This window comes from Heterocephalus glaber, unplaced genomic scaffold (genome assembly GCF_053883595.1).
Source record: "Heterocephalus glaber isolate CG9 unplaced genomic scaffold, H.glaber_assembly_v1.0 deba00000896, whole genome shotgun sequence".
In the NCBI taxonomy this organism is placed as follows: domain Eukaryota; kingdom Metazoa; phylum Chordata; class Mammalia; order Rodentia; family Bathyergidae; genus Heterocephalus; species Heterocephalus glaber.
This window is the reverse complement of record NW_028258170.1, coordinates 1,243,046-1,387,224: the sequence shown is the minus strand read 5'-3', so window position 1 is coordinate 1,387,224 and position 144,179 is coordinate 1,243,046. Positions and strand designations below refer to the sequence as shown.

The window sequence follows — 144,179 nt, the reverse complement described above, 5'->3', positions numbered from 1 at the left end:
AGCTGTGGGAGGAAGAGGAATAAAGAAAAGAAAGGAGGGGAATATAAATAACAAGAGAAAAAAATAGGGCAGTGTGAATCCAGTTAAAGAATTAGCAGATACTTGTGTGATAAAATGTTGGAAAGCCTGTGAAACCCCGGCATGAGAGAGAGCCTAACAAAACAAGGTAAGACCCTATACATGCACACAAAATAGAATAATGCTTACAAAATCACACACATGGTGATTCTGCCATGGGAAATATGAAATAAGATATATTATATCTGTCAACTTGTTAAATTTATGATATGCTGAGTTTTTGTAGAAATCGAAGAATGAGTCCTAGGAACAACAGAGGTTAAAAGTAGGAAGATATTGATTGATAGGAAAGCTCCTGATGCACAGGAAGAGTCCTGAGTGAGTAGCCAAGGATCCCACTTTACAGAGAGGTTTTATAGGGTGAAACCCATTTGGACACAACCTGGGCCACAGCCATAAACATCTAATAAGGTTACAAGTATAGTCACTTAGGTAATGGTGGTCCAATTGGGCAGCGAGTCACATAGCAAGTGTGGCTGGAAAGAACAAGGATTTTCCTAGGAGGCCGTGGGTCCAGAGGTCTCTTGTCACTCCCAAGGGTGATTGATGTCTATCTGTGCTTCACTAATCCCAGTTCTTTGAAGAAATATGTGGGTCTGGTCATCTTGTATCCATCTTGAGGCCTGGTTTTCAGCCAATGTGCAGCCATGGTGTGTTTCACCTTTGTCCTGGCCCTCTCATGGACTTAGCCCTCTCTGGCTGTCTATAGTATTTTTACCTAGCTCATCAATGTATAATATTCCCCCCTCTGAAGAAGTATCCTGAACTGCCATGAGGGGCCATGGGGTGATGACAACTCTAGCTACTTCAGGCTAAAGGGGCTTGTAGTTGTGGTTGGCACTAAGGGATACACTTCAGAAGGTCTTTCTAAAGGTCTTCAATGGGCATCAGGTGTTTCCATCATGGGTAGGCATGTAGCTTTAAGTCTGCAGGAGATAAGGCCAGAAAAACAGTTAAGTATACATGGCCAAACAATGAGATCAACAGGAATATTATGATTACAAAATTAGAATAAAATTACAGATATTTCCACCAGAAATAGATAGTAATAGCCTTCCATAGGGAGGATAGGGAGAAGTTCCAGGGAATCTCAGAATCTGACATGGCCTTGAACAGCCATTGAGATATTAGCAGAAGTGTCAGTAATATATACACAACATTCAGTTTTTACAATTGCACAGGTACCTCCTTGTGCTGCTGTTAAGAAAACTAGCACCATTCATTTCTAGAGGACAGCTTGTCTCATTAATTTTACCTTTTCATTTAAAAGAGAGAGACCAATTGAAGTGTCATTTAAGGCCCATTGAATGTAGTTAGTTAAGGCCTCAATGTGTTGCATATCATCTTCTAATCATAAGGAAGGGACAAAGATGGAAGCTAAATGATCATACCAGTGAAACACACTTCTAGACCACCGATGTTGTAGGTGGGGTAAGTTTGCAGGTCTGTCAATATTTTTGACACTCCTGCCTTGTAACCATACAAATCCCAGTATGCATCTCTCTATCCATCCAGGTGGTAGCCAGGGCCACAAATTGGTTCTGCTGGACCAATGAGTGCTATTGGGGGCTTCCCATCTAAAATCAGGGTGATTCAATCCATCTGTTGAAAACCAGTCTTCAACCTGTAAAACTAGAGTGTGTATACATTTTTCAAGGGATATCCATCCCAAGTACTTAGTAGAATTAGACCAGTGAGAATAGAAGTGATTCCTTTGTTCCCAACATAATGGGGCTTTTCTACTAAGCTGTCCAATAGTAGAAGTTAACCACATATAATCATCCCACATCCAGAAGTAGCCCTCTTTATATCTGTGATTGTTGGCTCTCATGATATGATCTTTATTTTTACATAATAGGTTTTTTTTTTTAGTGGCTGTAGTGCCACTGTGCTTCAGTGGCACTTTTAGAAAATCTTTGATTATGCTCAGAATCATTAAGGGTGGAGTTTGTAGGCCACTGGGCTACTTTGTAATGGTGGGCTAAGCTACAAATCACTGAGATGTCTCATGCCTCATTTATATAGTTTTGTAATTTATTCCAATCATCTCCTTGAAGTGGGAATACCCACCAAGGAAGTCCTGATGTACTTGACAAGGGGAGCAGTCCATATATCCAGCAAGATGTTTGTTGTAATGATGCTGCATATTTCTGTGCCCATATTAGGAAAGAATTCCATTGTCCTTTATGTGGTAAGCTAAATAGTAAAAGGGCCAGGGATAACATCTTAGGTTACTTATCTGAGGGCTTGGCCTTTTTCTTGAATAAGAACATTAAGTCTTCTATGGGTTCATAGAAGTATTCAGGTGGTTGGTCAGACTCAGCAGCAGTCTCTGATTCCCAGGACTTGAGTCAGGTGTGAGGTATCCAGGAGTCCAGGCCTACTATTTTGAGTGCTGATGGAGTCCACAGGATCATGGTGTAGGGTCCTTCTCAAGTTGTCCCTGTTCACAGTCATGTCTGTCAATTTCCTCACTTTCTGGTAGAAAACTGGCAGGGTTTAAGGAGGAACATGTCCTATTTGAATGGCTAGTCCTTCAAGAATTAGAGCCTGATCTTTAAGAAGTTGGTTATCTGATAGTCATAAGCTCCCTTTGGATTAAAGAAGACCTCCCACATAGTGGGGTGTATATAGAGTGAGATTTTTGCCTAAAATCAGCTTGGATGCCTCTGCAATTAGGAGAGCTACTGCAGCTATTGCTCTAAGGCATGCAGGCCCTCCCTTTGCTACAGTATCTAGTTCATGACTTAGATACCCTACAGGCTGTTGAGCAGGTCCTCTATCCTGAGTAAGCACACCTGGAGCCATTCACTGCCTTTTGTCAACATGCAGATTGACATGGTGTCTTGTCAGTAAGCTCAGTGCAGGGGCATTTAGAAGTGCTTGTTTAAGCTTCTGGAATGCAGTTTGGGAATCAGGTTTTCAGGTTAAAATATGGGTACCTGTCTTTTGGCTTTCTTTTATAAGCTGATACAGAGGCCGTGCAATCTCACCTTACCCTGCTATCCAAAGTTGACAAAAAACCATAATTCCTAGAATCCTCTTATCTGTTTTAGGGTACTAGTGGGAAGGCAAGTATTTGTTTAATTCTTTCTTCCCCTAGTCTTCATGTTCACTAAGATATGATAAGGCTAAATATTTTACTTCTGTTGTACAAAGTTGTGCTTTAGATCTAGAAACATTTAACCCCTGTCTGCTAGAAAATTTAGCAGAGGACTGGTACATTGGCTAGAGTGTTCTTCTGAGGAGCCACATAACAGTATATCATTTACCTATTGTAAGACTGTGACCTGGGAAAACACAAAACATGCCAGGTCATGGGAAAGAACTTGTCCAAAAAGGTGAGGACTGTCTCTGAATCCTTGAAGAAGTACAGTCCAAGTCAGTTGAGAACTCTGATCATGAGTATTTTCAAAAACAAAAAGAAACTGAGAATCTGAATGTAAAGGAATACAAAAGAAGGCATCTTTTAGATCTAACACTGAAAACCAACTGGCATCTTCAGGGATCTGAGAGAGGAGAGTGTATGGGTTAAGTATCACTGAGTGGATTGGCACGACTCCCTCATTTACCAATCTAAAATCTTGTACTATCTTCCATTCCCCATTGTGTTTTTGTACTCCCAAGATTGGAATGTTGCATGGGCTATTACAGGCTTTAAGCAAAGCTTGTCCTCTTAGATTGTCTGTTATAGGCAATAATCCCTCTTTAACCTCAGGCCTCTGTTGAGGAAAAATAGTAGGATCTTTGAGATGAATCTGTATCTGGGCAGCATTTATTTCCCTTCCTATTTTACCTTTAGTTGCCCACACTTCAGGATTTATTTCTGTTTCTACAAGAAGGAGGCAGTGTACCTGACCTGGGTGCATGTAGAGTACAGTATTTAAACAGGATAAGATATCTCTCCAGGAGGGGTACAGGACTTTCAGGCATAATTAAAAAGGAATGGGTGAAGAGAAAGCCATCCCAGTTACAAGCTAAGGGTTGAGTAAAATAGTTACTTCCTCTCCAGTGACTCCTTTTTCTAATGTATGATGGCTGGAAGGACAGGATTGAAGAGAAGAATAGAGAGAGAGGCACCAGTGTCCAGCAATAGGCTTATTTCTTTTCCCTCTATAGTCATGATTACCCAGGTCTCCTCTGTGGAAATGACAGTCTGGCCAGAGGGAGAAGGCAGAGAGAACCCTGGGGCCCTAAAGTCTTTTTGGACCAACTGGAAGTATGGGTCTGAACTCTAGGCCCTTTTCCTCAGAGGGCAGGTTGACCTCCAGTGGTCACATTTACAGTCAGGACATGGTACAGGGGGCCTTTTGTTGCACTCCTTCTTGAGATGGCCTGGATTTTTGCAGCAGTAGCAAGCAGGTTCAGTTTTCCAGGTCTTCTTGGGGCCCTAAGAATCAGACCTAGAGTCTATTTCTCTTAGCACTGCTGCTAAGGCTGCCACATTCTCTTGGTTCTTGTTTTCTTTCCCTGGTCTCCTCCTGTTCTTGATTGGAAAATACAGAAGAAGAAATTTTTAATAAAGTATTAAGTGAGTTGTCTGGAGAAAAAGCCATCTTTTGTAATTTTTTTCCTGGGCCTAACTGTGTAATAAACTTATCCTTAAGCATAATCTGTCCTGGACTGGAGATTTAGATCAGTGGTTTTGCTGCCTGCTGTGCAAGCACAAGGAACTGAGTTTGATCCCTGGTACAAAAAAACCCAAACAAAACAGAATAATCTGTCCTTCTGTCTATTTAGGAGCTAAACATGTATGTTTTATCAATGGCTCTTGTAACTGATCTAAAATTGTAGAAGGGTTTTCTTTTCCTCCTGTTGAATAGTTGGTAATTAAAAATAATGAAGAGGCTTAGATCTTGTCCTTCTTAGACCTTCAAGGGTACGCATCCTAAAATATCTCCTATTATAATCCCCTGTCTGATTAGTAGGCCAGTTGGGATCTGTGTGGGGACTCCATGGGGTCCAGTATGGATCAGCTGCTCCACAAGCTGTCTGTGTTCTGGCCCCATAAAATTAATAACATGATACTCATCTCCATACACAAAGGCAGCTTGTAATGCTGCTTGTTTTTAATTAGCATTCAATATTTGATTTTAACATAACATTACATCTTTCCAATCTAATTCATAGGTTTGGGTAAGTCCCCTATAGAACTCAATGTACTTATCAGGATCATCTGTAAACTTTCTTAGGTGTTGTTCCATCTGTTTGAGGTCACTGGGAGAAAAGGGCATATGGACATGGCTTGCCTGAATCCACAACACACTTCTTGTAAGAGATATTGTCCTTGAAGTGTTTGAACAAAATTAGCTATGGGTGGATATAGTTCTATAGATGTTTTAATTACAGCTGGCTTGGGAATTTCACCCTTAGATTCTAAAGGATAAGGGAGAGGGATCTCAGGCTCTAAAGGGGAAGTGGGAAAAACTTCAAGTTTGGCAGTAGGTGGAACTTTACTGGGATTGCCTCAGAAACTTTGTCCTCAAGGTCCAAAAGGTGAGGGCAGAAAACCTCAGGTTTAGTGATAAGGACTAGAGGAGTCTGGTTTTCCTGCAGCTTAAATTTATACTTTGAACACAAATCAGGATTATCTCTTAATGAAAAAAGATCTGGACATAAGGCAGTTCTGACCATTTTCTTTTTCTTTTACAGTATACTTCTAGTTGTGTAATGGCATCATAATTAATAATTCCCTCTGCATTCCATCTTGACTCTAGAGGATAGGCAGGCCATTCATGGGTGTAGAAGGATATTAGGCTGCTCTTCCTCAGTATGTGAGCATTGAATTTCTGCCAGTGTTTTAGAATATATTCTAAAAGAATAAGAGACTTTTACTTGGCATTCCCCATATTTTCAAAGAAACAAACAAACAAACCAGAAACAAGGCTTCCCTATGACTCTGATTGATTCCTTATGCTCCTAGAGTATCCTCTAGGATCACAGCTCCAGGGCATGGGACTGCCATCTGGAGAGAGCCCAGAAGGTAAATTGGACTGGAGTAGCCACCCTTTACCAGCATGCCATCTTACCTTCCCCAGAGAACTTGTGTTCTTACTCCCCTATGTATTTCAAAAGCCCAAGATAGAATTGATTTTAGTTGTAATATCATATCTTTTGGAAGGAAACATTGTTAGCCAAATCAATAATCAAATGTATCTAAGTCACTGCTTTCTAAATGTTTGAGAGAGAATGAGGCAGATAGATTAATGGGATGTGCCTTTTTCCTGAAAAATAAATCACTTTTAGAGACAGAAGCCTCAAGGAATCTTTGCCCTCAAAGAAAACCACAAAGTCAACTGTGCTATCTGATCACCTAGGTAACCTTCTCCAGCAGCAAGACAAAGAATATCCATTTTTGAAAGTTCACCAGGCACACTCATCAGGTCTCCACAAGCACATAGAAGAAGAGAAAATCTGGTAGAGATCTCTTTTATTCCTAGGTAGCAAAGAACAAATTCAAACCATTTTTCTGTTAGCTGTTCCATCTAAGACCTCCTAGAGAGGTGCAGTCTAGTAGCAAAGCATCCAAAGAATTCTAAAGTTAATTCCCAAGAGCTTCGGAGTTTCTAGCCTTCTAAAGATTTTTCCAAACAACCTCTACTGAGTTATTTTTTTTTATTTGTGTCTATCTTATTAGCAGAGAGAAAACAGTCCTGTCCTGTAGCTCAATTCTTCATGGAGGCTTGAGAAAGGGCCCTACTAGCATCCTTTCAGGTCACTCTGAGACAGGGGGTATCTGACAATCACTGAAAGGGTACACCCTTTCACCTCACTGAGGAGTACAGTTAGGGGACAATAGTTATGTGGAAATTTTTCTACTGATTCAGACTGCCTGGAGCCAGTTTCCACTGGGGGACTTTAAAGCATCTGCTAGAGAGTAGATCTTGCCACAACCTCTCAGTTGTCACTGCAGTTTTCACTAGTTCCACACAATCAGAGATCTGTCTCCAGAAAGGAATCTAGCTGCCTGTCTTGCCATCATTTAGTCTGCAATTTATTAGCCAAAGTATTTTTCTCATACATAAATGACAAGACCAGACTGATGAAGAGAGAGAGAGAGTGTGTGTGTGTGTGTGTGTGTGTGTGCGAGAGAGAGAAAGAGAGAGAGAGAGAGAGAGAGAGAAGGTTCTCCTTTAAACTAAATGTGTTTTGGTCCCTTAAGTGTTGTGCTTATGGAAATAGCTCCTTCTGATTTCACCCAGAGGTCAATTCTTTCCACAGGGTCTCAGGTGCATTTTTCCAAGGAAGACTGTTACCCAGAGAATTAAGTGGGGACATTGCATTCATGTGCTCTCCTGGACAGACAAAACATCAATGTCTCATCTAACTCTGAGACAGCGTATATTTCCTGATCTAAAATGACTTCCCTATCTTCAGCATTAGCAAAAATGCTCATTTTCTAAGGACTTAACTTGAAGGTTCTTAGGAGAAAGACACTGAGTACTTCAGAGATCCTTTCTACCTTTATATGCCTCTACAAAGAAGAGTATAAAATTTGCAGGAGAGATTGGAAATGAGACCAGGAAAGGAGGCCTTTTCTTCTCATACTCTTGGTGAGTTATTGAGACAACTTGCCCCTGAGTTGTTACTCTCAGACAGGAAAGGAGAGAGTGGGGAATCTCAAGAGCTAAGACTGCCTCCCCACCAGTGGAAGATCAGATCAGAAAGGAACCGAGGCAAAGCTGTCTCAAAATTTTCTCTAGGAAACAATTGGGCCAGTCTGCTCAGTGAAACCTGTTCCCCAAGTCTTAAGAGCATGCTGGCCTAGTGCCTTATTAATTGATAGCTAGGGTCCCACATTTTAACAATAGGCATGTATTTTATTCCGCTATAAACTAGATTTTATGGAGGCCTATTTTTACTACATTTTCTAGTTTACTTGTAATTATTGATAAAGGCCATTAGATGGTGATGTAACATTACTTTTCCTCAGCGTTGTCTAACATGTCAATCAAGCAACTGATACAGAATGGAAACATAAAACCCTGCCTACAAAAATAAAATACCATTTTAAAGAAATATCACCATCATTTTAACAAAACCTCCATGTATAAGAAGTCAAAGTACAAGAGCATTTACAAGAGGCATAAGCAATGACAAACAAGAATGACGCTTTTGGGTACTTACTATAATTTAGCAATCAATAAAATAAATTCTCACCTCCTATTAATTATTATCTCATTGGGACCTCCAATAATGTCATGGGAAATATGAAATAAGAAATATTATATTTCCCAACCTGTGAACTGTATGCTATGCCAAGTTCTGGTTTTTTAGTAATCAAAGAATGAGTCCTAGGAATGACAAAGGTTAAAAGGAGGAAGATATTTATTGATAGGAAAGCTCCTGAGGGGGAGGATGGGTCCTGAGTCCTTAGCCAAGGACCCCACTTTACAGAGAAGTTTTATAGGGTGAAATGCACGTGGGTACAACCTGGTCCACAGCCATGAACATCTAATAAGGTTATAAGTATAGTCACTTAGGTAATGGTGGTCAAATTGTGAAGTGAGTCATGTAGCAAGTGTGAATGGAAAGAGCAAGGATTTTCCTAAGGGGCAGTGGGTCTAGAGGTCTCTGGTCACCCCGAGATGCCTATCTATACTTCACTAATCCCAGTTCTTTGAAGAAGTATGTGGGTCTAGTAATGTCGTCTCCATCTTTAGACCTGGTTTTCAGCTGATGTGTAGCTGTTTTGTGTTACACCTTTGTCCTGGCCCTCTCAAGGACTTAGCCCTATCTGACTGCCTGTAGTATTTTTGCCTAGCTCATCTATCTATAATAATTCTCTCTCCTTGTGGGGGCATCTGGACTGGAGACCAATATTTCCTCTAGAATTCCACTCTGGGACAAGGCTAAATAGAATGAGCAACATGGAAATCATGTTGTCTTTGTTGTCACTTTCTCAGTCTCTGTCCTGGTGGGAGAGGCCACTTCCTGCAATCTGGAGCTGAGCTCTGCCCTCCATGGTGACCTCTGTCCTCTGCCACATTTGCCCTTGGGGAGCCTGGACCACAGCTGCCCTCATCCCCTCTGCTCTCGGGAGTCAGGGTGAGGGGAGAATTTGATTTCTGCATAATCTGGGCTCAGGTCCAGACCATGGCCCCACTGCTTCAGTTCCCAGGCCTGGGTCCCAGATTCTTGGATGCCCAGTGACTATGTACTATCTTGGTTACTCCAAAAGACTCAAAAGATCAGTAGCCAACTAGATCATATTTTGCTCACTTAATAACCTTATAAATGTTTTCCACATTATGTAATACAATGTGATTTAGGTTTAATTAAAATTAAATAACTTCTGTAACTTAAATGTTGTCTACAAAGTTATACATTCTTATCAACAAAAGCTGACACAACAAAAACCCATATAATTTATTTTCAAAATCACAAAATACACATATATGAAAATAATGTAAAACTGTACCTTTAAAAACAACTGGAGAATGGAAAGATCCCATGAATATATGAAATTGCTAAGATATTTATGTAGTGAGACAAGAGCACATGTGCAGCTGAAAAGAATGTGTATTGTGATTTTCTGGGGTGGAACACGATTAAACATCTATTAAGTTCATTCTTTCAAGAGTTTGATTTACTTCCAGTATTTAATTGTTTATTTTCTGTCTAGTTGATCTATTTACATTGTTAAAAACACCATATCATAAAATTTATATGGAGATGGAATATAATTTCTACTGAAATACCACCATTCTTCACCATTCTAGAAAAAGCAACCTGGAAAATCATATAGAAACTCAAAGGATGCAGAAATTCTGAAATATTCCTGAGCCAAAAGAATAATTCTGAAGGCATCACACTACTCAATTTCAAATTAAAATGCAATGCCATAGTGGAAAAAAACACACACGTATTTAATATCGACTCAACAACAAATATGAACACCAGTAGAATAAGACAGAAAACACAGAAACAAACACTTGCACTGCCAGATATCTGATTTTTGATAAAGGAAACGCCAACTTATTCTGGAAAAATGACAGCCTCTTTACTAAAAGCCAAAGGATCCATGTTGATCCATGAACAATTGAGTTCTCTTCACTTCCAATATATATTTGATTTTTGTTTAGTTTTCCCTAATTTTGATTTTTATATTTTTATTGGTACATATTTATGGAACACAATGATTAGCTTAATCTCAGGGAGGTGGTACACATACATGACATTTCGTTATTCTTTTATGTAAGCTCCACCCCACACCCAACATGCATCTCTTCACTATCCTCGCATATGTATATATTTCTTTCCATCCATTGGACTTAAGTTTGATTACTGTTTGTTATTCTATGAAATTTAGTTACATTATTAGGTTATTTATTTATGAACATTTTTTTTCTAACACAGGTACTGCTCTAAACTTTCTCCTGAACAATTTTCACTGTGTCCTTCAGATTTTGGTATATTGCTTTTCCATTATCATTTATTCATAGGAGTTATTGAATTTCTCCTTTTATGCCTTCTGGGACATATTGATTATTCAATAATGTAATTTTCAATCATTGTGCTCATCCTTTTTCTATGTTTTCTTTGCTGTTGCTTTATAGATTCATCATATTGTGATATTTGGAGACACTTGAGATTATTATAATATTTTAAATTCAATAATACTTGCTTTATGGGCTTAAAATATTGTGTATTTTGGAGAAATATCCATGAGATGCTACAAAGAATATGTACTATGTTGTTTTTAAACAAAAAATTCAGTAGGTTTTTGTTAAATCTACTTGAATCATAGCAAAGTCTAACTCTAATTTTTCTTTGTTGTATTGCTAGTTGACCATCTACTAGTAAGAATAGGATATTGAAGACACTCAAAATTATTGCCTTGAATTCTATGTAACCTTTTATATCAAGAAGTGTTCATGAAACTAGATTCATCAGTGTTGGATATATATGTATTTACAGTGGTTGGGTCTTCGTAAATTGCTCCCTTTGCCAATAGGCAGTGGCCTTCTTTGTCTCTACTGACTCATTTCTCTTGAAGTCTACTTTGGTGTATCTCAGCATAGCTACTATGACTTATTTTTAGCCTTCAAGCTGACTGAAGTGTCCTTTTCCTTTTAATCAGTGTCTTTTTGGGTCACATGTGATTCTTTCACGCACCATATTTCAGGGTGTTTATGTTTTGATCCACTCTGTTACTTTATGTCACTCACTGAATATTTAAGAAAAATTCATGAAATATTGTTAAATCTTTTGTATGGATTTATTTCATTTTGTTCTTTTTCTAGTGTCTGTTTCATATCTGGTATTTTTTTCCTATTTTCCAAAATAGATTCATTTTTCCCATTGGTCTCATGATTGTGACTGCCCTCTTTATCTGTTGTGAACATTCTCTTAAGAATTTTTGAACACTGTATATTCAGTAAGTATATTTTTAGACTTCTCTATGAAGGTCTTTATTTTTCCTTCAGTTAGATTAGGTATAATACTGTAAGTTTGTAATTATTTTTTTCAGGGGTTGAAGTACATCAAGTCAAGTTCTTCTGGCTTTAGACTTGCAGTTGAAAAAATTTGTTTTTGCATTTGGTTAATAATTTTAAGTGATTTTGCATTTTTTTGTATCTTCTCTTAATATTTCATGTCTAAAATTTTGGCACTTTGAGTATGATATGCTATGAGGAGCTTCTGCTTTGGTCATGTTTATTTGCCTCTGTTTCCTAGCAGAAGATTCTCCTACAATTCCAGTGAGTAGGTTTTCTATGCCATTGGCCTGTACTTTATTGTCCTGTTTCATTCTTCCTTTTATTTGTTGAGATTTTCAGAGTTCTGGAATAATATTCTCATTACTTCTTCTTTTTCTCTTACTGCCCATTACTGTAGCACATCCACTTTCTCATTTAATTCTGATAATATTTCTTGTTTTTCATCTTAACTATTATTAAGATGAGTATTGAAGGATTTGACTATTTCAGGATTGAGTTCTAGTATTTATTAGTTCTTTTCCCAGAATTTCTCCTTTTAGCGATGCAGTTTATCATACATTGTACCATGATTTCCTCCTTGATTCTTCCATTTCCCTATTGTATCTTCTTTGATCTCATTAAATATTTAAGCATTTGATTAATTCAGCTCCTTATTTGCACAATCTTTGCTATCTTTGATCATTTTCACTATCAATTTTTCAAATTATTTGAAATTTCTTCTACTGGAATATAATGGAATCAGTCTTTGGGAGGGAATTATGAATTTGGCAAACATAGTGTTTACTTGACTCTGATGATTCTTTATGCATGTGTGTTAACGTGTGTGTGTGTGTGTTGAAGTTTGAAGATCATTGGGAATGGAGAGTGGAAGACCTATTGTGTGGAGATCTTTTGAGTAAGTAGCTTTGTTGTTGAGATGTGTCTTAGGCTGTAGTGTCTCAGCCTGAAAGCATGCAGTCCACCTCTTGGTTCTAAACTTTGGCATGAGGTTGTAATCTTAGCACTGTTTTATAAGACATAATCACCACCAGTAATGTCAATATCTGATGAAAATCCATATTGTAACACATAAATTGACACGTAATTTCTTTAACTTACATGTCTTCAAAAAGGTCACACATTCTATTGATGGATTTGCTAAGAAAAACTGATAGAATATATTTTCTAAATCATTAAAATACAAATAAATGAGTATAAGATAAAACTACATCTTATAGAAATACCTGGTGAGTGAAGAGTTCAAATCGTCCATAAATATATGAAATTACTAAGATATTTATGTGATGAGAAGAGCCCTATCAATATATCAAACAGTTAATATCTATTAAAATCTTGCACCTAATCCCAAAGAAAGACAACCAGGAATTTCTACAAATATAGTTTCTAGAAAAGACAGATATCGAAGGTAATTATAATATGTCTTTAACTAATATTGATGTAATAAAAGGCATATTTTATCACTGATTTAAAGATGTGAGTAATACAGAACATTTTTAAATATTAGGGTGAAATGATTACAGTGCTAAATTATTAAAACTGACAAATCTTAATTCTGAAAATGGAGGTGTTGCACTTTACACACCTTAAATGATGAAATATTTTTTACATAAAATAACTTTCATTTCAAAAAGTAGGTATTTTATATCACTTGTTTAGTGTAAATTAATCAGTGTAATAAGTTTTATGCAAATCTAAATAAAATAGTTAACTTGGGAAGTGGAACTGTATATTATAAAATAAACAAGATATCAAACACAAATTCTGAACTGACATTATAAATGTAGATATAAAAACTTTTTTTCAAAAAGATTTTTTTATCCCTCTTCTTGATCTAAGCTTATGGAATGCCACATATTGCAATTCATTCTCAATACTTTGCTTTGAAATAGATTTATTTATTTAAAAAGTATAACATGAAGCAAATGTAATAATCATAATTTAATTTTGAAGAACAATAAAAACTGGAAGACATCAGGAGAAAGGCAAAGACGACAATGGCTGAAACTCATTGTCATGTCCCAGAAAGGTTTAGTGTCCACATGACTCACAGGAACCCACCTATCAGCTGTTATTGCTCACTGATTTTCAAATTAGCAAAATCAAAACCTCTGAAGTTGAAAGTGTGATACAATGAGAGTCATAATATTTCCCACACATTGAGTAGATGGTAATCTTATGTGTTTCAATTATACAGAGTTTATGAGATATCAAACTTTAAATGAATAAAGAAAGCAACAATGATTATACAAAAAAATGACAGGAAATGTGTTAAATATATAGGCATATCTTAATAATCATCAATTTAGAAAAGCATGCACAAAATAGGCAACAATAGATACGTTATTTCTGTTTTTTATGTAATCATCATTTTCTAAGTTGTCTTTAACATTAAGATGTATCACTTTCCTATAACTTGTTTACTTCAATATATTACCTAATCTTAAAGTGGGAACTGCTGCCCTATTTGTTTTTGCTGTTTGTTAGTTTGTAAATTAAGTGGAAAAAAAGGAGATTTGTAAATAAAAGAACACTATTAAGAAATATGCAGTGTTTATTATGTCAGAATATTATAGGAATGCAAGCCTTCTGGTGATAATACCTGGGACTTATTTATTGTCCTAAAAGTTTTATGTCCAGCTTCTGATGAGAGGGACAGGGGATAAATATATTTTATATAGGTGAGCATACAGAACCTTATTATTTCAGTGAATTAGTGTTTTTCAAGCACCAGATATAGAATCTTGACGTGAATGCAATTGCCCCAAACTTTGCTGCTGATAATCACTATAAACAGAATGACATAGGAAAAATAAAGTGATTTTTCATTATAAAATATTTTAAACCTGAGTTTTGCAGGAATGTTATATTAATATACTTTATACAATTATAAAAAAAATTTTGCCGTTTTCCTTGAGAGCACAGATTTTTTACATCTTAGATTTAACACTTAATTGATGACTCCAAATTATGATATAAACTTGTAAATACTTGTGTCTCTAAATGTTCAAGATGCTATTTGTTAAATAAAGACCAGCTGAAAAGGAAAAATAACAAGATTCAATTTTTTTCAGAATGAGACCAAAAAATTTCTTCAGAGGAAAAAAATGACCAGCAGTAGAGTATAATTGTCTAGTATCACTGTTGTTTTAATTGTTTAGAACCTGCAATCTTCTGCATGATTCTAACACAAGCATTTTTCACCTCTTTGTTTCTGAGACTGTAAATGAGAGGGTTCAGCATGGGGATCACAGTTGTGTAAAACACAGAAGCCACCTGATCTTTCCTAAAGAGTAGGATGTCTTTGGTTTTAGGTAAATAAAGATCACAGTGCTGTAGATGATGGTGACTACCAGGAGATGGGAGGCACAGGTGGAGAAGGCTTTCTTCTTTCCAGCAGCGGAATTAATTTTCAGGATAGCGGAGAGGATAGACACATAAGATCCAGATATGGTGCTGAGGGACAGAAATAAACTGGATCCACCAAAAATGAATATAATGAGCTCAACCTCAAATGTGTCACTGCAGGACAGGGCTAAAATTGGAGATGTGTCACAGAAAAAGTGCTGGATAACATTAGACTCACAAAAGTGCAGTTGGCTCATGGAAACTGTAACCACAGTGCAATATACAAAGGCAATAACATAAGAGCAAGAGAGCAGGGCACAGCACAGTCCTGTGGACATAATGACTGGATAGTGCAGGGGGTGGCAGATAGCCACATAGTGATCATAGGCCATGGAGGAGAGAAGGAAACATTCTGCAATACCAAAGAGTATTAAAATATACATCTGTGTGAAGCACCCCAGGAAGGAAATGCTCTTGGTGGAAGTCAGTAAGTTCTGTAAGGTTTTAGGGGTGATGACACTTGAGTAGCTGAGGTCAAGAAATGACAGATGAGTGAGAAAAAAGTACATGGGGGTGTGAAGCTGGGGATCCAGGCAAATGGTAAGTATCGTCCCCATGTTCCCCAGCCCTGTGACCAGGTAAATCAGGAGAAAGAGCGCAGAGAGGACCAGCTGTTTCTCTGTAGAGTCCGTCAGCCCCATGAGGATGAAGGCAGGCACACTGGTGGAGTTCCATCTACCCATGGTGTCCTGCTGCACTTATCTGTTGAATAATAAATTTTAATAATTGCCCTGTCTCCAAAAATATTTTCATTTACGTGAATTCCTCAGTATTTTTCATAGCCTTACTAGAAATTAATGAAAACTATTTTGAAGAAGAGTGAAAAATTAAAATCACCATGTATAGATATGGGTATAAAATACCATTTGTTTCTGATACATTAAAGAGTTTCATCCTGTTTGTAACATGAAACCGATGCTATTATAAACTCTTTCAGTTATTAACACATTCAATTCTCAGGGAATGTTGTATCATAAGGACTCTTATACATATCCTTACTTTGAAAAAAGGGCACAATGATTACTTATGTAAAAAAGAACAGTTACATTTTGCCACTGATTCTACCTAGATATTTTTACTTATGATAACAGACTTACAATACTGTGTTCCTGATCAGGATTTGTTTTACCAATTCTGAATGCAGATATGTAATAGTCTGTGCTAAAGACTATTTTTATTGTCTTATTAATTGTCCTTTTGTTCCTAATGACTCATTATACTAATTAAAGTAATTTTTATCTGTGGAATTAAGTGAATCACAATAACATTAAATTTCTGAAGATAAAGTAACTCAGACAGAAAAATCAATCTTTAAAACTTTTGGATTTTTAAAAACAAGGTGCTTCTCCTACTTTCCCTGGCCCAGAGTAGGAGTCCTCTTCCTCTCCTCCACTGAAACGATGGCACCAAGAATTACTGCTCATGCCTCAGAAATATCATGACTGCCTGAGAAGAACATTCAGATACCACCCCAGGAGGTCAAGGTCTGCTTTAACTTGGAAAAGGGGGGGGGGATCTTGGAGTCACCTGGACATAAAAGCCCTGGCAAAAATTAACAGAGAGACAGAGATTTGTTGGGAGCTGAGTCTCCTGTCTCTTCTGTGTAGCACATAAACCCTTTTCTTTCCACCAAAATGACTTTTCCCCACCTTTGATAAGGCAGCCAGAAGCAGTATGAACCTTCCCCTCTGGTAACAATGTACTTTTTAACTTGCCCAATCAAAATCAATTTTCCTAAAAAAATTAAATTTTAGAATATGTACATTGCTTGATTACATAGCTTTCACAAACTCTATATTCCCTTTTCTGCAAATCTTAACATTTACTTATGGTGAGGCCCAAATGATATGTTTGTGCATATTTTTTCACAAAACTCCCTTTATTTTATCTAGCATAATCCCCTCCTGTTTTCAGAATGATACTTACTGTGCACCAAAGTTGCTGAAAAAACTCTTTTCCAATGTTATCTGCTCAGAAATTTGTCAGGAACAAAATATTCTCAGAAATAAGATAGGAAAACATACAGTGAACTGAAAATTATTGTAATCACATTATTTTCCTGGGGGTAATTTATCTATATGTTTTCCTGCATTCATTTTATTTCTGGAGAAAAACTGTATCACCCTAGAAATTTTGTTTGTCTTGATCAAAAGGAAAGGTCACCCTGAAATTTCTTCTGAAAAGAGTCTGAGGGAGACCTGTGAATGGAAAGAGACCAGTGTGTGCCTCTCCTTCCAGTATGCCTCATATAGTGCGCATTCAGAACACTGCAGCATTTGCTTGTCCTCGGGGAGCAATTTCCCTAAAAGATTTCTTGGCCTTATTCCAAGGAGAAAAGTTCAAGTATTTAATGAGCGCTAGTTTTTGTCTTTTCCCTTAGAAGTCCCACATTTACAGCATGAACATTTCATCTTCTCATGTGTTGTCCAAATTTCTGCTGAATATCATTCATTTACTTTTTAAATTGAAACACAGTTATATAAACTTGCCAAGAATAATGTTTACATTTGACTGATTAATCAGGATTTATTTGACTAGAAAGTTAGAGAAGAAATTCCCTGAGTCATAATATCATTATAATTGACATTGTGAAAGATGAAAAAGTCAAATTTTTCACCTGGAAATTTTTTATATTTAAATGACTGACTTGGCAATAGGTGTAACACATGTTCATCAGGAAAAAGTAGAAAAAAGTAAAATTCTAAGAAAAAATACAGGAATTCTAAACTTGTTACAATTTGTTTACATAATAGTAATAGTCTGTCTTTTCCCTTTTTTGAGAATAAAAGTATTTGGATGTCCACTTTTGAGTTTGCATAATTATTAGAACACAACGCATTGAGTATTTTATTCTAATTTTATGACAATATATTCTGTCAGGACCAGTTATGTTAGCCTATTACTATGGAACCCCCCATTTCTCATGTAGTGGACAGGACTCCAGTCTTCTCTAACAGAACTGAGAGGATAAATAGGCATCCTCAGGCCACACAAATCGGGCAGGACCTACATTCTGGTTGGTCTGCTGGCTAGCTGGCTGGCTTCTTTTACAGGCTGCATTCATGTAATATATTTTATCATTTTAGTGAACTTGATTTTTTTATTTTATAAAGGAAAAATAAGCAGAAAGACATAACTAGCCCAGATACTTCCATATATTGGGCAATGATTAGTGGAAAACTACCGGTATGATGTTGTCTTGAAAAGAATAACAAGAAATTAGAACATAATAGTAAACCTGAAGTATTTTATTAAGGTTTTCTTGAGGATTAAGGAGTGTCTTGTTGAAGAACATTTCTGTGAGGCTGAATTCTTACCACTGCTTTATGAAGACAGAATAATCATCAGTAATGTCAATATCTGATGAAAAGTTATTTACCAATACATATTTTATAATTTGTTTGAGAAACTCTCCAACTTTTTTGCTAATTTAGGATCAGAAAGGAGGATGGAGCAAATAGATGGGCTGGGCTGGGGGAAAGGCTTTAATGAGAACATTTACATAATGATCAATATTTATATGCACCAATTAAAAATACTCAGAAATATATTGTGAGGGGTGCTGGCTTTAGCCTTGCCATTTTCTAGCCTATTCTTAGATAAAATTTTATGGAATAAATTTGCATACTCACCATAGTTAAATTGTCTTTATGTTAACATCATCTCCATTAGCCAGAAATCCTAAGACAATGAGGAAATTTTCCTGAATTTCAACCGTAATATTGTGCTTTTCTATGCAGCTTATTAGCTACTGAACAATTTCATTAATTTCTGTACTTTCTGCAGTTATATTTCCATGAAATTTTTGTACTATTTGATTGTATCCCAGATGAGAAAACCATATTCGTAAATTTTAAATACTTGGCTTAATGCCTCATAGCTTTATAGAATGATGTTCAAATTAAAAGATAAATTACCTAGCAACAGATTTTCTGCTTTCATGATTACTTTGTATAAAGTAATGTAGGAATTTTCTGATATTTTCACCTTAGTATTGAAGATGTTTATTACCTCAAAGACAGAAATAAGAAAGAATGTTAATGTGTTCAAAATAATTTGTAGAAATTATTTATTCTGGATTTGATAAGTCATTGCATTGATTGGGACATGTAGGGTTTACATATTTTTGGTATGAATTAATAAGATAGTCTCAAAAATATAAGAAAAAGGAAGAAAGGAAGGAAGGAGAGAGGGTGGGAGGGAGGAGGGAAGATAGCACGCAACAGAGACAACAAGGAGATAGGAAGGAAGGATGGAGTGAATAGGGAAGAAGGCATAAAAGAAGGCATGAACAAGCAAGCAATGTAGCAGCATAGGAACAGATTGGAAAGGTTCAGTTAGAAAATGGCTGAGTTGAGGAACCATTACATTTTCTTTTTTTTTTCTTAAATTCTTTTATTGGTACATTTTAGGTATACAATACATTTACATTTATCATTGGGCACTTGTACCTGTACATGATGTATCTTGGTTCTTATTTTTTCCCCATTTCCTGTCCTCCCTTCACCCCCTCCATTCTTCCCTATTTACAAAGACTTTGTTTCCATTTTTTTCTTTTCTCATAAATTTCCTTTCTCTTCTTTCCTTTCCCCTTCCCCTCCCACTTCCCCTACCCCTTTGGACCTTTTCTCCCTATTTCAAATGATCAATTATTAGTTTTAATTACTTTACTCCTAATTTAGACTTTCACTTTTACACACCAGAGTAACTTCAGAATTTACACGTGTGTCCTATTTATTTGACTTAAGAGTATGACCTCCATATGCATCCCTTTAGCTATAAATGTCTCTAGTTTGTCATCTTTATGGCTGAGTAGTACTCTGTTTTATAAAAAAATACATATTCTTTATCTAGTTTCCAGTTCATGGGTACTTGGGCTGTTTCCAAGCTTCAGGTATTACAAACTGTGCTGCAGTAAACATGGGTACACATCTCTGTGGTATGATTCTTTTAATTCTTTTGGGAAAATACCCAGCAGGGGAATAGCTGGGTCAAATGGGACCTCCAGTCCTAGTTCTTTGAGGTATCTCCACATTGATTTCCATAGTGATTACACCAGTCTGCACTCCCACCAACAATGGAGAATGGTTCCATTCTCTCCACAGCCCCACCAGCATTTGTTATTGGTTGACTTCTTGATAGCAGCCACTCTTTCTTGGGTGAGGTCGAATCTCAGTGTTGTTTTCATTTGCATCTCTCAAATGACCAGTGATGTTGAACATTTTTTCATATGTTTATTTGCTGCTTTACTTCTTTGTTTGAGAAATATCTGTTCATTTCAGATGCCCATTTTTTAATTAGGTGTTTAAATTTGGGGGGGTCTGATTTTTCAAGTTCTTTATATATTCTAGATAGTAGTCCTTTGTCTGAGGTACAGATGCTAAAATGTTTTTCCCGCATTGTAGGTTGTCTCTCAGCTCTGATGGTGGTTTCTTTGGCAGTGCAGAAGCTTTTTAATAGGATGAGATCCCGGTTGTTGATTCTTTGTTCTAGTTCCTGTGCTACTGAGGTTTTGTTCATAAAGTCTTTTCCTATGACAATAGGAACCATTACATTTTCAAGATTCAGAAGTTAGGGCCAGAGAATTAGCTTAGTGTCACCTTGCCTGCCTTCCAAGCACAAGGTCCAGAGTTTGATCTCCAGATACCCTTCCCCCCCCAAAAAAAATAAAGATTCACAAGTGGATAGTGAACTGGTGAATATGGTTTTATACATAGAAATGATTCTTGAAGTAATAGCAATGCACTATAGAGGTTCCATTTGCACATAAGTTGTAAAAACCTACAATGAAACTGAACAGGGAAATGTTTTCTGGCCAGAAAAATCATGTGCTATAAGTAACCGGGTAGCAAAGAAAAGACTTCTCCCAGCTCTGATGCCTTGCACACCTAAAACACATTTGCATCTGACTCATACTTGCCCAGACATTTTTCCTCCATTGTTCTTTGTTCTCAGTAGAGTGTCTGTTACCCCTGCTGTCCAACATATGTAAAATAGGCGAATCCAAGTATAGCTTTGTATCCAATTGTATAAGCTGAATGTATCTGCCTCAACCAATAAACTAAATGTTAGGCATCTTTTGGTATCTTCACCCCTCTTTTCCCAAATCAATGTAAATCCTGTTCACCTCCCAAAAGTCCTCGATCAGTTGGCTAGTGAAATAAACCTGCCTCCAACTTCCAGGATGTGACCTCAATTCTTCTCGGTCTGACTTTGTTATACCTCCTAGAGGTACAATACTGTGAGTTATATTTGCTACAATACCTTGGTTTGTTGGCTGGGAAGATTGACTGTGCTGATAAGTTTAAAATAATGGTGGAAGCCTTTTCAGGAGCAAAGATTTGACCTGGCACCTGATGGGAAGGCAAATGCTCAGAGATTTCTCTGAGTCTCCATGGAGGACTGGGGATGGACTGCTCACTCTACCACTTGCAGTTCTCCCAGAACCAAAAGGAAAGAAGAAGCTGGTCTAGTTTCATCCCACATAGTCATTGGATAAGGTAAGACCTCTCGGGGCACCCCAGGTTTTGTTATCTGTTTGATCCTGACCCATTTGGGCAGAAGGAGGGCCTGGACAACCCTCTAGGTGAGTAAAGTCTTCCTTCCTTTTGGAATGAGAATAAAATTCTCACTCGTCTTTGGTTTCACCTTCAGCCTTGCTTCCTGGCTTGTTTTGTTTATTACTTCAAATTAGTTTAATTATTGCCAGCCTCTGCCTGCCATCCTGCAAGGACAAAGTCCCTGGGGAAAGAGAGTTGGCCTGTTTAGACTCTGAGTGCCTAGAGTTTAAATATCAGTCCTGCTTGTTGGCTTGTTTTGTTTGGTACTTCATCTTAGTTTAATTATTGCCAGCCTATGCCTTAATCCATGGGAGGATAAAGTCCCTGCTCAAGGAGGATTGAAATGTTTAGCCTCTGAATGCCTGTCCTGTGAATGTGTGAGTGAATGTAATGGTACAGCTATACAAATCTGAGATTCTGTAGACTCATCTAAATAGGACAAACAGAGGTCTTAAGTGACATTCCTCCTTAGTCTGGATGGTCTTAAAGTTGGTATGAGGAATGCAGCCAGATTAATGCCTGAATGAATTTTCCTCTGGAAGGTCTCCCACCCTTTTCCATCTCAACACCTTTCAAGGGAACACCACTCACACCTAGGGAGCTAGCCAGAATGGGTGCAAGTCAGTTTCAGGCTATGGTGTTCATACTTAGCTCCAAAGAATGTCACCAATCTCTTTCCACACCCAAACCTTGTCTGAGTGCAACCCCCTAGAGAGAGTTACAGTGACCTCTGTAATTGTAATTCCCTTTAGAGGGAACAACCACACGTGGCTGCCAAACTACTGTGACTACAGAAGCAACAATCAAATGCCTGTATAGCTGGGCAGTCCAGTCAAGTAAGCTGTCAGCTCAGGGCCCATTTTAAAACCCTTTTTTCTTTCACATGTATAAAAGGGTTATATTCCTTTTGATTCCTACAACAAGAGATCTCCGTTCATTTGCATACAAAGTTTTCACTAGTCTTATTTATAGTTACAAGCCTACAAATAATAAAAGTGTTATTATATTTCAACTTGGCCAAATATATCTGAGTGCACTCTGGTTTATAAACAAGTTGTTTTATGTACATGTCTATCTGTTCAATTTGTTACAGCATGTACAGCTATTTTGTTTGAGCTCAACGACTTTTTCTTTTGGCCTTTTAGATTTTTTAAAGATGTTTGCCTCTAAACTGAAGTGGGCTTATAGATAAAAGTAGCTAAAGATATGCTTCCCCCAGGTTGCCTGATGATCCAAATAATGTCAACTGGTTTTGCAAATACAGTACATATTGTTGTCTATAAATAATAACTGAGGAATCTTTCACTGGTCAAAATATTTCATTGTTGTGATCTGGCTCTCATAGGTCATCCAGGAATTTCTTAAGATAATTAAAGAACCATGGGTTTAGGAAAACTACTAGACAGGACTCCCCTTATGTAATAAAGGAATGCCTGCCTGAGAAAGAAATTATTCCAGCCTTTATTCTCAAAGGGAACCCCAATAATCTCCATAACATCATGAGAAATACATTGCTAAACATATTATTGTTGTAATATGCATACACTGGTCATGGTCAAATGGCTAAATTTTCTGTGAGAAAACAACAAGTTTTTATTTAAAATGCTCTTATACAAAACACAATTAAGGGACAAAGGGTTTCAGGTAACCAATACTCATTGTTATGAATTAGAAACGATCTATTTATAGCTAAATGTATGCATACTGAGGAGATACTCTTAAGTGAAATAAATAGGACATGTGTAAATACCGAATAGTTTCTCTGGCATGAGAAATTGAAAGAGTAAATAATGATTACAGTGAATGATAAAGTGAAATAGGAAGGAAAGGTCCAAAGGGGTAAGGGAAGTGGGAGGCGAAGGGGAGAGGAAATCAGAGAAAGGAAAAATTATGAGAAAAGGAAAAATTGGAAAGAAAGTCTTTATAAACAGGGAAGATGAAGGGGGTGAAGGGAGGATAAGAAATGGTAAAAAAAAAATAGGAGCAAAGATATGTCATGTAAAGGCACAAGTGCACAATGATAAATGTAAATGTACTGTATACCTAAAATGTACCAATAAAAGAATGTAAGGAAAAAAATAAAATAAAAGTTTGAGGAGGCATATTTTGTTATTTTTACATTAAATTTACTGATACATTTTAGATTTAAAATGCAGTTACATTCATCATTGGGATCTTGTACCATTACATGAGTATCTTTGTTCTTATTTTTCTCCCTTCCCCTGCCCTCGCTTCATCCCCTCCACCCTAATATTTGCAAAGACTTTGTTTCCCATTTTTTTCATTTTCTCATATTGTTTTCTTTTCCCTTCCTTCCTTTCCCCTACCCCTCCCAATTCCCCTGCTCTTTTAGACCTTTTCTTCCTGTTATACAATATCAGTTATAAATTTTTTTAAATTACAATATTAAGATCTAGGAGACATTACCACAGATTTTACATAACTTAAAAGGATATAGAAAGCATATTACAAAAATCATTTTTGAAATAAATTTCACGACTCCTAAGAAGGACCTTGGAAGACAAATTAATGAAACTGACTCTGGAGGAAATATAAAATTTGAATAGCATCTATTAAAGAAAGTATATTCCTAGCTTGAAAACCTAACCATATGACAACAACAGGCTCACGTATATTTTAACTGATAAATTATATCAAACATTTAAAGCAGAAAAAAGAAGGAACACTTCTTTCCTCATTTTAGGAAATCAACATTGTGCTAATACTAAAACAGGATAAAGATAATAGAAGAAAAAGTATAAACATAGATAAAAATTTGTTCAACAAAATAAATTATTAGAAGTCAGTTCTGGCAGTATGTAGAGGGTGGTATTATTATAGGGATGGCAGTGTTGGTTCAGAATTGGAAGATCCAACTCCATAAGTCATCATTTTAACAGAGGAAAGGAAAAAGCTATATGATCCTGTCAGTAGTTGCAGAAAATGTATTGGACTAAATTCTACAGCTGTTCATGGTAAAAGCTATCAGGAAACTAGAAGTAGAACAGAACCTTCTCAACAGATAAGACATATATTCCATACATCAGAAAAACCTCCTTATATGAATGGAAAATGTATAATGCTTTCTCCCTAATGTGGGGAAAAAGGGAAGATATGCCTACTCTTCATTTGTCCATTAAACTTTGAAACATAGGCCCAAACCAAAATTGTCTGGCAATAAAAAGAAACAATTAGCATAGGGTTGGCAGCATAGAAGTAAAATCTTTATATGCAAATGAAATGATCATCTACAGAGAAAATACTAAGAAATCTCTAGGAGACCCTAGAACTTGTATCTGTATTTAGTAGGATAAGAAAACACAAGGTATATGTAAAAATTCAGGTCTATGTATACTTGTTATAAATGAAGAATTGGGTATTGAAATTAAAAGTTATATAGGAGTACAAAGGACCTAGAAAACTGAAAAAACAAATAAAAAAATGGTATTGGAAGACATTTAGTACCTAATTTTAAGACTTGCTCTAAACCTACAATAATCAAGGCAGTGTTGGAAAGACATAGATCATTGGAATAAAACAGAAAATCTGGAAATATAACCACACATATATGGTCCACTCAGTTTTGAAGGATTATTTAATATTAACATTTTATAGAATATAAACTCAACTCAAGAGCAGAGGAAAAGATAGTGTGTTTTGCAAATGGTACTAGAACACCTGTTGTCTGTATGTAAAAAATTAACATCAACCCTTTATTTCCATACATAGAGATAACTTGGAAATATCTATGAACCTAAATATGAAAGGCTAAAACTATAAAACTTTAAGAAGAAAATATAAGGGAAAATGTTCATGAATTTAGCATAGGTAAGAATTTCCTAGGATACAAAAGCCACAGTGTATAAAAGAAAAAAATTGGTAAATGAGATCCCATCAAAATTTAGAACTTTAAATGACATTGTTAAGAAAATGAAAAGTAGTCCTTAAACAGACTGTATTTATAATACTTATAACCTATGGCCAAAATATATAAAGGACACTGACAGCTCATTAATAGACAACCCAATTAAAAAGTAGACACAAGAAGATGATAAATAGTCAGTGTGGCAGAAGGAAAGGTGTACAATACTAGAATCTGAAAAATACTAAGGAAATTTCATTAAATATCAGACACTCTTCACAGGAAAATATTTCACACATGCTGAATTCCTTCCTTTAGTACTAATTTAACAGTGGCTTTCTGATTTGAAAATGAGAGAATCTCAATAGATCTACTACATACATAAAAAATTCCTCACATCTTACTTTTCATTTATCTACCTGTAACATTTCAAACACACAAATACATTGGTGCACACATTGACACATATTTCTAAATTTTATCAATCCCTTGGATTTAGAAAGACACATTCTACTCGTGTGTAAATCATGGCCCACTGTTTTGGTAGAGAGCCTTCTTGATAAATAGATCACATTTCTGTGTACATATATTTCTTGACTTATGATGGCTTATGTCCACTAAACTCGGTGTAAAATGAGTACATTGTAAATGGAAAGTGTACTTAATCCCCTGGACTTACCAATCATCATTGGTTAGCTTTACCTTCCTCAAAGCTATGCAGAACACCCAAATGAGCATGATGATTCACCTAACATGAACATATTTTGTATTATACTGAGCATCTACATCCCAAAGTTCGGGTACCACAGGGCTCTGGGGTGTGCCATTCATTCCTCTCATGAACTGCAGCTGGCTGGAAGCCATGTTCCCATTCTCCCTGCAAGAGAAGTTGCAGGGTTGCATGGCCAGCATGAGGAGAGATCAAAATTCAAACTCTGAAGTAGGATTTTTAATGAATGGGCTTCATTTTTACACAATGAGAGAGTAAAACAAAAACCTACATGTCAAACCATGGCAAGTATAAAACTGTCATCAAAAATCATATGGTAAAAAGTTTAGCTGTAACTAGATGACTTCACAGTATAGAGAGATTTCACTTGCCTGCCTCTTGTCTATTGTCTGTGCCTGAACCAACATCCCATTTATGTTTATAGTTAAATAAGTTTTATGCTTAGGTACCATTTTGGGATGTTAATAAAAGTCAAGGGTGCTTTGTCCTTAGTCACTTATTTCTCTACTCAATTTTCTTGTAACTGAGAAAACACAGTGTCAGACCAGATCAAGGGGAGCTTAACAATTTTCAAATATGCTGATGTCCATGCTCACACATGGAAGTGCAGATGCATCTTTTGCTACCCCATGTCTGCCATGTCTGAAAAACAGATGTGCTCAAATATCCTCCTAACACCATGATACAGATAAACAAATTACCTAATAAAATACACAATTTCACAACACATAAATTAAATAATGACTGCCTCCCAAATCTCAAACCTCTAAATTGGCATCAGTTTGTGTTACAACTTTAAAGTTACTCTACCATTTTCCTGATGGTTGGAATAATTAAATGCACAGAAATATCCAGGTTTCTTTTGAGTGCAACATGCAGAATCTGTCACAGAAAACTTTTCCTGTGCAGCATTCTCAGGAGAGTATCTTTCACATCTTTGTTCATCAGGCTGTAGATGAGAGGATTCAGCATGGGGATGAGAGTGGTGTAGAACACGGAGGGCACCTATGCCTGGGTCAGGGATGATGTGTTGTCAGGCTGCAGATATGTGAAAATCAGGCACCTGTAGAAGACGGTCATAACTGAGGTGGGAGGCGCAGGTGGAGAAGGCTTTCTGCCTGCCTGCTGCAGACTGGATCCTCAGGATGGCTGAGAGGATGGCAACATTAAATGTCCATGATGGTGAGGAGAGAACTGAGGATCATGAACCCGGCTAGAATGAAGATCACCAGTTCCGTGTTGAATGCATGTGTGCGAGACATGGCCAGCAGGGCTGTGTTGTCACAGAAAAAGTGATTGACAGTGGAGTCACAGAAAGACAAACTGCTAATCACAAACACAGAGGCTAGAGAATTTGTGAAGACTCTGGCATAGGGCATTGATCTCAGCCAGTTGCACACTCTGGGACGTGACCACTTTATACAGCAAAGGATTGCAGATCACTACAAAATGATCATAGCCCATGGAGCCCAGAAGAAAACATTCACTGCAAGGCAAGCCAACAAAAAAGTACATCTCAACAAAGCAGCCCATGAAAGAGATGTATTTCCATTTGGACTGCAGACTGACCAGTGTTTTGGGTATTAGAGTGGAAGAATAGAAGATGTCAGTGAATGCAAAGTTGCTAAGGAAAAGGTACATAGGTGTGTGAAACTGAGAGTCAGTTCTGATTAGCAAGATCAGGCCCAGGTTCCCCAAGACAGTAAAGAGAAAAAAAGAACAGGAACACCAGGAAGAGGCAGGCTCAGAGTTCAGGGTGACCTGAAAATCCAGAGAGGCTGAAGAGGGTCACCTCGGTGAAATTGTCCCCAGCCATTTCTGACCACTCAAGCTTTGTGCCAACCTGCTGAAGGACCAAAGAAAGGTAGAGAAAGACTCAAATCCCAAGATGGAATTATCACAGCTGACTTAGGTTCCTGGGACAACAATATAATTTATGGATAGCAAATAGATTAGTTGAAGGGATAGGGATTTAGCTCAGTGGTTCTGGCACCTGCCTCGTAAGTGCAAGTTCCCAAGTTTGATCCCTGGTACCAAAAAAAAAAAAAAATAGGTTAGTTGAGAATGTATACAATTTTTAGTTTATACAGACCTTGTAGTCACTAATAATAATAATTGTGATCAACATTTGCATAGAATTGGTACACTATAAATATTGCTGTCTGGAGGATATGCAGATATTCCTACAGAGATTTGTAATCACAAGCTATTTTGGTCTATCATCAGATCCCAAGTCATAGTTAGTAAATTATTTAGTATAATTTGTTACATCATACTCTACAAAATTGTAAGGATTGTCTAGAAACAAAACTAGGATTTGTCAATTTAATGATGTTTTTGTTTCACAAGCCTATTTTCTAAATATATAACATACTCTACAGATATATTTTAGCAGCTCAGTAGGAACTTAGGCACAATCAATAAAACTTGAAATAATTTTCTATAAGAACAGTCAGAAGGTTAACCTCATATTACATATTGAAGTAATTATAACAATTTTTTTCCTTCACTTACTGTTGGAAGCAATGCTCCATAATTTTGGGGAAAAAGTCATTTGATTAGGCCTAGTTCTCCTGCCTACAGGCCAGCTATGGCAATTCCAGACATCATTCCATCTTGGCCTCCAGTCACAAATGAGACCTCAGTGATCCAGTGATGCTGTGATGCACCAGGACAAGACTACACCAGCTGGAGACACCCTGGGAGAAACAAAATCTTCAACTACATAGTTCTTCATTGATCTAGGAATTCCACTGCTCTCCAGTCATCTGTTACATTTGTTTCTGCCAGTGTACTGAACTCTCTGTTGTGAGTCATTTGTTACATTTCTTTCTCCCAATGGACTAAATAAAAGGTATGGCAATCTCTGGGGCTTTTGTCTTTGCTGCCCAGAGAAGCACTGATCAGGCCCAGTGCTCAACTTCTTCTCCAGGTCTCATTTTTTCTAGCTTTCCTATGTAATAAGTTAATTTGCCTTGGGCTGCCATGGCTCTCAGGAGACTAGGACTCACTGCAGAGGTTCTGGTTACATCACCTTTCTCTGTTCCCTACAACTTACCCTTTCTTTCTCTCTGTTGGTGATCTGTTGAAGACCTTAGAGGCTAAGGCAGGAAGATTGAGAGTTCAGCCCAGCTTGAACAGTTTAGTGACTTATCAAGCCATTGTTTCAAACAAAAAAACAAAAACTGGGGACTGTGAATTAGCTCAGCCTTAAATTCCTGGGTTCCTGACTTCAATCCTCAGTACCACAAGTACATCCCCACCAAAAGTTAACTGAGTTAACTGTAAATATTTTCTGCAGCAATGACAAATGCCACTCATTTTCTCATTTTGATGCTCTATTTAACATCCTATTCTTTTAGTAATTGCATATATATAATAATATATAATATAATATATATTCTCATTTTTCTGGCTATGGTGTCCAGTGAATTGTGACTCTGTTGCTTAGGTTTGGTGACATTTTAGGTAAATTTAAAGAGAATAGCACTAAACTGCTGCTTATCAGCCTTAATTATAAGATGCAAATTTATTGGACAACCCACTTTCTGGTCCCCCTTCTGTCTCTCTTAAGACAGAAGCTTTCTTTCTCTCAATAAATTTTTCCTACTCAAAAAAATGGAAAATTTATTTTTTCTTAACTAAGATTTTGGTTTAACCACTAAATAAAATTTATCTAGCTTGCCTTGAGCCATTAATTACAAAAAGAAAGGCAAATTAAAAAAACTTTTTGCTGTAATAAATCTTTTTGAACAAAAATGCAAGGAACTCAGTGATAGACCTTTGACCATTAAATTGCACAAGAAGATTAAATGTGGCTCTCCACTATTTTTGAAATCATTATCATTGCACCTTTATTCAACTGCAAATTTCCAGTGTTAATGTCGCTACTTCTGAGAGACATTTACCAAAGTTAATACCCGATGGGTCTTGTTAACAATAATAGTTGGCATGATTTTTTTTTAAAGTTGAACTCAGATAATATAGAGAACAAGTATTACTGAATGAATGAGAATAATAAACAATGATTATCCTGAGGGAAATGAATTGATGAACCTATGGGGAAGAAATTCAGCCCCCTCTGGAATTTTGTGTAGTTAGTGTAATGAATTCCTTTGAAAATTATGTATTCCTTTTTACATTGGGGTAAATATAGGTTCCTAATTGGAATGTTTCCTAACTATGTCATTTCTTATTGACTCTCAAGAGAAATCAATTAACTAGAGACATTCAATGAATCAGAATATTGTTTATTCTGTTATACAAAAAGCCCACAAAATGTCTTAGCAACAGATGACTATAAAAAGTATAAATTTTCAAACATTCTTAATTTGTAATTAATTACATATGTGTGCTTTAGCAGCACAAAGCTTATTAGAGAATAATATTAGCATTGTTACATAAATGATATTCATAAAATAGTTTCTGAAAAGGGATCTATTCATTTATAAAGTTGACAACTAAAGCTTTACAAATATTTTTAAATATAGTAAGACATTCTACGCATTTTTTAATGTTTTCTTCCTCAATTATTTTTGAGTGCAGGGTTTCAAAATATTTTCCATTCACCAGGCCAATAATGATAAAGTTATTTGTTCTAAAATATTTTATTAGCACAATGAAAAAATTGTAAATGTGTAAGTGGAAATTATAAATCCCATATTACAGTATTCATATATCTTGTAAATAAAAATAAATAGATACTTTGTAATTCTGGGCTTCAATATATCTTTGTTCTCAAATTTATTTATTTTTTTTGATTTTAACAATGTAGACTGCAGCATTTTAATGCAATAAAAGTATGTATGTGTAAAATACTTCAACATAAGCAAAAATAAACTTTAATATGTAATTCAAATGCTATCAGACAATTCACATAAAAAGCGTTTGTTTAAAGTTCTTTATATACAAAGAATTGTACTAGAATAAGTGCTATGAAAATATAAAAATAATCCCCACATCTCATAACCTGAATGTCCTCTGAAAGATTTCCCAGTTGTGCTCAGTCAAAAGTATAATTTTCAGAACTAGAGTTTATCCTTTCTACATCTTTCAGGAAAGTCATTATCTGCACTATTTCATAAGGTAACCAGAAGAAAAACATACAAATAAATAAATATGGAACAGCAGGGCCAGGGATTTAGCTCAGTGTTTCTGCTGCCTTCATTGAAAGTGCAAGGTTCTGAGTTTGATCCCTGGTACCAAAAAAAGGGTTTGTCATGCTTATTCCATATTTGGGGGCAGGGATTTAGCTCAGTGGTTCCAGTGCCTCCCATGCAAACTCAAGGTTCTGAGTTCAAACCCTGGTACCCACACCCCCAAAAAAAGGAAAAGTAAAGAAAACATTGCACAGACATGCGAACTTCTTCAGAGATATCACCAAGTTAAACAGTAAGGCATTGAATTTGTAAAAGGACCAAAGACACTAAAGTTTTCAGTAATAAAGACATAACAGAGAAACTAGAGACATTATAGCTAAATGGATGCATATTGAGGCCATACTCTTAAGTGAAATAAATAGGACACACGTGTAAATACCAAATAGTTTCTCTAGTGTGAGCAACTGAAAGTCTAAATAAGGATGAAAGTGATTAAAATAAATAATTGATAATTTAAAATAGGAAGAAAAGGTCCAAAGGGATAGGGGAAGTGGGAGGGGAAGGGGAAAGGAAAAATTATGAGAAAAGCAAAAAATGGGAACAAAATCTATGTAAATAGTGAAGGATGGAGGGGTGAAGGGCCCACAGGTAATGGGGAAAAAAATAATAACCAAAATACAACATGTACAGGTGAAAGCACCCAATGACAAATGTAAATGTGTTGTATATCTACAATGTACCAATAAAAGAATTTAAAGAACAAAATAAAAGACATAACAGAGAAGGTACGCGCCTTATCCACTGTCGTGTCTGCACCCAAAGAAATGGATCCTTGTTCTTTTTTTTAGGAAAATATTTGTAACTAAGAACATGTTCTTTTCCTCATTATTCCACAGTGTCATGAAATACCACTGGATAGGTATGAGTGTCAGAAAATGACCTTCCCCTTCCTTGTTTGCTATGGCTACTGACCCTTTATCTTATTTCTAATGGAGTCATTAGTGTGTGTGTGTGTGTGTGCATGCACATAAGTGTGTGTATGGTCTTTTCATTGGATGATAAAAGTGAAGTCAGAGGCCACAGTCTGCACTAGAATCAGCTGTTTCAGGGACTGGTGATCAATATTGTTCAGAATCAGAATCTTTGGAACACAGGGAAGATTAAAGCCTCTGATGAAAAACTACATGGGGAGAAGCAAAAGCCACTGATTCCTTGCAGCCAAGAAAGAAGTTTCAGGATACATGACAAAAAATGCTGTCTGTTCAGATATGCTAGTTATTTGTAAGAGGTAGATGATCCTGGGAATAGAAAACAATATAGAGTTCTCTTAACTTCAAAGCCTTTCAAGTTTAGAGCAAATGCATCTATATAATTTAAAAGTCTCATCCATTAGGCAAGCCTGTATTATTTTTAGGAAATATACATAGGTGATAATTTGACAAATAGATGTTAGGTAGATAGACGCAAGGAAGGATGTATAGATGGATTAATATTTCTTCAGGTTCAAAAATTACACACTAACACATCTTAAAAATAAAACAAATCTCTAATGAATTAGAATTCTTTAGATAAATATATATATAATATATAGATATGTCTAGATATACAGACATTTATATATTATATAATATATATATATTCTCTAAACTGCACAAATTTTGATCAATGAAGATTAAGGCAAAATACTTGGCTTTTATTTTTACTGACTGAATGCTGTAGCATATCCAGCTTATCTTCAGTGGTGACATATTTGTACAATGTTGCATACAAATATCTCCCTGGTGACACCCAGGGACATACCAGACACCACCAACAACTACAGTAAAACAAATTTATATTTCTTCTTGTGATGTGATTTTGTGGAGCCAGTTCTTATATTCTGCCTGATAAAAGAGGACAATAAAATCTTTTCAATTTTACTCCTGAGTTCTCCACCACTTCAGTCCAAATTGGAGAGGATAGTGCACAAAGGACTCTGAGTTCAGCCCCTCTGTGTTTACAGACAGGGTTGTGCAAAATGACACATGGAAGCCATTGACATAGAATTTTATCCATAAACAACAAATGTAAAAAAGATAAGAGTGGGCATGTGAAATAGGAAGAAAAGGGGCAAAGGGGAAGGAAGTGGGAGGGCTAAGGGAAAGGATAGAAGGGAATGGGATTAATATGAGAAAATGGAAAAATAGGAAAAAAAGGTTTGTAAATAGGGAGGGCTGGAGGGGTTGAAGGGAGGGCTGGGCAAGGGTGAAAAACAAGAACCAAGAGAGACTATGTAAAGGTGCAAATTTCCAATGATGAATGTCATTATATTGTATACCTAAAATGTACCAATTATTAGAATGAATAATCGATAATGTAAAATAGGAAGAAAAGGTCCAAAGGGGTAGGGGTAGTGGGAGGCACAGGGGAAAGGAAAGAAGGGAAAGGAAAAATGATGAGAAATGGAAAAAATGGAAATAAAGTGTTTGTAAATAGGAAAGGGTGGAGGGGGTGAAGGGAGGGCTAGGAATGGGGAAAAAATAAGAACCAAGATGCATTATATAAAGGTACAATTCCCAGTGAGAAATGTAATTGTGTTGTATACCTACAATGTACCAATAAAAGAATTTAATACAAAAAAAAAAGAGTGTATTCATGTCAAGGTTCATGGTCAAGGGAGACAGTGGGCCAGTTCCCAAGAGAAAAATCAAGCACTGTGTCTTAGTTACTTTTCTCATTGCTGAGACAAAATACTGATACCCAAAGTTAAATGGGGGAAAGGTTTATTTGGCTCACAGTGCATAGAGGTTTCAGTCCAAAATTGGCTGGCCCTGAGGTAGGGTGGCAGAGGGACAACAGTTCATGGTGGACAGACAGCAAAGCAACAAGACAGGGCATTAGCTTTAGATAATAAGGTGATAAGGCAGTCTGTAGGTGACTTTTTAGATTGGGAGGAATGAATGGGCCTTACATAAAAAAATTTTGCTGCAGTCTTGGGGCCACCTATGGAGAGCAGGGTGGCTATAACTGGAATTCAGAGCTGGGCAGTGTTAACTCTTTTATTGCCACTGCAGATAAGTTCTCAGGTAGGTCCTTCAGTGGTGGGACTGGCTCATCCCCACTAACTTAAGCTCTTCAGTACCTGGGAATGAGGGTGCTGGAAGACCTGGGCATGCACTGACTCTGTCATTCGGGTAGTCCATGGGGAGGCCCAGATTCCTTATATCTCCAGACTGTGATTTTAGAGGCTGTCTGGCCAGTTTCTGTGAGAGGTGGTATTCGTTCTGAGCAGATCTGAAGGGGAGAGCACACAGGATCTATGACTTCAGTGAAAGCCCAGATTCAGGCTTCCTCCCTCCACAGAACCCCAGGCATTGTTGCCTGACACTATATTCAAACCAAACACTGTTTAATGCTATCCATTCACTCTACACAGAATCTCCCAGCCCAGAGTCGGGCCTTCCATGAGCATGGAGCTGGGGCCTTTCTCCCCATCCAGTGCTGTTAAATTTTCCATCCCCTACAGTAACTATCAGGGCTGGTGTCCGCTTCCTCCCTGAGCACGGCTGCAGTTGCATCTTGGAGTGATAGAGAAAGTAGGAGTGCCCTCCACCTAAACAGATGGAGACACTCAAGATGGCCTCCTACCTTAATTCTGCTTACTCCATTTCCTGTTTGCTCCACCTGTGGCTTCCCAGTCAGACCCTGTCTAAATCTGGACACACAAATTGGGACTTTTTGTTACTGTCTCTCTTCACGTGGCTGTGTCTGTACTGAGTTCTCCATTCTGCTTTGGCTGTATCTCCACCCAGGAGCAGAGTCGGTGCTCTGGAGGAAATGTTAGTTTTTCTCTTTGCAGTTACAGTGCAGGGCAGTTCCCCTCCCTCACTGAGCCAGATTTTTCAGTGCCAGAGTTAATTTAGTTATCTTTCTAGACAACAAAATTTCACAGTTTCTCTGCAGCTAGCTGGAGATCTTGCTAACTCTCTCAATATACAGGCCCATGATTTTCTGTGGTATCCCTGTGTCCCCACAAGCCTCTTGCTTTGGACAAGTATTCCTGAGGAACTTCTAAGTGCAAGCTACATCCAGCCCACAGTCATCAGAAATTTGGTATTGGTATTTTCATTTTTTGTGTGTGAATTCTATTTTTCTTTTTGGCTGTGACTATTTATGTTCTGTTTTTTTTTTTGTACTGGGGATCCACTGAGCTAAGTACCTGGCCAACAATTTACATTCTTAATGACAATTCACAAGGGGTCTTTTTTCTCTACATCCTCATCAACACTTTCTGTCATTTTATAAAAAAAATGATATTCCCAGCTATTAGATGATGTGCCTTTGTCATTTCCATGAAGATTCTTAATTTTGAATATTTTGTCATGTAACTGTAAGTCATTTATGTCTTCCTGGAAGAAATATTATTTGCATTCTTTATTACTTGTAATAGGGCTATTATTATATTTTCTGTAGGGTTGTCCTTCATGAAATACACACACACACACACACACACACACATATATATATATATAGAGAGAGAGAGAGAGAGAGACAGAGACAGAGACAGAGAGAGATGGGGGGGGTCTATTCATAAAATCATGCAGAGATAGATGATGTTGACACCACTGGCCAAGCCAGCTGACTGAGAAGTGGAATTCCAAGAAGAGATGTTCTGCTAAGACAGAGTGGTGATGTCCTATATATTGTATCTTCTCCTATTTCATCTTCATAAACCACATGGATATGCAGGGTATTAAACAAGTGAGAAGTATAGCCCAATATTAAAGACCTAAATGGAAAGCAAGAAAAAGTGAATCTTTAGTGCCTCTTTGTACCCATCATCAGATTCTGCTGCACATGAAAATCATAAGGAGCAAGGTGAACAGTAAAAGATTTAAGGAGTAAAATAACACAATCCATTTACCACAGAGAAAGTTATTTGATTTGAAATAAGAGAAAAATGAATGACAAACATGGATAGTAATGACGTGAAGTGTACTGGTCCCCAAATGCAGAGAGGATGAAGAGGAAGCAGGGAGGAGGAGTGGCCAGGAGGCTGGATGCCCAGACCTCACCCAGAGATGGAAGTCACAGGGAAGCCCTGACCCACTCACAGAAACCCTGATTACTTCAAAAGCTGTCACTTAAGGAGCACAACATAGAGCATTAACAAGGCAAAATGTCAGTGAAAGCCAGATGCCCTAGCCAAGGTCTGTTTCCTAAAAATGCATTATGGTTGACTAAAGAGTAAAGAAGAGAACATGTTCTTTTGTTTTGTCTTGTTTTGTTTTGCTGTAGCGTATGTTATACATCAATGACATCATAGTCCACCTTCAAATCATATTTAAATCTGACTTATTACCATGAACAATAAAATCATAAATCAGTTTTCTTTTTGTGTCCTGCCATACAAATAATTCTTCTAACTTGTTATACATTTTATTCTACAAATAATTTAAACATCACAGTGCATTATTATTTCTTTGCTTTATATAGTCATTACTTTGAGAAAATTAAAAAATGAGTTAAAAGTCAGATTTCTGTCTTCCATCTATTCACCCATTCAAGTGCTTTTATTACTTAGTTTAAAACCAGATTTCTCTCTGATATCATTGTCCACGTGTCTTAAGCAGTATCCTTTAATAGTTCTTGTTGTGCATGTGTGCTGGTAATAATATGTCAGCGTTATTAATCTGAAAGTGTTTTATATTGCTTCAGCATTTCAAATGTGTTTTACTGATTAAAGAAATGTGCGTTAAAAGCAATGAACAGGAGCTAAATATGTCACTTTAATAACATAAATAAAAATTGATCTAAGACCTTATTCTTTGTAAAACAGGGCACATACAGTGATTTCTTCATAATATATAAAAGGTAAGAAGTAGTTATTATACCCTGCTTATTATATTACAGTTCATTTTTTTATCTGATGGATGAAAATCCTTAAATGAAAATACTTTCTCACACCCAAATTCAGTGTTCCCATGTCAGGTGCTTCACACTTGTCAGGATATGTACACAATAATAATTAAACCATGGTAATAAAATTTTGATCTTATCAAACAGTAATCAATTTATTTCTTAGAAATGCACTCTTTAGTCATCATGGAATATGTCACAGATTTTCTGATCAAGTATTAAACACATAGCAGAGAACAAACCATATAAATCCTCTTTGGGGAAAGTTCTGAAGGGTAAATGATTGGGCTGAGCTGAGAAGTCTAAAATCTCATTTTTGAAGAAGTTTAATCGCTGAGATGCACTGGAGATGTAGCTACTTCAGGGAATGTCGCTGGTACCTTGATGATAAACTATGGCTCCTGAGTGCTGAAAGTATCAGGGCAGTGTGTGCCCCATGGAAGTCTGTTCTCCTGGAGCACAATGTAACAATGCCAGCTCTGAGAGCTCTTGGCTCCTTTCAGTCTATCTGGATCAACTTCCCATGAAAGTTGACCATGTGTATTCATAGATGGGAGCACTGGGCCACAAAGTACTTAGAAGACAACAGAAAGGCCTGGTGAGGGAGATCCAGCAGGTTTCTGCCCTCCATGTAAATGTGTCCCTTTGTGGGGATGCCCCTTTGATTTGGTGAGGTTCTTCCTCAGTGTACAATGGGTCAACACACAATGTGAAACAGCTTATGGAAAATCATTTCAGAGTCCTCAGGAAGAACTTGAGGCTTTTCATTAACATTTAATACACAAATGCAGCTGTCATAAACCAGAAAAGACTGGGTTATTTGATATCCTTTGAATAAAATACATATGTTTTATCTAGCTCAGCAGCTGTCACTACCAGCAATGTTCTGCTTTAGTAGCTATGGTTCAGATTCCCTTGGTCAGGCTTTGTTCTTTACTGCTCTCCTTCTGATCCTAGATCTTTCTCACTTACTCTCTCTTTCCCTTTTCCCAGATGAATTAAGAGTAATTATGAAGTCAACTCCTATGGCCCCCTAACTCATGCAAATGTTTATTCTAATCCATCCTACATTTATATGTATATGTATGTAATTTTCATATATGTCACCTAATGTGAATATATATGTGTGTATATATATATATATATATTTCTTTTTCTCTCAGAGGTAAGCAGTAATGGTATCATTTTCATAGATTGAAAATAAAATATAAAAAATCTCTGACTTCTTAAGCTCTAGATTTATACTAAATAAATTTGATGTTTTTAAATGACCTCCATATATTTTTTTTGTTATAGTACCTCAGATGAATGAAGCTGGTGGCACAAATATACGTCTAAAGTTTGAAGTATTTCAAGTGTTTCCAAAATTAAAATTTGAACTGATGCAATTAAAAATTAATATTTCAATTTTTAAAATTTGGAATGGAAACAGCTTTGATCTCAGCCTTTGATCTGCTCCTCACCCTCCCATCCCCCTCTGTCCACACTGCTCTCCAAATGGACTCCCACCCATCTGATCCAACTCTTCTTCCCACTCCTCTTTGGAAGCCATTTTTTCAGTGAGATTTCCCCTATTCACATACTCTCCCCAGGACATCTTGTTTGTGATTATCATTACATACAGTGTGACAAACTGCTTCTTCTATTGCTCACTATCTGTCTTCACCAGTGTGTAGAAAAATACCACCAGGCATAGGAAATTTTGGTAGTGATTTCAGTGCCACCCAGTGTGTACAACTGAGGGCCATGCCGAGGGTCCTCTCATCTCTGCTGCACTTGTACACAATTGTTAGTGTATACATGATTTCACACATACCGCATCTACCTGTGTGCCTGTCTTCCTGAGGATGGGCACATGGTGATGGTGTCACAGATGGCTTTCTGAAGCATCCAGAATGCAAGTCAAACCCATTCCCATTCAGAGCAGGACACAGCCTAAATAATGACTGTGTCATGAACCCGCCAAAGCTACACATACTGGGCTCAGTGCAAAGATCAACAGAACAATTGGAAGGAAAGGCTCATCTTCATCTGAGACAGAGCATTGCCTCCTATATCATGCTGGCTAAGAACATCTATCTGGGTAATTTTACCTATGTCCTAGGTCTAGGTTATATTGTTTTGTCCATGGTATAGACCTAAATATGGCCCAAAGTTTACATGTTTAAAAAACTACAACTACACCCCCCACGGAGGGATACTTTCTTTAGTCATGGTGCAAATGTTGCAAGAAATGATTCTGTTTGATACAAGTCTGCTGTAACATCCACAGCTTTAGTAATCTACTGTGGCCAGACATGTGCAATCACAAGTGCTCAATGTTGAGGCAAAAGAATGTGAAGAAAGGTTTTCAGCTGATTTAGGAGGAATACAACCAGGAAGGCAGTGCATTTATACACACTAAACACACCTGAAGAATAGCAATCCTCTGCAGTTCTAAGTTCTAAAATGTCCCTGAGAAGAGTTCTGCATTCAGATGGAAGGTGCATAATTACAGGTCATCATGGATCACTGTGGGCAGGAAACAGTGACATTTCTTTTGATTGCTGTGGCTTTCACTGCACCAGCAGCTGAAAGGTGAAATGCAGGAGAAGGTTCCCCAAGACAGGTCATCTTCACATACTGCTTTCTCTGCCATTTCATTGTAATGAAATAACCCGTGCAGACATTAAGGCTGTAAGAGGGGTGGGAAACACAATCCAGCATTATAGAGATGAACAGAAATAAAAAAATAACTAAATTTCTTTAATGATTATCTGTCTTCAGCCTCATATTGTACTGCCCAATGCAATTAAGATGGCCAAGGTGAGCCAGTGAACAAAATAAGAAGAAAAAACAGCATGATTAGCCTGCATCATAGGAAAAGAACTCTTTGAAATAAGATAGATTTATGAACATAGGTTAGTAAAGAAAATAGTGAATCAATTTTAGAAAATGTTTCTGTTTTAGAAGAAATATTACAAGGACGTTTGCTCACTTGGTTAATATTTAGAGAATAGGATCTGCGTGATTTGATGAACACATACAGAAGATTATTAAAAAGAAATATAAATGGATTACTATGTCAGAGTTCCTGAACAACTGATTGTATAAGTGGTAAAGTTCAGAATCAAAGAGAAGAATGTTTGGGAACAAGCTCTGTGTAAATTCTTTGGCTCCTTTTACAGTGTTTATACTACTCAATCCTACTTCTAGCCACTGTCTTCCCCTACTGTGATGACTGCAATCTCATCTGAACCAGTCTCTCTGCTTCCAAACTTGATCATAGTAAACTATGCTTTTTATTAATATGGCTATTCACTACATTTTACCAATAATAAAGGAAGTAAACAATATTAACCTTTAGAGTTTTGTAGAGATTTAGCATATGGATATAATTTTTGAAGAAACCAAGAAAACCCTATGGACATGGCTTGGTACCTGGAAGTGAGCATTCACCAGATACCAGAACACACTGGCAAGACTCAAGGACTGCATACCAAGGAGAAAGGTTTCAATTGTTAAATGAAAGTGAAATCATGTGTTATGGATCAATTGGAAGTTGGATTGATGAGAGGAAAGAATGCTTTAGAAATGCTTAATGTTGCCTGCAGGAATAATGCATTGCTTTTCATAGGATGTCACTAAAAGGTGACCTCAGCATGGGGCACATGTTCTGTGACCAATCCACATGGAAAACCAGATTCTGTGACTTCTGAACAGGTTAACACAATGACTTACAAAGTTGTCCATTTGAGTGTCAAATAAATAAGTAAAAAAAAAAAAAATCTGAAAGCATGAATTGCTTACTTACATTTTGCATATTCTTAGCAAAGCCTAATAATAGCAAAATAAAAATCCACTCAATTTTCTCTCTTCTATTACTTATAAATACATAATGATGCCATTTTCCAATTTTATCTATAAAAATGGAGTTATGGTATATTTATTCTTTTCCAAACTCAGTTTTTATTCTTATGCCAATAGAGATCAAAATATTCAGTGAACTTTAATTGGAATTACTAGAAAATATAACCCTCAAAGACATTATTTTAAAGTTATTAAACAAAAAAGATCAGAGTCTCAAAGAGAGTTGGAAGTCTATGTAATGTTTTGAAATAAACATGATTTGTTTTCATCACATTCACACCAGAAACACAAACATCTTCTGCTTCAAAGCAATAATGAAAAATGTGAGAAAATACAGGAAATGTAAGGCAATGGGCTGAGCATGTGTCTAATGATGGTACCAAGAAACAAAATTTGTTGAAAAGTTAAATTCAAGAGAATTCTATAAAGGAAGATAGGTAAGATTCTAAAGAGTGGAAGAGTAATTGAGATAATTGACAATTATTTTTCAAGGAGATTCATGTGCTGGGATAGCATTAAGAAAAAGAAAATTGCTTGAAATTATATTCCACGGAGTGACTGTAGGAAGCTGTCCTTTGTTTTGGAGGAATTGTTTGCTAAAACATAAAAGTTAACTGAAAACTCAGGGAGTTAGCATGCTATTTAGAAGTGACAAGGGAGAAGGCATCCCCACCAGAAAGAAATTATATTTCCTTCATAAAGAGCACTAGTGGTTTCAAGAGTAAGCAGAGTGCTTGATGAAAGTTGCTCTAGATGTTAACCTATTTAATTATTTAAAAATGCAAAACTTCAAGGTGGAAAATGTAAGTTTAGCAAAAGCAAAAAGGTAAACTGCTGACACTGTATGTGGGTATTCTATCTCTTAGGGTTATTATTTTGAGAATAATGATTCAAAATTATATCAAACATCTGAAGTGATAAAATATATATTGGTCTTAAATGTATTTGATATATAATTATCTGTGTAGTTTTATTAAATTGAGTTAAAAAGTTAATATGTTTCAAGTATCTGAAATATATAACTTTCTCTTTTATATATTGTTGATAATAAGGTTAAAGATTTCTATTTTAAAAATATAATAAGTAAAAATGTTATATTTTAATTTAATATATTTTTATGTTGTTAATATAGGAAATGTTGCCATCATAAGTGAAATCATTCCTGTAACAGGTAATAGATAGTATCTTCTGGTGGAGAAAATATGAAGCAATTATTTTATTTTCAAATTATCACCTCTATAACTTATAGACAACTTACTTTAACTTAATTGGCTCATGTTCTGTTACTTCTTATGTGACGTAAATCAAAGGAGACCATAAACATGTCAAGCTTCATACAATATCACTATATTTACTTAATATTTTCTTATTATTTTGATTTTTTCAGGTAAATATTTATTTTAGTCTTTAAAAAATATCAAAATATTATGAAGATTGAAAAGACTAAAATGCTACATGGTTACAGTTTTTAGCAGTATCTATTTGAATCCTATAAATACAATTAATGCAATCACTTGTTTTAATCTTTTCTTTAACCCTAGAGACTTGTGCATGGGATGCAAACTCTCCACCCCCGAGCTACATTCTCGACACTTTATATTTCTGATTTTACCTTGAGAGAGGGTCTCGCTAAGTTGCTCAGGTTTTAATACAATCTTTGACATTGGAAATTTAAGCTTTTCTTTCTCCATTTTTACTGCGCTGCAGAGAATAACTAATCCTGATGGCAATTTCTCCATTTAATTCAAAACCACATGTGGAGTCACATAGTAGAGACTTATCTATATTCATTACCAAACGAGTCATGTGATATAATGCCCAAGCAGAAAAGAAATGTGTATTCTCTCATAGCAGCTGTGAGGGCCAATTTGTGATTTAAACTTGTAGATTAGCAATAATCAGACATATCTATCACTACAGAAGACATGGTAATAGGACAGGAATGCCTGGACCAGTAACTGACACATGCAGTGGAAGACACAAGACGAGCTCATAATATGGGGCAGGATGCCAAACCTCATTCCACCAGCCACAAATGAGGGAAAACTAAGTCTTTACTTAATACCATGATGTAAGAAATTGAAATTCTATATGTAATTGAAATTAAAAAGCCCCCTCTCACAAAAAATAAATACAACATTTGAAACTTAATGGGTAAATAACATTTAGAAAGAGAAAGAAGCCAAGTATGGAAGTTACTCACAGTCTAGAGATTAAGAAAAGGGGAGAGAAGAAGCTGAGACATTTATGATTTCCCTGGAGGTCAAAGCTTATATCTTTTCTGGCTTTGCAAGTCTGAATACAATACATAACTATGAATTTTTTGATATGAATAGAATGTAAATCTAACTTGAGTTCACTGTCAAACTAGTCATCAAAGTTATTTTCTTTTTATCAGATAATTTTAATAGTCATTGTCTCACAACAAATCTCCCTGAATCACAGAAAATAAGGTTCAGTAACAAAGTAACAAAATTTATGAAGATTGAAACTCGTGTTCTAATCCAGTTTTCAAGGAGGAAAACAATGAAGTCAAGAAATACAAATTTACAAAAGGAAAGCAAATTGAAAGTCACTGAAACGTATCTCACTACAGTGACAGAATTTGTTCCCTTGGGCTTTTCTAATATTCCCAACTTGTACTGGTTGCTCTTTGGAATATTTTTAGTTATCTATATGATTATCCTGTTGGGGAATGGAGTTATCATCCTAATAACAAGACTAAAGCCCACTCTTCACACTCCCATGTACTTTTTATCAGTAATTTTTCTTTACTAGAACTCTGCTATGTGTCTGTCACTCTTCCGAGAATGCTTGTGGATCTTTGGACCCAGAAAGGAACCATTTCTTTTTTTACCTGTGCCACACAGATGGGCTTCTTCCCTGTGCTGGGGTCCATGAGTGCTTGCTCCTGTTGTAATGGCCTATGACCATTACGTGGCCATCTGTAACCCTCTGCAGTACCCACTGATCATGAACCACAATGTCTATATACAGCTGGTCACTGGCTCCTGGATTTTCAGCTTCCCAGTCCAGATGGGGCAGACAATGTAGATTTTCACTCTGCCCTTCTGTGGATCTAATATCATCAACCACTTCCTCTGTGACATCCCTCTGGTGCTCAAGTTGGCCTGCGGGAACATCTTCGTGAATGAGTTGATGATCTACACACTTGCTGGCTTTATTGCCATTGTGCCCTTTGTGTTGATCCTTGCATCCTACAGCAGAATAATATCAACAATACTGAGGTTGCCCTCAAACACAGGAAGGGCCAGAGCCTTCTCCACCTGCTCCTCCCACCTCATAGTTGTGATTTTCTTCTATGGATCTGCCAGTATCACTCATTTATATTCTATGTCCAGTCAGTATGAAAGCAGAGACAAGCTGCTTGCTCTTTTCTACACTATTTTGACTGACCCTAATGTTCAATCCCATGATATACAGCCTTTGGAACAAAGATGTCATCAGGGCACTGCAAAAATTCCTACCCAAACTGTTCAAAGCCTGAGACAATGAGTATGACATTATTGTTTTATGTTTAATTAGTATACATAAATAATTACAAACTAATTCAATCTTATACTCGTGTATATATAAGCTAATGATGAAATTTAAACTTAAAGGTTTTCATGTTCTGCCATTTACGAACATTGTGTTGATTGATTAACAGTGTTCTACTCAAAGTCAGTCTTTCTCTTCACTGTAACTGGTAGAGGTTTGTAACTAAACAAGAAGATGTGATACATAGTATGTTCTAAGTCGATGCCTGTTTCAAATTCTATTTATTTTAACATTCACTATTGAAGAGACATCACACATTAGATTTTGCAGTTATTATTAAATAATTACTTTCTATAGTTAAAAGTATAAATACAGAGAAAAACTTTTGTAGCAATAAATAATACATATAATTAGTATATAGTACTATAAGTGTATTGCAAAATATTGTGTATTGGGCCAGGGATTTGGCTCAGTGGTTTCACCACCTGCTGTGCAAGTGCAAGGACCCAAGTTCGATCCCTGGTACCAAAAAAAACCACATTGTGTATTGCAGTTCTGTTTTTATGAACAAAAATTGAAAAGTGGATGCAAACATTGAGAAATATTTTAATAAGTATAGTATTTAAATTATGTTATGCATGCATAATAATGGCCCCAATATAACCATTCCTTTTTGTACTCATGCCTTTTGTTTTCCCTTTCAGCATTGACTCTGACTTAGATAAATTATTAGCTTTGGCCAATGGGGCAATAGCAAACATGAATAGTAATTGGGCATTAGAACTGCTCTTCTTTAGCAATGGAAATCTTCCTTTACTATATCCAAAATTCCATATTAGCCTCCCAGAGAGGGAGAAATTATACAGGAAGAGGCCATGGGTCATATTTAAACCATACACTAATGGGTTTGAAACACACTTATGATATGCTATTTTAAAAGTTTTAAAACTATTTTTATCATTGTGTAGTAATTCTTTAAACTATATATTATTCTTATCATTTAAACTTGGTTATCAGGTATGGTGTCTCACCCATCTAATCCCAGACTCTCAAGGCTGAGGCAGGAAGATCACCTTATGTTTGAGGCCAACCTGAGCTATACAGTGAGTTCAAGGCCAGCCTGAACTACATATTGAAACCCTGTCTCAACAAACAAACAAACACACAAAGAAAACTAAAATCCAAAACCAAACCAAAAAACCAAAAACAAAAAAAAATTGTTAATCTTTTCCTATAATGCAGTGTTTAATTTAGTTGGCTATTTTGAGGGATAATTACCATGGGAATGTTGCTGACTCCTTGTCTATCTGAACTTTATTTTCATAAAATAAAACATTTTCTTTGAAAAGAATGATTGTATGCTATTTATAAGACATCAAAAATGGTGGCAAGGGTATTAAGAAAAAAGGATTTTGTACATGTTTATGAGCATGTGAATTGGTGCAGACCTTGTGGAAAACAATAGGAGTTTTCCTCAAACAAAGAAAAATGGAGATACCATGTAATCCAGCAGCCCCCCTGATAAGTATGTATTAAGAGGAAATAAAACAAGGATCTCAGACAGAGCTTCTCCCCTACTCATATTTATTGTCCCATGCTACACTGCAGTCCATCCTATGGTGTGGATCCTAAATGTCCCCCAGAAGACAGTACTTTAATGGCTTAGTGTCCAGCTCAGCCCTAGAAGGAAGCCATGGAAACCTAGGCCTTTGAGGGAGGTCTCTGATCATAGGCAGACTCTGCATTCTGGAAGAGAAAATCAGGCTGATTTGCAAAAGATATTTAAGTCAGGAGGCTGAGGCAGGGGGATCACTGTGAATTTGAAGTCAGCCTAGGCTACATAGTGAGTTCAGGACCACTGTGAACTACAGAGAGAGATCCTCTCTCTCTCAAAAACAGATATTTATGTATTTTTCATATCTTCACTGTGTTTGTCGTCTTTCCTGAGATAAGCAACTAATCAGTAGAAAAGGCTTAATTTGGCTCACAGTTCTGAAGTCTCAGTTCATGGTGTGTTGATTCTACAGCTTTTGTACATGTATCCAGGTAGCACAGCACATGGCATAGCAAAATCATTCAGGTCATGGCTGGAACACACACACAAAAAAAAAGGGAGAGAAGGAAAGGAGGATGCACAAGGTCCATTGAGATCAGCCCTCCCGGCAATCAGAAGACCTCCCTGGAAACCTATCCTAGGGCTGCTCATAGTGCTGAACTTGAGAGGAAGCCTTAAATCACTGTCCTGAGGGGGAAATTTAAGACTCAAACTAGATATTGACTGTTATCTATAATACTACAATAGACGTAGCACTACAATCAGGTTCTAGTTTACAAGCCCAATCCCTGCCTATGTTCCTCCAACTTTGACCAAACTCAATCCCTGATTTCCTCTGACTACTAGATAAATACTTAGAGGACTCCTGTGGTTCAATCAAAACCAAATGGAAAATCTTTGTAATTGACTGAATTGAGTAGGAAACTCTTTATATCGGTATGATCTCATCATACCTGCACCTAGATCAGAATTCTATTGGATAATGGGGAGAAGATGTACATATACCAGGAACTATAAACCTGGGGAAGATCTTACAATTCTGTCTACCACAGTGTAATAAAAATAATTAATAATAACAGGAGACAAATAATAGCAGGAGACAAATAATAACTGGAGAGAATTATAAGAAAATCAAAAGAAAAAAAGAGAACAGTATATTGAAAATAGAATCAGTAGGGGCCAGGTATTTATCTCAGTTGGACCGTGCCTGCCTTGCAAGCACAAGGTCCTAGGTTCAATCACCGGTCCAAAAAAAAAAGAATCAGTAAGATTTAATGGACTAATTTTATGAAAAATTGAACTAAGCAATCTGTTGTGAATTCTGGTGAAAGTAATAAATCAGATGCACAAGATTAAATATAGAATGATTGATGATTTGACCTTTTCTTCCTATTTCACCTTATCTATTATATATTTTGATCCTTATTTACACTTTCAGTTTCTCACACCAGAGAAACTATTCAGTATTTACACATGTGTGTCCTATTAATTTCACTTAAGAGTATGGCCTCAATGTGCATTTAACTATAAGTGTCTCTGTTTTCTCATTCTTTATGCCTGAGTATTACTACATTTCATATGAAAAATAAATATAACATGATTGGTTTTACATAAAAAATGGAAAATATACATAAATTATGGGAAAAAAATGTTCAAACAAGAAAAGGAACAAGGGAGGTGGATAGGGAATGAAAAAAGGGACAAAGAACAAAGAATAAAAGAAAAAAATGGAAACAAAGCTTTTGTAAATAATGTGGGGTAGAGGAGTTGAAGGGAAGAGATGGGAATGGGGGGGGAAGAAAAGCAAATAAATCTTGTACAGGTACAAATTCCCTATGATGAATGGGATCATTATGTACATCTAAAATGCACCAATAAAAGAATGCAAAACAGAATAGAACATAAGGGCTAAGAGGCAGCAGAGTGAGAGATCTTTAGCAGCAGGGAAGGAGGCCAAGAAATGGACAGGGAGGGTGGAGGGACGGCACAGGGACAGGGAAAGGTGTGTGATGGTGAAGCACACAGGGGGCTCCGTGGGTGAGGGTAACCACGCACTGCGATGTGTATAACATGAAAGAAACTTTAAAAATGGATCTGGTGAAGGACAGAGCACATGTGTAACTATTAGAAATGAGACAAAAGTGACTCCAGCAGCAGAAGTTATTGATTTAAATTAGGAGAGATTTATTCCTAGTTCAAGTAAGTAGCAGAAAAATATACCTAGTATTCAAAGGGAATATGGATTCTACACTTACATATATATCCACAATATACACATTCATGACTAGTAGAAAGCCCCCATGTGTAACCTGGACTAAGCCTAGTTTGTGTTGTCCATTCTTTAAAATATATCAATCAATTCCATTTTGAATGGTCTTGCTGAACCCAATATCACTGGAGTAAAACAATATAATTTATCACAATAATAATTCAAATTCAAAAGGCAATTTGGTCATAATGTATACCTAAAATGTACCAATAATGTTAATAAAAAAGGCAATTTAGTTTTTGTAAAATTCTAAATGTAATTAGAAAATTTGTTTTATATTCATTTAAAACCTTATAAACTGAGGCAAATATGAGAATTTTGTCTTGTGACAAAATAAGAAGATAGAGAAAGAGAGAAGAATGGGAGGGGGGATCTGGATCAAACAAACTCTGGCTTAAAATTGGAACATGACCCTGGAGTGAGTGCAGGAATCACTTAGCAGTTCAGTGACCCTGAAGAAACTGCTTTCAGAAGATGAAGGTGGTAGCCTGGAAATGAGTGCAGGCTCTGTGGAGATGTCAGCGCCTTTCCCGTGTTCGAAATCAGGAGTGTTTGTATTTAGCCACACTGCAGAGCAGTGGCGGGCATGCTGTTCATGATAAAAATCATTAGTACTTTAGCTAGAATACTGTTAGGTTAAAAAATAAATATCCATACGTGAAGCATGCATGTGAAATAACTACCGAGTCCTTGCAATGCTATATTCCAAGGACCGGGTAGGCAAGAGCGGGGAGAAATATTGAGAAAGGGCCTCAAAGGCTCCATGTGGAGTGATTTTCCCGGTAAATACTGGGAGCATGAAGCTGAAGTGAGCTGTCAATAACACTCTCGCCTCCTGCCAAGATCCTGCAGGTTAGCTGAGTGAGGGGTCCAGGGACCCGGATTCCACAGGTGGGCCATGGGAGCCCAGAATTATGCAAGAGAGATGACCCAAATTAGGCGGATGGAATCACAAAAGCACTGTATGAAGTATTAAGATGATTTATGTGAAAGCAATTAAAGCAGAAAAATGTGACAGTGTTATTTAAAGAGAAGTTAATGTTTTAAAACCATATGTCTTGTTATGAACTTATATATGGTTCAGGTTGAGGGGAAAAAAGAATTTTATCTGAATCCAAGAGAGTAAGTATGGATTATTTTATGCTGCTATGACTTCTGTGTTGATATTCTCTATAAATGTTAGCATGATATAAAACTGACCATCAATATTTGACAAATAACCAAAATGTAAATATTAAGCGCAAAATTTATGCTCACACTTTGTAAATTTGGTTTTCTCACTTTCACATGGTGGGATTAAACTATCTGAAGGACACATAAACCTACATGTGTACATCATGTTTATTATTAACAATCTTCCAATAAACAACAATGACTTTTATTTGCAGTAAATCCTCTTTAATGATAATTTTTTATCTTTCTTTTTATTAGCTTCTAGAGTTTATTGTAAATAATGATACATGTTACTTTAAAGGAAGCTAAATATGTGCTTTTTGTTTAGATAGGGTTTTTTTGGTACTGGGGATCCAACTCAGGACCTTACATTCTGAGGCAGGCGTCGGAACCACTGAGCTAAATCCCTGGCCCTTGTCTATATAATTTTGAAGAAGACACTTTCTTACTGAGATTGGTAGAGATAATTACAATAATAATTCTCAAAAAAGTTTGCATTTCATAGTCCTTTTTCAATTTTTTCTCTCATGGATTGTTGACTTAATTCGAAAAACAAAAAAGTACAAATTTAAATAATGACTAGAAAGAAGCTATAAAACTCTAAATTTTTTTTAATGTTTGGAATATCTGTATTAATATTAATATTTGTTTCAGAGTAATGTAATTGTTCATGTTTTTAAAAAGTGTGGCATCAATTTTTAAATGTATTATAATAACACCCTGGCAGCAGGTCATGTACAAACATGAGTTTATTTTTTTATTTGACTTTTACTAACTTTTTTGAGACAGAGCCTCATATTTTTCCAGCCCGGCCTTGACCCACTCTGTAGCCCACATTGGCCTTGAACTTGCAGCAATCATATGGGCTACTGAGTGCTGGGATCACACATGCACCACTGTGATGGCTGCAAACATACATTTACAGAAAATCAAAGGCAGACTTCCTTTTTCTCTCACATTCAGTACTTATACATAGTTTTTGTTCTTCTAAAAATCACCCTGCTATTTGGTGTGTTCTTAGATTTTATCCTAAGGAAATGTATTTTATGCTTGAAAGACTTATTAAATGCTATTTGTATTTTCAAAATAAGTTTACATTGAAATTAGCTATTTAAATTTTTTTAAATGAAGTGCTAAAACTTTAAGACAATACTGCATGAGAAATATTGACAAATTATTACACATAAAGAAAATGTGATTGCACATAAGCAAGGGTCTGTCATCTTTTTCTGTAATACGTTAGTACTCAACATGTTTTGTCTTATGTCAATTAGTATCTTTGTGCACTTTATAATGTACCAATCAGTTATATCAGGATATTTTCATCATGTTTGAACATAGTGCTTATAGTAGGTGACAGCATTTCTTATAGTGCTTGCCTTAAATCCAAAAACAAATTTTCAAGAATCATCATCAAGTATAGTAAAGGTGGGGGTGATATTTAGTGTAAAGAAAAAAGACCAGTGTCAGCACTGAATAAACTCACTCAGCAGTGTCTGTTGGCTTCTGAGGCTCAATTAGGGAGGACTCTTCATCAAACGGGAATGATCACTAGAGAGTGTGTCAACCCCTTATGGTAAACTAAAAGCAAATGAATGATAAATGAGTTCTTTAGAACTCATCGACTTGCACAAAAATTCTTTACAGTAAACTCTGAAAATTCAAATAATTGTGTAATGAAGCAAATAAAAAGGATGGGATTATAATTAAAACCCAGGTCTAGGCAGCAAATATGACTCCTGAGATGAAATCTCAGGTATATATGAAACAGAAAAAAATTATGTAAGCTTTTAAACACTTTCTTTTTCATCCATAAAATAACATATGGGCAAACTATCACATGGGCTTTAACAACACTCAATTTAGGAAGGTAATTTCAGAAATAAGACAGAAATTATTACAGTAAATATTTGATGTACATAACAATAACTGACATAACCTCACATCTCAATAATCAGACAGAATTTTATTGAATGAAGGAGTGCGATGTATCATGTACAGGTACAAATTCCCTATGATGAATGTTATCCTTATGTATACATAAAATGTACCAATAAATGCTTTGCTATTTAGAAATAAATTACATACTATAAAATATGCTCATGTATTCTCTACTAAAAATAGATATGCTCTGTTTTTTGTCTTTTTGGGAACTGTCTAGTAATTATGTATTATAATACTAGTTTCACATTTTCACATACTTTTCTTAGATATATTATTCAAATTGAGGGTTTTTTTATGTTATCACATTAAAATAAGATATATTTAGTATTGTAAAGGACAGATTTTTGTCTCCACTTTCCCAAAACACTAAAGTGGTACACAGCAAAGTAATTTAACAGACAATATTAAGTGATATATGAACTCATTCCCAAAATGATGGTTTTAAGTTACCCTTCTAGAGTCCTCAAAGCTTGCACTTTTTTTTTTTTTTTGGTGCCTGGGATCAAACTCAGTAACCTTGCGCTTGTGAGACAGGTGGAGGAACCACTGAGCTAAATCCTTGGCCCAAATGTTACACTCCTAAGTTAACTTTATTAAAGTTATCATCAAACAAGATTCAGAAAAATCTTAGGGTAAAAGAGACCTCAACTCTGTGGACCTGGCAACTTTTGTAAGGGAAAACACTTGATTTGCCTCAATATAGCCGAGTTACAGCAGACTCAAGCTCCTTTTTACTAAGGGTAACTCTGCTAAGATTCCTAATGTGAGAAGGTTATTCTAAATTTCATATTGGAACATTGACCACAGGGTCTCCATTGAAAATGCATTTCAGGTGGAAGGAAAGCAGTGAGAGAAATTAAATTCTGCTGCAGACCAAAATTATTCTACAAAATGCAGAAATGACAACAGCTCAGAGTGAAATCAGCAAGGGTTTATAAAGGTGCTGCGGGAAAACTTTACAAATATCCACTTCCATGTGGGAACAGAGACAGATAAGAAAACAGTGTGTGGGACAGCAGCACTTCAGAGTGGGAGCCAGAGACACACAAAGAACTTCCTGTTTAGCCAGTATGTTCTCAGCTGATGTTGTACTAGATATATCAATGATCTCCCAAATCAGTTTCCCCATTCTTGGCTGGCTTCTGAGCACAATTTAAAATATGTTCACAAGTTTCCTGGTATGTAACCCAGGTTTTAGGGACTTTGAAAAGACTTAATATAGGGGAAATAAATGTAGCTCTCAGCCTGCTAGATGTCAGATACCCTGAGCTCATGTTTTCTAAAGACTGAATTCCATGGAACAATGAAAGATAAGAGTAGGAAAACTTTAGCTGCTTAGGTAACATTGATCCAGTAGGGAAGCAGGTCTCATAGCAAGTGTGCATAGAGAGAATAAGGACCTTTACAGGATGGGTTGGATCTGGAGACCCTAGTCACCCACCTGGGTGACTGATATCTCTCTCAACTTTATTGGAACAGGTGACTCCAATTACAGTCCAATCTTCAATTTATTGCTTATCCCTCAGGAGGGACATAGGCCTGATAATTCTGTTTTATATGAGGCCTTGCCTCTGACAGATGCGCCTCCATCTTGGAATCAGTTCTCAGCCTCTGAACTGACTTGCTGGAGGGCCCAGTCCTGTCTGACCACCTAAACTATTTCCACTTAACCTAGCTGTCTAGAGTAGACTTACTTTAATTTGGCCCTACAACTCATAGAAGGAGCTGAATGGCAGCACTTTTTGATTTCACATGATTAATTCCAAAGAAATCATTCTAAGACAACTTTTAAAAGTAACCTACTATTTTTTTAACATTTTCATATTTTATTGTATATTTTAGGTATACAATATAATGACATTCATCAGTGAAAATTTGCACCTTTATGTAATCTCTCTTGGTTCTTATTTTTCCCACATTCCCCTGCCCTCCCTATTTACAAAGACTTTGTTTATATTTTTTTCATTTTCTCATATTAATTCCATTCTCTTCTTTCCTTTCCCCTACCCTTCCCACTTCTCCTTCTCCTTTGCCCCTTTTTTTCCTATTTCACATTATCTATTATACCTTTTAGTCCTTATTTACACTTTCAGTTTCTCACACTAGAGAAACTATTTGGTATTTACACATGTATGTCCTGTTCATTTCACTTAAAAGTATCGCCTCAATGTGCATCCATTTAGCCATAAATATCTCTTTTTATTTTTCATGGCTGAGTAGTATTCCATTTTATTTTTAAAAAATCACATTTTCTTTATCCAGTCTCCAATTGATGGGCATTTGGGCTGTTTCCAAGTTATAGCTATTACAAACTGTGTTACTATGAACATGGGTGCACATATATCACTTTGGTATGATTCTTTTAATACTTTGGTGAAGAAACCTAGCAGGGAACTGCTGGGTCAAATGGGAGTTCCAGTCCTAGTTCTTTGAGGTATCACCATACTGGTTTCCACAGTGGTTTCATCAGTCTACACTGTCACCAGCAGTGGAGCAGGGTTCCTCTTTCCCCATAGTACCACCAGCATTTTTTATTGGTTGAATTCATCATAGCAGCCATTCTTTCTGGAGTGAGGTGGAATCTCAGTGTTGTTTTCATCTGCATCTCTCGAATGGCTAGTGATGTTGAACATTTTTTCCTATGTTTATTTGCTATTTCGACTTCTTTGTGTGAGAAATGTCTGTTCATTTCTGCCCATTTTTGGATTGGGTCTTTAAATTTGGGAGGTCTGATCTTTTTAAATTCTTTATAGATTTGAGATAGAAGGGCTTTATCTGAGGACCAGCAGGTGCAAAATTTTCCCCACATTATGGGTTGTCTCTTCACTCTGTTTTTCAGTAAGAAGAGATCCCACTCATTGATTGTGCTAGTTCACAGGCATCTGAGGTTTTGTTCATAAAATCTTTTCCTATACCAATGTCTTCCAGAGTTCTACCTAACCTCTGTTCCACCCAGTTCAGTATTTCTGTTTTAAGATTTAGTTTTTTAATCCATTTCAATTTTAGTTTAGTGCATGGTGAGAGATATAGGTCTACTTTAATTTTTGGCAAGTTGAAACCCAATTTTTAAAGCACCATTTTCCTCCAGTGAGAGTGTTTGGCTCCTTTGTCAAAAATGAGGTGGCTGAGTGAGTCTGGAGTTGTTTCAGGATCTTCTAATCTGTTCCACTGGTCCTCAGGTCTGTTTGTTCATCAGTTCCATGCTGTTTTTATCATAGTAGCCTTGTAGTATACTTTCTAGTTGGGGGTTGTAATACCCCCTGCCATGTCTCTATTACCTAGAATTGCTTTTGCTATTCTGGGTCTCTTCTTGTTCCAAATGAATTTTTGGATTGTTTTCTCAAGGTCCATGAAGTATGCTGCTTGGATTTCAATTGGAATTGAACTGAATCTACATGGCATTATTGGAAGTATGGCCATTTTCACTATGTTGATCCTTCCTACCCAGGAGCAGGGGATGTCTGTCCATTTTCTGATATCATTTTCAATCTCTCTTTTCAGAGTGCTATAGTTTTCAAAGAAGAGGTTTTTGATTTCTTTTGTTAGGTTGGTTCCTAGGTATTTCAGTTTTTTAATGCTATTGTGAAAGGAATTGTTTGCCCTATTTCTGTCTCAGTGAGTCTGTTGTTCATGTAGAGGAAAGCTATTGATTTTTGTGTGTTGATCTTATATCCAGCTACTCTACTGAATTTGGTTATTAAATTTAGAAGACTTTTGGTGGACTTCTTGGGATATTCTATATAGAGTAGTATATCATCTGCAAATAATGACAATTTGACTTCTTCATTTCCTATCTTTATTCCTTTTATTTCTTTCTCTTGTCTAATTGCTGTGGCTAATGTTTCCAAAACTACATTGAATAGGAGTGGTGACAGTGGACATTCTTGTCTTGTTCCTGATTTTAGTGTGAAGATTTTGATTCTCCCAGGTGAGTTAAGTGATGTAACTGGTGAACAAGTTGTCACCCCAGGGCTTGGGGGAGACAAATTCATTCCTTTGTCCCTTTCCACCAGCCTGAGTCCAATTTTGTACTCCCTCACTTTTGATTTTCCTCTTTGTCTTCCAGGGTATATGTGGGCTTTTCTGGCAGGTAGCCAAAGGGCCAGACAGGCAGAATGTCTATTGGCCCCACTGGTTCTTTGGCCACCCTTTGGGCCACATCATCAGCCTCTTGGTTACCACAGGCCTCAAAGCTGTCTCCTTTTTGGTGACCTTTGCAATGAATAATGGCCAATGCCCTGGGTTCTCAAATTGTCTCCAATAAGGCCAAAATTTCTTTTTTTGATAGTTTTCCCTTCTGAAGTCAATAGCCCTCTCTGTCTGTAGATGTCACCATGCACATGGGAAGTGGCAAATGCATACCGGCTGCCAGTATAGATGTTTAGAGCCTTGTCTTGACCTAACAGGGCTTGAGTTAAAGCTATTAGCTCAGTCCTCTGCATTGAAGTCTTTTGGCTTAATGCCTGTGTCCAGTGTACCTGTTTTCCTGGACTGACTGCAGCTGCCTCTGCATATCTGACTCAGTCTTCCATAAAGCTGTTTCCATCTGGGCTTTGTCAATTAGATCTGGGTGGTTGGTGGTGGAAGTTGTCAGAGTGTCCAGACAATCATATAGGGGCATGTGTATGAGTCAGAGTCTGGGAATACGGTGGCCAAATTGAGGGTCATGTCTCAGGCAAATTTGATGTGTGGCGCATCCAGCAACAGGGCCTGATACTGAGTCAGCAGGTGTTGGAGAGCCATTGTTCTGGGGCTCCTCTCAGCTATGTTTCCACCACATGGGGTGCGATAATGACCAGGTCCTGCCCCAGGCTGAGTTTATCTGCCTCCTTGACCAGGAGGGCAGTGGCTGCAACTGTCCTCAAACAGGTAGGCCATCCACTTGCCACAGGATCAAGTCCTTTAGACAGGTAGGCCACAGGTCTGTTTCAAGGCCCTAATGCCCGAGCTAGCATGCCTTTGGCTATGCCCCCTTGTTTAGCCACAGACAACCAAAAGGGCTTGGTGACATCAGGTAGGGCCAGTGCTGGTGCTGACACTAAGGCTTTCTTTAAAGCCAAAAAGGCGCTTTCTCCTTTTCTGTCCAGAGGGACTGTCTCTCATGCCTAGAGTGCAGCAATAGTGATTTTTCCCAGTTTTTTGGCTAGGACTTTTTCAGGGGCATCACGGTTATCATAAACTTTCTGGGCTATGTTCAGGGGTTTAGTCCTATTCTTTCCCTCAAATCCCTCCAATTTCTGTAATTATTTTTTCTAATATCTGGGGCTGACTGGGAAACAAAGGCCAAATTTAAAGCTGCTGCATTTTTGGGAGCTTCTGGGTCAATAGGAGTGAAAATTCTATAGGCTTCCAAGGGTCTCTCTAAAAACGCAGCCTGAGACTCAGTTTTTCCCTGGGAAACCTCACTTACCTTACTCAAATTAGTGGGCTTTTTGGCCATTGCCTGGAGTCCCCCTAATAAGTGCTGGCAGTAGGTCCCCAGCCTCCTCTTACCATCATCATCATTGGGGTCGCATTCAGGGTGTTGTGACAGAACTACTGTTTCAGCCTTGGCCGAATGCCCCAGAGTTCCAGGAGTGATGCCAGGGTTTGGCCCCAGGGCCTCTTTGACTGCCTGTTGATAAATGCCACCCCACTCCTCAGTGGTGAACAGGATCTGTAAAAACTGCTGGCAATCATCCCAGGTTGGCTGATGGGTATGTAAAACAGACTCAAGAAGAGATTAATGCCTGAGATTTTTCAGAGAAGGGGGGATTTTGATGTTTCTAATTGTAAAGATCACTAGCTGTAAAAGGGACATAAATCAATCCTCCCCTGGGCTCTGTCTGTTTTAAATGAAAAAGGGAGGCAGAAGATGGGGCTGATGGACTGTAGTCCTGTCCTGATCCAGTGCCAAAGGTCAATCAGGACCTGTGGGGCCCCAAGTCCCGAGACCACATTTCAAACCTTGTGAGCAATGTGTACAGAATAAGTTCCCACTGGGGGCCAACTGACTCTGAAACTTGGACATTCTGATTGACACAGAGTTCACAATTTGCCTTTAGAAAATTTCATGCCATATTCATCTTCTATGACTCTGGAATAAATTTTTTTGAAGTTATTCAAAACACAAACAAGTGGAGTTCCTTCTTTGGACTGTGAGGAACCCATAATTTTAGCCTGTGAATACACAAAGGGCACACAAAGCAAGCAGACAGACAACAATAAACAGACAAAAAATAGACTTTGTCCACATAAACCTCTGGGGCCAAATGGATTCGGACCCCACCCAGGGAGTCAGTCTTCTGAGGACTCTGACCCAGTTGAGGAGTGTGCTTGCCATTGTGAAGAGACTCTAGATAGGGGAACCTGTGCCATGTAAGGCTTCCTCCTACCTACCCATAGTGCACTAAGAATCATTTGATTGTTACCTCTAGAGGCTTTCCCAATAAACTCCTGCAGGTCCATTGATCAGCAATAGGGCCCAACTGGGACCGGTCTACCCGAAGCCCCAGAATACCATCAGGGTGGTCTCTCCTTCTGCAGACCGGTGTCCAGAGGGGCCAAACACTGCCAATGTCTGATCCTGGTCTCTCCTAAAAAAGAAACAAAGGTTCCAAGGTAATAGCCTCTAGAGCAACAAGCTATCTCTCTGGGACCTCCAAGAAGGTTACACTCAGTGAGAGAGAACCAACCAGAGACCAGTATTAAATCCACACAGGAGTTTATTACTGGCCAGGACCCGAGCCAGACATTGGACTCTAGCCTTGACTAGGGGTTGACAAACATGTTTTATACATCTTTGAGGCCAACAGTTTCTAGGCCCCTCTATGGGATAGAACTAGTAAAGCAAGCAAAAGGTACAGAAGTGGAATTTCCTGCTGTTAGAACATTTGTAAAACAATAATTGATTAATTGTTATTTCTAAAGAGACTTTCTAAGGGTAGGAGGTTTTTAAGCTTCCTCCTTCTGAGTTCATCTAAAAGGCAGGCAGGTGGGTCAAGCAGCAGTATGGAGTCTGTCTTGCTAACTAGGGTCCTTCATCTATGAGTTTCTTTTTGAATTAAGTGTGTTTCTTGTATGCAGCATATTGTTGGATATTGCTTTTTGATCCATTCTGCAGTCTATTTCTTTTGATTAGGGAATTGATACCATTAGCATTAATGGTTATAACTGATACATTTTGACTTATCATTGTCATGACTTTTTCTTTTTGTTGGATTCTCCCCCTTTCCATCTAATTTCTTGTCATGCCTGATGGATTCATTCTGCATGGGGTTCCTGGGGTTGTGATCCTCATTGCCTTTTCATGGGATATTTTCTTAATATTTTTGGAGTGCTGGTTTGGTATTCATGAAGTTCATAAAGTTCTCTTTGTCATGAAAGTATCTTATTTCTCCATCAATTTTGAAAGATAGTTTTGCAGGGTACATCAATCTGGTTTGGAGGCTGTTTTCTTTTAGGGCTTGGAATATATCACTCCAAGCTCTTCTTGCTTTGAGAGTTTGCATTGAGAAGTCTGCTGTGATTCTGATGAGCTTTCCTTTTATGTGATTTGTTTCTTTTCTCTAACTGTTTGTAGAAATTTGTTCTTTTGTTGGTTTCTGGAATCTTAACTATTGTATGCCTATATGTAGTTTTTTTTTTTTTTTGATCAGAGCTATTTGGAATTCTATATGCCATACATATCTGTATGTCAAGTTCTTTTTCCCTGCTTGAGAAGTTTTATGTCATCAATTCTGTAAACAGTTTTTTTTTTATTTCATTTACACTCTCTCCTGTTTCTTCATTGACTCCAATCAGTCTAATGTCATTCTTCTTTGCATCGACTAGCAGCTGCTGGATTGATTTATGACAGTCCCTTAGAATTTTAAAGCAATTTTTCTTTTCCTGGTCACTAATTGGAATTTTATCTTCTATATCTGAAATTCTGTCCTCACAATGGCTCATTCTGCTGTGTAGACTTTCAGTGGAGTTTTAGTCCCTTGGAAATCTGTTTGCATCTGTTTTATGGATTCCATTTGTTTCCTATGTTGGGATTACATCATGTTCCTCAGCTCCACACTAGATTTATTATTCATGTCTTGCACTATGGGCACAATCTCTGCTGTTATCTGATAAATTATTTCTGATTTCATTTCTTCATATCCTCTTTTGTTTTCAGTTCATGGAGTCCAGGTGGTTGAGTAGCAGATTGTTCCATCTCATTTCCCTTTGAGCTTGCTGTAGGTGATCTGGAAGTCTGTTTTTGAGGCTTGTTTATAAGTCTTCTCATTTTGACAGGGAGGTGGTGCTGCTGGTGCCCACTCAGCTCTCCTCCTCTGTACTGATAACAGTGGCACATCAACTGGGAAGCCTCCTCCTTTGAGCTGGGAGTGATGACATGTGGACCCACATAAGCTTCTATTTTTATTGTTTTGCTGGCACCTTCACTACAGTTTAAGAGATTCCCTAATTTCAAATGTCAGAAAGCCCATGACTCCAGTGTTCTCTGCAGAGCATTTGAAATTCATTTCATACCTGAAAGCATATTCTTGTGTTCTATCATTGGCTCTGAAAACACAGGCTTTAGCTCAGAGTCAAAGGGATCCCATTCTGGAAAAGGCCCCAAAGAGTAATGTCCCATCCCGTGGGTAAGTCAACGGAGACCCTAGAGGGGGAGCGAGAATGACAAAGGACAGGGGACACGAGAGATGGAGACAAGACAGGTTTCTGATCAAGTCTCATTTATTGTGGAAGCTGCTACAGCATATATACCATAGGGCTAGAGGGAGGGAGCAAGGGGAGGGTACTGGGGCTACTTCCTTGTTGCTGGGTAGATTTGCAGCAGGCTTAGACATGCCCGTAAAAGGCACTCAAGAGTTCTAGCGGGGGGGGAGCAAGGCCCCCCACAGGTCCTCCCTTTAAAATTATAATTTTAGAAAGGCATCAGGAGAGCCAAGCCTGCGGGGGCTGAGCCTGTCTTGGGTCAGAGCGACATACATGTCTGCACCATGTACCTTACCCATCATCGGTTAACCAGAGAATTAAGGCTCTGGCACCTGTCTTAGGCGGCACACGAGGGCTCTCTCATTGCATGGCACACTTGCTCAGTTGCCCGTCATTGGCTTGCCAGCCCACTCACCAGTTGGGGCGAGAACACTTCGCCATGGCAAGGACCTAATCGACGGTCCGGCATTCGTCCTGGTCAGCCATTGCCAATCTATGATAGTAGACCTGTATGGGTGCTGTTTTTATTGCCTCTATCTGGGCTCTAAGGAAGGCCATGATTTTGTTGTATATTATGGGCCCCAAAGAAATGAGCAGAAGTAGGCCCAATAAGGGTCCCAGCAAAGGGAGAAGATAAGGGAGGAAACCATTGAGGCCAGTCCAGAGGGGATTTTGAGCGAATTTTTTCCCTGATGATCCCAGACTTATTGGCATAGAAACAACAATGTTCATTTAGGGCTATGTAAATCCCTGCTTGTTTCGCTGTGAGGAGGTCCAGGCCCCTTCTATTTTGAAGGATCACCTCAGCCAAAGAATCGATCTGATCTTGTACATCTGTAAGAGTGTTGGAGAGAGCTTGAACATCATTAATCAACTGGTTGGATAATTTGGCATAGGAGTGTAAAGCCACTCAGATGTCAGCAGAGCCAGTGGCAAGGGCACCGGACACCCCCAGCCCCATGAGCAGGGGGACCAGTGAAATGGCCCTGTTATGTTGCCCAGCGATATAGTCAAAGCTGGGCAAGGGCACCGGCTCATCTCCAGGAATGAGGGCGATGTCCGGGAGGACAGTCGCCACCATGCACAGCCCAGTCCAATTAGTGGGGAGGGAGGTGAATGCCAAGCTCCCTCCACAGACGAGCACGTGACCCAGGGCAGGGCAAATGGCGGCAGAGCCATTAAGCATTACAGAGCAGAGAGAGGAATTTTGGACTCTGACAGGTATATCGAAGCTATCATTGTGGCCTGAACTTAGATAACAAGCTGAAGCATTGAACTGTACTGGCTGGACCCCAAAGGGCAGAGAAAAACTGCAATTGTAACTAGAACTGTTGGCATAGTCAGTTTGGTCGACAACTGGCAAGGCGAGGGGCAGGGGTGTGCAAAGGGTCAAACATAGCCAACAATCCGCAGCAAAGGCTGGGTTGGATGTATTGATCAATTGATAAGTGGCCTCTAAGACACTCAGGGTTTGGACATCAGGGTCTGGGCCTCGAGGTTTGGGAAGGGCCAGCGGATAATAATTTAGGGAGGGGTACATCTCTTGGATGATAGTCTTGAGCTGTTTTTGTACTTGCTCTTCCCTGAGCTGATCTGAAGGCCCGCCACCATCAGATACATGAATTGGGGCCTGTGGCGGCCAGCAGACATCTTTGCCGGGACTGCCATTGCAGGAGGGTTGGCCAAATTTAGGATATCCAGTGGGGCTGGAAAAGTCCCAGTCACCTCCGACGGAGCCCCTGTAAGTTTTTTGTAGAACAGCAGTTAGATATATTTTTCCATTGGAATGCATACATTGTTGGGCTTCAGTGTAACAGGTAGAATGCATCTCTGTGGCCTTGGCACAATTGGCAGGGCATGACCCTGGTTCGCCATTGACTGTTGGTATGACTTTAGGCTTAGGGACGCAATCCCATTCTTGGTTATATCCTTCCACTAGCGCGGCCTCATAAACCAAGTAGGCAATCTTGTTGCTGCAATCAGTACTACAAGTGTAACTTGTGGGTGCAGACCCGCCAGAACCCCCAGCACAGTCACAGGGGTTACCATACAGGGCAATGAGCAGTTGTTCTTTGTTAACTGGTTGAAATCCGCTTTTTGTTAGCGGTGCCAGGAACAGAAACAGACCATGCAACAAATTCAGGGATGTCATCTTTTTTAACCTGTAAGCAAAATTTCGTCCTGCAATGTAAGCAAGGCTGGGCTGTAGATAAGAGAGTTAGGCTAACCTGATTAAGTTTTTGAAGATAACCAATGTGGACATATTACAATAACATATTTAAAACTTAACCAATGTAAATATTTTGTAACAACATAATCAGTGCTTAAATATCAAGAATAACCAATGTAATCAATTTATAACATATTTAGATAATATTCGTTGTGATGTGTCTCCCATAAGATTATAATATAAAATTTACTAGGGGGTCCCTTTAATGAATTAAGACCAGAATAATCATTTTCTGGGTGGCCACTTCTATATTCATCAAAGGGAGTCCCCATCTATATTCATTTTGACAAACAATTAAGAATATATATCTTTTTATTTTACAACTGTCAATTGCAATTTGATTATTGCATGTAGGTGACAATACTCATTACTTTCATAAAATAAATCTCAGTGGCACTTTGATCAATTAGCAACCTGGGAAGGAAGGCATGTCTTTAATTTAATAATATTTATCTGTAAGTCAATTTAACAATAGGCGAATATCCTTTGAAAAGGAAGGAACATATTGAGCTCAACTGTATGAACACAAACAACAGACAATAGACAAACATATGAGACAGTGTATAAAATTAGGGTGCACTCAAATATAACTGGCCAAATTGAATTATACTATTCTCTTTATGATTATTAGATTATAATTGTAGGTGCCATTGTTAACTGGTTGAACTTGGACAACGTTAGGTCATCGGCATCATTAACACGCTTATCAACTTGTTTTACTAAGCATTCTGGAAGCCACCTGGCTGACTTCATTTCCTTGGAGTAAACACACACTGACCCTCGGCCCCAGATGAGTACGGGGTCAGGCCCATGCCATGAGTGGTCCAGGGGGTCTCTCCACATCACAGAGGCAAATTGTTTTTGTGTCTCTGGTTGCCAGAAACGGTTAGCTGCGGATAATCCCTTAGCATCCAAATTTAAAAAGTTAAAAATAAATAGTGCATGTGATATTAGGTTTCTGGGTGACCCCTTAATAGGGTACTATTCCCCCTTTTTTATTTTATCTAATGTAATTTTGAGTGTGAGGTTGGCTCGTTTTATAATGCCTTGTCCTTGTGGATTATATGGGATTCCCATTATGTGTGTTATATCTAATTGTTTGCAAAACTTTGAAAAACCAGAGCTGGTATAGCCTGGACCATTGTCTGTTTTAATTTGTTGTGGACATCCAAGTACTGAGAAGGCAACTAGAAGGTGGGCAATTACATGTTTAGTAGCCTCCCCAGATTGTAGGGTGGCAAATATAAATCCACTATATGTATCAATGTTGACATGTATATATTTAAGATTTTCAAATTCAGGGTAATGTGTGACGTCCATTTGCCATAGGGCATTTGGAATTAAGCCAAGAGGATTAACTCCCAGATGAGGTGTGGGAAGATGGAGGGTGTACGTAGGGCAGGTTTTAACAATTTGTCTAGCTTGTTCTCTAGTAAGTTTATACATGAGGTGAAGCGTGTGGGCACTAAGGTGATGTAACTGGTGCGCCTTCTGTGCCTGATCAATCTGAATGGAGGCATCAATACTTAGAGAGTAGGCAGAAGCCTGAGGTCTTGTGGCCAGATCTGTTAACTGGTTGCCTTTTGTAAGTGGGCCGGGTAGGTTAGAGTAGGCACAAAGGTGCCCAATAAAAAAGGGCTTGGATCTTTTTCTGATTAGATCTTGTAATTGAATAAAAAGACCACCAGTTTGAGAAGCATGTTTTATCAATCCACATGTCTCTAATAGGGGAACAGATTGAGCAATGTAAGCACTGTCAATAAAGAGATTAAAGGCTTGTTCAGGGAATGTAGAAAAGACTGCTATGACTGTATGTAGCTCGGTTATTTGGGCTGAAGAACAGCTGGTTTGGACGTGGACAATGTTATTGTCCCACACATAGGCAGCTATCCCGGTAGAAGAACCATCTGTAAAGACTAATAGGGCTTCTGTTAGAGGAGAACAGGAAGTGACTTTTGGGAAAATGAACTCATGTCTATTGGCAAAGTCAATAAGTTTGTTTGGAGGATAGTGATTGTCTATTAAGCCTGTATAAGAAGCCAGAGCAACTGGCCAGGAGCCAGTAGTCTGCATAAGCCAATCGATTGGGGTGAGCCAATTTTCTGCCACCGATTCTAAAATGGCCATTGTGTAAGGTGTAGTGGCCCCATATTGAGCTGCGGCCGTTTTAAAACTTTTAATGACCTTAAAATCGAAACCACTGTGGTGTCTCCACGCCTGTCCCTGTGCGTCAGTAGTTTTAGTTACGGGAAAGGCTTCCATATTTTTAAGTTTTAGGGATACTCCCAACCCGGATGGCACCCTAGGGGCCGCCCCTCTAATGGGGGTCCGTGGCTTAAGTTTGTCCTCTCTGTGGACATTTTTATGGGTTTTGCCTGTTCTTAAGCCCTCGAGCTGGGTAATAAGTTCCCGGTGTTCCTTTTCTAATCTTATTTGTTCTTTTAGAAATTTTATCTTGTCCCAGAGTTCCTTTTGGGGATCAACAGCAGGGCATGACAAAGCGGGCGCATGGGAGTGCTGGGTACCGGAACATAAGGAGGAGGACCTTGGACTATGGCCGGCCAGGCAGGATTATGATATCTGGCTGTCTCCTCCTCAAGATTGGCCCAGTCAGCCTCCCCCAGATCGTTCCGTGGCAAGGGGGGGTGTCTGAGGTGGCGGAGGGAAGGGTACAAGGCCGGTTCCTCCTTAACAGGCGGGGCGGGGTCAGAGGCAGGGGCTGAAAGAGCAGAGGCGGAAGCTGAGGAGCTCCGAAGCTTTCCTTTAAAAGGCTTGGAAGAGGCAGAGCCCACCTGTAAACCCTCATCGGTTGCATTTTTTTTTTTTTTTTTTTTTTTTGTCTGGCTCATCATCACTATCAAAAGACATCAAGTCTTTTTCCTCGTTTTTGGAGGAAGTCCCCTCCCGCAGATGCTCGGGCCTCGGCACCATCTTGGCATCGTGGGGGGTGTTTACAAACTCCTCACTCAGAGGGAGAATGATCGACCCTTCCTCCGATCGGAGAGCTGTCTCCCCAACCTGGATGGCTTGAGCCACCAGCGGATCTTTGGTTTTTTGGGAGATAATTTCATTAATAAGATTTCAATAAGAAAATGCAGTAATCGGGACCTTTTCTGGTCCACAAGTAGCATAATAACCTTTAAGGGCCTCCCCTACTCTTTTCCATCTCCTCTCGTCAATGGTACCCTCGGCGGGAAACCAAGGGCAGAGATCTCTAATATAATCAAAAAAAAATTTTAACAACTGTTTGACTGTAACCTTTACCCCTCGTGTCCGTAAAGTTTCTTTAAGACCTTGTACAAATAACTCATGTTGGCTAATGCCCTGTCCCATAATCGCTGCTCAACTCACCTAGGTGCAGGAAAGATGGCAGGTTCACGTCAAACGCAATCCTCTTTTTTCTATTTTATTTTATTGGGCCCCCGAGCAGCGTTCTTCACTGGATCCCCCGTTCTCTGGCCCCACGCTGGGCGCCACTTGTCCCGTCCCGCGGGTAAGTCAATGGAGACCCTAGAGGGGGAGTGAGAATGACAAAGGACAGGGGACACGAGAGATGGAGACAAGACAGGTTTCTGATCAAGTCTCATTTATTGCGGAAGCTGCTGCAGCATATATGCCGTAGGGCTAGAGGGAGGGAGCAAGGGGAGGGTACTGGGACTACTTCCTTGTTGCCCAGTAGACTTGCAGCAGGCTTAGACATGCCCTTAAAGGCACTCAACAGTTCCAACCGGCGGGGGGGGGGTGCAAGGGCCCCCACAGAGTAAGGCTTGGAAATCCCCTGTCCCACAGTGTGAGTGTCCAGGCATCCTGGCCCCAGGGCTCTCTGGACTGCTGTGCCCTGTGCTGACTGGGCTTGGGGTCTTCTTTATGACCAGCTCCCCTCCAGTGCCTCCCTGATGTCTCAGGACATCACAGCAAGGGACTCTCCTGAGGGGCCAGGGGGCAGGCCCACTGCATTTCTGGTAACTGTGGCCAGGCCTGGATTTCCACTATCCAGTGCTTCCTTCCCATACAGAAGCACCCTGTTGCCAGGGGGAAGAGAGAGACCAGGCAGCTGAGACTGTTTCCATCTCCCAGGATAACTTTGCTCTGAGATATCCATCTGTGTCAGCCCCAGTCCTATTCCTCCAGGAAGGGGAAAGTGTCCCCTCTTTGCCCCTCTTAAAGCTAGGACAGAGTGTCCCAGACTGCTCCTCCCTCTTCTGTAGGCTTACCCAGGCAGGTTCCCAGGGTCCTAGACCTATATCCAAGAGCTGCCCAGGGCCTGGGGTGTTGGGCTTCTGGGTGAGGGGCTTTGAGTTTAGGAGACCTGAGACCAGGGTAAGGGTGGCCCAGGAGAGGGAATGAGTCACGGCTGCCTGATATGTTGAGCTTCATTCTGTTTTTCAAGTTGAGTTTCTATTTCCCCTAATTGGCAGAATGAGATCAGGATTAAGTTTTACTTTTCCAAATGAGGTTTTTATGTCTCAAAAGGGACTTGAGCAGTCTGCCTGGATAGGCTGCTGCCTCCCTCCTCCCCTGGTACCTCTTGCTCTGTGTGCTTGACAGTGTGAGCCATGGGTGACTCTGTGCCTGGAGGCCTTGGCAGTCAGTGGATGTCACCATGAACATGCAGGCTCACGTGGAGCATCAAGGAAGTGAGGTGGAGGGAGGGGATAAGACCCCCCAGGAGCAGGCAGGGCTGGGAAGAGAGAAAGAGCCTCTCAAGACTGAGCTGTGCCTGAGAGCTGCCCTCCATGCCCACCCTCTCCCAGCCTCCCAAGGCCTCTGCTCAGTGCTGTGAGCCCAGAGATGTGGAAAAACTGTGCCACAGATGCCCTTGATTGCTAAAAACAGAGTAACTCATGCTAGATGGCAAAACCTATGTGCATAGATCAGCTAAACAGAGTTGCTGAAATCAGGTCAACTAGTGCCAACCTTTCAACATGTTGGTTTTATTGTCCAGCTGACAGCTAAATAAAAAACTATCAAATATCTACTGCTTGATGGAATGTAGTAATTAAAAGTATTGGGAGTGGAATGCATGATCACAATATTGCTTGCACTTTTATGGTACATAAATGAAAAGGAAATTCATTTTCAACTCGATGCCAAAGTGGGGATGGTAGATCTATAGCTGTGTTACAGGGTTCTTACTTGTAAATGATGCTTGTAAAAGCCTGGTGGAAGAGTAAATCATTTCCAAAATGACACCTAAATATTTGAAAGTGATGTACTGCTGGGAAAATATAATGTAAGTGATTCTGCCTCAAAATTCTATCACTATGAGTAGAGAAGAGCAGTTTGTTTCCATGTTCAAACATAAAAGTAAGAAATGGTATAATTATGTCATATAATTATCTTTCAAATTAAAGCTTGAAATAGGTATCAATGTTATATTTTTAGAATTTGAAGACATTCCTCAGTATGCCTCAGTTGTGCCTTTTGAATCTCTGCTATAAAAAACTGAAATTTAAATGTAGATTAGAAAATCAATATTCTAATTGTCCAAGCATCACTGAATCCAGTAGAATTCGATAAATGGTCAAAGAATTTAAGTGACATATCTTTCTACTTTCACAGGTGGAAAGCTAAAGAATGCCACAAGAAGTAAATTTCACTTCAATGATAGAGTTTGGTTTTTTGGGGGGGAGGGGTTCTAATATTTCCAGTCTACAAAAGTTTCTTTTTGTGATATTTTTCTTCATTTATGTGATCATCCTTTTAGGAAATAGGTACATCATTCTCATAACCAAGTTGGACCCAGCCATCCACACTCCCATGTATGATTTTTTTCTCAGAAATTTTTCTTTCTTAGAAAGCTGCTATGTGTCTGACACCCTGCCTAGAATGCTAACCAACCTGTAGATACTGAAAGGCAATATTTCTTTGTTTGTCTGTGCTACACAGGTGTATTTTTTCCTTGTGCTTGGAGGAACCGAGTGCCTCCTGCTGACCACGATGTCCTATGATTGCTACGTGGCCATCTGCCACACTCTGCAGTACCCTCTCATCATGAACCCCAAGTTCTATACCAAACTGGTGGCTGCCTCTTGGCTCATGGGAATGCTGGTCCACATAGGATAGACATTTCTGATTTTCTCCCTGCCATTTTGAGGATCCAAGGAAATCAATCACTTCTTTTGTTACATCCCACAGTTACTCAATCTGGGCTGCAGAAAAACTTTCATAAATGAGACGTTGCTCTTTTCAGTTGCCGTGGTGTTTATCTTGGTCCCTTTTCTGTTGATACTCGGTTCCCACAGTAAAATCATCTCCACCATCCTGAAGTTTCCCTCAGTCACAGGGTGAGTCAAAGCCTTCTCCACCTGCTCCTGTCATGTCATAGTTGTGGCTTTGTTCTTTGGATCTGGAATCATTACATATATCCAACCCAAACCCAAGTAGTTCTCCAGCAAGGATAAACTTTCTCTTTTCTACACTATTCTCACCCCATTCTTCAACTCTATGATCTATACACTGAAGAATAAAGATGTCACGATTGTCTTGAGGAAACTGCTAACTAAAGTTTAATACATGTGCTGAGGATTTGAACTTACTTTCTGATTTCTTATTTAATTCTGTAATTGTATAAAAGAACGTTTCCTGTGGTTTGCTTTCCTGCCCTACTAATGATTCTTTTTCCTCCTTTTTGAGGGTATTCTCTTATGCTGGGCTTTTCATGCTAAGGTTGTATTTACCAGAATTTTGTCAATAAAAGACAAGCTTGCAACAAATCTCATATTTTGTGGTCTTGTCTACTTGCAAATTAATTAGGGATTTGAGAATGTGTGAAAAGCTGTACAGTTGCTTACCTCCTAGTTGTTGTCTCATACATTTTTCTCTAAAAACAAAAATATATGTTTTGTTACTTTCATTATATGGGTATTATTTTCCTAAAGTTATTGCTACAGTCAAAAGTACTAGATATGCTACTTGGAGAACATTGGTTGAATAACTATATAACTATTTCTTGTATATTCAGATGTTTTACCTTTTTTAAGAAAGAAAATTCCTGTTCATTACTTTGAGAATACCTAGGAAAAGTTTAAAAATTTAGACTCCAGAGATGACACTGTGGAGATTGGAAAGTATGGTAATGAGTCTTCAAAGTCTTTCCATTCCCTAAAATATTAGAGTGGGCAGGGATAGAGACAAACCTTAAAAGCAACTACAGCTGAATGTCTGAACAAATGCAGGGTGCTCTGCACATTTCTCCTGTCTACTTTCTGTACATATCACCGTGTTTCTCTCTTTATAGACATGGTTTCTGACAAAATCATTAACAGTGACACCGCAGAAAAGTTTTTACCTTGTTCTTCACTAAAGAAAAGAATGGGTGCATCTTTGCTCTATGCAGACGCAGTCTGCACTGTATTACAGCATTTTTTACCCCATATATAAATATTCACCTTTGCTCTAAAATTGACTTTTCATTTGTTTGGGTGAGAATATCAATGGAAATTAAAATTGAAATATTGCTGAATTCACTGCAATTCAATTATTTTGTAATATAGTCCTGCTTGCAAAGTCTACTAATGCAGGAAACATAACTGAAATCATTAGATTGTGTGAAGAAACAAAAAGTATTCATAAGGAATAAATGTCTTAAAGCCTACCATCCAATTTGCACTATTTGTCAATCAACCTAAGAAAGGAGAAACCTGAGTTTTTGTTTTTTTGTTAATTTTGAAAATCTGCTTTGTTTTTAAGTCTGTTTCTCCATCAACACGACATTGATTTAAACAATATATTTTATGCATAGTCATAATGTACCATTCTGTTAGTTCCATAATGGTCATTGGCCCAAAAATAAAATGGTCTTAAAAACATGAATGGGGTGGGTCAGTCATTGCTGAGAAGAGGATATTCAGGAAAATAACTAAATTCTATAATAGACACATGGACAGTGACATATAACAGAGAGGCCCACACATGGACACAGTGAACATGAGGACACACTTGAACATGAAAGAAATTAGAACCACAGAATAGAGTTAGTTTTTAATAAATTTTTCCTTTAAATGAAATATCCTGACAGGACGAAGTTGCCCGCTGCAGACAGACAGGTCTGTGCATGCCCTGCCGGGGTCCTGAGTCTAGCAGAAGATGCTGAATCACCCAGGAAAATGCCAAATCACCCAGCTGCAGACAGGCAGCCACCTGGTTCCATACTACAAAGATGCAGAGGACACCAGATCACAGGACCAAAGTACTGAGTCCTGCTGCTCCCAGCCCAGAGGTAGGAGCTTCTGAGCTGCTTTCCCACTGTTCCTGGTCAAGAGGAAGGGGCTTCCTGGTCACCATACCTCCCACTGCTCCCAGCACAGAGGAAAGGGCTTTTGGGCCACCTCTGTCCCACTGCCCATGGTCCAGAGGAAGGGGCTACCAGGCCACCATCCCTCCCACTGCTACCAGAACAGAGGTAAGGGCTTCTGAGCCACCATCCCACTGCTCCTGGTCCAGAGGAAGGGGCTTCCCAGCCACCATCCTTCCCGGTGCTCCCAGCCCAAAGGAAAGGGCTTTTGGGTCACCAAACCTACTGCTGTTTCTGGCCCCTGTCCCACCTCTCCTAGCTCAGAGGAGGTAATCCGTGCAGGTGCTAACAGCCCCCCACCCCAGTCAAAATGAGAAAACATGTAAATAAGTCTCAAAACCAGACTTCCAGATCACCTACAGCAACCCCAAAGGGAAATGAGATGGAACACTCTGCTACTCAACCTGGACCCATTGAACAGGCAGCAAAAGGGGATCTGGAAAAAAATAAAATCAGAAATAATTTCTCAAATAACAGGAGAAATTGTGCCGCTAGTGCAAGACATGATTAATAAATCTAGAGAGGAGCTCAGGAACATGATGGAATCCCAACATAAGAAACAAATGGAATCCATAAAACAGATGCAAATAGATTTCCAGGACATGAAAAACTCCATTGAAAGTCTACACAGCAGAATGAGCCAATGTGAGGACAGAATTTCAGATATAGAAGATAAGATTGCAATTAGTGACCAGGAAAAGAAAAATTGCTACAAAATGATAAGGGACCATGAGAAATCAATCCAGCAGCTGCTAGATGATGCAAAGAAGAATAGCATAAGACTGATTGAGTTCAATGAAGAAACAGGAGAGAGTGCAGATGACATAAAAAAATCTCTTCACAGAAATAATGGCAGAAAACTTCCAAAGAAGGAGAAAAGAGCTTGAGATACAGATAAGTTAGGCATATAGGACTCCAAATAGCCTTCATCAAAAAACATCTACACATAGGCATATAATTGTTAAGATTCAAGAAACACAACAGAAGAACAAAGTTGTATAAGCAGTCAGAGAAAAGAAACAAATCACATACAAAGGAAAGCCCATCAGAATCACAGCAGATTTCTCAACACAAACCATCAAGGCAAGAAGAGCTTGGCATTACATATTCCAAGCCCTAAAAGAAAACAGCCTCCAACCCAGATTGATGTACCCTGCAAAACTATCTTTCAAAATTGATGGAAAAATAAGATACTTTCATGACAAAAAGCACCTTAGGAACTTCAGGAATACCAAACCAGCACTACAAAGAATTTTATACAATATCCTAGGAACAGACATTGAGGATCACAACTCCAGGAAGCAAAGCAGAATGAACCCATCTGGCATGACAAGAAATTAAGTGTAAAGGGGGAGAACCCAACAAAAAGAAAAAGTCATGGCAAGGACAAGTCAATACATTTCAGATATAACCATCAATGTTAATGGTCTCAATTCACCAATCAAAAGAAATAGACTGGCAGAATGGGTCAAGAAGCAAAATCCAACAATATGCTGCATACAAGAAACACACTTCATTCAAAAGGAAACTAATACACTGAAAGTTAAAGGGTGGAAAACAATACTCCATGGGACAGGAACCCCCCAAAAAAGCAAGAGTAGCTATGTTCTTTGCAGATCAAGTAGATTTCAAACCAACACTGATTAAGAGAGATGAAGGACACTACATCCTTGTAAAGGGAGGAATCCAAGAGGAAGAGATGACAATCATAAATATCTATGCACCAAACACTAGTGCACCCAACTATAATAAACAAATACTAACGGACACGAAAAGTCATATATGCACTAATACAATTGTAATGGGCACCTCAACACCCCACTGTCACAAATAGATAGATCAACTAGACTAAAAATAAGAAATGAAATACTAGAACTCAATCAAACTCTTAAACAAATGAACTTAACAGATGTTTAGAGTCTTCCACCCCACAAAATCAGAATACACATTCTTCTCAGCTGCACATGGGTCATTTTCCAAAATAGACCACATACTCACACATTGAACATGTTTAAGTAAGTGCAAATGAATTGAAGATATCCCCTGTATATTATCAGACCATAGTGCAATGAAATTGGAGACCCATAGCAAAACAAATTCAAAAAACTTCATAAACATGTGGAAATTGAACAACACACTTCTGAATAAACAATAGGTCATAGGGAAATTAAAGAAGAAATCAGACAGTTCCTTCAATTACATGACAATGACAAAACAACATATCAGAATCTATGGGACACAATGAAAGCAGTCTCATGAGGGAAATTCATAGCAGTGAATATGCATATTGGGAAAAGAGAACAAGCCCAATTGAACAACCTGATGCTGAACCTCAAGCTTCTAGAAAAACAAGAGCAGGACGATCCCAAATCTCATACAAGGGAGGAAATTATAAAGATCAGAGGAGAAATCAATGCAATGGAAACTAAGAGAATGATACAAAAAAATCAATGAAGCCAAGAGTTGGTTCTTTGAAAGAATCAACAAAATTGACAAACTTTTAGCCAACCTTGTCAGAAAAAGGAAAGAAAAGGCCCAAATCCATGCAATTAAGAATGAAAAGGGTGAAATGACAACAGACCCAGCAGAAATCCAGAGGATCATCAATACCTACTTCCAGAACCTATATGCCAATAAGATGGACAACACAGAAGAAATGGACAGATTCCTAGATACATATGAATTACCAAAGGTGAACAAAGAAGACCTAAAAATTCTGAACAACCCAATATCAACCAATGAAATTGAAAATGTAATTAAAATCTTATCAACTAAGAAAAGCCTGGGCCCTGATGGCTTCACTGCTGAATTCTACAAGACATTTAGAGAGGAACTGCTTCCATTACTGTTTAAACTTTTCAATGAAATTGAAAGGGAAGTAATACTCCCAAATTCATTCCTGGAAGCAAGCATCACCTTGATCCCCAAACCAGAGAAAGACCCAACTGAAAAAGAGAACTATAGGCCAATCTCACTAATGAACATAGATGCAAAAATCCTTAATAAGATTCTGGCAAACAGAATGCAGAATATCATCATGAAGATCATACACCCTGATCAAGTGGGATTCATCCCAGGGATGCAGGGATGTTTCTATATATGAAAATCAATCAATGTAATACACTATATCAATGGAGCCAAGGACATAAACCATATGATTATCTCCATAGATGCAGAAAAAGCATTTGACAAGATCCAACATGCATTTATGATAAAAACCCTACAAAAAATTGGAATAGATGGTCTCTACCTCAAACTCATAGAAGCCATCCATGAAAAACCAACAACCAATATCATACTAAATCATCAAAAACTGAAATCCTTCACACTAAAATCAGGAACAAGACAAGGATGTCTACTATCACCACTCTTGTTCAATATAGTTCTGGAAACATTAGCCACAGCAATTAGACAAGAGAAAGAAATAAAAGGAATAAAGATAGGTAATGAAGAAGTCAAATTGTCATTATTTGCAGATGACATGATACTCTATATGAAAGACCCCAAGAACACCACCAAAAGTCTTCTAGACTTAATAACCATATTCAGTCAAGACCCTTGATACAAGGTCAACACACAAAAATCAATAGCTTTCCTCTACACCAATGACAGACTCACTGAGAGAGAAATAGGGCAAATAATTCCTTTCACAATAGCATCCAAAAAACGGAAATACCTAGGAATCAACCTAACAAAAAAAATCAAAGACCACTTCTCTGAAAACTATGGCACTCTGAAAAGAGAGATTGAAGATGGTATCAGAAAATGGACAGACATCGCCTGCTCCTGGGTAGGAAGGATTAATAGAGTGAAAATGGCCATACTTCCAAAACTGCTATATAGATTCAATGCAATTCCAATTGAGATCCCAGCAGCATACTTCATAGACCTCGAGAAAACAATCCAAAATTGATTTGAAACAAGAAGAGACCCAGAATACCAAAAGCAATTCTAAGTAACAGAGACATGGCAGGGGGTATCACAATCCCCAACCTGCAACTATACTACAAAGCTACTGTGATAAAAACAGTATGGTACTGGCAAAGAAACAGACCTGAGGACCAGTGGAATAGATTAGAAGATGCAGAAACAACGCCAGACACACTCAGCCATCTCATCTTTGATAAAAGAGCCAAACAACCTCACTGGAGGAAAGATAGCCTCTTTAATAAATGGTGCTGGAAAAATTGCGCTTTAACTTGCCAGAGATTAAAACTAGACCTGTATCTCTCACCATGCACTAAACTAAAATCAAAATGGATTAAAGATCTAAATATAAAAATAGAAACTCTGAACCAGTTGGAACAGAGGTTAGGTAGAACCCTTGAAGATATCCGTGTAGGAAAAGATTTTATAAACAAAACCTCAGTTGCCCATGAACTAGCACAAACAATCAACAAGTGGGATCTCTTCTTATTAAAAGGCTTCTGCACAGCAAGAGAAACCACCAGCAGTGTGAAGAGACAACCCACAATGTGGGAAAATATCTTCACCTGCTCTTCTTCAGACAAAGGTCTACTATCTTGTATCTATAAAGAACTTAAAAAGATCATACCTCCCAAATTTAAAGACCCAATCTGAAAATGGGCATCTGAAATGAACAGACATTTCTCACACAAAGAAGTAGAGACAGCAAATAAATACATGAAAAAATGCTCAACATCACTGGTCATTCAAGAGATGCAAATGAATACAACACTGAGATTCCACTTCACTCCAGAAAGAATGTCTGCTATCATGAAATCAACCAATAACCAATGCTGGTGGGGCTGTGGGGAAAGAGGAACCCTGCTCCACTGCTGATGGGAGTGTAGACTCATGCAACCACTGTGGAAATCAGTATGGAGCTACCTCAAAAACTAGGACTGGAAGTCCCATTCGACCCCGCTATTCCACTGCTGGGGATCTTCCCCAAAGAATTAAAAGAATCATACCACAGTGATATATGTGCACCCATGTTCATAGCAGCACAGTTTGTATTAGCTAAAACTTGGAAACAGCCCAAATGCCCATCAACTGGAGACTGGATCAAGAAAATGTGGTTTTTTATATAAAATGGAGTACTACTCAGCCATAATAAATGAGAAATTAGAGACATTTATAGCTAAGTGGATGAACATTGAGGCAATACTTTTAATTGAAATAAATAGGACACACATGAATAAATTCTGAAGTTTCTCTGGTGTGAGAAATGGAAAGTGTCAATAAGGACTAAATATATAATATGTAATGTGAAATAGAAAGAAAAGGGGCAAAAGGGAAGGAAGTGGGAGGGCTAGAGGAAAGGATAGAAGGGAATGGGATTAATATGAGAAAATGGAAAAATAAGAACAAAATCTCTGTAAATAGGGAGGAATGGAGGGGCTGAAGGGAGGGCTGGGCAAGGGTGAGAAATAAGAACCAAGAGAGACTATGTAAAGGTGCAAATTTCCAATGATGAATGTCATTATATTGTATACCTAAAATGTACCAATGATTAGAATGAAAAATCAAAAATGTAAAATAGGAACAAAAGGTCGAAAGGGGTAGGGGTAGTGGGAGGGTCAGGGCAAAGGAAAGAAGGGAAAGAAAAAATGCTGAGAAATGGAAAAAATGGAAATAAAGTCTTTATGAATAGGGAAAGGTGGAGGGGATGAAGGGAGGGCTAGGAATGGGGAAAAAATAAGAACCAAAATGCATTCTGTAAAGGTACAATTCCCAATGAGAAATGTAATTGTGTTGTAAAGCTACAATTTACCAATAAAAGAATTTAATTAAAAAAAAGAAATATCCTACACTAAAATTGACTTAAATATGTGACAAGAAAGAAAAGTAGATACTTGTTTACCTAATTTATCTACAAAATAATTCTAGGTAATTTGAAAACCTGAGTAGTAAGTTCAACATAGTAAATCTTCACAAATATGATGTGTGTTATCTTCATGACTCTCCCACGAGAAAAGCCGGCTTTCACCACAACAAATACTGTGGACACCCAGAGTTGCATGTGTATGTTATAAAACACAAAGAAGATTTTTCTAACAACCTGAATCTGGATGAATTGTGGGAATAAAAATGAGGCAACTACATATCACTTATTAAAGGGCTTGAATGCAATAGCAAGAAATTTCAAATTCTCCCTGAAATGTGGACAAGTGGTTTTTCACTCCCAGCAAACTCCCCCTACATTGGGGGAGCTGAGAGCAACGACAGGAGGAAGGCAATGAGGTTTCTATTTAAAAAAATAGCTCTCAGTAATGAACCAGAACAATTGCCAAATAGAAATTGTCTTCTGCAAGTTTCACTGATACACAAGAAGAGATGGTAAGAGGGACTATTCCTATTTAAGGATATTAAGAATAGGAATAGTTCTTAAAATGGCCACAAATATTGTAGCCTTCAAACGACTTCCTGAGAAAAAGAGCATGCAAATTTATAGGTAAAATATTATTTAAACCTTCTTAGACTGCTTAATGTGAATTTTTGAAGGTGAAATCTGGTAGATATATGAGACTGTTTTTGTTAAGGATGATTTCAAATTAATAAAACAAAAAAAGCACGAAAATTTGAATTCTTTATCTGAAAATATATTATTTTATATGATCATGAATCTATTAAATTTCTTATTTATAAAATTAGGTATGTTTCAAATACTGTTAATTATATTAATAATTGAAATAATTTATATGAGACAAATGATGTCACCAAATGGACAGGTATAATGGATTTGAGAAGAAAGGAAAATACAGACTTCTGGAAATTTAAAGAACAAACATTAAGAAAGTGCATTAATTGAGAAATTTTAAAGCAGTGTAGAATGCTTCATATTGAATAATGTTAATAGAGTGAGACCTTTGTTTTAATTTTTCTTAGATTTTTACTTGATTTTAAATTTTTAATTAGCATGTGTTTGCAGCATAAGCATTTTACAGCCATCTTGAGAAGTGTGTACATGTACACAACAGAGCTGGATTCTTTTTATTTTAATCCGCTTCTTATATCCCACCTCCCTTTCTCTTTCTATAAATTTCCTCCCTCATTTGTACATATTGATATTATTAATTTACATTATCTCTCTCTTGAGCAAAGCAAAGCACAAATGAATAGAACAATAAAGTATGGATATTACAAGCCAAAGACATAGTTATCTTGCAGATGGGAAGGGGTCGAAGAGAATTTGGATGAGATGATTTGGGCAGAGGAAAGGAAAGAGTACAATGAAGATGTGTTTCAATTTCTAGTTCCATTTCTGTACTTTGACAACTACAATGGTCAGGGTATGTCACTATTGATCAAGTTTAATCAAAGTTACACTATAAGAGGGCAATATTAGAAAAAGAATATAGAGAAAATAAGTTGCATTTGACTAAAAAGAAAGTATATAAGAATGGAAACAATAAGAGAAGATAGGACATAGAAGAATAGTATCATGAATTAGTAATGCTTTTCATTCAGTTCAAGTTTAGTTAATATTTATCATTCATGGGAAAGGAGGTGTTACTAGAGAAAGTCATTATTATTCTGAGTTTAATAGATTTAATATTTGGTATATTGGATAGGAGAGGTGGATATAGAAAAGCAGCAATCATGCACTTATGTGATTTGTAATGCAGAACAGATCATTGCTTCCACTGGACTGCTAATGGAGGATGTAAATCCATTTTTGCAAAGAATTAAAGAAAAGATTCCAGAAAATGGCCTTGAAAATAAAGAAGATGGAATAAAATTATCAATATAGAGAAAAACAATAACTTGACAAACAAGAGAAAAAACCTGTAAACTAATTCTAATGAAGGGCAAAAGAAGGAGATGATATTCCTCTATGTGTTCTAAAGACTGGTAATAATGTGCATTTCTCAATAATCTTGGGTATCATGACAGCCAAGTGTGATAAAGTGTTAGAATTTATCTCTTGAATGAAACTTAACTGCATGCCACTTCACCTGTGAAGTTTCAAATCTCATGTCATGTAAAAGGCAATGAAAATTAGAAATAGCATAAGAGATCAAGTAAGTATATTTACAGACCCAATAAGGTAACACAACAGGGCATGTCATTTGAAATACAAATGAATTGACAAGCCTGAATACACCGTATCTACAGAAGTTATGCAAATGGGAATAGAAATATCAAATACCATTACACTGGTTGAATTTGTATTCTTGGGGTTTTCTGATGTTCCCAACCTTCAGTGGATCCTCTTTGGAATGTTTTTACTGATGTATCTGACAATTCTGATGTGCAATAACCTTATAATACTAATAGCAAAAGTTGACCCTGCTCTTCAGACGCCTATGTATTTTTTTCCTCAGCAACTTTTCCCTTGTGGAAATCTGTTACATAACCATCACGATCCCGAGAATGCTCACGGACCTTTGTACCCAAAAAGGAAATATTTCTGTGGTTGCCTGTGCCACGCTAATGTGCTTCGTCCTCATGCTAGGAAGCACAGAGTGCTTCCTGCTGACCGCAATGGCCTATGACCCCTGCTTGGACATCTGCCACCCCCTGCCTTAGGCCCTGATCATGAACCGCAAGTTCTGCGTGCAGCTCGTGGCTGCCTGCTGAATCTGTACTGTTCCTGTTATGATTGGACAAACCTGCCAGATTTCCCCTTTGCCCATTTTTGGGTCTAACATAATTGATCACTTCTTTTCTGACATCCCCGCGGTACTAAAGCTGGCTTGCGGGGACATATTTGCGAATGAGACAGCAGTCTATGTGGTGCGGGTGGTGTTTTGCCACTTTTCCCTTTCTGCTGATCATCATGTCCTATGGCAGAATTGTCTCCCCAGCCTTCTGAGAATGCCCTTGGTGGGCGGGAGGGCCAAAGCCTTCTCCACCTGCTCCTCTCACCTGACAGTTGTGGTCTTATTCTATGGAACAGCCAGCATCACTTATTTACACCCCAAACCAAGGCAGGGTGAAGACATGGGAAAGCTCCTCTCTCTTTTCTACACCATTTTGGTCCCAACTCTGAATCCCATCATCTATTCACAGAGGAACAAGGACATCATGTTGGCCCTGAGAAAGCTACTAAGTTACCAGCATTGTGTTAAGACTTGAAAACTCTGAAATAGTATGCTGATCTCATAATCATGTAGCATTCCAAATGTATTTGGAAAATATTGAGATGTTTCCTGCATAACTCTATAGTGCTAGTTTATAACATGATTATCAAATGACATTAGGTAAAATGACCTTGTTTTAGTTTACTTAAAACCTTGATCCAATCTATGTAAAAATTTAACACTTTAAAGGTCATTGTTCTCATTTTTCAGATCAGCCCTTTTTCTCATGTCTGACTATTGATTTAAGAGCTTAACCAGTCCAATAGGAGATGAACTGAACATTTTATATACCTAGTGATTCAGGTCATCTAGGGGAATGAAGTGTCTTCAAACTTCTCTTTCTTTTGTCTATTTGTTTGTTTTCTCTGATCTTCTGTCTGCATTTAACTAGAGAAAAATACTAGAAGTAGCCTTGGTACTGAGGTCAGGGTACTGTGTTTTTCTTTTTGTTTTTCTTTTCATCTTTTCCCATTTTCTATCTTGTCTCATCATTCATGATTTTGCAAAACTATACTTCTTGCTCCCTCCTTCATTGTCCCAGATCTCACTATTCCATAATAACTTTAGTCTCTCTAATTTAAATATTTTTTAAATTTAAAAAATGGATTGTCAGCAATTTACCATTGCTGTCTCTGTCTCTATCCATTTCCTTCTATTTTCTTTCCTCTCGTGGCCAGCTAGGACTGTTCAGCAGTAACCTCAAACCCTCTTGTCAGAGCTTTTGTTCTTGCTTGGTAAGAACAAAAAAATTACAAATGTTTTATAATTCTTTTTCTCCATGTGCACAACATTGATTTAAACAATTCATTTTGTTTAAAAATTATTGCTCTATTTAGTATTAGTAATGCCAGGAATTTTCATTATAAACTCTCAATACCCCATTGTAGTGGGTTGGACTCTGGTCCCTCAAAATATTTCTCTGTAACAACAAATGTTACTTTATTTGAAAAAAATGGGAGATGTAATACAGTCAGGTATATTGAAAGGGAAATCATCATGGTTTAGGTTGGGCAATCAGCCAATGTCCTTTTTCAGCATATGAGAGATGGAGAAAAAGTTTGAAAAAGACATGAAAGAAGGGGAAATGTCACATGAACCTGGAAGCATAGTTGGAGTGACTCCACTACAATCAAGGAAGGCCAAAGCCACTCCAATGTGGAAAAGGCAAGGAATGTTCTCCCTTAAAGGATTCACAGGATATGAAGCCCTACAACACTTGCAATTTGTACCTGGCATGGAGTTTTCTGAGACTAATCATATGTCCTTCTGAGTCTTCTACTTTGGGATTATTACTTAAGGCACAAACCGGAAAATAATATACCGGGTAAAGAGGCCTCGCATTAAAGTTCTATTTCAGTCATCTGTAATGGATTCTGTATTTTGCCTGATTACTGCTGATATCCCAACCCTCTTCTTGTTTTATGTTTCCATCAATTTTGTGAGATATTTTGTATTGTTTACACAGAATATGATAAAGCCCACTCATTTAAATGAGACAAAAACAAACAACAATGAAAAAAAAACAAAGCAATAAACTAGGCATGTTTAATCATTCCAGGAGGCCAAGCTATAGCTTCTCCAGGCCAGGGTGACCAGCCCCATGTGTACACTGGCAGTGATTATTGGACATGCCTTTTAAATTGTTAAGCTGTTGGCCTGGTTTTCTAAAGCCACCTAACATGTGACCACACTTAGAAGCTGAAGACCTCCTGAATCCTCATCTCCCTCTTCTAGTTCATACATCAGAAAAAGGGTGCCTGGTTTTTCTGCCATAGTCAATGGGCCAAATTCCTGTCATGCTGCTGTCGGGGAGGATACTGGATTCAAGGTTCCCGTTTTGGCACAGTCTGGTTCCTCAAGGTTGTAAAACTTTTGTCCAGTTTCTTACCTGAAGTCAGCTAGAAGCAAGTGTCAGATCCTAGATGACAACCACAGTCACTGCTTTTCTGGCCTCTTCCAATCTAATCTTGAATCCCAGGCTTTCTACTCTGTGTTTACTACACTTAGACTTAAATGCTATTATGTGTGGGTCCCATTAGAACGGATGCTTTATAATTACCTCTGCAACTGTCTTTTTAAAAGAATTTTATTTAGGCATTTGTTGCTGCCTCTTTCTGCTTCCTTTTTTCCTATTTCTCATAAATCAAGAAAGCTGCACTGGCAGCGACAATGTGTTGAGGTTTACTGATTTTGCTTCTGAGTGCTTTTTGGTTGTTGTTACTTTTAAAACTCTGCTCTTTTATAATTCTTTTTCTCCACAAGCACAACATTGATTTAAACAATTCATTTTATACATAGTTATAATGGACCATTCTGCTAGTTCTCTAATGCTCATTGTGGTAAAAATAAAATGGTCTTAAAAACATGAACTTGATGGATCAGTAATTGCTGAGAAGAGAATATTCGGAAAACTAAATTCTACAACAGACAAAGGGACAGTGACACATAGCAGGAACCCCAACACATGGGCACACAGATCACATGGACACACTTGAACTTGAAAAACATTTTAACTACAGAATAGAGTTAATTTTTAATAAATTTTCCATTTAATAAAATATCCTATCTTAAACTTGATCAAATATGTGACAAGGAAGAAAAGTAGATATTTGCTTACCTAATGGATCAACAATGTAATTCTTGGTAACTTGGAAATCTGAGTATTAAACTTAATATAATGAATCTTCATGAATATAATGTGTATTATATTCATGACTCTAGTATGAGAACAATATTTTTCATGCATTCATTGAGTCTGGTCAGTCAGAGAAAGGCAATCTCTATTAACACAAAAGTTGTGGATCTATGCTTTCATATAAAAAGAATAAAAAGAAAATATGGTGATAAAGAAAAGGATAACTCAAAGATGATTATGTCTTTTAAGGCATGAGCAACTGATTATAGCCTTGAGTTTATGAGAGTATCTCTGTAATCATCTTTCATTACAAAATGTACAAAGAGAGTCATGGGAACTTACAGTAAATTTTTCATATTGGTTACCTACAGTTCCCATAGAGGTGTATTCATTACACAAAAATGATAGGATTTAAAAAATTCATTTACTTTTCTGTACTGTTTACAGTAGATGTGAAAGCAACAAAACTTGGTTAATGTAGTTTTCTCATTAGGATTTACTTAAGAAAGAAATGAATATAGTTCCATCTTCAAAGTGCTCAAAGAGAGAGAAAACAAAACTCTGTCAGGATATAATTTTTTAACTAGTGAAATTACCCTGCAAGAGAGACAATGATATTTTATAATAAAAAATATATCTACCAATTAAAGGGAAGAATAGATCAGTAAAAGACTTACAATTGAGAAATACAAAAGGAATTCTTTGAAATTAAAGAAAAATAAGACAGTTGGAAATTTAAACCAGAAAGTGAATCAATCGAAATACAATAAATTCATACATATTGATAGCCATTTTCACATTTAAAGTGTTTTGTAGCAAGAAACAATATCATAAAACAAAAATGATGCATTTTTGTGTTAACAAATAAGTGAATGTAAACAGTCTCATCTGACTGTGAATATATGAACATAACTATATAATACACAGTGTGGATAGGTATGTGATGACTTCAAAAACATATGCTCCAGATTCTTATCTGTGTGCAGAACCAGAAATAGTTCAATAGGGGATGGGAGCTTAGAGGAAAGATTCCTCTTTGTTTTCTGCCCTTGCTTAAATTGTGCTATCCAGGTGACTTGTATTTTCAGAGAATCAGATTCAACCTTAAAGAGAAGGCATATATGAATGCAAAAGACCTAGATATTTTAGGAAGTGTGACATGCTTATATTTCCATAAACTTAATTTAAGTGCAAAATCTAACAATTCTGAAAAGGGTTTTCACCACAAATACTGCTGTCACCCAGCATAGCATGGGTATGGTATGAAACACATAGGACGTTTTTCAAATGACCTGCATCTGGATGAATTGTGGGAACAAAAGTAAATGAGGAAACTACCTTTCAATTAGTAAAGGGCCTGAATCCAATAGTAAGAAATTTAAATTTTTTTTGAAATGTAGACAATTGCTTTTTCACTCGCAGCAAACTTGCCCTACACTGACTGAGGGAGCTGACAGCAAATAGAGGAAAAAGGCAATCAAGGCTCTATTGAAAAAGTAGATCTCAAAAATTGGCCAGAACAAATGCCAAATAGACACTCACTTCTGGAAGTTCCACTGATGCACAAGAGTAGAAGCTCCCTGGGGTGAGTGTGACTGTTCCTATTTAAGAGAAGGCATAGTTTAAAAAATAAACACAGGTATTGTAGCATTCAAGTGACTTCCTGGGAAAAAGAGGTTATGGATTTATCCATGAAATATTTCTTAAAACTTCTTTTTTTAATTCTATAAAGCAGTTGATTCTTTTTTTAAATTTGTTCCCCATTATCTTTATTGGTACATTTTAGATATAAAATACAGTTACATTCATCATGGGGATCTTGTATCATTACATGAGTGTCTTGGTTATTTTTTTCCCCTTCCCTTGCCCTCCCTTTACCCCCTCCACCCTTCCCTATTTGCAAAGACTTTGTTTCCATTTTTTATACTCTTGTCATATTTTTTCCTTTCCCTTTTTTTCCTTCCTCTACCTCTCCCAATTCCCCTGCTCTTTTAGACCTTTTCTATCTGTTATACAATATCAGTTATAAATTTTTTTAAATTACAATATTAAGATCTAGGAGACATTACTACAGATTTTACAGAATTTAAAAGGCTATAGAAAGTATATCACAAAAATCTATTTTGAAATAAATTTGATAACTTCTAAGAAGTACCTTGGAAGACAAATTAATGAAACTAACCCTGGAGGAAATATAAAATTTGAATAGCACCTATTAAAGAAAGTATATTCCTAGCTTGAAAACCTACCTATATGACAACAGCAGGCTCATAAACATTTTAACTGATAAATTATATCAAACAATTAAAGCAGAAAAAAGAAGGAACACTTCTCCCCTCATTTTAGGAACTCAACATTGTGCTAATCCTAAAACTGGATAAAGATAATAGAAGAAAAAAGTATGAACATAGATAGAAATTTAGTTAACAAAACAAACTATTGGAAGTCAGATCTGGCAGGATGTAGAAAGCAGTTTTGTTATAGGGGTGGCAGTGTTGGTTTACCTTTGGAAGATCCACCCCCAAAAGTCATCATTTAAATGGAGGAAAGGAAAAAGCCATATGATCCTGTCAGTAGTTGCAGAAAAAGTATTGGACTAAATTCTACAGCTGTTCATGGTAGAAGCTATCAGGAGACTAGAAGTAGAATAGAAACTTCTCAACAGATTAAAGACATGTACTCCATACTTCCAGAGAGAATGCCTTATATAAATGGAGAAAATACAATGCTTTCCCTTTAAGGTGGGGAGCAAGGGCAGATATGCTTACTCTTTATCTGTTCATTAAACATTGAAACCTAGTCCCCACCAAAATAGTCTGGCAATGAAATGACACAACTAGGATAGGATTGGCAAGATAGAAGCAAAATCTTTATATGTAGATGAAATGATCATCTAGAGAGAGAATACTAAGAAATCTCTAGGAGCCCCTAGGACTTGTATTTGAATTTAGCAGGATTAGAAAACACAAGGTATATATAAAAATTCAGGTCTGTGTATACTTGCTATAAATGAAGAATTGGATTCTGAAATTTAAAAGTTATGTAGGAGTACAAAGGACCTAGAAAAGTTAAAAACAAAAACAAAAACAGTGTTGGAAGATGTTTAGTACCTAATTTTAAGACTTCTTCTAAAGCTACAGTAATCAAGGCAGTGATGGTGTAAGGAAAGACATATAGATCATGTGAATAAAACAGAGAATCTAGAAATAGAACCACACATATACGTTCCACTGAGTTTTTAAAGATTATTTAACATTAGCATTTTATAGGATATAAACTCGATTCAAGGGCTGAGGAAGAGATAGTGTTTTCAGCAAATGGCACTAGAACACCTCCCCGGTACCAAAAAAAAAAAAAAAAAATTAACCTCAACCCTTTTTTTCCATACATGAAAATAACTTGAAGGAATCTATGAACCTAAATATGAAAGCTTAAAAGTATAAAACTTTAAGAAGAAATTATAAGGGAAAATATTTATGAATTCAGGGTAGGCAAGAACTACCTAGGATACAAAAAACAGGATGTATAAAAGAAAAAAATTGATAAATGAGATTCCATCAAACTGAGAACTTCAAATGACATAATTAAAATGAAAAGTAGTCCTTAAACAGACCATATTTACAATGCATATAACCTATGACCAGAATATATAAAGAATTCTTAGAGTTCATTTATAGACAATCCAATTAAAAAATAGACATAAGAAAATGATAAATAGCCAGTACAGCACAAGGAAAGGTGTGCAACTCTAGATTCAGAAAAATAGTAATTAGTGCAATAATAAGATTGAATTCTACACTCATTAGGGAGGTGAAGTTAAAAGTTTTCAAAGCCTTGTCATGACTTTTTCTTTTTGTTGGATTCTCCCCTTTCGTGTTTAATTTGTCATGCCCAATGGATTCATTCTGCTGGGTTTCCTGGGGGTTGTGATCCTCATTGTCTTTTCCTAGTGTATTGTTTAAAATTTTTTGGAGTGCCGGTTTGGTATTCATGAAGTTCCTGAGGTGCTCTTTATCATGAAAGTTTCTTATTTCTCCATCCATTTTGGAAGATAGTTTTACAGGGTACATCAATCTGGGTTGGAGGGTCTTTTCCTTTAGGGCTTGAAATACATCACTCCAAGCTCTTCTTGCCTTGAGGGTTTGTGTTGAGAAATCTGCTGTGATTCTGATGGGCTTTCCTTTGTATGTGATTTGTTTCTTTTCTCTCACTGCTTGTAGAATTTTGTTCTTCTGTTGGATTTCTGGAATCCTATCTATTATATGCCTATGTGTAGATTTTTTTTTATTAAGGCTAGCTGGTGTCCTATATGCCTCACTTATCTGTATGTCAACTTATTTTCTGCTGCTTGGGAAGTTTTCTGCCATCACTTCTGTGAATAGTTTTTTATATTGTCTGCACACCCTCCTCTTTCTTCATTGACTCCAATCAGTCTTATGTTATTCTTCTCTGCATCATCTGGCAGGTGCTGAATTGATTTCTCCTGTTCCCTTACAATTTTAAAGCAATTTTTCTTTTCCTCCTCACTAATTGAAACCTTATCTTCTATGTCTGAAAATCTATCCTCACATTGGCTCATTCTGCTGTGCAGACTTTCGATGGAGTTTTTAATCTCCTGGTAATCTGTTTGTATCTGTTTTATGGATTCCATTAGTTTCCTATGTTGGGATTCCATCATGTTCCTCAGATCCTCTACTTTTTTTTATGTGTGTCCTCTCTAGATTTATTCATCATGTCTTGCACCATGAGCAAAATCTTTGCTGTTATCTGAGTAATTATTTCTGATTTCATTTTTTCCCAGATCCTCTTTTGTTGTCAGTTCAGAGAGTCCAGATGGTTGAGTATCAGAGTGTTCCATCTCATTTCCCTTTGGGGTTGCTGTAGGTCATCTGGAACTCTGTTTTTGAGGTTTGTTTATGTGTTTTCTCAATTCCACGGGAGGGTGGTGCTTCTGGCACCCACGCAGCTCACCTTCTCTGCCCTAGGAGCTTGGGATGGCAGTGGGGGAGCTTCCCTCTGGGTTCTGGGACCAGCTCAGCTTCTCTGCCCTAGCAGCCTGGGATGGAGGCAGGGAGCTTCCTTCCGGGTGCTAGGACTGGCTCACCTTCTCTGCCACTTCTTAAAATTTCTTGCACTGCTTAATGTGAATTTGTGAAGGTGAGCTCTGCTAGAAATATGAGCCTGTTTTCTTTAAGGATGATTTCAAATTAATAAACCTCAGTTCTTTGCCTGAAAATGAGTTAGCTCATATAATTCATGAATCTGATCAATTTAATTTCAAAGTTAAATAAAATAAGGTATGCTTCAAATCTTCTTAATTATGTTAGTAATAGTAGTGATTTAAATGAGATAAATTTGAAAACTAATAGCAATTGAAAGAGAGAAATAGAAGAGAATTTTTCTGAACAGTTGTATTCATCAGGATATCAAGTCAAAAGGATCAGATTGTTGAATCCAATAGTAGGCAAGTGTAGTGGATTTGAGAAGACAGGAAAATACAGACTTGGAAAGTTGTAGAAGAAGAATTAAGAAAATGTAGCAAGGTGTAAAAATTTTAAAGCAGTGTAGAATGCTTCACATTGGATAATCACAATATAAAAGAGCAAGAATATTTTTTCAAATATATACATTTATTGGTACATTTTAGGTATAAAATATATTTACATTTATCATTGGGTGTTTGTACGAGAACATGATGCATCTTAGTTTTTATTTTTACTCTCATTATCTGTGCACCCTTCACCCCCTCCACCCTTTCCTATCTACACAGAGTTTGATTCCATTTTTTTCTCATATTTTTTTTTCTTTCCCTTCTTCCCTTTCCCCTATCCCTTCCACCATCCCCAAACCCTTGGACCTTTTCTTATTTCAAAGTATCAATTATTCATTTTAATCATTTTCATCCTTATTTACACTTTCAATTTCTCACACTAGAGAAACTATTCAGTATTTACACAGGTGTGTCCTATTTATTTCACTTAAGAGTATGACCTCAATATGCATCCATTTAGCTATATATGTCTCTAGTTTCTCATTCTTTCTGGTTGAGCAGTACTCCATTTTATTAAAAAAAAAACCCACATCTTCTTTATCCGGTTTCCAATCAATGGGAATTTGGGCTGTTTCCAAGCTTTAGCTATTACAAATTGTGCTGCTATAAACACAGGTGCACATATATTGCTGTGGTATGATTCTTTTAATTCTTTGGGGAAGATTCCCAGTAGGGGAATAGCTGGGGCAAATGGGACCTGTAGTCCTAGTTCTCTGAGGTATCTCCATACTGATTTCCACAGTGGTTGCACCAATCTACATTCCCACCAACAATGGAGAAGGGCTCCTTTCTCTCCACACCCCTGCCAGTATTTGTTATTGGTTGATTTCTTGATAGCAGCCATTCTTTGTGGGGTGAGGTGGAATCTCAGTGTTGTTTTCATCTGTATCTCTCAAATGACCAGTGATGTTGAACATTTTTTCATATATTTACTTACTGTTTTTACTTCTTTGTCTGAGAAATGTCTTTTCATTCTGGATGCCCATTTTTGAATTGGGTCTTTTAATTTGGGATGTCTGATTTTTTTCAGTTCTTTATATATTCTTGATAGTAGACCTTTGTCTGAGCTACAGCTGCTAAATATTTCTTCCCACATTGTAGATTGTCTTTTAGCTCTGTTGGTAGTTTCTCTTGGAATGCAGAAGCTTTTTAATACAATGAGATCCCAGTTGTTGATTCTTTGTGCTAGCTCCCATGCTACTGAAGATTTGTTCATAAAGTCTTTTTCTATGTCACTGTCATCAAGAGTTCTATCTAACTTATCTTCCAGCAAGTTTAGTGTTTCTGACTTAATATTTAGATCTTTAATCCACTTTGATCTAAGTTTAGTGTGTGGTGATAGGTATGGGTCTAGTTTTAATTTCTGACAGTTTGAAATTCAGTTTTTCCAACATCATTTATTAAATAGGCTATCTTTCCTCCAATGAGGGTGATTGGCTCCTTTGTCAAAGATGAGGTGACTGAGTATGTCTAGAGTTGTTTCTGCATCTTCTAATCTATTCCACTGATCTTTGGGTCTGTTTCGTTGCCAGTACCATGCTGTTTTTATCACAGTTGCTTTGCAGTATTGTTTCAAGTTGGGGATTGTGATGCCCCCAGCCATGTCTCTGTTGCCTAGAAATGCTTTTGCTATTCTAGGTTTCTTCTGTTTCCAAATGAATTTTTGGATTGTTTTCTCTTGTTCTGTGAAGTATATTGTTGCAATTTCAATTGGCATTGCATCAAATCTATATAGCAGTTTTGGAAGTATGGTCATTTTCACTATACTGGTTCTTCCTACCCAGGAACAAGGGATAGCTTTCCATTTTCTTATAACCTCTTCAATCTCCTTCTTCAGAGTGCTGTAGTTTTCAGTGTAGAGGTCTTTTGCTTCCTTTGTTAGGTTGATTCCTAGATATTTCATTTTTTTAGATGAAGAGAAAGAATGTTTTGATTTTGCTTTGAGTTTTATTCATTTTTATATTTTCATTAGCATGTGTTTGCAGTATATGCACTTTACAACCATCTTAGGGAGTGGGTATATGTATAAAAGATAGCTGAATTCTCTTTTAAAAATTCCCTTCCTTTTGTTCCCATCTCCCTTATTCCTTCTAAAAATCCCTTTCCTCACTTTTATTCATATTGATATTATCAATTTGCAATATGTCTCATTTGAACAAGGCAAAGTACAAATAAAGAGCACCAGAAAGTATTGGCAGAGAAGCCAGGCACATAGATATCTTGCCAATGGGAAGGGGGCTAGGAGAACAGCAATGAGAGGATTAGGGCCTATGAAAGGGAAACAAGGACAATCAAGGTATGATTTCCTTTTATTTACCATTATGTACTTTAGCAACTAGAAGGACCAGTGTATACCACTATTGGGTTAAATCAAACTTGCACTTTAATAGGAAAATATTAGCAAAAGAATATAGGGTAAAGTTGCATTTGATTGAAAGGAAAGTATATAACAATGGAAACAACTAAAGAAGACAGGACATAGAAGAATAGAATGATGAATTAGTCATGATTTTCATTAAGTTCAAGTTTAGTTGATATTTATTGTTCAGGGGAAAGGAGGTATTAACAGAGAAAATCATTATTATTCTGATTTTAATAGATTTAATATTTGGTATACTGGATGGGAGAGGTGCATATAGAAAAACAGTAATCATGCATTTATTTTCTTCTTAATGCCGAACAGATTTAGGAAAATTGCTTCCACTGGACTGCTAAAGGAGGACATAAAACCCACTTTTTATTAAGAATTAAAGAAAAGCTTCCAGAGAATGGCCTTGAAAGTAAAGAAGATGGAATACAATTATTAATACAGAGAAAAACAATGACCTGGGCAAAGCAGAGAAAAAAACCTGTAAACTAATTCTAATTAAGGGCAAAAGAAGGAGATGATATTGCTCTATGTGCTTTAAAGATTGGTAATAATGTGCATTTCTCAATATTATTCGGTATCATTACAACAAAATGTAATAAAGTGTTAGATTTTATCTCTTGAATGAAACTTAAATGCATGCCACTTCACTTGTGAAGTTTCAAATCTCATGTCATAGAGGAAGCAATGAAAATTAGAAATAGCATAATAGATCAAGTAAGTATATCTGCAGGCCCAATTAGGTGACACAGCAGGGCATGACCTTTCAAATACAAATGAATTGACCAGTCTGAATACACCATATCTACAGAGGATACGCAATTGGGAACAGAAATATCAAATACCACTACACTGGTGGAATTTGTATTCTTGGGGTTTACTGATGTTCCCAACCTTCAGTGGATCCTCTTTGGAACACTTTTACTAATGTGTCTGACAATTTTGATGTGCAACAGCCTTATAATACTAACAGCAAAAGTTGACCCTGCTCTTAAGATGACTATGTATTTTTTTTCCTCAGCAACTTTTCCCTTGTGGAAATCTGTTATGTAACAGTCACAATCCCAAGAATGCTCATGGACTTTTGTACCCAAAAAGGAAATATTTCTGTGGTTGCCTGTGCCACGCTAATGTGCTTTGACCTCATCCTGGGAGGCAAAGAGTCCCTCCTGCTGACCGCGATGGCCTATGACCACTACTTGGCCATCCGCCACCCTGTACATTAAGCCCTGATCATGAACTGTAAGTTCTGCATGCAGTTTGTGGCCTCCTCCTGGATCAGTATGGTTCCTGTTATGATTGGACAAACCTGCCAGATTTTCTCTTTGGCCTTTTGTGCATCTAATAGAATAGATCACTTCTTCTGTGACATTCCCCCAATACTCAAGCTTGCCTGTGGGGACCCATTTGAGAATGAGACAGCAGTCTATGTGGTGGCGGTAGTGTTTGTCACTTCTCCCTTTCTGCTGATCATCATCTCCTGTGGCAGAATTGTCTCCAGCATTCTCAGAATATCCTTGGTGGGCGGGAGGGCCAAGGCCTTCTCCACCTGCTCCTCTCACCTGACAGTTGTGGTCTTATTCTATGGAACAGCCAGCATCACTTATTTACAGCCCAAACCAAGGCAGGCTGAAGACACGAAAAAGCTCCTCTCTCTTTTCTACACCATTTTGATCCCAACTCTGAATCCCATCATCTACTTGCTAAGAAAGACATCACGTTGGCCCTGAGAAAGCTACTAAGTTATCACCATGGTGTAAAGACTTGAAAAGTCAGAAATAATTTGCTGATGTGCTGCATTAGAAATAATTTGCTGATTGTGCAGCATTCCAAATACATTCAGAAATATCCAGATATTTCCTTCATAACTATAAACTGCTAATTTATAACATGATTATCAAATAACCTTATGTAAAATGATCTTGGTTTTAGATATTTTTCTTAAAACCTTGATATAGTCAGTGTAGAATTTTAACATTTTTGAAGATCATTGATCTCGTTTTGCATGTCAATCCTTTTTCTCTTATCTGAGTATTGATGTACGATCTTAAACAGCAAGGTCCTCTGTTTTATTCCCTGGTAAAGAAAAAATATATACATATATTTACATACCTAGTTTTATACAATATATTATATCTCTAATATGTATAATAATATAAAAATGTTTTATTATTTCACTGTGTTATAATTATTTTAATATGTTTAAAATTTATCACTTATTCACTGTGAGACTTCCCATGCACTATTTGATCCAGAATTCAAAATGGTAGAATACCAATGCAGAGAACAAATTTTATATGCTAATTTCTCAAACATCTCTAGTTGATGGAAAATAAGCCAAAAAAATAATTACCTATTTTTCTCTTTTTACACATAAAATATAATGATAAGAAATAAAATTCTCTTCAATAACGAAATTTCTTCTTTGGTGATTTTCTGATATTTTCAATCTCTGATGTTTAAAAATATTTTCTAATCTATGTCAGAATCCTGGGAAGCATGTGACCTATGGCAATGATTTCATACTCAGGATCAGCCCAGCAGTTCATACTCCATTAATTTTTCTCACTATCTTTTACATTTCATATTCTTAGACATTCACTACCTCACGGACTCAGCAATCAAGTGTTTTGTTTCCTTGCCTGTGCTGTGCACTCATGCTCTGTCCTTAGATGCTGGTTTCCTCTGGACAGTGAACCTGTGACAGCCAGGGCACCTCTGGTGTCCATGCCCAGTGCCTTCCATTAGGGACCTCAAGCTTTGTGTTGAGTTAACTATGGGCTCTGGGGTCAGGAGAGTTTGGCATCAGATATGGAGTTTAAGGAAGATTTTGCCCATCTTGTTTGATGACTCTATGAAAATCAATGCCTTGTTGTGCAACATTTTTTGAATACTAAGGCTACGCTGGTGAGGTACTTTTGTGAGTGAGACACTGGTTAGCACAAGTGTCATGCTGTTTTCACTGATCCTTTCTTTGATGATGCTTGACACCCACAAGAATAAAACATCCCACTATCATCAAGTTATCCTCAACACCAGGACAAGTCAGAACCTCCTGATTGGGCCTATCTCAGTGGTGGCTTTTTATTAAAGTACGTTTATGATGCAAACTGAACTATGCTCCCAGAAGAAACACACTTTACTAATTTTTCCATAACTTTGTTACCCTAACCTTTGACCTGGAGTTATATAGTCTTAGAAATAAAAATCTCATTATGGCCTTGAATAAATGCTTTTGTATAACATATAATGATTTATTTTCTCAATCAAATCTTGCCATTACTTAGAAATACAGCTACTACTTTAATTTCTATCTTAATAGAAATTGACTGTACTTATATATTTGTTAACTTTATACTAGACTTTTTGAAAGTAGAGTGATACTAGGAGAGGTTCCATTCAAAATAAGGAATTAACTTTTCAGCAAATCTTGTGTATATCAGATTCCTCTATTACTGTAGTAGTCACTAATGGCATTTGACTCTTTACTAAAAAAATGCAGGATATGTGGTCTAGTAAGTTATGTCACTATATTTCCCCTAAATATCACAGGACATTATTGTCCTTTTTTTATTATCATTTAAAAAATAAGACATCAGCTATTGAAAAGTCATCCATGTAGCTGGTGGGATTGCTGGCACACTGCTCTAATCTTAGCTGCTTAGAACTGAGGAAGGAGGACCTTGTCTTCCAGGCCAGCTCAGGGACCACAGAGAGCCTGTGTTAAACTCAGAATGAGTGAGGGCTGGCTGTGGATGGAGTTCAGTGGTGAGGACATTAGGGTTAAATAACTTCTCCTGGGAAAAATAAAGGAGTAATAAGCATGACCAGGTCTTGGGCCATATTTATTGAATAACTATAGAACTTTTATATGATAAAGGCATCCGTACATTGAGTTTGCTTCCTTATGATTTAAAACAACTTTTTTAATCTATTTTTTAATCTGAAGAAAGATTTCCAATGGAACCTCAATAGAAGGGTTTCTGTACAACGATTTTAGAGTGTGCAGTATGTGTCAGTGGCAATAAGGAAGAAATGTATTTAAACTCTGGGCTGGAAACAAACTGAAGTGATGCAGTGCTATAAGATGCCACAAAGGGATTTATAATATAAATGTTCCTGACTACTAGAAAGCATCCAAGTGTAAGCAGAACCAAGAAAGTAGGCTGGAAATGAGAGCCTACTCTGTAGAAGTGTCATTAGCATTCTATATTTCAAATATGAAGTTTTTATAACTAGCAAAATGAGATATTTATTGCAATATCATGCATGTTGGTCATGATAAAAGTTCATTACTTCTTTATCTAGTATAAGTTAGGCTAGAAAAGAAAGAAGTGTCAATATGTGAAGCATGCATGTGTTACAGTGAGCAAAACCTTGCTTCTCTAATTCCAAAGCCAGGGTAGAGGAGACAAGGGAGGAACATTAAGAAAGGCAATGGGCATCAAATGCACAGCTTGGGATCTGGCTGTGGTTCCCAGTGACTATTGTTAGAGTGAAATGGTAATGTGCTCTCCATAGCATCCTTGCCTTCTGCAAGATCTGGTGGGGTCATGGGGTGAGTGGTCAGGAGACCTGAATGCCAGCCCTAGGGTGATGGGTGGCAAGAGAGTATTTGGAACAATAAATGGAAATGCTGCTTTGCAGGAGCCTAGCGTTAAATATTAAGATGCCATGTGTGAAAGCAAAAGAAACAGAAGGAAAAGTGAGATATTCTTATTTAAAGAGAAATTAATGTTTTGAAAAGACCTAGCTTGTTATGGAAATGAATACTTCAATTGTTCTGGTTGAGGGGGGAAAAGGAACTATATCTAAATCCAAGAGAGTATGTATTAATTGTTTTATGCTGCTAAGATTTTTGTATTGATATGTTCTATAATTTCTAACATGCTGCAAAACTCAGAATCAATAATTGACAAATGCTGAAATGGAAAGCTTTAAGCTCAAAATTTATACACTCAGTTTGCAAATGTATTTTTTACTTTCCTATAATGGGTTTAACTGAAAGAAATGTGACATAATTTTAAGATTATGGAAAGCTACATATGTATAACATATTTAGTGTTAACAATCTACCAACCAAGTAACTATAACTTTTATTTGTAATAAATCCACCTGAATGATAAAATATTGTTTTGTCTATGTTTTTAATAACTTCTGTGGCCCATTATGCACAGTGATGCATTTTATTTAAAGGGAAGCTAAACTGTAATTTTTTTCTCAAGCATAATTTTAAAGAAGCTATTTTCTTACTAAAAATGAGAGAGTTAATGATAATAACAACAATAACAATTTTCAAGCCCTGAAATTTACCTACTTCAATTATCTTTTTTTCCTCAGATTGCCAAGTTAACTTTAAATGAAATGAAGAAATATGAAATAAAATGCTGATCAAAAGAAGCTATACCAATCTGTATTTTAATCTTTGGATTAAAGTTTATATTTTATTCTAGCATATTTAAATTATTTATTTTTAAGGAAAGGTGTTACATCCCTTTTGAAAAGTATACTATAGAATATTAATACCCTGACAGCTTTTTATCTGTAAACATGCATTTATAAATTACAAGATCGACCTTTTGAACATTCAATGATTATACATAATTTCTGTTGTTTTCAAAACCATATTGCTATTCAAAATATTCTATAAGATTTTATCTTAAGTATATGTCATGCATGAAGCTCTTTTACTAAGTAATCTTATCTTCAAAACATTTACATATTAAAAGTAAGGATTTATATTTTTTAGAAAAGAAATTCTAAAAACTTTAATGCACTTAATATTTTTTGAGAATTATTCACAAAATATTACATGTAATGAAAAAATGATAATGCATAACCAATTGTCTAAATTCTTTTTGTGTAATAACTATCACTTCAAACTTTTTTTACTCCATATGAATAGGTATTGGAGATCTTATAACATTATTGCATCTTATAAGATTTTATAATTATATGATTATATGATTTTTCATGTTTTTTCTTCAAGTTGGAATATACATAATGCTGTGATAGTATTTTCTAATGCTTGCCTTAAATCTAAAAAGCATGTTTTCTAGAGTCAATGTCTAATGTAGTAAGGATGGAGGTGATATTTAATGTAATGTTACAAGGAATAATTTCTATTCTTTGTAAACCTGCTCAACGAAACTATGGATTGACTGTGGAGTTATGATACTTAACTATGAAAGTTCATTAATCCCAAATGAAGATGATAAATATAGAATATAACAAACCCATACAATAAACTAAATAAGAGAATAAGAAATGAGTATTTTGTTTAGATTCATTGACTTTCACAAGAATTCTTTCCATAAAGTCTGGATATTTAAATAGTTTTTTAAGCCAAACAAATATGAAATACTGGTTATAAAAATCAAATATACATCTAGGAAAATAATATAAACCCTAAGTTGAAATCCTGGCATGTATGTGTGTTAGCAAAAAATTATATAAACTCTTTCATGCTTTCTTCTTTATCCATCACACATCATATGGGGAAAATAAGATATGGGCATTAAAACTCAAGAGAATAATTTCAGAAATTAAAAGAACATATTATAATAAATACTTGATATTCATAACAGTAGCTCAAAGAAAACTTCAGTGAAAACTCATTACCTAGTAAAAAGTTACTGAGTATCTGTTGTGTTATCTGTATGCTGCCAATATACAAGCTCATATATTCTCTAGATAAAAAGATATTCTGTGATATTGATCTTTTTGGAAACTGTCCAATCATTCTGTATTATACTAAACTGTTTATTTTGACTTACACGTGATTCATCTCAGACATATTAATAATAGTGAGAATTTTTTTAAAAAGTGAGAATGAGCAAAGGCAGACAGCAAGACACTTGAGGATAGATTTACTAAGCATAGTTACCAGAATTATATCACCAGTCCAAAATATTAACATTTTCATTTTTATTAACTATCCAACAGGCCAAGACATTATCAAACACTTACTGCATTATGAGATGTGGTAGATAAATGATCTTGAATTATAATGCATGATTACAATGCTGATTACGTTATTATGATAGGTCAGTGAAAGCCAAATACAGTTTCAAGTTTCTGTGCATGCAGGGATGGTGCAGCTATAGCTGGGTTACAGGTAAGGGAAGCACACAATGCAGCTGAAAGGCCTGCGTTTATTCATTACCAAAAGTTACACTTAAAATATTGATGGTGGAAATACTATTGAGAAAATATGATAAAAAATATTGCTGCATCAGGATTCTGTTGGTATGCATAAAAAGACTTATTTGTTTCCAGCACTGGACAGAAAGAATTGAAAATGTATTATTCTAGGTCATATAGTTTTTACTCAAATTAAAATTCACAAAAGATATGAAATAGGTTATATTTTTAGAATTTAGAAGTCATAACTCTTACAACTCAGTTGTGCTCTTTGATCCTCTAATGGAATTTGAGCCCAGGTTAGAAACTTTATATGATAATTCTCCAGGAACGCTTTCATCCATACAACTGAATAATATGTCAAAGAATGTAAATGACATATCTTACTATTTTTACAGATGAAAAACTAAAAAAGGCCACAAGAATTCAATTTCACTTCAATAATGGGATTAGTTCTTTTGGGATTTTCTGATATTCACAATCTCCAAAAGTTCCTTTTTCTGAGATGTTCCCTTATCTGTGTGATCATCCTGTTAGGAAATGGAATCATCATTCTCACCACCAGGCTAGAACCAGCCCTCCACACTCCCATGTATTTTTTCCTCAATAATTTTTCCTTCTTAGAAATCTGCTATGTATCTGTCACTCTCCCTCGAATGCTCATAGATCTTTGGACATTGAAAAGAAATATTACTATGTTTGCCTGTCCTACATAGATGTGCTATTTTCTTACATTTGGAAACATAGAGGTTTTTCTTTTGACCACGATGGCCTATGACCACTATGTGCCTATCTGCCACCCTCTGCAGTACCCCCTCATCACGAACCCCAAGCTCTGTAGCCAAGTGGTGGCTGCTTCCTGGATGAGGGCAATTCCAGTTGAGATAGGGCAGACTTGTCAGATTTTCTCCCTGCCATTTTGTGGATCCAAGCAAATCAATCACTTCTTCTGCGACATCACACCCTTACTCAAGTTGGCCTGTAGAGAAACTTTCATAAATGAGATGTTAGTCTTTTCAGTTGTCCTGGTGTTTATCATGGTCCCTTTTCAACTCATACTCAGTTCCTGCAGTAAAATCATCTCCTGCATCCTGCAGTTGTCCTCGGCCACAGGGCGAATCAAAGCCTTCTCCACCTGCACATCTCACATCATAGTTGTAGCTTTGTTCTTTGGATCTGGAATCATTACCTATTTCAGAGCCAAATCTAAACATTTTTCAAGCATTGATAAATTTCTATCTCTGTTCTACACCATCATCACCCTGATGTTTAACCCTATAATCTATGTTCTGAGGAAAGAAGATGTCATGAAGGCCTTGAGGAAATTAATAACTAATACTTAATACATTTGCCGAGCATTGGAACTGTCTGTTTTCTAGTTTAATTCTGCTATTGTTTAATGAGAAACTCACCTTTAGCTTGCTTACCCGCACTACTATAGATCATGTTTACTCATTCCTGAGCTTCTTTTTATCTAATACTTCTGATATTAAGATTGTACCAATAATCATTTTTCCAATAAAATAATTTGCAAAAAGTCTCATGTTTAGTGTACTAGAGTACTTCTCCAAAATTTATTGATGATTTGTAGATAGGTGAAAAACTATGCAATTTCTTATCTAGCAGTTGATGTCTTATATATTTTTTCTCTAAAAAGATAGTTAAAATTTTCACAATTGTCTTCTTCATATAATTATTATTTTCATAAAAGTATCTGTCAATAAAAATGAGTAAACATTCAAGTGTTTGTTGAGTGATTATATAGAAATTGCTTAAGTTTTTAGAGTTTTACCCTTTTGAACAAAGAGAATTTTCTGCTTTATGATGTAGAAAACCCCTAAGGATAGTTTAAAATTTTAATGTCTACATATGACGCTGTACAGCAAGTGTGACACTTGCCAGAACCCTCAATATTGATTATGTTGTAAGTAGTGCAGGCTGCAAAGAGTTAAATCCCTCTATTGGCTTACTTTAAGAAGGGAGTATGACTGAAGATATGTGACTCACAGAAGCACCTCATGAGCATTGTGGAAGCATGTAGGTTAACATGACCTCCCTGCTAACGGCCATAGCTGAGGCCAGAGTAAGGGCCTATGAAGCTGTGGGGCTAATATGAGAGAACATCTATAGCTGAGGTCAGAGTAATCACCCAAACTCCATTCCCACAATCAGTGACTTCATAGCTTGAAGGACAATGCTGTAATTACAACCACATATTTTGTCTATCTTGCTTCTAATTTGAAAATGCTTTGACTTCTCTTTAAAGCCTTGCCTGCATTGATTTCCATGGTAATTTCACATACTGCACATCTATACATGCACCTGTAGCCTGATTGATGAATAATAAAATTCAGTGGAAGAGATGGGGCAGGGCCTTTTGCCAAAGGAGCATTGGGTGTCAGAGTTCACACTTTTTCTTCATTGTGTCTTCAGTTTTTCTTCAACCTTGCATCACACATTGGGCAGGTGGGGACTAGAGATTAATGCAGGAGTCTCTGGCAGATACAAATGCTTCAAAGTGTTCTCATTCCCTAAAATTATAAAGTCACCAGGGATAGAGACAGATCTTAAAACAAATGGTGCTGAGTGCTGGGAAAATGGAGAACATTTTTGAAATCTCTCCCTTCTGCCTCATTCAAGCAGCAATATTCACCATATTTTTTATCACATCTCATAAAACCATAAAGAGCAGGGACTTTCAGAACTTCTTCAGAAAGTGCTAAGCAAAATGAGATCATATGTTCAAAGCAAAGGAAGGTAGTTTGAGAGGGATTAATGCAATGTGCCTTTCCTCAAATATTTCTTATTTAAACATTCATTGTATGAGCTCCTCACCCCTTGTAGTATTAAAAAAAGACATAACTGAGAAAAAGAAAATTAAATTTGAGAGGAACAATTTCTACATTCCTAATCCATACAGGTGCACATTAGTGTCAATCGTAAGAGATGTTTTGTAATATAGGCTGGCATATATTACAGTTAAGAACAAAATATTAAAATACGCTTCTGTCTTCCTGTCACCTTTAAGAAAATGTTCTTACTGATTTTATCTCCAGTGTTATAGGAGATCCTATATTCTCTATGTAAAAACTGCAACAAAATACAAGGATTGGAAAGAAAATAATATAATTTTGGCTGTGAATGACTGTGAATAGAGAAAAGAGAATATATAGTAGAACTGGTAAGGTCAATAAGAGAAACTATTTTACTTGATATAGAGCCAATGCATTTGAAAAATCACTTTTATTTCCATAGAAAAAAGCTAACCAAACATGACATAACATGCTATGTGGAATATGACAAAAATGTCAAATATTTAAGAGTAATTTTGATATGTGTGTAGGATGTCTGCTAAGTAATGTATGAAATAGTATGAGTGGAATTGTAGAGGAGCAAATAAATGGATTCCTATCCATAGATGCAAAACACAACTATGAATGGATTTTGTTTCCTTAGGATTTAAAACAATTTATTTACCTATTCTTAATCTAAAGAAAGATTACCAATGGAATTACAATGGAAGAGTTTCTATATCAGGATTTTATAGAGAAGACATCATGTACAGGAGTCAATAAAGAAGAGAAATATTACTGTTGTGAGCTGTACACAAACTTTAGTGATGAAATGTTATGTCTTTCTGCAATTGAGAGCAAGAAATGGGTGTTTTCTTATATCTTATTCAAAATTTTAATAGATATACTTTATTTTGTGTTTAAAAAAGAAAATGCATTTGTCGTGGACAGAAGAAAATAAACTTTTCATTTATATAATTATTGAGATAAAATATCAAAAGTATTAAAAATGCTACAGAGAAAGTAATGAATGAAACATCTATAAGTACAGAGTTCATAAAAGTCATTTAATTTCCATATAAAAGAATGCCACAGAAATGATAGTAAAATAAGTCATGCCTCCAAGTCCAAGGGTTCTGCTATCCACGGAATCAACTAACTCCAAATCAAAATTTTTTCTAATAATAAAAAATTGCATTATACTGAATAAATACTGACATTTTTGTCATTTTCTCCAAGATATTTAGCACAATAACTACTTATATAACATTTACACTGTACTAGGTGTTAGAACTAATGTAGCCATGACATAAAGGATACCAGAGGAGTATGCAGGGCTTGCAAAAATATGCAGGGTTCATACTGGAATTGTGCATGTCTAATGTGCCTTTGGTATCTAAAGTGTCTTTGAACCAATGACACATAACTGTCCAGGGACTACTGTATGATTATAGAGAACAGGATAAAAAAATCACAAGTATTTAAAATAATTGTTAAAGTATTTTCAAGAAATCTAACCTGTAAATTATGAAATAACTTAGGGAAATTTAAGAAGTCAGTAAATTGGTATACAATATCCTTATAATAGTATATTAGAAAATCCAATATTGAAACCATGTCTTTTTTTTATATTATCTCTAAATTCTGTGTGTATGTGTATGTGTGTGTGAGAGAGAGAGAGCTAAAAAGAGAGACAGAGAGAGTTTAATTAATTCATCAGCCTTATTCTAAACTTGTTGGCAGGAAGCTGGATGATAATAGCCCAGGTATTGTGTGAGAAATAAGGTACTAGGATGAGTCTACTGGATACTATGCCTTATTTTAATGCTGCAGATAGTTTGACATTATTACACAAGTGATAAAAAGAGCCTAACATCAACCTAGAACACAAGGCTAACACCAAACTAAAACATTGCAGAAGACTGTAAAAAACATGATCATTCCACTTTCTTCTCATTTAATAGAATATAAGTATGGAATAAAAACAGAAAATGGGACTGGGAGACAACTTGATAGTTACTTTCTATCTTTTATAAAATAAAACTGCCAAGTAATTCTGAAACCTAAACATCAAAAACAACACTAGAACTTTTTCATATTTAGTGTATATTATGTTTGTAGATTTGACATGAGGAAAATAATTTTAATACAATTATTAGTTATGGTGGAGAGCATTGCTATGGCAAACTGCATTCATTAAAATGTGCTCTTCCACCAAACAAGCCATTTACAGTGAAATTTTGCAATTGAAAAGCTTAAATTCACCTTACTTAAGGAAGAGCTCCAAATCCAAACACAGAAAACTCAAGACAAAACATGATGAAGAACATGAAAGAATGCTTCACAGGGGTCCAAGAGGAAAAAAGTAATACATTAGTAACAAACAGATTAAAAATTAATACCATGTAAACTAGATCAAAATAGAGGACCTGCTCAATACATGTTTGTAATAAATAAACCCTTCAATATAGCAAATTTACCCTTTGGGATGAGGATGTAGGAGTTTGGAGGGAGGGATAGAGAGATAGAAAGAGAGAAAAGAGAGAGAAAGGTTAAAAGTGAGGTTAGAGGACACAGGAAGATCACACAAACTTTGGAAAACCATTGAAGACAAGAGGGAAAGAAAGAGTGAAGGAATAGAGACAGAAGCAGAAGAAACTCATAGCAGTAGGGAAGCTAGAAGCTGTATTCACCTTAATGACAATCAAGAGAAGGAAAGATAGAGACTAAAACTCTGAAATAGGACAGGAAAAAGAACAAAAAGTGAAAGAAGTGAAGAAGAAGAAGAAGAAGAAGAAGAAGAAGAAGAAGAAGAAGAAGAAGAAGAAGAAGAAGAAGAAGAAGAAGAAGAAGGGAGAATGAGAAAAAGAAAACCAAGGCCTGCTTCTTGGTATGTGTCTGTTGCCATGATAGACAACGTGGGCAGCAGTGTGTAGATCTAAGTCAATTAGTCTCAGCAAGCCAGCAGCAGTCCCCTGAGATTAGGGCTGATCACGGAAAGGTACAAATTCCCAATGATGAATGTCATGATATTGTATACCTAAAACGTACCAGTGAATTTAATGAATAATAAAAAATGGTTATACTGGACAAGATCCATGACTTCTGTCAGAATAACAAAAACATTTTTGAAGGACTAAGAAAAGTGAGGGGTAGGAAGAAAAAATGGAAGAGGAAGAGGAGGAGAACAGGTTGAAGAAGAAGGACCCCCACACTGCATGTGTATAAGATGTGACTCACAGGTCACCCAGTGCTGCCCGTGAACCAGGACGGTGCATGCCAAGCATGTGCCTGCATGTAGGGAAGCTCCCGGTCCCAGGATGTTTCTGAGGCAAATAAGCTATAGTCAGTCTTTAGATATATAGATATATATATCTATATATATATCAGTCTTTATATATCTTTATATATCATATCTTATCTTTATATATATCTATATATATCTTTATATATCTTTATATATTTATCAGTCAGTCTTTAGATATATAGTCTTTAGATATATAATCATCTATTAGATGAGAATAAATCATTGTGTAGAAATATCTACTAATTTAAAAATATATAAATAAGTTTTATATTTTCTTCTAATGGTACATTTTCTTTAATGAACATGGGATTACAATTTTAAAAGACCTAATGCATTGTATCATTTTTGTCATGTGCTAATTTTCTCATGAACCAACTAAAATGTGAATCCTCTTTTGCCTTTAAAAATAAATAAAAATCGCCAACGTAAATATTATAGGCAAGTGAAATTCTTTAAATGTGTGAAAAACATTTTACTTTTTAATAATGGAAATACAGAAAACAAGGCTCATATAATTTGTAATATTTTTTAAAAATAAATAAATTTTGGTTTTAGTGAAGATGTACAGAAGAAACTGAAGAAATTATTAAATTCATAATTACAGGTATCTGAAAGCTATTAATTAAAAAAGTAGTTGACTATTAAAAATAAGGCTAAGTAACAGAAAGAAAAAACACTTGATGCAACATTTAGTTTACTCTCTCACAGGTTAAGCAACATCACAATTTCATTTCACTGCAAAAATCCACACTTACGCACAATTTATTGGTTGCTTCAAGAGATAAATAAAATATGGCATTAGTCAAGAAACCCAGATCCCTGCTTATATGCAAAAATACATATATGCACATGGAAGTCTGAGACTTTAAAGATCCAAGTCAATGGTCTTGTTATAAAGACTATTGTTATGTATGATGGAAGTTGCATAACCTCCCTCTATTGAAGTGATGACTTTCCTTCCTTCTCCATGAATTGTTTCTTAATTTCTTAATTGCTCTATTTTATTATTTGTATATAACTTTTCTTGATATGTAATACACCACTTATGAGATCAAATAACACTTTAAGAAGGAATTTGTATTTTTTTATTTATCAACGTTTTTTAATTTTACTTTGAGGGAACTGTTTCTTTTAACCAATTTACTTAATTTTAAATAGCTCTGTGTGAGCATGTGTGTGTTTGTGTGCTTGTGTGCATGTGAGTGCTTGTGTGTGTGTGTACTTTCCAGCCTAAATGTTCAGTCTGTGATTAACTTTTTTTGCATCAAAAGTCTAAAATTTTGTCTTTAGAAGGGTTTCATTATTTTCCTCTCTAAAGTTTTTATTGTCTCATCGAATGTTCTTTCTTTGTTATTATTAACTCTTGAAAAAAATTGTTCTTTCTTTGAAGCATACAGTTTTTATAGTCAAATTTCATGAACTGGTTATACTGTCTTTATGACACAATACACAGTGGTTTGAGTCTTTTCTGAGTGTCATATTCTACATGACCAGAATATCTTCCTAACATGTCAACATCACATTTACAGTGAGGTTCAGATGTTTCCTCAGCCCAGCTGCTTCTCCTGTATGCACCTCCAGTCGCTCACTCCTGGTGGCATCTCACTACCATTTGTTCCCATGGCAGGCCCCTCTGCCTGCTTCTTTTTCCATTCTACCAACTCAAGGTGATGACCCTTAAACTGTCCTACTTTCTCTGTATAATCACGGTGGATGGGGGTTCATCTCATGGAAATAGTTTCCATTTATAATCCAAACCATTAGAAGTCACTAGTTAATTAAATGTGAGAAACATTATTCAATGAATGGCAGGAGAAATTTAGCTTCAAGTGAACATTTTTAAACTGCCTAAGGGATGCCAAAGCTGCTATTCACAGATTTGAAGTCTGCAAGGGACAGAGTCTTTTCCAGTTGTCTTTCCCAAGATCTGGGCTGGATTTACTCCAGATTCTCAGTTGTCCTTAGTGAACTTCACTGTTGCAATTTAAGACAGCTACAACACAGGCTCGCCATGAATATGTATCAGGGAACTCTGGAGAGAGAACGAAATGTTTAAAGAGACCTGTTTAAATGCCCAGACCAATAGAAAGGGAAGCTCCACGCAGACCATCCATAATAGTTACAGTACTAACTGGTTATCTGTCCATTTGGAACTGTCAGACACTGTGTTCGTGTCTAAGAAAGAAGATGCGTGGTGCACTCTCTCTGACGGGGACCCTGACGTGGCGTATTCTGAGCAGTGAGAGTCAGCTTGATGAAAGGAAATAAATCAAGTCAGGAGATGGTACAGAGATCCCATTAATTAGTAACTTCAATGCTAGTGGGAGAAGTCCCTGGGGGCAGACACACTACTTATTCTTAAAGAGCACCGTGTGTTATAAAGAACTGATGATCTTTAAGGTACATTGGATATTGTTGCTGATACATGTGGCTTAACCTAAAGTCATTAAAATATTTGAATACTTAAAGGCTTATAGTGAGATAAAAATCAGGATTAGTCCATAAACGAAAGGTAATTATGAATTACTTTATAATTATGTCTAGATTTAATTGATAATATATTTAAATTAAAAGTTAATAGTTAAGACTTAACAGGAAATGCTTTTATTTATTAAAGAAGTTCACATGTATTTTTATTACATAAATTTACAACTTTATAATAAAAATTACTGATATTTAATCACTTAAATACAGAAAACCATATTAACTGATGTATTTATTAAGCATAGAAAAATCTATTTTGAGACAATATTTTGTAACAAACGTCATTGATATATTCAGTTCTGGTTATTATTTTTTAATATATATATTTATTGGTACATTTTAGGTATAAAATACATTTACATTAATCATTGGGTGTTTGTAGCAGAACATGATGTATCTTAGTTTTTATTTTTCTCCCATTACCTGGGCAACCTTCACCCCCTCCACCCTTCCCTATTTACACAGAGTTTGATTCCATATTCTTTTTTCTCATAATTTTTCCTTTCCCTTCTTCCCTTTCCCCTTTCCCTTCCACCATCCCCAAAACCTTGGATCTTTTCTTATTTTAAAATATCAATTATTCATTTTAATCATTTTCATCCTTATTTTCACTTTCAATTTCTTACACCAGAGAAACTATTTGGTATTTACACATGTGTCCTATTTATTTCACTTAAGAGTATGGCCTCAATATGCATCCATTTAGCTACAAATGTCTCTAGTTTCTCATTCTTTATGGCTGAGTAGTACTCAATTTTATAAAAAAAAACCACATCTTTATCCAGTTTCCAGTTGATGGCCACATGGCCTGTTTCCAAGCTTTAGCTATTACAAACTGTGCTGCTATAAACACAGGTGCACATATATCGCTGTGGTGTGATTCTTTTAATTCTTTGGGGAAGATTCCCAGTAGGGGAATAGCTGGGTCAAATGGGTCCTGTAGTCCTAGTTCTCTGAGGTATCTCCACACTGATTTCCACAGTGGTTGCACCAATCTACATTCCCACCAACAATGGAGAAGGGTTCCTTTCTCTCCACACCTCTGCCAGTATTTGTTATTGGTTGATTTCTTGATAGCAGCCATTCTTTGTGGGGTGAGGTGGAATCTCAGTGTTGTTTTCATCTGCATCTCTCGAATGACCAGTGATGTTGAACATTTTTTCATATATTTACTTACTGTTTTTACTTCTTTGTCTGAGAAATGTCTGTTCATTTCAGATGCCCATTTTTGTATTGGGTCCTTGAATTTGGGATGTCTGATTTTTTTCAATTCTTTATATATGCTTGATGGTAGACCTTTGTCTGAGCTACAGCTGCTAAATATTTCTTCCCACATTGTAGATTGTCTTTTAGCTCTGTTGGTAGTTTCTCTTGGAATGCAGAAGCTTCTTAATACAATGAGATCCCAGTTGTTGATTCTTTTTGCTAGCTCCCATGCTACTGAAGATTTGTTCATAAAGTCTTTTTCTATGTCACTGTCATCAAGAGTTCTATCTAACTAATCTTCCAGCAAGTTTAGTGTTTCTGACTTAATATTTAGATCTTTAATCCACTTTGATCTTAGTTTAGTGTGTGGTGATAGGTATGGGTCTAGTTTTAATTTCTGACAGTTTGAAATTCAGTTTTTCCAACATCATTTATTAAATAGGCTATCTTTCCTCCAATGAGGGTGATTGGCTCCTTTGTCAAAGATGAGGTGACTGAGTATGTCTGGAGTTGTTTCTGCATCTTCTAATCTATTCCACTGATCTTCGGGTCTGTTTCTTTGCCAGTACCATGCTGTTTTTATCACAGTTGCTTTGTAGTATAGTTTCAAGTTGGGGATTGTGATGCCCCCAGCCATGTCTCTGTTGCCTAGAAATGCTTTTGCTATTCTAGGTTTCTTCTGTTTCCAAATGAATTTTTGGGTTGTTTTCTCTAGTTTTGTGAAGTTTTTAATAAGACTTTTGAAATGAAACAATCCATGAAGTAATTTTACAACCATTTGGGAGTATAAGAAATATATTTTAAAGATGAATAACAATGTTATAGAAGTCATTTGTGAAACAATAACAAGTTTTAAGTTTAAAATCATTATTTAAACTTACTTGAGGCTTTAAATTGTTAAAATAATATAAAAAGAGCTGAAACTGTTAGATTCCGATGTTTGTCTGGATTATGGAATTATTTAGAACACACTCTCTTCAATGTTTGCATGGCGGGGTGGAGGTTTGAATTAAAATAAAAGTATTAGAATATCAACAATTGTTGTCCTTAATTAATAAGAAATTGTAATCTGAAAAGGAAAAGTAATGTAGATAACTGTCTGAGAACATACTCTGTCAATTTCTATTCCCTCTAATTTGTTATCCTATTCAGTAAAAAATACAAAAATGGTATGTGTTTTATGCTATCTATTAGTAATTTCATCACCAAAATTTGATGTTCAACATTTTAAAATACATTTTATTAGTCCCAAACATTATTATAATAGCTGTGAAATTATTTTTGCTAAGAAGTTCCATCACAAAAGTGAACCATAAAGAGTGAATTTTTGTTCTCCACCACATTAGTCATTTTGTCCCTTCTAAAACTGATTGTTTCATTTAAATAGTGACTCTACCCCATTACTGAAGCAAATACAGAGTGCCACGTAAGATTTGCAACCATTTTCTAGGACCTATGTCATACACACATCTAGTGTAGTAAAATGTTATGACCCTCACCTCTGAGATAATCTAGTGTTAGTGAAATAAAAACATACAGAAATAGGCTGAATTTCAATACAGTGTGCTGGACAGTGATTTGCACTTTTGGTATGAGGACCACAAAAGAAACAGAATTAATGTAAAAAAGGATAAAACTACCATGGATCTATCATCTTGATAATTTGGGATTTTCTTGAGAGTTTTGATGATTTAAAAAAATCTTGTTATAGTCCCACAACAAATACATCATGGAAAGGGAAATTAACTTAGAGAATAGGTTTTCATTTACCCAAGACAATGAGAAAATTCAGAAAAAATGAAAGTTACTTTTTAATAAAATAACAAATATTTAATATTCCTATAAAAGTTACAGTGTCATCAAGTTATTTCATGTATATCATCATTAATTCATATAAATTATGCCGAGTGTTGTGTAATCATTAACCTACTTTGTAGCTAACTGAACTATGGAACTGGGGCATGTAGCAATTCCTGTGAATGGATGAAACAGTCAAATTCTGGGACATCTCTGTAAGATTGTCCTGTCACCCAGTACCCTACAATCACTCTGGGTTTCATGGGCAAAGCCAGGGTGGAGGAAAAAAATGCAGACTGAGATCAGTGATGAGCCAGAGACACCTTGGCAGAGTACAGAACCGAAGAAGGGACTTGCTCTCAGGATTGTGCAAGTAAAATCCTGCACCGAGAATCTTCATTTATTTATTTTTATTTTTTTACTATAGTCATTCACTTCACTAACCAGAGTCCTATTCCTGGTAAAAAGAAAGTATAGAAAAATTAATTGCCAGAAGTGCAACACAATAATAATACTAAGTAAATTTTTTCTAAGCAATGAATCACAAGCCTGGGGCCTAATGACTTACTTTCCTATATAGTGCACATAATTAAAATATAAAACCATCACTAACAATTGCTTCAATATTGATCAATGACATTTTCATAAAAAAGTGATTTGTGACAAATAAGAAAAATAAGACGTAAAATATTTGTTTCTTTTCTTACAAATAAAAGAGTTGTTTCATACTCAAAGAATATTTTGTCTTATTTTTAATCATAAACCTATGAGCATTTGTCAGAGTATTCATTGCTAGCATCAATGTCTTTATTTCTAACAAAGAGTGGGTTTATAATTGTTTACACTGAAAGCTGACAATGGGGGAGAAATAAAGATTGTGGTATACACAGCACAGAGTTTAACATGACAGCCAGTATCTTTCTCTCCACCTGCCCACACTCACACCTACATTACCACCTGCCTCAGTGGGCCTCTTGGTTCTGGCTGATCACCCTCTTCACTGTTTCCATCTGGATCCATGTTTCCAGGCTGCTCTTACTTAAAGTGTCCTATTATATGTCCTACTTATTATGAGACCAAAGATTTAATTTTGTCAAAAAACATTTTTTTAATTATTTTGAATTATCTATGATTATGATTATATGATAAAGAAAATTATGCTCAAGATGCCAAATCACCCCGCTGCAGACAGGCAGGTCTGCCCATGCCCTACCGAGGTCCTGAGTCTCACGGAACACACCGAATCAGCCCGCTGCACACAGGAAGGTCTGTGCACCCCCTACCAAGGTCCTCAGTCATGTGGAAGACACCGAATCACCCTGCTGCAGACAGGCAGCCACCTGGTTCCATACTACAAAGATGCAGAGGACGCCTGACCACCAGACCAAGGTACTGAGTCCTACTGCTCCCGGCCACCCAGAGGTAGGGACTTCTGAGCCATCGTCCCACTGCTCCTGGTCCAGAGGAAGGGGATTCCCAGCCACCATCCCTCCTGCTGCACCCAGCACACAGGAAAGGGTTTCTGGGTCACCATCCCTACCACTGCTCCTGGCCCATGTCCCACCTCACCCAGCTCAGAGGAGGTAATCTGTGCAGGTGCTAACAGCCCACCGCCCCAGTTGAAATGAGAAAACACATAAATAAATCTCAAAACCAGACTTCCAGTTCACCTAAAGCAACCCCAAAGGGAAATGAGATGGAAAACTCTGATACTCAACACCCTGGACCCACTGAACTGGCAACAAAAGGGGATCTGGAAAGAATGAAATCAGAAATAATTTCTCAGATAACAGGAGAAATTGAGCCCCTAGTGCAAGACATGATTAATAAAGCTAGAGAGGAGCTGAGGAACATGATGGAATCCCAACATAAGAAACAAATGGAATCCATAAAACAGATGCAAATAGATTTCCAGGACATGAAAAACTCCATTGAAAGTCTACACATGAGCCAATGTGAGGACAGAATTTCAGATAGAGAAGATAAGATTGCAATTAGTGACCAGGAAAAGAAAAATTGCTTCAAAATTATAAGGGAACATGAGAAATCAATCCAGCAGCTACTAGATGATGTAAAGAAGAATAACATAGGACTGATTGGGCTCAATGAAGAAACAGGAGAGAGTGGAGATGACATAAAAAATCTCTTCACAGAAATAATGGCAGAAAACTTCCCAAGCAGGGGAAAAGAGCTTGACATACAGATAAGTGAGGCATATAGGACTCCAAATAGCCTTGGTCAAAAAAATCTACACATAGGCAAATAATTGTTAAGATTCCAGAAACACAACAGAAGAACAAAGTTCTCCAAGCAGCCAGAGAAAAGAAACAAATCACATACAAAGGAAAGCCCATCAGAATCACAGCAGACTTCTCAACACAAACCATCAAGGCAAGAAGAGCTTGGCATTACATATTCCAAGTCCTAAAAGAAAACAGCCTCCAACCCAGATTGATGTACCCTGCAAAACTATCTTTCAAAATTGATGGAGAAATAAGATACTTTCATGACAGAGAGCACCTTAGGAACTTCGTGAATAACAAACCAGCACTCCAAAGAATTTTACACAATAGCCTAGGAACAGACATTGAGGATCACAACCCCAGGAAGCAAAGCAAAATGAACCCATCTGGCATGACAAGAAATTAAATGTAAAGGGGGAGAACCCAACAAAAAGAAAAAGTCATGGCAATGACAAATCAATGAGTTTCAGTTATAACCATAACATTAATGGTCTCAATTCACCAATCAAAAGAAACTGACTGGCAGAATGGGTCAAGAAGCAAAATCCAACAGTATGCTGCATACAAGAAACACAATTCAAAAGGAAACTCATAGACTTAAAGTTAAAGGGTGAAAAACAATACTCCATGCAACAGGAACCCCCCAAAAAGCAGGAGTAACTATCGTCTTTGCAGATCAAATAGATTTCAAACCAAATCTGATTAAGAGAGACAAAGAAGGACACTACATCCTTGTAAATTGAACAATCCAAGAGGAAGAGATGACAATCATAAATATCTCTGCACCAAACACTAGTGCACCCAACTATATAAAACAAATACTAACAGACATGAAAAGTCATATATGCACTAATGCAATTGTAGTGGGGGACCTCAACACCCCACTGTCAAAAATAGATAGATCAACTAGACAAAAAATAAGAAATGAAATACTAGAACTCAATCGAACTCTTGAACAAATGAACATAACAGATGTTTACAGATTCTTTCACATCAAAAAATCAGAATACACATTCTTCTCAGCTGCACATGGGTCATTCTTAAAAATAGACCACATACTCAAACATAGAACATGTTTAAGTAAGTGCACAGGAATTGAAGTTATCCCCTGTATATTATCAGACCATAGTGCAATGAAATTGGAGAACCATAGCAAAAGAAACTCAAAAAATTTCATAAACACATGGAAATTGAACAACACACTTCTAAATTAACAATGGGTCACAGAAGAAATTAAAGAAGAAATCAGAAAGTTCCTTCAATTAAATGACAATGACAATACAACATATCAGAATCTATGGACACAATGAAAGCAGTCTTACGAGGGAAATTCATAACAGTGAATACACATGTTAGGAAAACAGAATGAGCCCAATTAAACAACCTGATGCTGAACCTCAAGCTTCTAGAAAAAGAAGGGCAGAACAACCCCAAAGCTCATACAACGGAGGAAATTATAAAAATCAGAGGAGAAATCAATGCAATGGAGACTAAGAGAATGATACAAAAAATCAATGAAGCTAAGAGTTGATTCTTCGAAAGAATCAACAAAATTGACAAATTTTTAGCCAACCTTGTCAGAAAAGGGAAAGAAAAGGCCCAAATCCATGCAATTAAGAATGAAAAGGGTGAACTTACAACAGACCCAGCAGAAATCCAGAAGATCATCAATACCTACTTCCAGAACCTATATGCCAATAAATGGAAAACACAGAAGAAATGGACAGATTCCTAGATACATATGAATTACCAAAGGTGAACGAAGAAGACCTGAAAATCCTGAACAACTCAATATCAACCAATGAAATTGAAAATGTAATTAAAATCTTATCAACTAAGAAAAGCCTGGGCCCTGATGGCTTCACTGCTGAATTCTACAAGACATTTAGAGAGGAACTGCTGCCATTACTGTTTAAACTCTTCAATGAAATTGAAAGGGAAGCAATACTCCCAAATTCATTCCTGGAAGCAAGCATCACCTTGATCCCCAAAGCAGAGAAAGACCCAACTGAAAAAGAGAACTATAGGCCAATCTCACTAATGAACATAGATCCAAAAATCCTTAATAAGATAATGGCAAACAGAATGCAGAAGATCAACAAGAAGATCATACACCCTGATAAAGTGGGATTCATCAAAGGGATGCAGGGATGGTTCAATATATGAAAATCAATCAACGTAATACACTATATCAATAGAGCCAAGGAAAAAAACCTTATGATTATCCCCATAGATGCAGAAAAAGCATTTGACAAAATCCAACATGCATTTATGATAAAAACCCTACAAAAAATTGGAATAGATGGTCTCTACCTCAAACTGATAGAAGCCTTCTATGAAAAACCAACAGCCAATATCATACTAAATGGTCACAAACTGAAATCCTTCACACTAAAATCAGGAACAAGACAAGGATGTCCACTATCACCACTCTTGTTCAATATAATTTTGGAAATATCAGCCATGGCAAATAGACAAAACAAAGAAATAAAAGGAATAAAAAAAAGAAATGAAGAATTGAAATTATCATTATTTGCAGATGACATGGTACTGTATATAGAACACCCCAAGAACTCCACCAAAGGTCTTCTAGACTTAATAACCCAATTCAGTCAAGAGGCTGGTTACAAGGTCAACAAAAAAAAATCAATAGCTTTCCTCTACACCAATGACAGACTCACTGAGAGAGAAATAGAGCAAATAATTCCTTTCACAATAGCATCCAGAAAACTGAAATACCTAGGAATCAACCTAATGAAAGAAATAAAAGACCTCTTCTCTGAAAACTATGGCACTCTGAAAAGAGAGATTGAAGATGATATCAGAAAATGGACAGACACCCCATGCTCCTGGGTAGGAAGGATTAATATAGTGAAAATGGTCATACTTCCCAAACTGCTGTATAGATTCAATGCCATTCCAATTGAGATCCCAGCAACATACTTCACAGACCTTGGTAAAACAAGCCAAAAATCCATTTGGAACAAGAAGAGATCCAGAATAGCAAAAGCAATTCTAGGTAACAGAGACATGCCAGGCGTATTAAAATCCCCAACCTGGAACCATACTACAAAGCTACTGTGATAAAAACAGCATGGTACTGGCAAAGAAACAGACTTGAGGACCAGTGGAACAGATTAGAAGATGCAGAAACAACGCCAGACACACTCAGTCATCTCATTTTTGATAAAGAAACCAAACACCCTCACTGGAGGAAAGATAGTCTCTTTAATAAATGGTGCTGGAAAAATTGGCTTTCAACTTGCCAAAGATTAAAACTAGACCTATATCTCTTGCCATGCACTCAACTAAAATCGAAATGGATTAAAGATCTAAATATTAAAATAGAAATGCTGAACAAGTTGTAATAGAGGTTAGGCAGATCTCTTGAAGACATTGGTATAGGAAAAGATCTTATGAACAAAACCTCAGTTGCTTGTGAACTAGCACAAACAATCAACAAGTGGGATCTCTTCTTATTAAATAGATTCTGGACAGCAAGAGAAACCCCCAGCAGTGTGAAGAGACAATCCAAAATTTGGGAAAAAAATCTTCACCTGCTTTTCCTCAGACAAAGGTCTACTGTCTCGAATCTATAAAGAACTTAAAAAGGTCAGACCTCCTAAATTTAAAGGCCCAATCTAAAAATGGGCATCTGAAATGAACAGACATTTCTCAGACAAAGAAGTAGAAATAGCAAATAAATACATGAAAAAATGCTCAACATCATGGGTCATTTGAGAGATGCAAGTGAAAATGCTGAGATTCCACCACACTCCAGAAAGAATGGCTGCTATCATGAAATCAACCAATAAGAAACGCTGGCAGGGCTGTGGGGAAAGAGGAATCCTGCTCCACTGCTGGTGGGAGTGTAGACTGGTGCAAGCCCTGGGGAAATCAGTATGGTGGTACCTCAAAGAACTAGGACTGGAAGTCCCATTTGACCCCATTATCCCCCTGCTGGGGATCTTCCCCAAAGAATTCAAAGAATCATACCACTGTGATATATGTGCACCCATATTCATAGCAGCACAGTTTGTGATAACTAAAACTTGGAAACAGCCCAAATGCCCATCAACTGGAGACTGGATTAAAAAAAAATGTGGTTTGTCAATAAAATAGAGTACTACTCAGCCATAAAAAATGAGAAATTACAGACATTTATACCTAAATGGATGCACATTAAGCAATACTCTTAAGTGAAATAAACAGGACACACATGTATAAATACTGAATACTTTCTCTGGTGTGACAAACTGAAAGTGTAAATAAGGACTAAAATGTATAATAGGTAATGTGAAATAGGAAGAAAAGGCACAAAGTGGTAGGAAATGGGAGGGGTAGGGGAAAGGAAAGAAGGGAATGGAATTAATATGGAGAATGGAAAAATAGGAAGAAAAACTTTGTACATAGGGAGGAATGGAGGGGTTGAAGGGACAGCTGGGCAAGGGTGTAAAATAAAAACCAAGAGAGATTATATAAAGGGGCAAATTTCCAAAGATGAATGCCATTATATTGTATACCTAAAATGTACCAATGATTAGAATGAATAATTGATAATGCAAAATAGGAAGAAAAGGTCCAAAAGCATAGGGGTAGTGGGAGGGGCAGGGGAAAGGAAAGAAGGGAAAGTAAAAATGATCAGAAATGGAAAAAATGTAAAGAAATCTTTGTAAATAGGGAAGGGTGGAGAATGCTGAAGGGAGTGTTGGGAATGGGAAAAAAATAAGAACCAAGATGCATCATGTAAAGGTATAAGTTCCCAATGAGAAATGTAATTGTGCTGTATACCTAAAATGTACCAATAAAAGAATTTTAGAAAAAAAATGTAATTGTTATTCATTTTTAAATGACTGACTTTACATAGTCAGTTCTCACATTGCTCAGCTGTGGTTTGATTTTCACACAATGATACTGTCCTTGAATATCCTAAGACAGCAAAACTTTTACCATTTACTGATGAATCCATGGTCGATTTGGGCAATGTATTCATATTTCATTAATTGATTACAAACTTGTACTAGGTTTTTCTTTCTACATTTAAAAGCTCACATTCAATCTGAGAGTTCTCTGGACTCTTATACTAGTGTGTGCAGCCTTGCACTTGCACACAGTCTTCCACGTCACAACTCGTATGACTTTAATAATGTCTATTTGCATTTTCTCATTCCACAATAATCCCTGCTAAGTGCCTTTTCTAATCTGTTCCAAAACTTATGGAGACCCTGGAGTAAAATAATATTCACCTTCCCTGATTATTTATACTGAGGTTGCCATTATTTGTGACAGTAATCTTGGAAATTACAGCCCCCTCATTTATTTGAAGTTTCTGTGCCTTCTCCTATCAGCATAATGGAGCTGCCTGTCTTCCAGCATATGGAGACCTGGTCAATCTCTCTTCCATGCGACTGAGACTACAGGGAAGGTGCCATAACAAAAACACAGCATATTAAGGTTCTTCTCACTGAGGTAGCTTAAGATGTCTTAAATATCCCAAAATTTCTTTATGTCTATATCACTCCAGATTTTTAAAAATATTAATCTATATTTGTGATATATAATAGATTGGTTCATTGTGGCGAGTTGACACATACATATACACATATCCCATTTAGTCCTAAGAGTGAGTTGGCAGTTGTGACTTATTTTACTGTTTTCTGAATTGGTCTTTCCTGTCCTTTGGGAAGCTTGGGCTACTGTTTGTTGGGAAAGATGCAAAGGTTTTTCAATGAAGAGAATATGTTCTTTTAAAATGCATGACATTAGAGAGGTTGAACTTTTTAATACAAACAAAACCAAACCCCAAAACCCAAATTTATACATTAAAAAATTCAAAGATGCATCAGTGACTTAATAATAGAATGTTATACACTTGTCACAAGACAATACATGAAAAGGTATTTGTGACCAATGACAGGGATCCTGCATTAATATATCACCCAAATTACAATCCACAAAATCAAATATGAATTTGATTTCATCAATGCTAAATCATTTTATTCTGTTGATATTCTTAACGGAATGAAAATACAAGCTACAGAGTAAATAAATTTTAGCAAATCACATATTTATCAAAGTTAATATATATATAGACTATTTGCAGATCTCTCTAAACACATCAGCCTGAGAAGAGATAGACTGAAATATATGAAGGAATTGAATAGATGACATACTTATCTTAATAAAAGATATATATATATATGTGTTTTAAAAATCACATCAAAGATGCTTGTCATCACTGACTATTATTAAAATGTAAATTAAAACAAAATCAATACAGCATATATACTTTAATATCTAGAATTAAAATAAATTAATCATAACATCATTCAAAATTGGTAGATAAATATGGAAGTCTTATAAATGGCAATTTTTATAAAGGGATGTGATGATGATGTATGTATAGTCTTTCATTAGTCTAATCATTAATCTTTATATTTGTATCATACCCTACACTGCTGCAGCTATAGCTACTATTCACCTCAATTGCATCTTTTGACTGTGAGTCTATGTGTGTTTGTGTGGGGTGTCTTCAGAAAACTATTTTATTTACAGAAAACTATATTATTATTTTATAATCAGTCTGAAGAGTTGCTTGACCAGGAACACTAGCAGTAACTAGTTGATTCCTTTTTTTTAATTTATTATTTATTTATTTATTATTTTTTGGTGCTGGGGATTGAACTTGGGACCTTGCACTTGCAAGACAGTCAGCAGAACCCCTGAGCTAAATCCCTGGCTCTGCAACTAGTTGAAATTCTAGGTTTCCACAATAGAAGGAAATTAATGCAAAAATGGACAAATTTAGTAGTATACACAGCAGTCTAGATAGCCATGATATTTTATAGCACTGTATATGTGATCTTTTATTAGATCATCTTAATTTGTAACATGTGTAAGATGAAGTTATAGATTTTTAAATACCTTTGATGTTTATATTTCTTAATAACAACAAAAAGTGAATAGAGAATAATTACAGAGAGTAGTAGATGAAAACTGTTCTGCATTTTTTACTAAGTACTTGAGTGGCAGGACCAACAGCTTCCTTCAGTTAGATGTGCTATGGGAAAGGGGATGCACCCCAGGGTACAGAAGATTTCCTACTTAAAGAACACTGCTTTGATAGTGGACTGTACATCAGAAGGAGGTTACCCCATGCTACAATTAAAGACATAGTCCTAAATTTAATGAAAAATCCAACTTCTTTGTCATTGTCCATCTTTTATCAGTCAATAAAGGGAAGCATTATAATGAACCTAATTTCAAACATATAAACTTGAACAACTTTTGACAAACATGAAATTTATTTTTACATGATCATTCATTTATTAACATTAGCAAAAAAGATGAAATTACAGAAAAGATATAAAAAGGAATCTTTCATTGATGATTAGTTTTATCTCAAAATCCTTCTAATATTTGATATTCTTAGACAAAATGAGAACAAAACATAAAATCTGTTTTAATCTAAAAAGCTAATACAGTAAAAGTTATTACCATTGCTTCCTAATCTTTTATTGGTAATATTTATTAAGTGATTATAATGTGCAAAACACATATTTAAGTATTTTACATGCATTAATGTGAAGACTTTATCTTATGAAGACAGAGTTACCTACAACAGAGGAGCAAAAATATTGAATGGACATTATTGAAGAGGTCAATATCATACTACTGTCAAAGGTACTCCCACTTGAGAGGTAATATTACTGCATATAATATTTATTAATTTATTAATGCATATAAAATTTAACAGAAATATTAACAGGTTTTAAGTTCTATATTTAGAGACTTCTGCCAGGAGAAATAAATCTTTTTGAAATGCATGTACTAATAACAATCTCCTTTTATCTCCTAACTTCTATTTAATTTCATAAACTTAATTAGAGTGTAATCTCTATATCACAGTGATGCTTTTGTTAGTATAAAAATATCTACACCAAAGTAAACCATTGTGTCAAAGGTGATGTGACTAAAATAAACATGAAGTATTTAATTAAAACAAAGGTTTTTAATTTACCTTAAACATCTACTGCTATTTATTTTATAATGATATAGAAATTTCTAAATTTTTTCAAAAGTGAGAGAAAGCAGTGAAAATTTTGAAGGATTTGAGGAAATTCTTTTGGCAACATCATGTTTAAAATATGAGTACAATTTGGAAAGCTTTCAGTAATTACAACATTTATCATTTTATACATATTTTACATAGAGAATTTCATTGAACATTCTTAAAATTGCTGTTATATTTGCAAATAGAAATTTCAGGCAGTTTTATCAAACAGAAAAAACAAAAATAGAGATTTCAGTAGATGTACAAGTCTGCTCATGTGTTTTTAAATTATTATCTGCTTTAGAGACAGATGTAATTTCCTTTGTAAGTGCATAGTCCTGCTTGAATAGTGGGGAATAACATACAACACAGCATATAGAAAGGGGAGATCATGAAAGAACAAATATTATCAATATCCCTCAAATGAACCATGCTCTCTGTAAGAAACTCAATGTGTTTATATTTTTGTTTTAGATTCAGAAAACACAATTAAAACAGATTAAGGGACACACCTGCCCCTCCCAAATTGACAGAAACAAACATATAGTTTACTAATGTAGAATTTCATAAGTATTCAATTTATCTGTAGAGGACACATTGACTCAGAACTAAGGAGTGAAGGAGTATTAAGAGAAAGTCACATTTAATTGATATTTAAACCATAAGGTTTAGCTTAGTTAAATGTGACAGAAACAATCTACTTATCTGTTGCTGCCTACTCTGGAGCTAAAATGTATGTAATCATTTTTATGAGAAATATTATCAAGTGACATTTGCCTTTATTATAATTTATTATAACCATATGAAATATTGAACATTAAACACAAAGCTTGCCTCAATGCTTAAAAACCCTATGGAAGGAATTTTTTACCTCTTTGTTTCTAAAGCTGTAGATTAAGGGGTTGAGCATGGGGATCACTATCACATAAAGACAGAGGCCAGTTTATCAGTTTCCAAGGAGTGAGTGGATTTGGGCTGCACGTACATGAAGAGAAGAGTCCCATAGAAGACCAGATGGGAGGCATGGGTGGAGAAAGCTTTCGTTTTTCCCTCTGCAGACTTCATTAGACATCTTGCTAAGAGAATCAGCATGTAGGACAGAAGAACGACTAGGAAGGAGGAGATCAAATTGAATGCAGAAAACAGCATGTTCAGCAGCTCTGTTCACAGTATAAATGATTGATGATGTTAGAGCCACAGAAGGTCAATGTAAAATACTTGATAGGGAACAGTAGAGCCTGAAAACTACTGTACAGGTACAGAATGCCCACCAGCACTGGACAAAGTCTCTGGAACATGATGAGGCTGTAGAGCAGAGGGTGGCAGATGGCCACGTAGCAGTTGTAGGCCATGGCTAACAAGACTGACGTTTCACTGACAATGAACATGATGACGAAGGCCATCTGCATGGCACATGCATAATAGGAAATTTTATTTTGATCCACAGTGAAATTAACCAGCATCCTGGGGAAAATGACAGTAGAATTACCAAGGTCAATGTTAGCCAGATGTCTGATAAAAACATACATGGGTGTGTGCAGACAGGCGTCAGCTTAGTCAGCTTAGTCAACCTGATCATGCCCAGGTCGCCCACTATTGTGATCATGTAGATGAAGAGAAAGATCTCAAACGGGAAGCTGGAGCTCGGGCAACCTTGTGAGTCCCAGAAGAATGAAGTCAGCTGGCCCTGTTAGGTTTGAGTGGCCCATCTGGGTGATACAGTTCTCTGTGTTCTAGGAAGAAAAAGGAGGGTTTATTAACTGTCCCTTCACACCATATAAATGGAGTATTTATAGAGAAAATTTAAATTTTAATACATTATAGGGGAAAGCCAATTAAATTCTACATCTGATTTTGAAATAAGGATAAATGATAACATACTCCACTTCCCAATGTTAAGGATTCATATGTAACACCTAAATTAATATGACATAAATTAAACTCTAAATAGAATGAGTGAAGTCTGGAAAATATCCATTGAAGGCAAAGCCATATAGGAAATGATAAAAAACTGACTTTATTTCATCTATGCAATGACTGCACAGTTTTCCCTTTGTAAACTTTAATTTTTATGAATTTAAATGAATTGATAAACAAAATAGAACTGCTTTGATTAAAGATACCGTTGTTTGATTAAAGATACTGTTGATTAAAGAAGCTGATTTATCTTAATTCATGTGGATGTTCTGCCTATGACATTTGGTTTATGATCAGTGAAAACCTCTTTATGATTTTTTTTAATTGGAGTAATTGACTATCACATTATCCAGTGTAGCAGCATGCAGGATGAAATTACTATGATGTAATCCAAACCCAACTTGGACCTGGACAGCTTTGAGTTCTAAAGCCTCTGAGCTCAGAACAAGTCCAGAACTGGAGTTGAGAACCACTGCAGTGCCAATGAACCTTGTGGTCATGGGCAGCAATTTCAGGAAGCTGCCCTTGATGTCCACCCTGCCTTTCTGATATAGGGAGTGGGGCCTAGGGGAGGAAAATGCCCCTAGAGTTTGCTTAGCTATTTCCACATCTTCCTCCAGGATGAAGTTGTCTACTCTTTCTCCACTGATTCCTAGTATTGTTTCAGATCTGTTCTTCCCCCTCAAATAGAAACCACAGTCTGTCTCTTTTTGAAAAGTTAATTTTGAATTTGAAGTGTTCTGGGATTGCTGCCCTAGGGTTTAATGTTAGAAAGTGAGATGCACAGGATTAAGGAAAGAATTCAAAATTCCAGCACTTGTCTTACCATCCTAAAGTCTTCAGGGTCTTCCTCAGAATGACTATAGCATATTGATCATATCTCCATTTGCAGTGTCAGCTGGTGTCTATCTCTAAGGGTATCTGCATGCTTTTTTTTTTCTGAATATTATTGTGTGGAAAACGTTGATATTTCAGTTTTGTGATCTGGTAAATTTGTTAGGAGGAATTTCAAGTTCAGCAATTTTTCCAAAGTTCTATAACTCCTAATTTTTTTCTCATTTGTCAGTTTATAGTAACTATTTATCAAAGAGTAACCTCATAGTAAGCAACCCAGTAGCAAAAAACTTCAAGACAAATATTTGCAAATTTATGAATGCAATATCGTTAGATAAAAATCATTGAATTTGTAAAATATTACATGGTAAATACTTACATTTTAGGGCCGGGGATTTAGCTCAGCGGTTTTACCGCCTGCTGCGCAAGCGCAAGGACCTGAGTTCGATCCCCAGTACCAAAAAAAAGTTCCAAAAAATACTTACGTTTTAAAGTATTGCATCATATATATAAAAATTATATTTGCTATTTCTTAGAGATTGCATATGATACATCCTACAATGGATTGTTCTTTATGTGAAAATCAAATATAACTGAACATCTTATAATTCATGTAGAAATCTTAATAAATCCTAATAAGATTTGTGATAATGTTTCAGGTATTTGTAACTTCTTTTTTATTTGGAATTTCCAAATATCTATATCAGCTTTCACGACTCAGTGGTTTAAGATATACATTTAATTAATAGCACTTAAAAGTATAAAAAATCATGCTGCACCAGAAACCTCAATTAGCAAAGGAGCTAATGTGTGTTTTTTTGCCCTGGATTTGAAGAAATCTTCTGAAACTTCCCTTAGAAGTCTATGCTCAGAAGCCTGAAGTAATGACAGATCATAAAAAGAAAGACAATTCTTACTCACCTGTAGTGTTGGATCAATTTTTTTATATTACACATATTTTTGCTTTGCATTGGGAGAATTTATGGGTTTCTCCCTCTTATGTTGTTCCCTGAATAGGTAACATTTAATTCATCCAGATTTTTATGCCAAATCTTCTGACTTAATAAAAGATGACTTAATATACATGAGAATTCTTTAAGAATTCAGCATATTGCCCCTTGAGAAACGTAAGGGACATCTCAAAGGGGAGAACAAAAAACATAAATGATCTGTGTAATTCTGTGGAGATTTACATGTCTTAAAGGTACTCCATTACATTGAGACAAGAATTAAAGCTATGTCTGTCCAGGTCAAGAAATACGACACATGGATAGAAATTTTATTAATACACTGCATTAAACAAAGTTAATGCTATTATTTGTATTAGGCATATTGTCATTCACTTTAGGTACAATCACTTGGATAAGATTCAATATAACATTATCAAAATTAAAATCTACTGTTAGATAACATTGTATCCAGGGCCACTTTTATGATTGAAATATTTCTCAGAACTAAGAAAAATTAGATGCAGAGAAACACAGATCTAAACTATAAAAATTGAAGTATCTTATTAAAGAAGATGTTTCATTTCTGTTCATTAATAGTTAAAGGTAAACATTTTCAAAACCCAAGAATATTTTATCATCATGCTTTAAATGTTGGATGTCCACTCAAAAAAGCATTCATCTATTCCCTTAGTGTTTTATGCATTTTAGAATTTTCCTGATTTTTCAATTTTTTTTACTCTAGCATATTTGTTAACCATGGAATGGTTTTTCTATCATAGGCCTTTTGATCATTGCCAGAGATAACAAGGAAATCACGTATTTGTTTTCAGTTAGAAATTATGTGTTTGCACGATACAAAATTATGACTTGGTTTATTTTTAATGTTTTAAGTACTTATTCATGTCTCAGGTTTATATTGTTTTATTGCAAACTTTGAATTAACTTGTATCTTTTATTTTATTTTTCTGTATGTGATGTATTTCCCACAGATCTGTCAAATTTTGCAGTTAACTCACTCTCTCTGTATATAAATGTGTGTTATTTCCCCGTGTTCAAATCACACATGGTTTTTTTCTGCAATGTCTAATCCGCCCTGAGGAAATCAACAACAGAATAGTTATTGCCATTACTATATTTATCATTAATAATTCAATTGTTTCTTCATTATAATATCTGTTTTTCTTTTAACATCTGTGTTTAATCATTCAGTCATTGCCAGTGATCATAACTGTTTTAAAGTCCTCGTGTGTGACTTCCATGTCCCCATTGTGACTTATCTACTACTGGTCATTGATTGTTCTTATAGTATGGGTAATACTTTCAAACCTCTTCAAAATACAAGTATAGAATTCTTTGGATGATAAACAGAATCATTTTTCTGCTAAAACTCTGAATTTTAAAAACTTCTTTCAAGCAGCATTAAATTTTCCTTTACTAGGCAGCTTATTTACTTGAAAATCGCCTTATTCTTTTTGAGGTACACTCAATGGCAGGGCCATTAAGCACTACCGAGCAGAGAGAGAAATTTTGGACTCCAACACGTATATCGAAGCTATTGTTGTGGCCCGAATTTAGATAACAAACTGAGGCATTGAACTGTACTGGCTGGACCCTGAAGGGCAGAGAAAAACTGCAATTGTAACTAGAACTGTTGGCATAGTCAGTTTGGTCGACAACTGGCAAGGCGAGGGGCAGGGGTGTGCCAAGGGTCAAGCATAGCCAACAATCTGCAGCAAAGGCTGGGTTAGATGTATTGATCAAATGGTAAGTGGCCTCTAGGACACTCAGGGTTTGGGTATCAGGGTCTGGGCCTCGAGGTTTGGGAAGGGCCAGTGGATGATAATTTAGGGAGGGGTACATCTCTTGGATGATAGTCTCCAGTTGTTTTGTATTCGCTCTTCCCTGAGCTGTTCTGAAGGCCCGCCACCATCAGATACATGAATTGGGGCCTGTGGCGGCCAGCAGACATCTTTGCCGGGACTGCCATTGCAGGAGGATTGGCCAAATTTAGGATATCCAGTGGGGCTGGAAAAGTCCCAGTCACCTCTGACGGAGCCCCTGTAAGTTTTTTGTAGAACAGCAGTTAGATATATTTCTCCATCAGAATGTGTACATTGTTGGGCTTCAGTGTAACAGGTAGAATGCATCTCTGTGGCCTTGGCACAATTGGCAGGGCATGGCCCTGGTTTGCCATTGACTGTTGGTATGACTTTAGGCTTAGGGACACAATCCCATTTTTGGTTATATCCTTCCGCTAGCGCAGCCTCATAAACTAAGTAGGCAATCTTGTCACCGCAATCAGTACTACAAGTGTAACTTGGGGGTGCAGCCCTGCCAGAATCCCCAGCACAGTCACAGGGGTTACCATACAGGGCAATGAGCAATTGTTGTTTGTTAACTGGTTGAAATCCACTTTTTGTTGTGGGTGCCAGGAACAGCAACAGACCATGCAACAAATTCAGGGATGTCATCTTTTTAACCTGTAAGCAAAATTTCGTCCTGCGATGTAAATAAGGCTGGGCTGTAGATAAGAGAGTTAGGCTAACCTGATTAAGCTTTTGAAGATAACCAATGTGGACATACTACAATAACATATTCAGAACTTAACTAATATAAACATTTTGTAACAACATATTCAGTGCTTAAATATCAAGGACAACCAATACAATCAATTTATAACATATTTAGATAATATTCATTGTGATATGTCTCCCATAAGATTATATAATATAAAATTTACTAGGGGGTCCCTTTAATGAATTAAGACCAGAATAATCATTTTCTGGGTGGCCACTTCTATATTCATCAAAGGGAGTTCCCATCTATAATCATTTTGACAAACAATTAAGAATATATATCTTTTTATTTTATAACTGTTAATTGCAATTTGATTGTTGCATGTGGGTGACAATACACGTCACTTTCATAAAATAAATTTCAGTGGTACTTTGATCAATTAACAACCTGGGAAGGAAAGCATGTCTTTAATTTAATAATATTTATCTATAAGTCAATTTAACAATAGGTGAATATCCTTTGAAAAGGAAGGAACATATTGAGCTCAACTGTACAAACACAAACAACAGACAATAGACAAACATATGAGACAGTGTATAAAATTAGGGTGCACTCAAATATAACTGGCCAAATTGAATTATACTATTCTCTTTATGATTATTAGATTATAACTGTAGGCGCCATTGTTAACTGGTTGAAATTGGACAATTTTAGGTCATCGGCATCATCAACACTCTTATCAACTTGTTTTACTAAGCGTTCTGGAAGCCACCTGGCTGACTTCATTTCCTTGGAGTAAACACACACTGACCCTCGGCCCCAGACGAGTACGGGGTCAGGCCCATGCCATGAGTGGTCCAGGGGGTCTCTCCACATCACAGAGGCAAATTGTTTTTGCGTCTCTGGTTGACAGAAATGGTTGGCTGCAGATAATCCTTTGGTATCCAAATTTAAGAAGTTAAGAATAAATAGTGCATGTGATATCAGGTTTCTAGGTGACCCCTTGATAGGGTACCATTCCCCTCTTTTTATTTTATCTAATGTAATTTTGAGTATGAGGTTGGCTCTTTTTATAATGCCTTGTCCCTGTGGATTATATGGGATTCCCGTTATGTGTGTTATTTCTAATTGTTTGTAAAACTTTGAGAAGCCAGAACTGGTATAGCCTGGACCATTGTCTGTCTTAATTTGCTGTGGACATCCAAGTACTGAGAAGGCAACTAGAAGGTGGGCAATTACATGTTTAGTAGCCTCCCCGGATTGTAGGGTGGCAAATACAAATCCACTATATGTATTAATGTTGACATGTATATATTTAAGATTTCCAAATTTAGGGTAATGTGTGACATCCATATAGTGTATAACATACATTTGGGCCCAAGATTTAAGTACGGCCTGAATAGCTGAAGCTACAAAGGACTGGCTCAATGGGCTGCACAATACCTGTAGAGTGTTTACCTAGCCCTTTGCCTGGAATGTACCCATTTTTAAACATCTGCATAGTGACAATTTCATTAGGGCTAGAAATAATCATCCCCATTTGTGATAATAGGTCTCTCCCCCACAGATTAATGGGTAACCCTGAGATGATATAAGGTTGAATGGTGCCCTGATTACCATCTTGGTCTCTCCAGGTCAGATCTTTGGCACTTTGTTTAGGATTTTGACTCTGACCTATACCCCTGAGATGGGTGAGGGTGTCTTTTAATGGCCACGCCTGAGGCCAATTTTTTCCTTGATGATAGTTACATCAGCACCAGTGTCTACCAATCCAGAAAACTGTCTCCCATCTAACCACAAGGTCATGAGAGGCTTCTGGGCTGAAAGCATCTCTGACCAGTAGACATCGGATGAGCCGAATCCCTGGCTGCCTCGGGCGTTGTTAAGAGCCTTATTAGAGGTAGAGAGAAGGGGAAGGAATAACAATTGAGCAAATCTTCGGCCTGATTGAATGGTGTTAATGACTTTGGGGGAAGAAACCATAACTCTAATCTCTCCGGAATAATCACTATCAATCACCCCCGGGTAGATCAGCAGCCCATCCATAGTGCTGTTGCTCTTGTCTATTACAAGCCCAAAGGTCTCTTTAGGTAGGGGTCCAAAGACCCCTGTCGGGGGGGCCTGTACCCCTATTTTTGGAGTCAATACTGTGTGGGCGGTGGAACTGAGGTCCAGTCTGGCACTTCTCGTTGTTGTTCTGAAGAGGTCTGAAATGGATTGTTGTTTGTTGGAGCAAAATTGAGTGCCCGGTAAATTTGTTTGGGTGCGGGGGCCCGGGGCTGGCCCCCTTTCCCGTTTCCCTGGTCCAGGTTATGGACAAGCGGGAGGGGCCAGCCTTGAGCGTCAGTCATGGACTTGTATTTATTTGCCCAATGTCTCCCTTTATTGTATCGAGGGCAAGGCCCCGGAGGTGTGGCCCTAGGGGCCGACGCCCTAGGGGCCTGACATTCTTTGGCAAAAGGACCAGTTGTCTCGCACCGGAAACATTTGTTACCCGGGCGGCGCGACAAAAACTGTTTGACCCTGTAACCCTGTATGGCGGCAGCCTTGGCAAGTCCCTGTTGGTAGGCGGTCCCAATTTCTGAGCAAAGGCGAATGTAACCTGAGAGATCAGATTTCTTTTTATAAGGGCAGATGGCAGCCTGGCAAGCAGCATTAGCATGTTCAAAAGCAAGCTGTTTAACAAAATCTGTCCCGGTTTTTGCACTCCCAAAAATCCGACCCGCTGTTGTGAGCAGGCGGCGAACAAAATCTGCGAAGAGCTCATCAGGCCCCTGTCGGATATTGGTGAGAGAAGTCAATTTTTTGTCACCAATTTTAAAATGGCCATTGTGTAAGGTGCAATGGCCCTGTATTGAGCTGCGGCCGTTTTAAATTCTTTAATAACCTTAAAATTGAAACCACTGTGGTGTCTCCACGCCTGTCCCTGTGTGTCAGTAGTTTCAGTTACGGGAAAGTCTTCCGCATTTTCAAGTTTTAGGGATACTCCCGACCCAGATGGCACCCTAGGGGCCGCCCCTCTAATGGGGGGTCGTGGCTTAAATTTGTCCTCTCTAGGGACATTTTCATTGGCTTTGCCTGTTCTTAAGCCTTTGAGCTGGGCAATAAGTTCTTGATGTTCCTTTTCTAATCTTATTTGTACTTTTAGAAATTTTATCTTGTCCCGGAGTTCCTTTTGGGGATCAACAACAGGGCATGCCAAAGCGGGCGCAATGGGAGTGTTGGGTTCTGGAAGATAAGGAGGCAGACATTGAACTACGGGTGGCCAATCAGGATTGCGATATCTGGTTGCCTCCTCCTCAAGATTGGTCCAGTCAGCCTCCCCCGGACCGTTCTGTGGGAAGGGGGGGTATCTGAAGTGTCGGAGGGAAGGGTACAAGGCCGGTTCCTCCTTAACAGGCAGGGCGGGGTCAGAGGCAGGGGCTGAAAGAGCTAGGCAGAAGCTGAGGAGCACCGAAGCTTTTCTTTAAAAGGCTTGGAAGAGGCAGAGCCCGCCTGTAAACCCTCATCAATAACATTTTGTTTTTTCTTGTCTGAGTCATTGTCGCTATCAAAAGACATCAAGTCTTCTCCTTCATCCTTTGAAGGAGTCCCGTCCCGCAGGGGCTCGGGCCTCAGCGCCATCTTGGCATCCCGCAGGGTATTTACAAACTCCTCACTCCGAGAGAGAGTGATCAACCCTTCCTCTGATCGGAGAGCTATCTCCCCGACCTGGATGGCTTGAGCCACCACCGGATCTTTGGTTTTCTGAGAGATAATGTCATTAATAAGATTCCAATAAGAAAATGCAGTGATCGGGACCTTTCCTGGTCCACAAGTAGCATAATAATCCTTAAGAGCCTCCCCTACTCTTTTCCATCACCTCTCGTCATTGGTATCCTCGGCGGGAAACCAAGGGCAGAGATCTCTAATATAATCAAAAAATTTTAACAACTGTTTGACTGTAACCTTTACCCCTCGTGCCTGTAAAGTTTCTTTAAGACCTTGTACAAATAACTCATGCTGGCTAATGCCCTGTCCCATAATCGCTGCTCAACTCACCTAGGTGCAGGAAAGATGGCAGGTTCACGTCAAACGCAATCCTCTTTTTTCTATTTTATTTTATTGGGCCCCCGAGCAGCGTTCTTCACTGGATCTCCCGTTCTCTGGCCCCACGTTGGGCGCCACTTGTCCCGGCCCACGGGTAAGTCAACAGAGACCCTAGAGGGGGAGTGAGAATGACAAAGGACAGGGGACACGAGAGATGGAGACAAGACAGGTTTCTGATCAAGTCTCATTTATTGCAGAAGCTGCTACTGCATATATACTGTAGGGCTAGAGGGAGGGAGCAAGGGGAGGGTACTGGGGCTACTTCCTTGTTGCCGGGTAGACTTGCAGCAGGCTTACACATGCCCGTAAAAGGCACTCAAGAGTACTAGCGGGGGGGGGGACAAGGCCCCCCACAATCTTACATCTATTTTCTTAGAAATTGAGATATTTCTTGTGTATATGAACAAGTTAATAAAACTTTAGTATATAATTTTATCACAAAAAACTGTAAAACTATTTAGTAATATTTACCTCCATGTTATAATATGCATGTGATTTTACAATTCCATTGAATGATCTTATTCACATTTGTGTGCTACTTGGGTAATTTTGTTACATGATGGGTTACTAAGGATGTAGATCAATTTCTTCACATTACAAGTATTATTTCATGAATGTTAATTAATGCAAATTAAAAAGGTGTGAAGCATGTGGGTAAGACATGAAAGATATATTTCACACAAAACTTTCACAAGAAACACAGCTTAACTCAAATCATTGGATCATGCCTGTTTGCTTCCTGAAATGAAATTATCAAATTGCTGAAAGAATGGATCCCAATCAAAGATAGGACACTGTTGTATGAGCTACATATGAGCAAAGTAAGACACAAGGAAGTAGAGCTGCAGATCTACCTTCTTCCTTATAGGGTAGGCATCTTATGAGCAAGTATAATACAAAATACTACAACTTTTATACAAGAGTTATTCCTTTACTCTATAAATATAAGGTAGAGTAACCATAAACCCACACATTGGCAGTAAGGAGTCAACACCAAGCCAGTATAGAGAAATACTAACAAAAACAAATCTAAACACAAAGCCCTGTAAGCTTCTATTGAACTATTCAAAACATAGTTTTCTTTTTTGTTGAAAATGTTTTTTTACATTACATAGGCTGCTCTGTGATTCCCAATCCTCTGACCTCACCCAACTCAGTTACACAGTAGCAGGAATGACAGGCATACCATAACCTCTAAATTTGAGATGCACCTTACTGAGTATATGCTTTCATTTACATATGCACTGAAATAGATAACAATTGTATGCTACACTGAAGCTATTGATGAATAAACAAATACATTGAGTTAATCGACCCTATTGCTCTCCTACAATCAAGTAAGGGGAGTGTTGAGAAAAGAGGAGACCAAAATCCCTAGGAGGAGCAGAAACATTGCAGCTCATTCATAGCAAAGATTCACTGAAACTATCATGTTACATGGTGCTGTATGAAATAGTGTAAATTTTGATTTTATCAAAACCCACAGAATAGGATGAAGCTTAAAACAGAAAAATTGGGATTAAAAAACCAGAAACTCAAACATTAAGACAAACATTGTATAAAAAGTTTCAAATAGTTAAGAATACCATAAAGAATATTTTAAAACTTTACTATTCTTCTTTATTCACGGACATCATAACTCTATTATGTGATCTTGTCATATATAGACCTCTATTGTCCCAGAGAATTTTCTTAAGTATGAGGTTAAAGATTCATCCATTCCTTGAAAGGAGGCTGTCTTTTAGTATTTATTTAGTCTTGTACTTAAATCATTTAGATGTTTAACTAGTACAAAGGTGAAATTTTAAATACATATTGAGCTCCTTTATGCTTGCCATACGTTGGAGAGAAACAATGCAGATTTCCATACACGTCTTATTTTAGGGACTTCAAGTGTATCTATCCCTTAAGAAAAGACACCAAACAGCTTTTTCTGTGTGTTTTGTATGGCATATTTTACATCTTTGTTCCTCAAGCTGTAGATCAAAAGATTCAACATTGGAATGATTAAGGTATAAAATATGGAAGAAAATTTGTCAGTGTTACTAGAATGACTGGGCTTGGGCTGCATGTACATAAATATCAGCATCCCATAGAACATGGTGACCATGGTCAGGTGGGACCCATAAGTGCAGAAGGCCTTCTGCCTGCTCTCTGCACACTTCATCCCAAGAATGGCTCTGAAGATGAATAATCAGGGCATGAGAACCACCAAGAGAGAGGAAATCAAATCAAAAGCTGCAAATATCATGATTATAAATTCAACTTCATGAGTATTTGAGCAGAGCAATGAAATCAAGGGGATGAAATCACAGTAGAAATGATAAATGACATTGTACCCACAGAAAGCCAAAGTGAAGATTTTTGCAAAAATGAGCAGAGACAGAAAGGTGCAGTAGAGATAGGGAGTCACCACTAGTACCCAACATACCCTGGGTGACATGACCACAGTGTAGAGGAGTGGGCTACAAATGGTGACATAGTGGTCAAAGGACATCCCAGAGAAAATAAAAAGTTCACTACCAATAAACACAAGAACAAAAGTTAGCTGTGTGGCAGAGGAATGATATGAGATTGTATTTTGATCCACCAAAAAATTCACCAGCATTTTGGGACCCATGGCTGTAGAATAGCCAAGATCAGTGAGAGCAGTTGTCTGAGGAAAAAGTACATGGGAGTTTCCAGCCTGGGGTCCACCTGGGTGAGGATGATCATGCCAAGGTTGTCAGCAGGGAGGTCAGGTAGACAATGAGGAACAGGAGGGACAGTGGAGCCTGCAGCTCTGGGCTATCTGTGATGCCCAGCACAATGAACTCGATCACTATCGTGAGGTTGCATTTTTCCATCTGGATTTATCAGGAACTGTATTCTGGATAGAAAAGATTTCAAATATTATCACTTGGGGAACATCTATTTTGTAAAACTTGTGTATGCAAGATACATTCAAACTTTCCAATTCGCATTATTTGAAAGTAAAATTTATTTTACTTTCAATATTTTATTTTACCCGAAAATGTAAGTAAATTTAAATGAATGTAGAGGTAGGTCTCTCATTTTCAAGTAGGACAATTTTACTCTGAAAAGAATATGGTTTAATATCTAGATATAATTTTGTGATTAAAATTGGAAGTAATCCTTGTGTTCAGTGATTGAAATGTATTTATTATGCTGATATCTATAAATATTCAACTTAGAACAAAATGTAGCCCAAAATATCATTAGTTCCATGGTTGAGAAATCATGATAGATGCAAGAATGGAGGAATAAGATAGAGAGATGTTTTTTCTATTTGTCACTTGCAAGATTATGATTTTGTAGTCATTTGTTAATTAAATTTAATAATGGAACATTATAGACTCAAATTAAATGAAATGTTATATTTGCTGTTTCTAAAAATGCATTGTACAGTATAATTTAAAACAAAATCATCTAAAATACTTATTCATATACTTATATTTGGTACATCTAAAATTGTTAAAATACTTGAGACCAAAAAACATACTTGAGAAACTTTGAATACATACATAAATTCAAAAGCTAGCACTTATACAATTTAAAAATTTTAATGAAAAACTATAACATATATACAGTATTATATGTTGATACAATGTGTTGTGTATAAACACTATTTTTACAGTATACTTAGGACAAGTAATTTAACTAAAATTCATTGTTCATATAAAAACTATTAAGTTTCTTGAAGGATTGTCTGGAAGCAAGAAGAAATTTCAAATCATTCAGTGTGCCAAGGATTGGAAAATGGTTACACGGGTCATGTACACAGGTATTGTGTTTTTATCTGTCTTTTAAGTGGTGATGGTAACCTACCAGGAAGAGATTTGCTTTACAGTGGACATGTACATTCTTCTGTATTGTGAGTTCATATCTTCACTGGGGCTAAAATGATGACCAGTTGAGAAATAGATCAGGAGGTCAGAAAACAATAGTGATCCCAATCTTTACCTCATCACACCTCCACCATGACTAAAATTAGATAGTTCATGCAATCTTATTTCAGATTAGTTATCTTTTTTTTTGGTACCGGGGATTGAACTCAGGTCCTTGCGCCTGCACAGCAGGTGGCGAAACCACTGAGCTAAATCCTCGGGTCCATCAGATTAGTTATCTTTTATCATTTGTATCTAATAGAGGAACATCTAATGTACTACCTTGATATAAATCTACTTTACATAGCCATTTCCCTCTGTAGAAATTTTCATTATAATTTAAAAATGCTTATGTGAGGGCCGGGGATTTATCTCAGTGGTTCTGCTGCCTGCCTGGCAAGCACAAGGTCCCCAGTTCAATCCTTGGTACAAAAAAGAAAAAAAAAAGAATCAGAATGCTTATGTATATATAACAAATCAGATCTATATTATCTTGCTGGAACCTCCAGGCCAGGAGATAGATATATACACACACACACACACACACACACACACACACCCCGCTGAGCTACATCACTGGACCTGAATTATATCTTTCTTACAATATAACTATACATGTGCAAAATAGAGTCTACTTCCTAAAGAAAGTTTCTGATCAACAGATGTAGGCCTTTGGGTCCAAATGAAGAATATGAAATGTCATTGACATTGATTTTATACAATTTATGCTCATTTGGTTCCCCTTGGAGAAAGGAATAATGTATTTTAAGTTGAAAATTTGATAATACATTTTGTACAGCTATACATCAAATTAAAAATTTCCTGTGATAATACCATAGAGACATAATAAAGAAACAATGACTATACATAGACTTTGGGATGTGTTTGGGATGTGTTCTTGTGATATAACTGTTTCCAAATATGGCATAGTACATTATGTAGAAAAACAAATGTTAACCAAATGAAATACATCTGAATGTGTCTATTAGTCTATAGAACGTTTAGAGAGTATAGTAAAAATGAATGGCATTCAAAGCTGAAATAATTATTTTGATGCAAAACAAAAACACCATTTTTTCCTTAAATAGAAAGTGAAATAAATGACACATTGTACTGTAGGGAACAGGGAAAGGGGATGTTACTAGAACCTCTGCAGTAAGTCCTACTCTCCTGTGAGCCATAGCAGCAAAAGGTGAATTAACTTATTATACAGCAGAGCTGGAAAAAATGAGACATTGAGAAGAAGCTGAACTTTGGGGCCTGATCAGTGCTGTTCCTGGCTGCAAAGAAGAAAGCCCCAGAGCTTTCCCACCTTTTATTCAGTACATCAGGAGAAACAAACGTTAACAAATGACCCAGGACAGAGAATTCAGTACATGGGGAGAAACAAATGTAACAACTGACTGGGAGGCAGCAGAAATCCTACAATGATGAGTATCTATGTAGATGAAGATTTTGTTCCTCCCAGGTTGTCTTCAGCTGGTGTGATCTTGTCCTGGAGCATCACAGCATTACCCCACCACTGAGATCATAGCTGTGACTGGAGGCAAAAATGAAGTTAGGTCTTGACATCCCATAGCTGAGCTTTAGACAGGAGTACTAGGCCTAATCAAATGATTCTTCCCCAAAATTATGTAGAATTGATTCCAACACTGTAGAGTGGAAATTGTAATATCAGCCATCCTCGCTGGAACTACAAGCAAACAAATAACATCATACAAGTTTGCAATGTTATATGTATGTAGAGCTGATTATCTGTAATTTTATCTTGCACACTAGTACTCATATGGCTAGGTTCTGACTCTTTGATTTCCTATTCTGCTCCTTGTGACACCACTCCAACATGAAACCTAACAAAGTATACTGGATAATAATATTGGAGGCTTACCTGTAATAAATCCAGAAGCACTCAGTTTAAATCATGTTGTTGTTTCCTTTGGCTTGTAGATTTGTAATCATGAGATCCTACTAAATCTCATGCACAGGATAACTAAGAACCAGAGGTCCTGTAAAATGGAAAAAAGATACGGATGCTCCCACTCACATGCATGGGACTTAATTGAAAAAAATTGTGTTACTCATCTTTATTGGATATTCAAATTGGATTGTCTACTTTTATTCTGAGAAAAAAAATGTTTAGTCAGATGCAGATTCAATTTCAAAATGAAGAGTATCTTACCATTACCATAAACCTGGATACCTATAAGACTCTTGATGCTAAGAAGTTGATATATAGATATAGATATATGTGTCTATACTTATATCTCTATATCTATAACTATCTATATCCATATCAGTGTGAAATGAAAATATTTTTGTGTCAATGTGTCAGCAATGAATGCCATTCTTACAATTATTTACAGAATCATAAATGTTAAAATATTTTTGATAGAGTCACAAGGATACTAAGCCCACTAAAAACCTATGGATTTGGAAGGCTATGTAAAGAGGAGAATAAATTTCTTCTGTTTGCACTTCTGCCTTTAAAAACATCTCTTTTATCAGTGCTTCAACTCTCACTTTTACTCTCCAAAAGATACAAAATTGCATGTGTACAAAATTGAAATGTTTTCTAAGCACACACCCTGTCTGTGTTTCAAGGATGTTTGTAACCCCTCAATGTTGCAGGAGATGTTAAATAATTAATGTGAAGACAAAAGAAGATCGAGTCCCATTGCTGCTCAGGAATTATGGAGTAGTAGCAAGCACAGAAACTGAATCAGAAATGGCTGTTTGCTTTAGATTGCAAACCAGAGCAAGATTTCATTTCTGCAGACATTGGTGAGACACAGCATCATGTGAAGGCTACCTCTTTGTTGCCTGCAATGAAACCTCCTTCTTGATTCTTCAATGGATTTCTGATCATTGCATCTTTGAGGCCAATTTATGAATTGTTTCCCTATTTGTACTCTATCTGAGTACCTACCAAATAAATTGTTGGCTATTCTCAAAGGATTTGAATGTTTAATGAAATGCTTGGAGGTTGTCCACTAATTGTCAGTGACAATTTATTATCAACTTTGACCTTGTTTACTCATTGTGGGTTCCAGGAAACACTCTCTTTGGTTTTTACCCAAAATTCTTTGTGTTATATTATACAAAATAAATAAGTTCTGGAAATGTACTCTAAAACATTGTACCCATAGCTAACAGTACCATACTGTCCATTTGAAATTGCTGTGACTGCTAACCTAGCAGTAAATGTAATGGAATAAACAAAAAGTGCAGCACCAAGTCACAAAAAAGCTCTAAAAGAGGGAAGAATCTTGAAAATATTAGAATTCTACTAATCAGGAACTAAATCATGTTTGCAGTGAACTCTCTGTGAGAAATACCCACAAGAGAAAAATACATGGGGATGAGAAACAGATTGCAGGGATTAAAGAAAGGGAGGAATGGAGATGATGACTCAATTGTACTTTGGAGTAATGGAAAAGTTTTATAACATTCGTATGCAATCTTAAATGTAAATTTATTTTTGAGAGAAATTTTTAAAAGCCTTGGTCTACTAAATAACTGCTAGGAATGATGTGAAAATGAGAAGTTGGATCCCTGGTATTTCAGTTTCTGCTTCATATGATAGAACTCAATGGCAGTAGTGGTTGCTCTACACTGTGAATGTAATGATGGGCCCTAAATCTTTTCTTTAAAATTCTTAATTTTATGGCACGTGTATTTTAACAAAATACACTAATTTTGCATAGACTTAGATATAATTATGCATGTTTGTTTTCTGTTTGTATTTTTTAATGAGGTGTTTCTTTATCTTGCATGTATCACTAGAATTCATTGTTGGTAGTTAATTGTGTCTATTATGTGCCATAAGTAAGTGTTAAAGTTTATAATAAGTTTTGATTTCTAGAAGTTTCAAATACAGTGTACTAATAATACTTTGTATTTAAAATTAACAAACTTAAATACATATAAACCATATAGAATTATATGTGTACAATTTATATTAATTTAAATAATTTATGTAATTCAATTTATATAAGTATAATTTATATAAATGTTAGAATATATATAAATGTTATATCCATAATAAATGGAAAATACCTCTATAAATTATATATTTATGTTATATATTCATATCATATAAACTACAAATGTCTATCATACAAATCATAACTGTTCATAAATGCAACACTCACACACATATATGTATGGAAAAGTGACCTCCACTAACCCTAAAAGTTCTGGTAAATACTAACATTGTTACTCTATATTTTGGTAAAATGAACTTTTCTCCCCTAATCAATATTACATAAGAGTTTCAATGATTTATAAATTCACATTATGCAGTTGTTATGTTAAATTTCCACAAAAATTGTACCATTTAATCTGAATATTTGTGCATCTGCTTCTTATTCTGATCCATCCTGGTCCTAATCCAAGAGTTTTCTCCCTCACTGGAGTTGACCTCTGTCTGACAGGCAATCTGAAGCTAGTTTTCACTGATAAAATTCATGTATTAATCATAACTGTAAATTTGTAGATACCTAAAAATGATTCTATGATATACTAGTGAATGTATTACTCTGAAACTTTCTTTTCTCTGTTTATTTTTTGTTTCAGTCCATCCATATTAATTCATTTAGTCATTATAATTGAATTTTGCTGAATTACAAACTTACACATTATTTTCCAAAATGCCAGTTACTTCATACCACAACAGGGTCGTAGAAATATTTTTGTTTTCATTCCCACACCATGACTTTGAAGACAACAAGTTTTATGAATGTGGAAGACCATTTGATATCATTTTGCATTTACATAAAAATTACTGATCATTATTCAGGTCAAATGCAAACATTATCTATGAGCTGCCTCCATCTTTGTGAATTTTCATATGCAAATGTAGTCCACTTTCTTGATTTAATAGTCTGTAATTTATTAATTTGACAGATGTATAATTATGTTTGTATTTCAAAACCTCTGTTTGTTCTATTTTTACATTTATAATGTAATTTCATGATAAAGACTGAAGTAGATGAAGTGTAATAGTCACCCTTTTTGTAACTTCTGTGTTGTGCTTAAGAAATTCTTACATGATGGGGCAAGAAGGTCAGGCAGTCCCAGCTCCTGGAAGGAAGCTCCCCTGCCACCATCCCAGGCTCCTAGGGCAGAGAAGGTCAGTCAATCCCAGCACTTGGAAGGAAGCTCTCCTGCCGCCATCCCAAGCTCCTAGGGCAGAGAAGCTGAGCTGGTCCCAGTACACAGAAGGAAGCTTCCCCACCATCATCCCACACTCCTAGGGCAGAGAAGATGAGTCATGCAGGTGCCAGAAGCAGCCCGTTGCAATGAGAAGACACATAAACAAGCCTCAAAAACAGACTTCTGGATCAACTACAGCAACCCCAAAGGGAAACCAGATGGAACACTCTGATACTCAACCACCTGGACTCTCTGAACTGACAACAAAAGAGGATCTGGGAAAAATGAAATCAGAAATAATTACCCAGATAACAGCAAAGATTTTGCTCATGGTGCAAGACATGATGAATAAATCTAGAGAGGACACAGATTAAAAAAAATAGAGGATCTGAGGAACATGATGGAATCGCAACACAGGAAACAAATGGAATCCATAAAACAGATGCAAACGGATTTACAGGAGATTAAAAACTCCATCAAAAGTCTGCGCAGCAGAATGAGCCAATGTGAGGATAGAATTTCAGATATAGAAGATAAGGTTTCAATTAGTGAGGAGGAAAAGAAAAATTGCTTTAAAATCGTAAGGGAACATGAGAAATCAATCCAGCAGCTGCTAGACGATGCAAAGAAGAATAACATAAGACTGATTTGAGTCAATGAAGAAAGAGGAGAGAGTGCAGATGACATAAAAAATCTGTTCACAGAAGTGATGGCAGAAAACTTCCCAAGCAGCAGAAAATAACTTGACATACAGATAAGTAAGGCATATAGGACTCCAGCTAGCCTTGATCAAGAAAAATTTACACAGGCATACAGTAGTTAGGATTCCAGAAATCCAACAGGAGAACAAAATTCTACAAGCAGTGAGAGAAAAGAAACAAATCACATACAAAGGAAAGCCCATCAGAATCACAGCAGACTTATCAGTGCAAACCCTCAAGGCAAGAAGAGCTTGGAGTCATGTATTTCAAGCCCTAAAGGAAAACAGCCTCCAACCCAATTGTTGTACCCTGAAAAACTATCTTTCAAAATTGAAGGAGAAATAAGATACTTCCATGAAAAAGAGCACCTCAGGAACTTGATGAATATCAAACTGGCACTCCACAAAATTTTAGACAATACCCTAGGAAAAGACAATGAGGATCACAACCCCAGGAAAACCAGCAGAATGAATCCATTGGGCATGACAAATTAAAAGCAATGGGGGAGAATCCAACAAAAAGAAAAATGAAAAGGCTTTTAAAACTTTTAACTTCATCTCCCTAATGAGTGTATAATTCAATCTTGCTATTGTACTGATTAGTATTTTTCTGATTCTAGAGTGGCACACCTTTCCTTGTGCTGTACTGGCTATTTATCATCTTCTTATGTCTACTTTTAACTGGGTTATCTATTAATGAGCTGTAAGAGTTCTTTATATATTCTGGTCATAGGTTATATGCATTGTAAATATGGTCTGTTTAAGGACTACTTTTCATTTTAATGGTGTCATTTAAAGTTTTAAATTTTGATGGAATCTAATTTATCATTTTTTTTTCATTTATACATTATGTTTTCTGTATCCTAGGTAGTTCTTGCCTGCCCTAAATTCATAAACATTTTCCCTTATAATTTCTTCTTAAAATTTTATACTTTTAGGCTTTCTTATTTAGGTTCAGAGATCCCTTCAAGTTATTTTCATGTATGGAAATAAAGGGTTGAAGTCAATTTTTTATATATGGATACCAGGTGTTCTAGTGCCATTTTCTGACAATGCTATCTCTTCCTTGGCTCTTGGATTGAGATTATATTATATAAAATGTTAATGTTAAATAATCTTTCAAAACTCAGTGGGCCATATACATGTGGTTCTATTTCTAGATTCTCTGTTTTATTCACATGATCTATATGTCTTTCCTTACATCAACACTGCCTTGATTACTACAGCTTTAGAAGAAGTCTTAAAATTAGGTACTAAATGTCTTCCAACACTGTTTTTTGTCTTCTTTTTTTTTTTTAACTTTTCTAGGTCCTTTGTACTCCTACATACCTTTTAAATTTCAATATCCAATTCTTCATTTATAGCAAGTATACACAGACCTGAATTTTTATATATACCTTGTGTTTTCTAATCCTGCTAAATTCAAGTACAAGTTCTAGGGGCTCCTAGAGATTTCTTAGTATTTTTCTCTGTAGATGATCATTTCATCTACATAAAAAAAATTTTGCTTCTGCCATGCCAATCCTATCCTAGTTGTCTCATTCTATTGCCAGACTATTTTGGTGGGGACTAGGTTTCAAAGTTTAATGGACAGGTAAAGAGTAAGCATATCTGCCCTTGTTCCCCACCTTAAGGAGAAAGCATTGTATCTTCTCCATTTATATAAGGTGTTCTCACTGGAAGTATGGAGTACATGACTTTAATCTGTTGAGAAGGTTCTGTTCTACTTCTAGTCTCCTGATAGCTTTTACCATGAATAGCTGTAGAATTTACTCCAATACTTTTTCTCCAACTAGTGACAGGGTCATACGTCTCTTTCCTTTCCTCTGTTTAAATGATGACTTTTGGGGGTGGATCTTCCAATGCTGAACCAACACTGCCATCTCTATAACAAAACCACTTTCTACATCCTGCCAGATCTGACTTCCAATAGTTTGTTTTGTTAAACAAATTTCTATCTATGTTCATACTTTTTTCTTCTATTATCTTTATCCAGTTTTAGGATTAGCACAATGTTGAGTTCCTAAAATGAGGGGAGAAGTGTTCCTTCTTTTTTCTGCTTTAATTGTTTGACATAATTTATCAGATAAAATGTATGTGAGCCTGCTATTGTCTTATAGGTAGGTTTTCAAGCTAGGAATATACTTTCTTTAATAGGTGCTATTCTAATTTTGTATTTCCTCTAGAGTTAGTTTCATTAATTTGTCTTCCAAGGTATTTCTTAGAAGTTGTCAAATTTATTTCAAAATAGATTTTTGTAATATGCCATCTATGTCCTTTTTAATTCTGTAAGATCTGTGGTAATGTCTCCTAGATCTTGACATTGTAATTTAAAAAATGTACAATTGATATTGTGTAATAGGAAGGAAAGGTCTAAAGGAGCAGGGGAAGTGGGAAGGGCAGGGGAAAGGAAAAAAGGGAAAAGAAAAAATATAAGAAAAGGAAAAAAATGGAAACAAAGTCTTTGCAAACAGAGAAGGGTGGAGGGGGTGAAGGGAGGACAAAGGAAGGGGAAAAAATAACCAAGACACTCATGTAATGGTAAAAGATCCCAGTGATGAATGTAACTGTATTTTATACCTAAAATGTACTAATAAACTTAATGGGAAAAATTTTTTCCATGCTTATTGCAACATAGACACACACATTTATCCACAAATATATTCCTAATTTTTATTATTTGGATATGAATCAATAATAGATATATCCATGATTTGGAATTAGTTTGGCATGTGAAGGAAAGTACTATGTAATACCACAGGGTAGTGCTTCCCTAATAGAAGGAAGCAAATTCAGATGCATTATGTAGTAGTGCATTGTCATAAGAGATACTGTTTATTTTTACAGCTGAGATACAAATTGTACATTATTTATCATATTTTAGAAAGTATTCCTTGGTCATATTGTGTGTTCTAAGACTATTGCTCTCCTATCATTAGAGAATTAATGAAAATCCTGATAAAAAATTAGTTTGCAAGTACAATAATGTAAGCTAAGAAGTAGAGATATAGGGATAAAAAGGAAAATACAAGTGAAACTGATCTTTTAAGAAGACTTATTTCCTATGAAAATGAGGTGTCTGGGAGCAGGGAAAATTATGAGCTCAATAGAGTTTCCTCTCTCAGGCTGTCTCTTTCTCTCTGTCTCTGTCTGTCTCTGTGTCTCTCTGTGTCTGACTTTGCCCCTGTCTTTTTTTTTCATGCCAGGGATGGAACTCAGGACCTTGTGCTTGTGAGGCAAGTGCCAGAACCGCTGAGCTAAATCCCCAGCCCCCTCTGTCTCTCTCGGTCTCTCTCTGTCTCTCTCTCTCTCTCATGTCTCTTTATTTAAACATAATAATCTTGATCTTAGGAGGTCAGAGAGGACTTAAAGCATAGGTTTTACACCTGCACTGTTGAAGGCACAATGAAGGAGGAGGCAACCTGCCCTCAGGAGCCAGCCCAGGAAAGACACCCTGTAAGCTGCTCACACTGTGCGTCTACACTGCAGGCTGTGATCAGGAGGCTGTGTAGACTCCAGAAAGGAAGAGAAGGCTCCTGAGCTAGAGTCAGGAGCTGAGATGCCGGGAAAAACGTTCCAGCCTAATGCAAGAAGTTTTTCTTCCTCTTTGGATTAATTTTATTGTGTTTGATCAAATCTGCCAAGTATAGATTTAAAATTAATTACAATTTTATATACAAGAGGCTATAACTTACTATTTTTTTTTTTTTGGTACTGGGGATCGAACTTGTGCCTGCAAGGCAGGTGACAGAACCACTGAGGTAAATCCCCAGCCCTATAACTTACTATTTAGATTAAAGAAAATGATACAACATATTAACTATGGCAAAAATACATGTCTGTGTGTACTTTGGGTATCCAATTTAGTATCAGCATCAATTTTCCTATTATGTAATAAAGATACCAGTGCACACACTGTAGAAAGCAAATAGATGATATAGTTTCTCCTGTGCTTAAAACAACACAGAGGAGATTTCTCATTGTCTTTCTTACTAAACTCCTCAGCCCTGCATGGTGGCACATGCCTATAATCCCAGGACTTGGAGGCTGAGGCCAATGGTCACATATCAATCAAAAGTCATCGCACCAAAAAAAAGGTCTCTGGTCCAAAAGTACCAGGGAGACACATCTGTTCTGTACACCCTAGGGGAACTCTATTTTAGTATTAGTTTGGAAACAACTTTTGTAATTAATGCATCTTGGAACTTTTCATTTTTATACCTATTATTATATTTTAAAATTTTTAGTTTCCTAAATAATGAATAATATTTTGATCTTGAAATATTAGCTCAAACATAAATTCTTGGCTTAAATTTAACACGGAATTTTGCTGTCTTTGTGTATTGCTGTGTTCATCATTTTGTATTTTGTTTGTAATTTTCACCTACAAGATACCTTCTCTGACTTTGTGAGTATTTTTCAAAAAGTGGAAATCATGTCTCCTGTTTAGCTATCTCCAGGAATTTGTTTATTTCTTTCTTCATAAACCCTAGGTAGAATTCATGAGTCAGTCTGCCTTGGGTCAAATTGGGGGTCAGGCAGAATGTGATTTTAATACAAATATAAATTATTAGTTCCTCTGTATTCATAAAATGCATCCCATTGAGTTTGTGAGGCTCAAATGAAGTGACCAATACATCACTGCTTATGAGCCTAAGCTCAACTATGCATTGGCTTATTACAGTATTCATAAAGTCCCAGCACTTTTTATTTATTTTCTATTATTCTCAATTTTATTGAAATTGATGAGGCATTGGATAAAATACTACATTTTATTGAGTCCTATTATCTTAGCAATTATTGCACTTATTTTCCAGTCTGGATTTTGTAAACTATACATACAAGAGAAAAACTTTTAAAAATTTTAATGCAGCATATAAATTACACAGTGGATATTGACTTCTAAAGTCAAATAAATACGACA

The 144,179-nt window shown here is 36.7% G+C and overlaps 1 protein-coding gene, 1 long non-coding RNA gene and 8 pseudogenes across 2 annotated transcripts; 5 read left to right on the top strand and 5 right to left on the bottom strand.

The window, feature by feature from the left end:
* Nucleotides 1-13,444: 13,444 nt before the first annotated feature.
* Nucleotides 13,445-17,170, bottom strand: LOC147828859 (uncharacterized). Its single transcript, XR_015450002.1, has 2 exons — nt 16,851-17,170; nt 13,445-15,626 (listed from the first exon to the last, which is right to left on the bottom strand). It is a non-coding gene; the product is annotated as an uncharacterized LOC147828859 (long non-coding RNA).
* Nucleotides 17,171-26,865: 9,695 nt separating this feature from the next.
* LOC106008582 (olfactory receptor 8I2-like) lies at nt 26,866-27,916 on the bottom strand (annotated as a pseudogene).
* Nucleotides 27,917-43,448: 15,532 nt separating this feature from the next.
* LOC110347369 (olfactory receptor 10AG1-like) lies at nt 43,449-44,430 on the top strand (annotated as a pseudogene).
* A 9,249-nt stretch (nt 44,431-53,679) lies between these two features.
* LOC147828858 (syncytin-1-like) lies at nt 53,680-65,861 on the bottom strand. The gene is given in 3 exon segments (XM_087207882.1): nt 53,680-60,731; nt 60,733-62,233; nt 65,634-65,861. Coding segments are annotated over 2 exon segments (1,701 nt in total). The 5' UTR covers nt 62,205-62,233; nt 65,634-65,861; the 3' UTR covers nt 53,680-60,502.
* A 1,024-nt stretch (nt 65,862-66,885) lies between these two features.
* LOC101707244 (olfactory receptor 10AG1-like) lies at nt 66,886-68,795 on the top strand (annotated as a pseudogene).
* A 9,876-nt stretch (nt 68,796-78,671) lies between these two features.
* Nucleotides 78,672-79,623, top strand: LOC101706881 (olfactory receptor 10AG1-like; annotated as a pseudogene).
* A 1,050-nt stretch (nt 79,624-80,673) lies between these two features.
* On the top strand, nt 80,674-91,950 carry LOC101706510 (olfactory receptor 10AG1-like; annotated as a pseudogene).
* A 5,770-nt stretch (nt 91,951-97,720) lies between these two features.
* LOC101706149 (olfactory receptor 10AG1-like) lies at nt 97,721-98,668 on the top strand (annotated as a pseudogene).
* A 21,374-nt stretch (nt 98,669-120,042) lies between these two features.
* LOC110347364 (olfactory receptor 8K5-like) lies at nt 120,043-120,939 on the bottom strand (annotated as a pseudogene).
* Nucleotides 120,940-131,420: 10,481 nt separating this feature from the next.
* On the bottom strand, nt 131,421-132,360 carry LOC147828857 (olfactory receptor 8K3-like; annotated as a pseudogene).
* Between the last annotated feature and the right edge of the window lie 11,819 nt (nt 132,361-144,179).